At 35.9% G+C, this 144179-nt stretch overlaps 1 protein-coding gene across 1 annotated transcript; it reads right to left on the bottom strand.

Moving 5' to 3' along the window:
* Nucleotides 1-30861: 30861 nt before the first annotated feature.
* Nucleotides 30862-97960, bottom strand: CDH9 (cadherin 9). The gene is made up of 11 exons (XM_055800866.1): nt 97652-97960; nt 73892-74186; nt 52469-52588; nt 49993-50160; nt 48048-48235; nt 46476-46729; nt 45006-45142; nt 43661-43782; nt 34331-34448; nt 33982-34233; nt 30862-32088 (listed from the first exon to the last, which is right to left on the bottom strand). The coding sequence occupies exons 1-11, from the start codon at nt 97880-97882 to the stop codon at nt 31601-31603; spliced, it is 2373 nt and encodes a 790-aa protein (XP_055656841.1). The 5' UTR covers nt 97883-97960; the 3' UTR covers nt 30862-31600.
* Between the last annotated feature and the right edge of the window lie 46219 nt (nt 97961-144179).

Genomic DNA, 144179 nt, shown 5'->3' with positions numbered 1-144179 from the left:
ATTAATAACAGGGAAAATACTAGGTAAAATATGGAGCACTAGTATCAAGGAAGAAATGACCTGTTATGTTACTGATTCCATTTCATTTCCCATGCTGCGTAGGTCCTTGTGGTATGTTGTCCAGTCTCATTTAACTTTGTGAGGGTTCTTTGAGGAAGAATGTTCCTAATATAAATGGGGTAAGGTAAGTCTTCCAAGGTGCAAAAAGGTTCAAACTTTTTTTTTTTTTTTTCCCCTGCATATCATGGTTTTGGATTTTTTTTTTACTTTTAAAACCAAAAATTATTATTTGTTTGGGTTTTTGTTTTTGTTTGTTGTTTTTTTTTTTTTTTAAATACATGCTAGTCATCCTAGGACTATTTAGTAGAGGCAGCACTGAAATGAAAAGCAGTAGGTAATGCTGTAAATAGCTACTATACTTTTTAGTATATTAGTCCACACAAATTAATAGGTAACTTCACCATTTTGTATCAAGGTCAACCCAAATGTTTTATTAAAAATTGTTGTAAGAAATCAACACAAAGGAAACCACTTCTGTGGGCCAGCTAAGAAATGGTACTGGTCTTAGAATGAAATCCTGGAGCTCTGCTTAAGCCTCACTGATTTTTAGAAAGAGTTGCTGGACCTATCAAAGGCAAAATAGATACCTTTGAATGTTCAACAACAAAGCAGCAGCTCCTATCTCTGTGTTACTCTAGTGAACAAATGCTGGCTGGCTTCTCAGCACAAAAGAAAAGAGCTCTTTTAATAGACAGTGCTCATACCTGCAATTCTGATGCTGCCAAGCTTGACAAGGAAAATCCTACCACCTTCACTTTCCTTATTGCTGGTGTCAGTTTGGCTTGTAGGTAATGAAGGAATGGATATATTGCTGTCTTTGTGTACAGAAGTGAAAAAATCAAGACTCAGCTTACAAAGGCAGACAACAATTCATAAGAGCAAAGTAAAAAGAGTCATTATGGTATAAAACATTTCAGATAAATCCCATGGAAATAAGAAATGGTTACCTAGCATTTCCCCTATGGTAACAGCATCAAGACTCCTCAAAATTTTCTAGTTCAGCATGGAGAAGTTTCTCAAACAAATGAGTAATATGGGGATTTCTTGTAAGTAGTAGAAAGTGAAACAAGTTATCATAGGAGATGTTGGATTGAGGCATAGTGGTGATTTACTTGGTCTGTTACACATTAAATCAGCATGGGCAGTGTGCTAATAAACCACATTGCAGAATCAGGCAGCAGGACAAAGCACAGATGTCTACCCTGGTTGCTATTGGGACTGTAATCTTGCAGCACGGTATTTGCATGTAGCCTCTCAAAAGCCACTGGTAGGCTAAGTAGGAAGAAGCTGCTGGTAAAGGGCCACTTGGTATCCTCTGTTGCACACAGAGAGGAGATGGAATAAAGTCATAAGCAGTATCAGAGCAGATGATTAGGAGAACAAGTGGGCACTCCTGACTTTGATAGAAAATGTGCTGAGAGTTAAAAAATTAATACTAGCACAGTCTTGCAAACCTTTCATGGCTTTTGTTTGGGGTGGGGCTATTTATTCTTTTTAATAGCTAAAATAGGCTGGTGTGTAGCTCTAGTGTCACATGTTGTATAATGGAAAAAAAGTGTTGGCCTATACTTAATCTGGCTTTATTCTTAACGTGTAATGCAATGCTATTGAACCCAATAATCTGTAGGTGACCTAAAGTGCAGTTTGGAGGAGGGAGCATTCCCTGATAATGGTGACTTCAAATGATGGAGTGCTATCTCACCTCATGTTCACCCGTGAAAGCTTATGTTCCATTTACAACTAGAAAGGAATATCCAAGCACTTTGTCCTGTGCTGCTTTTGAATATTGATTTACATTTATATCAGGAAATCTTTTTTTTTTTTTTTAAATGCATTATTTTCTGAGTGCAAGTACATAAGACTGTTCAAATCCCTTTACACCTATGACACTTCAGTTTATGCACAGAAGAGATGCTGTTCAAGAACAAATTTCCTTCATGTTGAATCTTTGTATGCGTTTTATGTGCTTCTACTAAATAACTAAATGATCCTAATAGGATATTTTTAAGAGAAACAGGAAATCAACATGCTGTAGTGTTGTAATACCTTTTAATTTCTTCATTACATGCTGGATTTTTCTAACTTTTAAATTCATTTTATGTTAAGTATCATAGTCAAATCACCTTATTGATCAATGAAATTGAAAAACATAAATGATTCATGAAAGCCCCCACTGGTTCAGTCATATACAGCTATACAAGTCCACTGTATTGCATTCCGTTGTATCTATGTGACTAGTAATATCTAAATCAATCTACTGGAAGGAAGTTGCAGAAGATATTGCTGAAAAAAAAAAAAAAAAAGAAAAAGAAATTGCCTCCATTCTGATCATTGCAACTTTCATTTACATCTGTCCACTTAGCCACAGAGTGGAGGAGTAACATTGTTATCCTCTTGTGCTGGCTGTGGACGTCAGGCTGCGAACAATTGCTCTCATCAGATGTCTGTCTGATATCTGATGTATGTTTTTTAAGTATTATGACAAGATTTTAGTTGGTGAAACTACATGAATTCTGAAAGATATAATTTCAATTCACTAGTTCCCTAACTCCAGTTCCTCTGCCTTGCATATTACATCAAAAAGCCAGCACAGATATTTTAAAAAAAAAAAAAAAATCTTCTTTTTAGTAGCATATCAGTTGGACTTGATGATCTTAAAGGTCTTTTCCACCATAAATGATTCTATGAATCTCTGTGAATATATTATTTTGTGTAACTAAAAGCACTTACATATAATTCAAACTCAAATGGATAGCTAAACTAAGAGCAGGACTAGCGTAATTACTCTTTGCAACATTTTCTTTAAGCTTTTAGTACTTCCAGGAAAATCTTCTCAATTCCAGTTACTCATTAACATCTTCATAAAAGTGATACTGGTTTTTTTTTTAAGGAAGAGGAAAAAATATTCTTGTAAAGCTATGTAATTGCTATCATAAAAATAGACACAACACACCCATTTCTTGATGCTTCCTAAAATCAGGATGACAGTCCATTACAGAGGCATAGTTCCTAGCAGGAAATATTCAAGGTGTTCCTTACTAACTAAATTTGTATGACTGTTCATGCAGGGAGCAATGAAATTCCAGGAGGGTAACACAAAGAACAAGGGCACTCAGCATGATTTTCACAGCATTCTCGAAGATAGACATGAGAGGATGGGCTGTGAGAATATTAAATTTTAAAAGCCTCTTATACTTCAGGAAGCCTTTAAAACTATAAAAAATTTAAAAGGGTTTATAAAAACTACATATACACAATCTTCAAAAGAGCTTGAAATATGTTTCGAAAGATCAAAGAGGAATATCTTACATTATCGTATGATCGGAGAAGAAGAAGGGAGGGAGGAGAGAGAACAAGTGTCTGGAGTTTGGTGTTGCAGGTGAGAAATAGAACTGGGGACAAAGGTCTGCTTTTCGGTTTTATATGGCACACAGTTTGCCAACTTCACTTTTTATATCTATCTTAGTGCTACTTAGAAAATTGCAGAAGGAGGTGGTGTGTGAAATGTCTGAATACCCTGTGATGTTCCATGCAAAAGAAATGTGCCAGTTTTAGTGCCTGAATGGCTGTAATTATCATATAGTGGGCGAGAGTGCTGAAAGCTTAACATTTCAGTGAAGTATGGTGGGATTATACAATGCAAGATGTTGATATGTACCTATAACTTTCGCATGATATAGTGTAAAACTGAAAGCAACAACAGAACACCCGTTGCCTTTAGGCTAAAACGATATGTGAAATGTAGGTCTTTTCTAAAGGCCGTTTTATAAATTTTGCATGCAGTATGCTGGAAGAGGCTTACACAGTGGCACTTGATAGTTCAAAGAGTTCCTTTGGTTTTAATATGGTGAGAGTACTTCCAAACCTGAGATCCCAGTACCCTTCCTCCTAAGCAATTACAATGTTTTTCGGGATATTCAAGGAGCTATTAATTAAGATTACCCTTTTTCTCATTTCTGTTTTTGGTTGTTTGTTTTTTTCCCCTCCCTTCTTTAAAAAGTAATGCCAGGTTAAATTTAGTTCAAGTTTTAAGTTTGTGAAGCTTTACTTTAAAAAACAACCAAACAAAAAACAACACCAAACCCCCACAAAAAAAAAAAAAAACCCAAACAAAAAAAAACCCAACCAAAAAACCCCCACACAACCCCCACCCCAATTCATGTGAAACAAAAAAATAACCTTACAATTATAGTTGAAGTTCTTGTGTGTTTGCAGTTGAGATAGTATGCCATTGGTGTTGGAAAGAAATTTAAACTAACAGTAATTAAAAAGAAGAAATAAGCAATCCACATTTACTCTCCAAGCGGGTAATTTAAGTAATCCTCCCCAAAAATCACAATCAATTTCTCACTGTAACTCACTTGTGCTGTTCCATTTTGTTGCTCTTCATGGATTTTTCCATATCCATTGATGGTTTGTGCTCAGATAGGTCACAATTACTTTGTCTCCAGATTATCTTCTCCAGAGAGAGAATGAATTTTGTTCATTCAGAATTGAGTTTATCTCAAACACTCACAATGTGCCAACTGCTGTTACTCTATTCTACTAAAATAATTGTCCCCTCAAACTATTACAATTCCTGCTTCTTGGTGTTTTCTGCATTGCCACTCTAAACTCTTCTGTTCCTGCTTACTGATTTTTGTCTTGTCAGGTCTGGAGTCTTCCTACAAAACATACAGGGGCCATCAGTGGGTTCCTGTTCTCCCACTGCCTTTTGCACCTGAAGTCACATAATAGCTGTTACCATGTACTGCACTATGAGGATGACAGATTTTCTAATTTGGCTGTGGTAGCTGCTTTTGAGCCAAGCTCCTTTGGCGGCTGCAATGAGGAGCAAGAAACAGTCTAAAAAAGCTTTTAGAGTTTTTTTTAGAGACAATAACTGCCTGAACTAAAGCCCTGCTCGACTAATTTTTTATATTTATATGAAACTGTAAGTAAACACATAAGGAACAGAATCCAGTTGCTTCCAGTCTGTTTGAAACTCCTATGTATCAAAATTAGTTTACCTTTAAGAGTCGTATTTTGAGATATTAACATTATCAGAGCATAGAAATGAGTAACTGTGCTTCCTAAAAGTGTTTATTTGCCTTTATATTTTTAACATGTCTGAGGTTTTCCATGATCTACTGAACTTTTCCAGGAGAGGTTCATTGCCTTATGATAATAAGCCATTTATTTCCTCTCTTTTATATTTCCTCTCTCTTTGTTTAATGTTATCTTATATAAAACTACAGTATTTTCCCCTAAGAATGATCCCAACGTATTTTACAAATTGAATACTTTAAATTTATTTAAACTCAGTATAAACCTATTAGGTAGCCTCTGAAAATAGGTATGTGCATATAGATTTCTGTATTTGTGTCTGCCCTGTGAAGCACACAGAACTGCTGCACATCATATTTATAAGCTCTAACTTGAATTCTTTCTGCAACTGACTCCCACTGGAGCCATCAAGCAAGTTACTTTTACAAGGAATCCAGACTCCTACATGGAGTGAGTATCTCTTGTTACAGACCAAGCCAGGGGATGCTGAGGGAATACTTAGTGTTGCCTTTAATAGTTACAGTAAAGGCTTGAGTCTCTAAGCAATAGTGTTAACAGAAGAGTAAGGGTGTGCAATAAGCAAAAAAGTTGCATTTCTCTACATAAGCAAGCTAATTAACTTCTCATAAAAATCCTCAAAAAACAGTATGAGAGGATGATTTCTGGCACAAAAAAGACATGCTTTCTGTAAACAAATAGGCAGAACAATGGAAGCTAAACAGCGTACTCCCTCTGTCAAGGTGTGCCTTCAGCTCTTTAGTTTGACCACTCTTACTTATGAAGCTGACGCGCTAAATGTGCTCATTCATGTTTGGTTTACACAAATGGTTTTCCTTGCTGAATGCCCTAATTACCAACAAAGACTCCTATCACAGTTTCTCAAGATCTTTCTGTCCCATGTTACCATTTGCCTGTTTACTGTGTCCGCATAGTGTTCTGACCTAAACATTCATGAATTTTGAAACTTGTGAAGTCAAAGTGCATTACTGAAACAAAAACTATTGAAATATTTTGAAATTTGAAAACAATTTTGGCTTCACCAGATCAGAAAGGTTAGTTGCCATAGTAACAACATCATGCAGGTGAGAATGAAACATTACAATGATTCGTAAATATTGAATTGCTGCTCAAAGCTTTTCTTCTTGGCATATGGCAAATCAAAATGTTCATAACTTCACTGTAGTAAGAAGATAACTCGAATAGCTTTTTTGTTGTTTGTTTGTTTGGGGATTTTTTGTCTCCCAGCTCACTCTGAGGGACAGCAGATTAGCAGCCTTCACACCAGTATCAGCCAGAATAACAAACTGTTATACACAAAGTTCAGTGAAAGGTAGTTTGCTGGTTAGGAAAGGTAAGGAGACCTTGGCTTTTTGCTCATGAAACATTTATCAAGCCAAATTCCTGTAACAGCTTTTAACTGCTTATGCAGAGTGAAAGATAATGGACAGTGTCTCAACTCTATTAGCACAATAAATTGCATTAATTTTGCAGAGTTATGCAATGCTGGCTAGTGTTAATATGTCATCAACTGATGCTAATCAGTTTTTTTTAAAGAGCTTCTTTATGTCTCTGTTCTCCCTCACACACACACCCCCCCAAAAAAACCAAAAACAAAAAAAAAAACCAACCCAAAAACAAAAAACACAAAACAAAATACAAAACCAAAACAAAAAAAAACCCCAGTACATAATCTCAGAAAACTTGTAAGGGAATGTTTTGCTATCACATAGCTTTCTTTCTGTTTTTAAAGAAAAGGTAACAAAACCTTAAATGTTCACTATGTTAAACATGTTGAATGCTGTTGACAAAACCCATCACTGAAGTATCATGGAGGATGTAGCTTGGCAGTCTTACTAAATGAGTTAGGAAATAGGGAAAATCTGTTTTCTATTCTAATTTTCTATTCCTATAAGCTTTTCAGTTGTGTCCTAAACTTTTCCTGCCCAACAAGCATGTAAGAAGGCTTAAATACTTCTTTAATGTGGTGTCAACCCATACAAATGCAAGAAACCCACTGTAGTTTCACAGATAAAATCCTGTGTTGATGATTTTGATCGTTCCAAATTAAAATTCTATTTTAATTATACAGTTTGGCTGTAGCCTCCACTTATGTTTACACATTTTACGCTTTTGTCCTTCTGACTTCATACCAACTGACCAGAATGTAAGGAACTTCTTAATAACTGGGACTGCTGCCCTAAGCCTGTGGTGTTTGAAACCTTTTTATTGGATTTTAACAGTAAGTACCCTGGAACAACATCTGGGAAAAAATTTGGACACCTTCCAGTTAAATGTTGTAAATTTTAGGGGTCTGACATTCATTTTATTATCCCAGACCTCAACAGAGACACTGTCACCTTCTTTATTTTGTTTTGGGTATGTCCCATTTTCTGTTCGGAAGGTTTTTCTAGAGGTAAAAGGGAGAAGAAAAATGAGTAGTTCTTGCTAAATAATATTGCATTGTAGCAGCCATGTTGAGCATTCTGAAAGATAACTGTGAAGCCCACGTTGCTTATTATTTACATGCCTCTGATTGCACAGACAAAGAGAATTTGGTGTGGATTGGAAGTATGGGGCTCGGTGTGCATTTATTAGCTGTGCAGTGCATATGTAGAAACTTTCACTCATTCTTGTCCTGGTTTTGGCTTGGATAGAGTTAATTTTCTTAGTAGATGGTACAATTCTGTGTTTTGTATTTAGTATGAGAATAATATTGATAACACACTGATGCTTTTAGTTGTTACTAAGTAATGTTATATACTAAGTCAGGAACTTTTCAGCTTCTCAGGCCCTGCCAGGAAGAAGGCTGGAAGGGCACAAAAAGTTGGGAGGGGACACAGCCAGGACAGCTGACCCAGACTGGCCAAAGGGATATTCCATACTCTATGACATTATGCTCAGTCTATATATATACTGGGGGAAGAAGAAGGAAGGGGGACACACGTTTGGAGTGATGCCATTCGTCTTCCCAAGCAGCTATTATGTGTGATGGACCCTGCCTTCCTGGAGATGGCTGAACATCTGCCTGACGATGCAAAGTAGTGCTTTACTTGTTTGCTTTGTGCATGGCTTTTGCCCTATCTATTAAACTGCCTTTATCTCAGCCCATGACTTTTCTCGCTTTTACTTTTCTGATCCTCTCCCCCATCCCTGGGAGAGACGTGAATGAGTGGCTGTGTGGTGCTTAGTTGCTGGCTGGGGTTAAGCCATGACAACCCTGAACCTGGTTCACGTCACTGTCACATCACTGAAATGCACAGCTCAAGGAAATACGTATTCACGAGGTCCCAGCTTCCTCCACCTCTGCTGGGCAGTTAGGCACCTGTTAAATGTTATTTTACAGAAACTGATCAGAGATCCTATTTCTCTCTTAAAAGATAGCTAATGGTGCACTTTGTATGCGTGTGTGTGTATGTGTGTGTGTATAAAAATAAAGAATTTTCCAGGCTTCGGCCTCAAGTCATGTCTCCACTTCCGAGAATTGCCTGTAGTGAACCATATTTGTATCTTTTACCTCCTGCTCTAGCTATTGCAGGGGTGGGAAAGGGAAATGTGAGGAGGTGCAGACAGTAATGTTTAATAGGAACATTTCATTCTTATCTTTGAAACTGTATCAGTACCAGTCAAAAAAACTGAAACAAAACTGTTTCATGTGATGGAGAGAGAACTTTGAAGTGATTGTAGTTGAACAACCTGTTTTTTTGGTGCACTTATTTGAAAAAAGGCAAGCACAGATTCCTATCCCTGGTCTCAGAACCATTTCTTTCTCTCTATATATATATATTATATTTTTTTTTTCAAATACTGTTTCAAATAAGTCACAAATAATTCCTTGGATTTCGAAACACACTTTATGATCATAGGTTTTAATACTTTCATAGTCAGGATGCCTCACAAATTAGATGGCAATGCCTAATATCTGCTTATCTTCTTTTTTTTTTTTCTTTTGCAAGATTATTGATTTTATACCACTAAATGAAATGGCTAAAAGAATATCTAGTAACTACCTGACACATCACACCAATTCACAGCAACATCCGACAGTAATGCGTCATGTTTCCTGTGTTTTCCAATGCTTATGCAAAGCTTCTTGAGAAGATTTCTATGCCTGAGATAGACTGCAATTAGTATGCTATAGATGAAGAAGTATGTAATATGCACAATATATCATTGTCTGCTGCAACCTAAAGAATTGTTTCCTACTCTGGAATACTCTGGAAGAATTCTTGAATAAAGGTATCTGATGGATATGCCAGATCTATCTCATACAGTGAATAGACCTATAGGGAGAACATGGATAACTGTTCAGTGCTTTATCTGCAGTGTGCGCAGTAAATAATTTATGTGACAAACATTAAACAATGACAGTATAGGAGATGTGAGGTGACTCCTCCTTTACAAAGCCAGCTATGTTGTATATGAAATGGGAGGGTAGAGAGGGTCCTCTGGGGAGACAGTATGTAAATAGCAATTAAATGCTGCATTGTAATACCTATACACTAGGGGACAAAAAATAGGTTCTGCTGGCATAGTTCTTTGTAGCATCTCCTAGCTCTCCATGAGCCTGACTTCCTTTCAGACTAGTTAGCAATTTCTGTAATCTTCCAATGTAATTTTTATTTCAGTTGCATATAAAGAAAGGGTTCTTATGCATATCTCTGTTAATATTAAACTTTAACTGTTTTTAAACAAGATGAAATAAATACAAGTATGTGTGGTTTTGTGCTTTCCATGATCCCATTATAATCTGTTAACTAGAGCTAACCAAATGCTGCAATAATTAGCTGAATTTTGGGTGGTTCCCAGTTCAGGCACGTTCATGGACCTTTCTTCCTGTTTTTACCTGCACAAGCAGGTTTTTTATCTAAATGTTATTGAGAATACCCATTTGATCACCTGTACTTCAATAAGTCTTACATAATGCTTAAAACATAATTTGCAGTTGTTTATTATTTTTCTGTTTCAGAAAGCTGTATTCAAAGACCAAAACCAGTACAAAATCACTTAATTTTGTTGTTATTGCATTAACACAAGACTTTGACTGTGCCCTTGATGTCTTGTCTCTTCTTACAGCACGCTGTAGTAGTGATGATTACTATCCTGACTTTGATTTGTCACAAAGATCTGGAAATCAGCTTTTCCTGATTTTTATGGGCCCTTTGAGTCAGACGTAAATTGGTTGTGATTGCAGGTTGGGCATAGTTAATAGCTCCCACACTCTCTTCCAGTGCTCTCTTCTCTTTTATTCATCAAAAGAGGGAAAATGAAATGTAAATTTGGAAACAAAACACATAATATAACTGATGAAAAACCAAAGTAAGTGTATAATGATGACCTGCAGGAAGAAGGTGTTTATTTAAGCTGCTGGTTATGAGATCCACTAATTCAGAGTCTTTGTGCTGCAAAGGGATAAACCTCACCCTTCCTGAAAGCTTACAAATACTGTAAATACTTTCAGAAATCAGGATTTGTTCAGAGTGTTCACTAGAGTTAAATGTTGCAAAGCATTTGGTTAGCTATGCAATTGTAGAAGGATTGGTGAGCAACTTTTAAAACTTACATTTGCATTGAATAATTAATGGAAGTAAGACATTGAAAATCCCATATAACTAATACTCAATCTAGCTTAAGATAGCTTAATATTGAAATTGTGATAAAACTGAGGTTGGAAGAAAGTCCTGAAGTACAGCATGTTAAACCTCTTCACAATTGCAACAAATTACTTAGGTACTCATTTTGCTTTTCTGTTCCACAGTTTGCTATCTAGGAAACAAGGAAAATGTTTTTGTTCCATACCTAAAGAGTCAGAGGCAATAAAATAATGCAGAAATTCCTTAAGAAACTGAGGCCCACAAAGCTAAAAACATCTAAACTTTAAGACATGTGGAATGAATTACAGAATGAATAAACTGTAGGTGATGATACCAAAAACAAAATCTACGTAAATACGTAGGTTGTTGACTATTGCTGTTATTATTTATTTACTAAGATTACAGGTATTACTGCCTACATGGTATTTATGAGCTTGCAAAGCTGTCTGTCACTGTATGAGTATGGAATATTATATATGTTATAGAGCAATCTCAAATAGTTTTCACATTAATAAGTTTACCTACATTTTATTAAAGAAGGTAGAATAAACTCTTTCCTATTAAACAATAGTGATCTGTGATGTCTTTATATTAGCAGCAGTTGCCTCTGAAGTGAAGAGAGTTGGTTTCTGGTTGTTTGGGGTTTTTTTCACTTTTAGCATGCAATGTATAAGGCTAGTACAGATATTTGTATATTCATATTCTTTTTAAATAGCTTGAAAATCACCTTAAAATGCCTTTTGCTAAAAGTAAAAAAAAAAAAAAATCTCATCTGCTAGTTTTAGAATATGTATGTAATGGAAAAGAAGGCATGACTTTCTCAGAAACATGTTACTGATGACTGCTGTTTAGCAAAATCATTAATTTGGTTAAACTGCAGTAACAAATTTCTGCCATATTAAAAACCTGGGAGAGCTTAATATTCCCAGAGACAATCAGAACCGTATATTGATTATGACAAAATTGTTCCCAGATATTATAGGTTTCTAAAACTCGTTAGATTTAAAATTGTATGAAATCTGAATCTACTGACTCTGTTCAGTATGACAGAGTACATCTTAACACAAATATGAAAATTAAACAGAGCTGTGCTGCTCTTGATTTTTCCCCTTTATTGTAAAAGCAGAACCACTTAATTCATTAAAAAGCACCTAAAAATAAATTTTAACATTAATGTCTTTATCTAGTTATACAGTAGTCAGCGATACTGGTGATAGTTTAATCAAAATATCAGTAAAGTTGCTGCCACTTAACTAAGCAGCCTAGAAAATTACATCCTGTTTTGCAGCGTACATTTATGTTAGTCCTTTTTAATGTGTTACTTAACAGAGAAAGCAACAACATAGTAAGACTTTCATCCATGGTTTCAGAAGTATAGCAGATTTTCTTTCATCTTTTTACTGGTTTTTTTTTTTTTCCTTCTAGCCAGCAATAATATTAATGATAATGAAACAAAACTTTGCATTGTGATTGATCTCAGTAAATGCAGATTGTGCCCTTCAACTGTAAAAAGTAATTTAAGTTTTCACAATATCTGAGAATACTCCCATGATGCTTTACCAATAAACCAACATTTTCTATATGCTACTCTCTTGCTTAGTGCACAAAAGAACATGCTTAAGCATGAACCCAGACATTTTTTGACATATTATAAACTTTCCCATCCCTTTAAGAAGTAATTATTAAACTGTATATAAAGATTGTGTAACCTCACTGTAATTATGCACTGAGGTAGCAATTATTTTCCTTATGTTCAATACTGTGCTCCACAAATGGGTAATAAACATTTAATGTATTAAATGTTTATGGCTTTTGTGACCTTTAGTTTTTGATACTGCCATGAAATGACTGGCTTTAGAGAGTAGTGTTGGAATTTTTTTATTAGAATCTCCCACAGGTAAATCCTATGAACTACAAAATCTAGTTTGCACATCTTTGGGAAAGACAAAGAAATGCAATAGCCTGTCTTCCTGTGACAGATTTCTTCCCCACCTTTCCTCCATAGCTACATCTTCCAGCAAGATACAAAAAGCCTGCGCCTTTTTACTCCCTACTGCTTATCCTTACCTCTTTTTGTCTTGCTTTCTTTTTTTCTTAATTTATTTTTTAACTTAACAATATCTTGCATATACTTCTGAATCTGGACAAGACAAGAAATGTCAAAAAGAAAACAATATAACACAGAAGTAAGCTCCCTGTTATCCTCTTTCAATCTTGCATCATGGTGCTCTGGGTGATTTGTGTGTTATAGTATCATCAATTTCTCTAATGTTGAACTCTTGATTTTCATTTTTTTTTTTTTTTTTTGCAGGGATGTGAAATCTATTGTTGCTTATCACATCTCTTACACGTGTTTTCTTACCCTGAAGCAACTTATTTGTCCAAATACAGCAAGGGTTCTGCTGCAGCTTCCATAGAAACTGCTCTCACTAAAGTAGTTAGTGTCCTCTTATTCTCTGTTAACGAAGAGTCCTCATTTCAATACTTGACATTGTTGATAATCCCATCTTCCTGAAATATCTCCATAGCAATCCTAGTTACCCTACCAATCTAATCCATTTCTGTCTTTCAAATTTGGGCTACGTCTTGCTAAAGTTGCTGCTTATAACGTAACAAGCTGAGACTCACGATCCCATTTTCTGTGTTCACCTGTACAGTCTTCCTCTGTTCCCTTGTCTACATTTAGTAGATTCCCAATATTGTTTTACAGTAATAAATTCTAAGTGGTTTGTTACATGTTTTAAGGAGAGGAATACCAGGTTGCAAATTTAATTGCTGGCATGAAAATTATTACTAAGACATGACTTCACAAGAAGTTAGACATCTTTGGAAAGTATATGCAGATGACAAAATAACTATGTCAGCGGTTTTCCCTGTGGGTGATATGTTTGGTAGCCTTCTGGGTGGCAAAGGAAGTGGGACAGAAACAGCAGAGCCCAGTCAGAGAACCCTACCCTAATGAAGTTCTCTCTCTCTCTCTCTTTTTTTTTTTAAGAACATTTTTTATTCTCTCTTTATCCCAGTATGATGATGGCAGTATATCAAATATACTTCAGCACTGTATTATATAAAAATATTGTAAAGAATGAAGAAAAAGTCCGCATGGGAATGATAATATTTATATATGAATGTAGCGTACAAAATGTGTATATGCTACTGAGATTTAAATTTCCATAACTGACATATTGGTGACTTGTTTTTCTTTGATTACATCCCGAGAAGCAGCACAAGAAATTTATGCTATTAACAACTGATACATTGAATGTCATGTTTAATATTTTTCACGTGTAATCAAGCTATTTAATATTTTCTAGGGGCTTCTTCTGTATAATGCTGAAATTAAGGTCAATGAAACACCATATTTTTTTAAAGTTCCTTATGAATGCAACAAAACATAAATGACACATACTGGGCTGATTCAAGCATTTTGCTGTATTAGCATAAACATTTCTTTTTGAAAACAACACATAAAAAAGGACAGCAGGATTGTAAATTTGGTATTACCATGCCCCAGAGAGTTTATGCGTATGTAGCAGGGCTACAAAATGAGACCTTTCTTCCAAAAACCACAATTTTGCCCTATAAAGGCAATTTGATAGGGTTGTTTTACAGGTATACAAAGGTTTGCCCGTGGAAAAGCTCTGCAGGACCAGGTTCTGCATCTCAACTGCGTAATAAAAAAAAGGAATCTATGTACACTTATTTAATATTGCAGATGCTACTGCTGTAAAAGTGTAATATTGTCTTTCCTTCATTCTGTTTGTATCCCTTATGTTTTAGTAGAATAGCTATCTACTGCATTATTGTTTGATCTTCTATTAGTTAAATTGTAACAAGTAAACGAACTTCTACATTTTTTCCTGGGGAGATAACTCTCCAGTTTAATAAATATTAGTGCTTTGATACTGAATTTTCTCGTGTTTATTTAACACATCCCTATTCCTAATTTTTAAATGGAATACCCTACGTTTTTTAAGATAAATGTCTTGTAGACCACACTTGGTATTTAGACTTTTTTACATTGGTCTTAAATTTGAATGGTGCTTTCCTACTGTGGAAAGCTGCTTGTTTTTAAAGGACACTTCTTGGTTTTATTTATTTTAATGTTTTTAGACATTCTGTAGTTCACAAAGAGGCCTGGATTGACTGGATTATTTCTTAACCTATATGATATCAGAAGAAGCTTTACCTTTTTGCTGTATTTTTATACTACAAAATCTTCTCTTTCATTCTGTTTCCCTTTTCACTCCATAAGTTCTAATTGCAGAACTGTGGGTGATGCATGGGCAGAAAAGGGACACAGCTTGACTTCCTGCTTCCATGCAGCGCTAGAGGCACAACTAAGAATGAAAACAATATTTCTACTAGAGGACTAAACAAATATGATCCTGAAGTCATTAGCACTTAATAAATTTGGAATCCCCATTTTTGTTGAGCTATTTGTTGGGGTAGGATTCTATTGTCTGTTAGCCATCACAACATGTATGTAATTTCACTTTTTAGGAGAAAACATACTTCAAATTCTTTTGAATTTGCTACACAGAGTTCTTAAGAACAAGCTAGTTTAAAAAACTAAAAGCCTGGTTTGGGAATTACTCACCTTTTTAATGCAAATAATAAAATACTTATAGGACGTGGCTGAAAAAGTTTTGAAAGCAATCACTATTGATCCGATGATCAACAAAACTAATTTACAAATTTAACGTGTTCTAGTTTTGTGATTCTTCCTACTACTGAAACCAATAGCATAATGCAGATGCATAACCAGACTTCTAGTTATCCAGTTTCTGTTCCTGTTCACTGGCCACATCTCTGACAGTCCACTGTCTGTGCCTTGATCAGTCCAGCTGCATTCTGTGACCCTTGTCATCTTTAAAAGGTGATCAAAATTATTTATTTTTATTTTTACTCACAAATTTCCATTGTCTTTCATCCTCTCACGCATCTATTCTTTTTCGTATTGTCATTCTGATATCTGTGTATCTTTATTTTATGATATATTTTGGTTTCCCAAACTGTAATCTGAGATCTGTGATCCGCAGTAATCAGTAAAGTACTTGTGTATGAGTATTCTCCTTTTGTCCTGCTCTTTCTCCAAATGTTGGTTTATTGTATGAGTGTAAAAAACCATAAATCTATTTTCTATTATTTTTCCATCCTGAAGCAATTAGGTGCTACAAGAATGCCTACAGCCTTTAATGACTGTCCTTGGTTTTTCAGGAAACTAGAACAACATTACATTAATCAGCTGTGAATGACATTATATCCTTCTAAACTTCAATAAGTTGTCAATGCCATTTAAGCTTCAGGTTGTTGGTTTTGGTGTCTTGTTTGTTTGGTTCCCCCCCCAGAAAAATTAACTATTTAAAATCTATTTATGCATGAAAAGTTATACTGATAACATTAAAAAATAAATTTTAAAAACTTTAAAACTTGATCTTATAGTTTTTTAAGAAAATTTGTTAGCAGGCTTAAAGCAAGTGCAAGCTCATATCATAATTAAATAGAAGCTATTCAAAACACAAATGGAAACAAAAGAGAATTTAAAAGCTTCATGGAAGATAGATCTATTAGTGGCTATTAAAATGATAGTCCAGAACAGAGCAGGATTAGTACTGAACTAAGCTCTCCTCTTCCATTTCTAGAGGCTGCTTGTAAGAAGCTTACTGGTATTACTGTTATATAAAGAAAAGAAAGCATGTTCTTTAGTTAAAACAAAACCAATAAAATAGGTCTTTTATATTCCTGAAATGAGAATGAATCAAAAGTTTTATACATGAATGTAGAGAAGTGGAAACATTTAAGATAATCCAATTATTGTCCTATAAAGCATCTCTTCGAAAAAATAATAGTATCCCAATATCTAAACCAACCTGAAAGAGCTGAACTGCTGCAGAAATCTCTTTGTGTGTCAGCAGGAAGAGGGAAAGAACATTAGTTTTCTCAGTCTGTTCTATTTACAGTCTGCAGGTTTGGCTGTTTGTGTGAAAAGATTAGTATCAAATCATCATCAGTAACAATATTCTGGAAAGCAGAACTACATCCAATGTTTCTTCTGCATTTTTACACAATGAGAAAATCAATACTACCGAATTAGCACTACACTCATGTATATGGGTGCACAAGGTATTATAGAACAGTAAACAATGTCCTATATATTCAGACTGACAGTGCAAGCCCTGGGGTTAATTGCAAAAGATGGCGAGAGGACAATGGAGAAAATGAAACTCAAGGAAAAATGGATTTGTTCTTGAACCTGGTAGAACACGACAGTTTTGTTCAGATCTGCTGATAGGCACTACATAGATTCAATGATTTATGTATTATGTAGATTTATGCTTCCTATATTTATATTTTTAAGCAGTGTATATTAAAGGAACTTTGTATAGGTTCATCATGACATCATTCACTTAGTCACACTCTTCAGGGAAGGATATGATGCTATGGGACAGATGACTATCCACATCCAAAATAATTTGTCTTGAGGGAACAGAAAATGAAATCTGGAGCTGCTCAGGATAATGCGATAACCCATTTATCATATTCTTCTCAAAGCTGGAAAACACTGAAGCTCTATCAATGAACGTCCATTTTCATAGATGAATTCTCCTATGTATGTAGTGTCCTGATTCACCAGGATATTTAGAACAATTCTGTCACTAAATGTAACTGCAGGCATCCACAAAATCATTCAGGCTTGATTTCATGACGATGTTTCAACTTGAGAGAGTTGCCTGTAACAGTACTCCACATCCGAGCATTACTGGGAAGCAAAACCTGGATTTAGGTGAGACTTTTATTGAATCAGCAGTGTAACTGACTTTGGAACAATGAAGGCTGGGAGTCAAATGTTATGCCTTTGCTCTTGATTTTAGCCATCCAGGGCTGCAATGTGGCAGTTCACAGCTCCCATCTTTGGCAGGACAACCATGGCATGGCAGGAATTTTCTTAAAATCCAAAACCTGGTTGCTGTGACCCACTGGCTTCACAGAAGTTCTGTGCAATACTTTAAAGAACTCCATATATTGCAAGAGCCACAGAATAATTTTTTATTTAGTTACATAGCAGAATTTATTCAGCTTATGTATGTGTTATGCATATGAATTATGAACTACTTTGTTGCAAACTGGTTTATTTTGAACTAGCTGCTTTGAAATTCTGCTCTTCTGCCTCTCTGGGTATGCTAACAGTCCTAAACTACGAAGTTCAGGCAGTGTGTTGCCCTACTGGCTGAAAAGCAAGATTAGAAGAATGTTTTCTTATTGACTGATTTGCCATGTTTATGCATATATGACAAAAGTGAATTAAGAAAAGCATTAATTGGCAAATGTCCCTAAATTTAGCTATAGTTTATATCAGCACATCTACCTTGCAAATGTTACCTTACCAAAATACCCCAGATCTGTAATTTATAAACGAAAACTACTGTTAATAAACAATTTAAAAATTAATTTGGCATTTGGACTTTAAAAGCTTACACTGCAGAGTGGCATTAGAGATTTTTCTAGTCTTTGACAGTCCTGATGAGTAGGGATTCATAAGCCTAAAAAATGCCTGGTTTTATTAAAGCAGCTAATATAGTTGGATAATAGATGCTACTTCTCTCCTCAGGCTTTCCTTCTATTACAAGTGTATAAATCTTCTTTATGGAAAAGTCTCTATTTGCTAAGTAGAAATGTATCACTTTTTTCCCCCCTCTACTTTATGTAAGACAGTATAAAGTCATAGTTTTTGTAAGATAATTTTAAAATGTGTACAAAGAATCTTTCTGCAAATTATATTCACAGTATACAATACTATCTAACCCTTTGACATTTATTTAAACCTGCTTTATAGGATTGTTAGGATCAAGATTTTAATTTACATGCAACTATCTGGTATAAAACATCGAAAGAGATTTCCTTTATATCACTCAAATACAGGTAAAAATTATGTCAGATTACATCACTTGTACAGGCATATGTTTGGATTAATGATGTAATGCAAAACCAATTTTCATTTAATTTTTAAGGGCTTTTCATAAAATCAAGAGAAAGACTATTAACATGAGGTTTGTGTTTCCTCTAAAAAATTACAGTGTGTGATTTCTCATAGTATTTTGCAGTGAGTTTGGTGATGTGAAGTACAGCAGCATGTCACTGACTTTGGAAGAAAAGTGCCCTGGGTGTAATCTGGCCCTTACTGGTAGTGCTGTGCAAATGCTGGCTGTAAAACAGTACAGGGCTGGCTGAACATCAGTGACAACAAATATTCTGGCACTGTTGCACAGGACCTCTGAAGGCACACGGCTATGGCACAGAGGAAAGCACACTGCCATTGCTTTGGGAAAGTTCAAACTTTTCCCTTGATCAACAAATTGCAGATGGCAGCATATGTGTTAGCAGGTGGAGAAGCTGTTTACACCCTTTGGTCTCACTCTAGATCCCATTGGATGATGCCATGCTACCTGCTGTCCATTCTATATCCTAATTTGAGCTTTAGTTGGAACAAAGCCCTTCATTTACATAGAGGATGGGTCTCTTCGTATCTTGTTTTCTCTCCGCATCTCTGCTGAGTGCTGGTCAGGCTTGTTTCTAAAGATTTGTCATTAAGTTGCCAATCTGGAACTACTAAGGGAAAAGCAATTTTTTTATCAATCAAAAAATAATTTCTTATCAAGACATCAAATGGAAAGGCAAGGAGCAGAGTTCTTAGAAATTTAAAAAAAAAAAAAAAATTCTGAAGGAGTGGAGACCAGCTGGTGTTCGGTACCACAATTTCCTATTCTTCCACTGTTTGCCCGTTCTGTACCACTGTCTTCTGCTTTAAATGAAAGATTAACTTCTAGGTTAAAGCTAATTTGCCAAATCGGGGCATATTCCTGCAGGTTTTAGGGCTTACTCCACATTTCTTTGTCTTTTTCACTTTGTAGCTGGAATTAAAAGCTTCTTTCTTTTGCTTTCCAGAAGGAAGCAAGCCTGAGAAAGCACCTTAACTTCTCCTCGCAACTACCTTGAACCTGTCTCGGAAACACATACTTGTCCAAAGCACAACCTTAATTTGGAAAGGGTCTTTTACTCATGGTGTCCCATGGAAGGGCATCTTCCTTTAATATGTCTGAAAAGTGTGGGGCAGTAAAAGCTAATTAAAAGGAAAATTTCTGATCAATTTAAACAGTGAAGGTATAGAAATTAATGGCTCCTAAATGGTTAGCTGTCCTTAAGGAAGTGCAGCCTGTGAAGAGAACAAGTTTCTGCTCCTGTCTTCACTACTGTCCTGCTGGGCATCCTTGGGGAAACTGATGCTCAAATAAGTGCTTTTCCTACTGGTAAAATGGTGATAATGACACTGACCCTCTTTGTAAAAAGCTTTAAAAACTAGGGATGAAAAGCATTATATAAGAAGTAAGTATTATTATCGTTGCCCCTAGCAACTAGCAGCCTGCTTCCTGACAGCTGCAGGAGCAATTCTCAAGTGACAAAAATCCCAGCCCTAATTTCCTTCTCTCCATTTTTACTCATGAAACTAGCTTTCACCTCTCCAGTAGCAAGTGCCAGATATGTACTTATGTGATGCAGTGTCTGGGAGGGTCATCCTGCCTCCTGTTGCTGGAAGGAAAGGAAGGCTGTCAGGATCCTGGACTGGTTTTGGAACACTGTGCTGCTCCAGAGATATTCTTGAACTACTCTAAAAGATCATAAACTGTTTCTAATGTGGTCAAAATGTCTACCAGTAACTCAAAAGGTAAACTGAAGGACAGAACTATAAGCAGTGAACAATGTTATAATCATTTTACTCCCACAAATATCAAAATCTGTGTTTGTGCAGGCTTACTTTGTACAGCCTGTCATTCCCCTGTGAGAAGTGATGGGAGAAATGCTCAGCACACTGACTCTAAAAGCAAATGCTTTTAAAATGATGGAGTTCATTCCAAGCTTGATGAAGGTATATTAGTATGTGTTATGACAGGAGCTGTGTCAAATTCCATGGTAAAATGAACAATATCAGGAATAAGCTCATACTTTAAGTCACAGGACTGCTATGAAAATGTACTGCCTGCTAAAACAGTGCACACTAGCAAGAAGAAAAAGATAATGAATTTGTGACAAGACACTGTCACTTCTTCAGCTCTTACTGGTGATCTAAAATTTGCTAAAAAGTATTCTAATGATTTTTGCTAGAGTGGGCAAAGGGTGTTGTAGAGTGCTTTGGTCTGAATGGGGATGGTGGGGGGCAGGGAGTGAAAGGAAAGCAGTTAATGTTCCTGGATTTCCTCTGCTGCATGGTGCCCTGTGACAGGCAGTGGGCTGACTCCAGGCAGAGGCACTCGCTTCCCCTGCAGAAATATTGTCAACATGATTTCTTTGGAACACAAGAACAGTATATTCACAACACTCTTTTCTGCATTTCCATTCCTGTGGAATTTTAACAAAGATGTAAAATCCCAAATTTGGAAGTGATTTTTACACAAAGTTCAGGCCGGATCCCTCTTAGTTTGAATTATGATTCATGAACTGAAACTGAACCAAAATGCAAATATATCCTTTAACAGCAGGATGCTAGAGTAACATAAAACAATTTGCAAGATCATACTGAATATGTTTGCATATAGCTGAATGTGTCTTGTAGTCTGACTTGATTTTTTTTCTCTTAGATGGGCATATCTATTTGAATAGATACTGGTACCTAAGGGTTTCTGTTGGTAAACCTTATAGATAATAAAGTGGTGGGTTTTTTTTTTATATATGTGTATATATAAGCTCACTCATACATATAGACAGACAATCATATTCATACAAAGTAATATCCACATTATGTTACTGAAAAGTTCTTCTAGAATTCATCTCTCCCCCATTCATCTTTCCATAGCAGAGGTAAAAATGTTTTCCCCATTCTGCTTTTTTTTCTTGTTAGTTTTTTTTTCCTTTTCCAGAACTGCTCAAGTTCATCTACAAGTTCAATTGTAAAACATAAAATATAATAATACTCCAATATGCAATGACCCAAAGACTTATGTGTTCTATCTGTCTGCTTAGTACAAGTGAGGAGTGAAGTGTAAATGTGACTTTAAAATACAACTTTCAGTGTAAATTAGACCATTACTAGTTGAAATGCCTTCCCTAGAGCAGAAGGTGTTAATGCCTGTTGTCATCAATGCATAAGAAAAGTACTAAGGGAAAGTTTTATATATATTTTGTGTGTGTGTGTGTGTGACTATTCTTCTCTGAAAACAGTCATTTCATGAAGTGACTAAAAATTTTAGAAGTGTTGTAGCTCATGACGTGTCCAAATCTGAGCGCAGCACCTGAGGGACCGTCAGCACTCAGACTCTCGTGGAGAGGAAGGCAAAACGGCAGTTTATTGAAAGACACAGGTAGTATACTAGTAGCAGAGCCAGCCCCTTCATGGGCAGTTTTCTACTTAGTTCCTACGATTCCACCACAACACGTGGAATGGTGATATTCCACATTGCCACATCCCTATGCTACTACAATTCCCCCCTTCCATGCTAACAAAGATACAACATTAAGTACATTGGTGATGATGGTCAGCCATGTGAGCCGACAAAACATACTGTGCCTCTACTGTCTAAGTGAGACTTAATAAATGCTACTAGTCTATTAAAAATGCAAGGTCCAAAAGTTAAAAGCAACATCAGAATAAGAAGAGGACCAGCAAGACTAGATAATAAAGTGGTTAGCTAGGGTGATTGGTTAAACCAGGATTCATACCATGCTTGCTGTGCCTCACGTTCTTGCTTATGCTGTAACAAACCCTCACACAATTTTGCTAGTGAATCTATAACCATGCCTGTGTGGTCCGCATAAAAACAGCACTCTTCCTGCAGGGCTGCACAGAGGCCTCCTTTTTGTAAGAAAAGAAGGTCTAGGCCCTGCCTATTCTGTAGGACCACCCCCGATAACAAGGACAGGGATTTCTCTAGGTCTGAGATAGATCGCTTAAGTCTTTCTAAATCCACATCAACTGCTGCGCGCAAGGAGGTCCAGCCATTGTTGAACTAGGGAAGTGACGCCAGTCACCGTTCCGGTGATTCCAAGTGCCGTGAAGGTTGCGACCGTTATGGCCGTTATTGGCTCCCTCTTGACCCAGACAGGTGATGGTTGTTTTTCCCAGTGTGCATATGTGTCCTCCGAGGGATGATATAGAAACCTTGGCATAACTAAAACTTGGATACAAAAATCAGTGATGTTATTAAAAGGTTCAAGTGATACACACGGTACGAGGCCCTTCCTGGAACAAATCCACCACCCTCCTTCTCCAGGAATAACCCATTTGACGTTTCCACTAAAGGACTGTTGAGAGATGTTATAAGCACACAACGAGACCCAGCTCCTTTTCACCCGGCCCAGACAGGTTCCCTCCCCCTGATCGCAGTCATCGTGAGGCCGATATTAGACTTCTCCCACTTACATGAACACCCGGGGTTATCCGCTGTAGAGAAATTATAGGTGCCATTCCAAGCAATACCTTCATAAAACGGGGGTTTGCTGTCATAGCAGAGCCAACAGGGGTTAGTGAGGTTTGGATTAGATTCATTCAAGGTGAAATACATCATCTGCATCATGGACCAAAGGGGATAAGGGTCAGGGCTTTCGGTATGAGTCCTCTGAGGGACAGGAATTGTACCTTTAGTCACTTCAGGAGTTGTGTCAGGGGCACGGGTCTGTGGGGGTAGAAGCCCTGAGATTACTATGTTGGGGCCTAGGGGTTGAGGTTGAGGGGTGTACCGTGGGGGTTCTTTTATGATTTTAATAAGGGTGCCCCTATCAGTGTCTGATGTCCAAAGCATTACTCCCCAAGTTTTGCCAGTAAACCAAGCTGGATTGGACGAGTTAGTGACATTTATCCAGAGGTACTTCCACGGTGCCATACCGTCCCACCATCAGTTTTAGAAGGGGTATTACAGCCAAAGGGACCCCACGTTACCATAAGAAATCTATCAGGTTGACTTGGGGTCCATGCTGTGGCAATAGTTTCGCAGCCCCAGTAGGTACAATAAAAATAACCAGGGGAATTACAATAACTTCTACCGGGATTTGAACTTGGGCACCACTATGTATTCCTACCCGGTGTCCCACCTGCTACTGTTACTAGCACAATTCGGGGCTCGCCAACCATCCAGTAGATCTGGGCTCATCAGCTGACGGACCATGACATTGAAGGAGGGAGCACCCGGAGTCACTATAGATTGTGGTATTCGCGATTCTTGAAGTTGTATCAGTGTCCAGTTGTACGGGCGATCACCGTTGACCAAGGACACCAAAACCAGTAGCAGTGCTAAAAACTTCGGATCCCTCCTTTTCCCTGTAAAGAATCTAAAGTCATGCATTATTATCACAGTTAAGGTCAGGTTTGATACATTTCGGAGGGACCCACCTAACTTCTGGTTCATCAGGATGAGATACAGCTGCGTATCCCCGACCAAAAACTACAACTGACCACCCAGGCAACCATGTATCTGTTCCCGGAAAACATACTAAAAACTTTTGCTTTTACATCAGTCATGGGAAGTTTATAGTGTTTTCTCATGGGTGTACAGTCTGTGCCATGCCTATCAAATTGATTCCAGAGATACAGCGCTTTCATTAAGACAGTATCTTGTTGATCTAAAGGGACATGTGTTTTCTTTTCTATGATGCGATTTAAAGATTCTTTCAATGTACGGTGAGCATGCTCTACAATCGCCTGACCTGTTGTGTTATAGGGGATACCATGTGTGATAGTGATATTCCAACGATTTGCCCATTCTTTTACAGATTGGGCCACAAAATTCGGTCCATTGTCCGTTTTGATGTTATCTGCTTTTCCTAGCCACATCATAGCTGTCTGCCAATGTGTTATTGTTTCTTTCACACAGGCTCTCCTTTTAGCTGTAACAACTAAGACACCGCTATAGGTATCAATAGGTACAAACAGATTAGAATTAGGTTTAAAAGGTTCATAGACTGTAACATCTATTTGCCAAACCACTGATGGAGCCAATCCCCGTGGGTTGACTCCCATTTACCAGAGCGGTGATGTTTGACAGTGTAGACACATTGCCACAATTTCTCGAGCTTTTGAAAATGATATCCCTGTAGTTTTTGCTAAGCTCTTTGAAGTCAGCTAACTTGTCTGCAGACTCGCTGCAGACCCCAACAATTCCCCCTTGTTTTTTTAACTGCTAGTACCAGGTTTGTCATGTTCTGCAGGGCCCTTGCAAACATGATGTCAACCAAGGCAATAGCAAACTAACAATACTGCCAATTGAGTGAATTGATGCCAAAAAGGCTGACATTTTCTCAGATTTTGGTAACATGTTGCTGCAATGGGGCGCCTAAAATCCGTGCAGCACATACCATCAAAATCCTCACAGCCATGTTCTTGAGCCAACAGCAAAAAACAATAGTTGCTCTGTTTTGTATATAATGGTGGCAAATTTGACTCACATTCTTAACTGCCTAACAAACAAGGTATCGACGTTCAAAGTGCAAACAATATTGACTTCTTTTGGGTTAACATTATACAGAGGTAATCAGTTATCGAAAATATCAAGACTTTCAGTAAGATTCTTCATTCTTCATTCCCCGCATACATTCACTTTTTTTGCAACAATGTTTGCAAGTCAGTTTCAAGGAAGGGCACACCAAACAAGGACTGGTTCAAAAAGAGGCCACACATTAACTGTTGGGTTGACTGGTGGCACGATCCAGCACCCTAAGGTCAGGCCGCACACAGCGAGCAGGTATCCATAGCAGACCTTCATCTGTAGAAACACAAGCATAACCTCTCCCCCAAGTTAACAATTCATGGGGTCCTGACCAATGCCCGGTACGAGGGTCTTTCAGACGTACTAAGATGCCTTCGTGCTTTTGCTGCTTGTCACCAATTGACACAAAATGTCACACAATGGGAGGCACCGCATGGTCAGCAGAGTTTTTCAGAAAGTTCAAAACAGAACATGCTTTCTTTAATTGTGCCTCTGGGGTCATTCCCTTCATTCCATTTTTATTATTCCCCCCCCCCCCCCCCCCCAGTCAATATTTATCGATTTTAAAAAAAGCCACGAATTGATTGAAATTACAAAAGGGAGGAGGGGCGACATGGGGGGGACACACACCCCGACCTTGACCTTGGGGGGTGGGGGTGGGGGGGGAGGGGTGGGGGTGGTCACCCATTGGCACCCATGGGGTCGGGGTCACCACTTGTTGTAGCTCATGACGTGTCCAAACCTGAGCGCAGCACCTGAGGGACCGTCAGCACTCAGACTCTCGTGGAGAGGAAGGCAAAACGGCAGTTTATTGAAAGACACAGGTACTTATATACTAGTAGCAGAGCCAGCCCCTTCATGGGCAGTTTTCTACTTAGTTCCTACGTTTCCGTCACAACACGTGATATTCCGCATCGCCACATCCCTATGCTACTACATAGAAGTTTATGTACAGTGCTGGTTGCAGTTAAATTGCTTAACCTGGCATAATAAGTCTGTTTTGGCATTTTGCTGAAAGATGCAACCTTCTGTGGGAGATTGTCTCCAGCATTATTTTTTACTGATAAAGCTGTTCATCAGGATAAGCTTGAGGATGTTAAAAAAATCAGTTGAAGTGAAAATAAATAGAAAAAATATAAACATGACAACACAAGACCTTCATAAAATGTTCCTCTCTGCACCACCACCCCCTCCCCCCCCCCCCCCCCCAGTTTTCATGATAAAATGGATATACTTTTCTGGATTTTTCTTGAAACATTTGAATGGAATTTTTCTATAATCATATTTATTCCTTTTCACTTCTTTTTCTCATTTTACTTGCTCTTAAACCTGCCCCCCCCCCCCCCATTCAAAATGGATTTAAGACTGTTGGGGATGATAACTAAATCCTATGGTATTTCCTTAGGAGTTACTAAATTTATCTTGGCCCTTAGCAGTCACAAGTAGTTTTACTGCAAGACATCAGAAATTAGTCTTGTACATCCTAAGTGTTTCCAGCTACTTCTTCTCCTCTGGAGCGAACCACAACAGATCTGAGTGGCAGAGAAGCAGATCTTTGGTGAGATTAACATCATAAAAAATTATGATTAACATCATAAAAAAATATATTTCTCCTTTGTATTGACCATCTCCTAAGGTCCCAAGTCCTTGAACTTTCCAGCAAGATATGTCTAAGGTTTGAGACAATCCCACAGATCTGGAATTTTGCTAATCACAGCTGATTTCACAGAGGATGAAGAGTGCAAAAACATGAAATATCCAGCAATTCTGTGCCTCAGTTCTCTCACAGAGAAAGAAACATCTCTAGAAACATCACTGAAAGAAGTTCCTACCTCTCATCCCTCTCTTTGTTTCTTGCTGCTTAACCAGTATTGCATATCCCACTGCATCAACCAGCACTTCTTCCCAGTATTGGACCAATATTGTTGCCTATCCAGCTGAAGCCTGGTCTTTCCTTTGGACCTTTTGTCAGTTATACTCATCAACATCACTGATCTTATAATGCCAAAGTAAGCTAATAACTTAATCAGTACCAATTGGTATTGGACATCTCAAAGACATTTTTTATGTGGATAAAAAGGACCAGCATATAAAAATATGGTCCTTCAACTAGTTTTATGCTAGGATAGTGGTATCCATGCTTGACCTCACCCAGTTCCTCTAAATGTGGACCCATGAAACTGACAACAGGCATCAAACTCTAACAGGCCTCTCAGGACCTTCTTTTCCTTCTGTGTATCTTTAGGAATCCGGATACAATGTAATAGTGGGATCTAGGTGTGATGCTTCTTTTAGGACTTAGAGAAAACATACAGCCATTGTTTCACCGATGTTTAAAAGGAGACGACTTACCAGTAACAACTTCAATGTGGTTGTTCATATATATGCTTATTATCCAATATTCTTTCCTTCTTCCTCAGAATACCTATTTATTCATTGAATGATGAATTTTGTTAATATTTATTTCACAAAAATATTGTTTAAATGATTAAAAAATTGCTGTACATAACACCATCAGTTGGAACCTATTACTGGAAAATAGAAGTTAATCAAAGGGTGAGCTGAAGTTTTTCTGCCACCTTTGTAACCCAACAAGGTAGCTTTCTATATCTGCCACTGCTATGCAAGTTCCTATTGACTATATCTATCCCTCTGCCTGTTCAGAGGCATAGAAAACCTGAGGTTTAATTAGTCACAATATTCACTGAGGCATCCAGAGCAGCTGGCCGTGTAGCAGCCTCAGTAAGGCACGGGCCAGAAGCTGCCCCTGTTCATCTCAGAATGTCCCCAGCACCATAAGGTGATACACCGTGAGTTTTGCAGGCACACCCTCTAGCATTATGGATGGGCAAACTCAGAGGCAGCACAGCTGCTCTGCTGAGTACCCATAGCAGCAAAGGTGCATGCCTCTGTCACGGGCAAGGGTGGCTGTGGTACTCCTGACGGATAAAACTATGGCTGTGCAAGAAGACTCCTCCATGGGAAATACCCTGGGAATCAGTCTGGCTTATGACACCAGAAGCAGCAGTTCATCCTGTCGCACATGGTTGTCATTCATTGGTTCTATGATATGTAAATACCCCACCACCCACCACCCACCCACCACTCCCTCACAGTCTCAGTGGATGTAAACAGAAGAAAATGGTACAGTGCAAGACGGACATATCACAGTACTTTCCACCATGAATACAAATTCTTCATCTGTGATGTGCTATTTACTGTGTTGTTTCAGATGTAAGAGGAATAGAAGACACATTTTTAAAAACACATTTTGAATAGAAGAACTAGTTTCTGCAGCCCATTTGAATGAACAAGCCCACACATCTTACAGTTAGGCATGTCGGGTGGTAACTTGCCAGCTAGTTTTAGCCATTTTAAGAACTCTTAAAATTTTTAGCAATTTTGAGAAATTACTTCTTTTGCTATATCAACTATGTGAATTTCTTTGAGCTGTAAATCCATGTTAGTCCTCTATTAAACATACAGCACTGTAAGTGATACAGGGCTCTTGGGCTCACTACTATAACAGGAAAGCATGGGAAAGTCTCATTCTCTGCTGAAAACAAAGGCTAAAGTTCCCTTTGTTTTCATGTCAATGACTCATGTGATGAGAAAACCTAGACTGAGAGGAGAAGGGTGCCTTTTTTTTATGCTCTTCCCAGTACCACTGTAGTACTATGACATCATGATTCTGAGGACATGTCTTTACCAGAGCATTCTGTGAGGTGACTTCTACATTACTTCTTATTTTCTGTCACTCCTTTCTGAGGAGAGAGAAAAAAAAAAGGGGGTTGGAGGGGGGGGGGAGTGGGGTAGGGGTGTAGATAAATAACAATACACAAATAAGATTATTTCTGTGTGGAAAATTTAATTTATAAATTAAATTTATATGTCTTCAAGAAAGATTTCCTCACACCCTGTTTCCTTCATCCTGCCTTCCACCAGGAGCCTCTCTAAATCAAACTGATGCCCTTTGATGTGTCCTGCACCAACTCTTCACATCTTAACAAGTTATTCAGCTCCACTGGCACATACCTTGTCTGTATCTGTCTGTGCTTGAGGTCAGATGTATTTTCTTTTTCCTCTCTCCTGCCATTCTACATCACTGTGTGATATGCAGATTTCTAATGACAACTTACAGCTCCTCTTAGTCCAATCTACTGTGTTTGTCACTGAAGATGAAGTTTAGGTGTACAGTTTCTATAAGTCAAGGAAGTTCTTCCTATATTCTTGTTTTGTTTTGGTTTGGTTTGTTTTTTCTTTTAACTTTTTTCCACACTCATATCTCTTCAGGGACATAGCTGTTTTATTGTCCATTTTTTTCCTTCTATCACATCTTAAGGAAGTGCCTTAAAACTATGAAGATTGCATTGAAAGACCAAGGCATTCCGGTGTACTTTCACTTTGCCTGCAACACTGTTGAGAACATACATTGCATAAGTCTTTTGTTTTCACCTCAAAAAAACCCCAAAATAAGAAATATGCATTCTTATGCTATACGCTGATGTCTTGTAACTACATCACATCCATGTACATGGCTCCCACATGGATGCAGGTTATTTTGACTTGTGCCACTCAAGTTTTTTGCTTGCAACATAGTGTTGTGGACCTGACACGCAGCTCAGTGAGCTGTTCAGGCACTTGTCTGGAAGGAACAACAATCCCCAGACACACACCACCACCACCCCAAAAAAAGAGAAGTACAGTATCAGAAAACGAGAAGCATCCTTGGGGCTGTCAGAAGAATATGATAGAAGGATAAAATAAATAATAGTAAAGTGATATTTTTGAGAAAACATCTGAAAGTCAACATAGTAGAGAAGAAAATGTTAAGCAGGAGTGTGTTCCTATATCTAGGTGAAGTGACCTTGTGTGTAGCGTCTTTTGTATCTTTGTGGTAAGAGGTGAGTGCCTCAGTAGTCCACATAACATTGCAAATGTGTATCTTAAGCTTCCTTCTGAAAAATAATTAAGTAAACTAGATAAAACCTTAAAATATTATTATTTTGGACATCAATATGCACTTGGTTTTCCCTAAAATCAATATTAAAAATGGAAACATTATGGATAGTGTACATCCTATACTGTTGATGACATTGATTTTTCGTTTGAAAAAATTGACTTTTAAAAATTTTTCTATTCTTTAAACAAATGTGGGTGAACCTTGCAAGTCTCAATTATGTCACATGTGATCCAGGTAAATTCCTCCTGTCCTGTGTTCTGAAAGAAAATGTGCATTGCATAAACGCTGATCCAGCAAACAGATTTTAAACACAAATATATACTTGAAGTTTTTCATTAATGTTTTAGAAAATATGCAAGTGTATGCACTTCTTTGAAGCAAGAAAACAGTAGCATCTTTAATGAACTAGTAGTTTGACTTTGTTTTTATTGCTTGGCTCACTTTGATTTTAAAAGAAGCTATTAGTAACATGTCTGATTTGCCTCAAAACCTAAAAATAAGATTAGAATACAAAAACCTTCCTTTCATTATTGATATTTTCTTAATTATTCAATTTTTTAAAAGGCATATTATAAAATCATTTTCATATCTAGCAGGATAAACCTTCATGGTTCCTTAAATGCCCAGGCTTATATCTGTTAAATCTTATCACTGGTCACCTATATAAGAAGGTATGTGGGGGCAAGTTTCACAATGAAACTATACTATTATGCCATATAGTAATACACATTGCAAGTCAGACTGCATTTATTTATAATCACTTTTTCAAAATAATTTTTCTTTTTTCTACACTGCATTCCCATCACAGAGAACTCTCTCTGTATTGTTCTTGCACAGTACATTTCAAGCACTAATCCAATATAAGAAGATGCATTCAAAATTGAAGTATTGCACAATACGCAGTTTCCTTTGTTCAGAAAGATTGGACAGTTCCTTATGATTAACAAAGTGCGTGAATAAGTAGTGTTTTTATAAATACTAATTTATTTAATAAAAATACAAAAATATAAATATACATATATAAAAATATCATGATGAATCAACACACAGACATTCTTTAACTCAATAAATATGGCAGTAATATTAAACTTTTTTAAAGTATATTTTTGAGAATATGTTACAATGCAGGTGCACACTGTCCCAGCTAGTAGGAAAGGTAATGCAAAGCAATTAAAAAAAATTAAGGTTCCATCTCATTATTAAAGGCACAAAAAGCCTTTTATTGTCTTTTCGTTGTTAATAAAAACCTTTCATCAGAGGTTTCTAGGCAGAGAGGGTGATCAATAGATTTTTTTAAAATCTAAATCATTTATATTCATTCACGTTGACTTATTGATTAAGCAAACCCTTACTAAGACAACACCTATTTTTTGTAAGTTTTTTATTCCCAAGTAAGAGAGGGTAGGCCACTGTATCTAGTAACATAGACATGAATTCCACTAATACTGACCAGGTCACAGATTACTTGCTTAGTCTCGATCACTGTCTTCTCCACCATACATATCTGCTAATTTTTTAAACCGAGGTCCCCAGTCACTGAGGTAATCGTAGTCTTGGTTGCCCTCTGTGGTAATTGATTCCAGGGAGCTCAGGGAATTTGCTATGGAATCATTTCCTTCGTAGGCGTATGTTGCTAGTGAATCATAAGGAGGGGCAGCTGGGTCTAAATCATTTTCCTTTAACCTTCTATGAATAAAATCTTGGACATCAATATTTTCCCAAAGAGGTGCAGTCCGTCTTATCTGAAATATAGTTTCTGGGATAACATCTCTTCTCATCTTACTTTCCTCTCTCGCTTCTGGATTTCTCAGTGTGCCAATGTCAAAAGCCTGCGTGTCTTCTTCCCCACCTCCTTCATCGTTGTAGGTCACGATGTTGTCCCGAACATCATCCTTTGAGATGATCAAGGGTTCTTTCTTCCTCTGTCTCTTAAGAGCCGTAAACAAGACAACTAATACTGAAAAGAAACAAAACATGAATGAAGAAATGGGCAGTTAGAAATTAAATAAATGAACAAATAATTTACATTATCTGTTGAACTGGAAAAGTTTTAAGGCTGGGGTGGGATTTTAGCAGGAAAATAATGATATAAGCTATCTCCAAGTTGAAGTTAATAAGGAAAAATATTAATGATTTCATGGCAGTCAAAAAGTTAAGCTATTTTAAACCTACAGGAGCAATGATTAAGTGTTTCTTTTTAAAAACACGATCCCCCTAGTTTAAGAAATTTTAGTTGAATAACTCTTCCTTTTGGAGAGGTAAGGATTGACACAACAATTAACCTCTACAGAGGGAGATGAAAAACTGAGGAAAAATTTGTAAATACGTTCTAGTGTCTAAATGCTATTGGTTTCAGTAGGAATTCAAAGCTTTAATGCATTTAAAAATATGACCCTAGCTCCAGTAGCTGGAGTAAATTAGAGGGGCCAGGGAGATCATTTGTCAATGAAGCATCAGAGTGGTTGCCAAACCACACATTACAGCAATGCTGAGCAATTTTGTTGAGTCTTAGTAGCAAAGTTTTTACTCCAAACCACTTTAGTACTGGTGAGTAAGAGGGAAGATTGAATGTGCTGTGGGTAGGGAGAGGGGAACTAATATCTTTCACATATCATGGTACGATGCTGGGAACGTGCATGAAGGGTGGCTTTGAAGATGCAGAGCCTGTTGACATTGTGTTAAGAACTATGCAAGGTAGAGTGCTAGATGTGGCAGAGTTTGAACCGTAATTGCCTGCTGGAAGTGGTGCCCTGCAAGTTCTGCGGCTCAGACTATGCCTGGGCAACATGTTGGGGAATCCAAGCTGACTCACACTAAACCCAGGCCAGCAGTGATGCTTGAACCTAAGCAGTACGGCAAATCAGTTTGTCAGAGCTCAAATACCCTCACTTCCCTATGCCCAAAAGTACTGACACAGTTCCTACATATTGCCCCTTTCCTAACAACCTCTGTGGTCCACTGAATATTTACTGGAGGTAACTTGAATCCAACCTAAAAACTGAAAATAAAGTGATGTCCTTAGAATGATATAAAGTGACACTTGTAAACATGTCACTGCTCCCTTGGCAAGCTGTGTTTGCTAGGACAGGTGCAAAGGGAAAGAGGTTTTCCACAGAGTTTGACTGGAAAATAAAGATGATGATGACACTTTCAAGGAGTCACTTCTCTGGTAAGAAAAATATTGAAGACGCAATTTTTATGTTCTTAGCAGCAGGTTAGGATCTAACATTTATTCTAATTTCTTCATATATCACATAATCTTTCTAATGCTTTTGCTTTCCAATCATCCATTTAACTTCTGCATTCACATTTTATTTAACCAGCTGCTCTCGCTGCAACTTGCAAATAATTGAACATTTCTCTTCTATGTTTTTGAGCTAAATATTTCCCAAATATAAAAATTACAAATAATTCATTATTAAATAACCAGTATAATTGATAATTTTTTAATCCCTGAGAAACTTATTATGCAGCTTCAGGAATATGATTTTAAAGTCCTGGATATAAATTAAGATCTATTTATAAAATAAAACATTACTCAAATGAGCATGGTATCTAATCCTGACCCTAGATTTTCTAATTTATTTCATCTAAATAACACTGATTGTCTCATTCTTTTGTTCTGAAGAGTAATGATGACAAACAGCCCATAGTAGCTCCACCTCCTGCTCTCTCAGCTCCTTTTCCATCCTATAAAACAGTTAAAAAAACCCCAACAACCTAAACCAAAACATCAGAAATGAAATATTGTTCTGCAGGGTCATGAGAATAAGGGGTTAAAGAATATCAGGGGTGGACAAGTGACCAGACCTTTACCTAGTCAATTAAACAGCTCGTTACATGTACTTGCCTAACAGGATAATGATGCAGAGGAGAATGGCAACCAGTGCCCCCGTGCTGAGGCCAGCCGGGAGGAGCAAGGCCTCAGCGCTGCAGGACTGCATGTTCCCCCGGCTGTCGCAGGCGCACACCCGGATGGTCAGCGTGCCCGTGCTGCTCTGGATCGGGTAGTCGTTGTCAAATATTATGACTGGCAGGAGATAGGTACTCATCTTATTACGGCTGTATCCATTTCTTCTAGTCATAATTCCTGCTGTGTTATCTAGAACAAAAAAGGAGAATAAATAGATGTTGCTGGATGAAGTTTTAAGTGGTATTGGAGGGGGGGTGATGGGGTGGTGGTACTGGTCAGCAGTTACCTTTGTTGTCTACAATGGAGAAGTTTGGATGAACAGCAAATTCTGGCACCAACTCAAAGAAAAATTTGTGTCCTCGGGGAGGCTCATCTTTGTCAACTGCACTCACAGTCTGTATGAGCTATAAAGAAACAGTATATCATGATATTTTAGAAATCTTGTGTCTGAAATAAGGTCTCTGCTTTTCATGTGCAGTAAAAAAATCCAATGAATCTCTAAAGACACAAATTGATGTCCTAAGCCACACATAAACACAGGAGAGGTTACAGTAAGCAAATTGTTGTTTTATTGTTTAAATACATAACAAAGGATGAAAAAAGGGCCAGTCCTCACTGCAGGACAGCCATGTGCTTTGATTTGTACTCAGTATCTTGCAGTGATACAGAAACAGTTGACTGTCTGAATAAGCTATAAACCTCCTTTGGCCTCATGTAGCAATAAGAGAGTAGTGCGTAAACCAGTTGCTAAGTGGGTCTAATTCCCAGTCCATCTCATCTGCTTCTGGCGATAAATTTGGAGTACTGCACTGGCAGGATGCTCAGTTCTCCTGAGATAATAAAAAGAGATGCTTTACTCCCTCCTAAATTGAATCTTCTGGCTATGGAACTTTATAGCTGCTTTAACAAGGCCACTCAGGCCCAGCTGGGAAGAAGCCACGATAGTGCCAGCACAGGGTCAGAGCAGAGTGGACTAAAACAGAGAGGCCTCTGGATTGCACAGGCTGTCCTGTTGCATCAAAACATGCAGATGTGTATACTTACATATATAGAGACACATATATATGCTAGCATTTGACTCTTTTGCTATCTATCTGCTACTAGACTGACAGATAGAGGCTGAGGAAAACAACTGCAGAACTGAGGAAGGAAAAGATAGCTGGGAATAGCTGTGGTTTGTGAAATGACTTGCAACAGTTAACACCATGCCAGCTTGCATGAGTCACAGTAACTCCAGGAGCAGTTTGAGTGAACTGCTCTGTCTGTTGCACTTCCAAGCAGGTATTGCACCAAGAGACCCATACTCCACCTTGGCTTGCAAGGACATGTTTGAGTTCAATCACAAGATGACAAAACTTCGTGGCATGAGAATGGGAGTAAGATTCAACTAAGGATGCTGCAACTCAGTACAAGCAAGTTCCTATGGCCCCTAAACTTAAAAGGCAGAAAGAGCTCAGCAGTCAGACTTGTTTCTTTGAAAGTCATGAGGGAGCCAATGCCTGTCTTGAGGTTTTCAAGTGTTTCCAGTGTGGAGGGTTTCTTGAAATCCCACAGACATCAAAGCCCCTTGTTATCAAAGACTTACTTCACAGCTTGTTTTTCTGATATTTCCAGGGAAAGTACAGCATGACTTCTTCAAGAAATACAGTAATTGACAAGTAACAATGACATGATTTTTAAGTTTTGCAGCAAGCAAGTGAGGAATGCCTTTTCCTTATGTTCTTTCTTTGAACATCAGCTTGATGCTACTCGAGGCTACTGTTAAATTTTGGAGGGTATTTAGCATCTCTCAGGATGGAACACTGTATTAGATATATATAATTATAGGGCTACCAAAAATACTAAAGGGTTTTTCTTACTGTATCTTTCAGAAACCTGCTGCTGCAAGTGCTGTACTGCACAATGAGCATTTGGCCCATTTTTTTAGTTAATTTTGGGATACTTTTATTATAGCTAATAATATTGTTATAAATAACCCAGTAGAGACATCTGAGTTTGGCTCATTCACTTCCTAGCAGCTCCTTTGAAAACAACCAAAAGATTTGTTTTTATCATGTTCTTTTTATTTTTGAGTCATGTTGAGGAATTTGAAAGGTTATTTGTGAATATCAGCCTGTACATGAGGATGTGACTATAATGAAGGTAGGATTTCTAAGTGTGATTAGAATAATAACTTCATATTAAAGGTCTCCTCACTTTTAAAGTATTAGATTTTTTTTTTTTTTTTAAAGTTGTAGCTGTTTCCCAGGATTAGCCAAATCTCTGTTTATGGCAAAGCAACCTGTTCAGTATGTTGCTGAGTGTCTGATTATGTTGACATTTTTCCAGTGTTCCGTTGCTTTTCTCATGCTGTAATTTGCCTTGGAGAGTGGCAATACAGAAAGCAAGACCAGGATAGTGCTTGATTTTAGTTTTGTGCTGTTTAATGCAAAAATGTAATATTGCTACCAAAAAAATTTCCTTCTGATACGACTAAAATACCAAATTGAAATGAGAAAATTTTTGTCTTATATTTTCACAAGTTTGAAAAGACAGAAAAAGTGCAAAAGTACCAGAGAGAATAGAGAATTAGAATATGTGATAGTATTTATGCAATTACTTGCTGAAAAACTTCTGGAGAAAATACCCTGATAAATAGCTACCAGAAATTGTGGTTGAGTATTTTGGGGCTTTTTCAGGTGGTAATCAGTGGGATGTTTATAGGATATGGATTTGATTCCCTTCATGTGCAAGCCACATGGAGAAGGACAATTGTATCAGGCATAAGTGAACCTAATTACATTGAAAATTTATTGTTGATGGTAAGGCTGAAGAAGGAAAAAAAAAGACAACCAAAATGTATTACCTGCTCTAACTACTGGCTACAAAATTGAAAACTGACTGCTTTTCCACCAGGTAGATAGGGGAATAAAAGAACAATAAGAGAGAATGATTGCAGGTTAATTTTTCCAAATTATGAATAGGTAAAATGAAATTACAATTATCTAATTAATGTTTGGTTGTTTTTTTTTTTTCTGTTATACAGCTTTAAATAAAAGAGAATGATGTCAAAGATAATCACTGCAGAAATGAAAAAGATGTAGCCATTTTTAATGTAGGTATCAGAGTTACAGGAAAAAAATTGTTACTTTTCCCTGTACACATTGTAATTTCATGTTGGAAATGTGTTCTTCCAGTCTGAAGCAGTTATGTACATTGAGTTATGATCACTCCACCAGAAGTTCAGAGAAAGATCTCTAATAGCGTAAGATTTATGAGGCAAAAGTTATTTCAAGAAAATTATTCAAATATATTTCAAGCGTATTAGGCTTAGAGAAGCTAAAAAGCATTCAAATTCTTTTTCTTTCTTCCATAGTTTCCCATGAAAATGAGCACGATTTATAAAATACAGCATTATTGTAATTATTTTGAAGGTTGTGTGTGCACTGCACTTCTGTGTATTTAAAGAAACAGTCTCATACTCTTGAGTGGATCTTCTTGGATAAATTCAGTTTTTTAGAGGTCAACTTGTCTTTGAGGGTATGGAAAATTTGAACTTAGGCATTGACATAAAGTTTTCTCTTTTACACTCAGGACAAAGTGTTTGTAGCAGTTTGACAATGTAAGATGAGTGAGTTGTAAAGGAGGAATTATTCACACTGGAAAAAAATTATTGAAAATTCTATTTCATGATGAAGGCCAGAGATTCTTTTAAAGGGTTTAGACCTATTTCCCATTGGCATTATTTTTTCAAAAGTGAAAATGGTGTGATTATAATACTGTTTTGTGGTGGTTTTTTTCTCCTAGATACTGTGTTTTTAAGGCCATGACTTACACCACAGTCATAATTGTGACCATAGTTTATGTTCAAGCTATTTTATAGCTACTCATCTCTGAAAAAGTGATCGGGGATGAATAAACTGCCTAGTAACAGATCCCTTACATGTATCTGGCACATCCATAGACATAGCCCACTCTCTAGTTCTCTTTAAGCTTTTTAAAGACAGAAATTGAGTAAAAGCTGGGGGATGGACGGACGGACGGACGGACGGACGGACGGGGGACACGACACACATGGACACGGGGGAAAGATTCTGAGATATCAAGGGTCCCTGCGCACTTCAGAGCTTGCCCTTACTGTTCCCGAGGCTGCATTTGTGGACATGGAGAGCTGCACAAGGGGGGGACTTGGGTTTGGGCTCAGTCTTGGGACTGTCTCCAAAAGGAATATAGGAACCATTAAAGTAAAAGTTAAGCTAGCAGTGCATCTTGAACAGTATAGAGGTCAGCACCAGCTAGCCACTTTTTAGACTGGCTTTTCAGTCTGTGCTGGCTTGGCATGTCAGGAGAATAAACACCCATAGCACATTGGCTCCACAGAACACACTTTAAAAATGCAGCAACGTGCTTCAGACAGATTCTTGAAAGGCTCATTTTAAGAAAGCTGAACAAGATGAGGTCTATAAATGGACAGATGCAATATATTTTCAGGTTACAAATTTTTACTAATAAAACAGAATTTGAGACAAAGAGTGTAATGTAATCTGCTGCTTCTTCTTTCAAAACAGCAGCATATTGGTGATTGCTATTGTATTTTTAAACCTTTTTTTCAAAATTCCTTCTTTTAAAATTCACTTTAAATAAGACAGTGAAAAAAATGTCACTTTCAAAGGAATTTAAAAATGGTCTGCTGTTGTAGACGGTGCCATTCTGAAGTTTTAAAAGAATGTAAATATCATATAGCATGAAAATTGTACTTTCAGGCTCAGAGATGTAAGACCACTAGAGACAGACATTGTTAAGCTAGAGATACACTAACAGCTGCTGAATTTTGCTGTTTCTTGTATGTGATTATAGATATGCAGAAGAGTAGGCCTTCAATCCGCTTGAATCATTTGGGCTTTTGTTCTTTTTTACTATGCTCTTAGTTAAACCTGTACAACAGAGTAAACCTCTGCACAACAGAAAAATTTCTCAAATGTCCGCTTTATCTACTTCCAGCTGTTTCTGAGATAAAACTTAAAAAGTATCACTAGGCACTTGAGAAAGGAATGTTTGGGACATTTTGCTGTTTGATTTTGTCTGACACTTTTTTCGGAAGTGGTATAGGAGAGGTCAGAACAAATCCTGGATCTTGGAGCACTGACTTTGTAATTCTTGAAATTTATTACACTTGCTTTGTGCTGAATATATTTGTCAAGGAATCTGGAAAGATATCACCACTTTGCAATATACTATGAAAAACATGTAAGGGGGATGTTGCTTTTGACAATCATCAGAGTGTTGTAGTGTGCAAATGCTATGGGGGAATGGTGGAAGAGCAACTGTGTTTCTCCTGTCCTCTCTTGACCTTTTTCCTTGATACAGTTCTTGAATGTATTAATAACACAGCACAGTGGATTGAATAAAGATTTTGTAGATTTTGAAGTCACTGCATTTCTCTAGGAGTGAAATAATAATATAGTTCAAGTGTCCTCACATAGAAGTGTTTCAAAATCAATGCAGCTGTCAGTGGATGCTCTTCTTGTCATTTTGCAGCTTGAGTGATCAGACATGTACAGGCACAGTTTTAGTCTATACACCTGTATGGTGCTAGCTGCAGAAAGCTGCCTCCATCACATGTGTGCAAACTTGAATCGACTTTTGATGCTTCACGTCTTCAAAAATGTTCTAAAATGCCTGCCACTTAACAAAGCTTCATGTTTGGTAATGCGAAACAGTTTGGTTTTCAAGTCTTGGCTCTGTTCCACAAATCTGTTGGCAGTTTTAAAGCAGGACTGAATGCTTATCAGAAGTTGGAAAATTCTTTCTTGAACTCCAATTCTTACTTCAAAAGAGAGACAGACTGTCAGCATGGGTCTCTCGCTAAATCACACCAATAGCTGTCTAGCCAGAGAAAGCAGCTACAATATATAAACAACTCATGACTGATAATTAGCAATGGCCACATGAAAAATCTGATCTCTGCTCCATCTGAAAAAGGGAGATGGGGTGTGGAGACTAATGAAAAGAAAAATCTGCCAGCTTTCTGAAGGAGGAAACAAACTCTCTCTGTTCTGATGTCTGAGAGCCCCTGAATGGCAGGAAAGAATATAGCATCAGTGCAAAAGAAGCAACCCAGGCTATTTTATTAAATATTATTACTGATGTGTGCTGAAAGTAGCTAAATTGTTACTAGCAAATTGTTCAGTTAAATCAGACTCTTTTCAAGTAAATCTTCCTGGTTTCCATGGAGAGGACTCATCCTCTAATCCAGCTAAAAAGACCCAATTAATTCCTGTGACAAGGGCATGAGAGAACTTGTACCAGAGCCTTCCCCACAACAGTCCCTGGGGCTCTAACATGCCAGCAAAGGATTAGGGATTTGTAAATTGTGCAAGAGGAAGGCTGCCTCATATTTTTCTTTAGCCTGTGTATTAGTCAGTGGAACGGGACTCGCATGGTGACAAATCTATTCCAGCCTAATGAACATAGTTATTTATGTACCTCTAGTGATGCTTCTCCTCAGTCTTACCATTGTTGTTTGGAGACAAAAGAGTGGCAGGGGAGGAGGAGAGACTCTAGGATTTTCATTTTTCTGACCCTCCAAAGGCTATCTGAAAAACCCAATGAATGCAGCCTCTAAAATCTGCTGATGTGAGAATGAGTAATGTCACTTGGTGACAGAGAGCAATATTTGATCATTTCGACTGCTTACTGAGGCACCTGAGATTTAGAGAGCAGTGTGATTAATAGCTGGGCCCGATTAAAAAAAATATTAAAAATTAACTAAATGTATTTATCTTCTCAGTCTGGCTCTCCTGCTATGGGTACCAGATGTAGAAGCACTGCTGTGATGTGTAAAGAAGCAATAATGATTCTAATAAGACAATTACTTTAGGTGATCTCTAAAATAAGGTGGAGTAGTACCAAATGAACACAACATGATTCTATATCTTCATTGTATTGTGGGGGGACTGCTAAACACGAACCAAACAGGCTATATGGAACTTAGCAGCCTAGGCCAAAGTATTGAAGTTTATATCTCTATATTCATTGATATTTTTAGGCACCAAAATAGAAGTAATCTATCTCATGTACTGAAGGTAATATGTTTTCTGAAATGCTAAGTCAACTACACATAAATGTCCAGATACGAACTCATGCCTGTGTTGAGGAACCTAATTGTTAACAAACAGAACATGAACAAACAGTCTGGATTTCTCATTCTTCTGCAGCTACACATGATGCACACTATCTTTCCAATTAGGGAAAATAATTCCTGGAATTACATTGGTATGCTACATGTAAGGGAGATCTGAATAACAATATGCCTATCTAATAGACCTCTGTCATGTCTGCTAGAAAAGCACAGAATTTACCAGAAAGATAAATTAATTTTTATCCATTAATGGATATTTAATTAGGTATGCCAGACTAGATGGAAATAGGGCTAAGGAAAGTGACAAGCAGTATGCCTAGATTGAACTTGATTCAAATATATGACAAAACCTGTCTTGCTAGTTGATAAAATTACAAATGATTTATTTCAATGAAATCTTCCTTTGTAAACTTTGGAACTTTTCTTTGTGTTAAGCAATAAAAGTACATAACTCATTTTGCTATCAGTCATTATACTGAGATTTTAAGATTTATTTGTCTGTTTCATCTTGTGCAAAGAGAATTTTTTGCACAGACAGAATTTAGGTCATGTGCCAGCTGTTCGAAATGAATGGCTAGAATTATCTGCATGTATTCCACCTGGAAAAACAGCTTATAAATCACACACACACACACACAAAAAAATCAACAAACAACTATGAGGGTACAAGAACCAGAAGTTTAGGGATTTTTTTGCTCATTATGTAATGCTTGAACTGTATTCTCATGACAATTTATGTCTCTGGTTAAGGCACAATGTTCTGATCATAAACCCCAGTTGTGAAAGGTGCTCCTTGTTAATTTTTCTGATATTGTAATTTCTTCCACTGTTTTAATTTAATTCAGCACAGCCTTTGATATGCATATCCCTCTATTTATGTCTTTTACATCAAAATTACTTTCTTAAAAAAGACTTTCTTGCAAAAGAATTAAAATCATGGTCAAGTACCTCTTCAAAGCCAAGTGATTTCATTCAAAGTATCTTCTGTCTTTCTAACACACTTACGTAAATTCCAGTATTAGGTGCAATGAATAAAAAATAAGTAGAATAGTAGAATTGAAAGCAAGCTCCAGCAATCCACTGTATCCTCTTTTTCTCCCTTTTTGGTCTCTTTTTTTTTTTTTTTTCTTTTTTTTCTTTCCCCTCTCCCACATCTGTTAAACCACTCATAAAACACCATTTGAATTGCAACTGGTAAATTGCATGTACTGGCTCTGTCTAGAGTTTTGCAGGATCTGAAATTCTAGACTCATCTCAGGTACCATTTATGCTACTTTCAGTGCAGCCCTCGTGGCTGTGTTAAATACAGCACTGGACAGTGACCAAGGTAAAACATGAGCATGCTTCCTGACGTGTACCCATATTCCACAGCCCTGTAAAGCCTCTGACTGTTGTATTGTCACTGTGATCTAAGGACAAGCAAAATATCCTACATTCTGATCCTTCCAACATAATTTCTGTGAAGTCAGTCAGCTTTGGTTGGATGTGTCTGCATAAAACTAACGAGACACAAGGACAGACCTAAACTGAGTTTAGGACGCCATCCTGGTGTCTACGCTTGAGCAGGAGCCCAGCCAGATTTGTGCTGGTGAAAATATCTCAAGCTTTTTCTTCCACTCAAAAATGCATCAGTCTAGAGAATAGGCTTATGCATGGACTTAGGCCCATACTTGAAAGACCATCTTGAGATACCCAATCTGCTATTAAATCCAGTTCTTTGCTAAATACTGTCAGAATTAACATTCAGCAAAACATAGACCTTTCTTCACAGGATTTAAAACTGAAAGTCTGACTGGCATTATCATAAATAGATGTTGGTTCTAATGGCAGTAATACCAAAAGATTTCTGTAATATCTTGGCTCTGAATTCCGTTGGTCTGCCTTCTTTCCCAGTTCCCAGTTATTCACTTTATTTTCACTACAAACCTTGTTATTGTCTTTTTAATTTATTACAGAATTGCTGAAATAGTTTAGAATGAGATCTACATGAGCTTTGATCAAATTCTACTTAATTCCAAAATGAAGTTTAATTTAAAATGGAAACAGTTGCATTATCTGTTATTTTTGTAAAAGTCTATTTTTCACATCTCCTTTACTAAAGCATAATAGAAGATTTTCCTCCCTTTTGCACTTGAAGATGTGGCTACTTTAACTATAGCTTTGAAAAAAATCCAGAAAGAATTTGAATTATCAGACAGTATAAAGGGTTTTGTAGCATTATGATAAGTATTTCTGAAAAATACATTCTGATATTAGGAATGAAAAAACACATTAGAGTACAATTTTGTATTACACGTTATGTTATTATACTAGGGTACAATCCTGCATCTTTTATCTCCTCAGTTTTTGAATCAACTGGTAGATTCTGTAGAAGATAGGGAATAAAGAGGCTGGGTTGGTTTGCAGTTGTTCAAATTAAGATACCTTGAAGTCGTCATGAGGATATTCCAGGATAGTTTAATTACAAGTACTTCATTAAAATAAGTATTTGTTTACCTGTCCTGCTTTTGCATTTTCACAAACAAATGTTTCATAGTATTTGGCAAATTCTGGTGCATGATCATTTATGTCTAAAATCCGGATGAAGACAGGTATCTGGCTACTTTGTTTAGGGTTATCTGAAACAAGAAAATTATTTATATTACAATGCAAAGATTTACAGTCTATGTCTATGAAAAGACCTGAAATTATAAAATTTATTTTTTCAATAGACAATAGAAATGTTCATTTTTCTTGATTATACCAAAAAAATTGCATTTCATTTTTTACTGACATGCATCCCCTATGCATAAAGCATATATTTAAAACAATTTGTTCTATAATAGTATATATATCTTTAGAAATAATATAAAGTAATCTTAAATTGATTTGCATTAAAAGAGGTCACTGAGTTAGTATGGACTTGTATTCCATACATCAGTGCAGTAAATGATTCATTGAAGAAGCTGCTTCCTGAGGCTGAGCTGTCAAGAACATTGGTAAAGCAGTTAAACAGTGTCAGTCAACACAACCACCACAAAAAAAAAAAAAAAAAAAAAAAAAAATAGACCAAACACAACTCAAGGTCAAGGCCATATTTGACCAAACAATGAAAAAGCATCTATGAGGAAAATCTTTCTGAAAATGGGGATATAATTAATCTCTCCATATTACCCGACTCCCAGACTGTTAAGCACATAGACTCCTGGGGATTTTATAGGGAGAATGAAGGACGGGATAAAAGTTGTTCCTTAAAATCAGTATCTCTCTTTCCCTTCTATTAGCAGTTTGCTGGAAAAAAAGACAGGCAAAAGACATCCAGATCTAAAAGGATCCAACAGAATAGTAAAGAATCCAGGTGAAAGACTTAGGGCCAGGCTTTGCTTCAGACATGGAAGGCAAAGAATTTCCTCTAGTTTTGGCTTCAAATGAAGCTATTTCCTGATCTAAGTTAAAACGGTTCAAGTAAATCATATATACTTCCCCTGTTTACAATGGTCATTCTGACAGTGTATTATTTGTCATAGATATCTTTATTTTCCAAGGATTTTCCCAAAGACTTAGCTTAGGATAAAGCCAGTACATCACACCTGCACCAGATTATTTGCTGGGAATTCTCAGAGAACCAGTTAACTTGTATAAGATATACTGTATATAGTTTTGTTGAGATTTCAAAATTATCTTTTCATAAATGGGCAAAGACAATCCTAAAGTACCAAACTGAACTTTGAGATGTGCATTTAAAGACACTCTGCATCTTGTTAATAACTGAATAAGGGCAAAACTAATGAAACAAGATAAATCATAGAATTTCAATCTTTTCTTGGTTCTAATGTTCCGAGGTAGATGATTTCCAGCTTACTGATTTCAGTTGCTATGACAGTGATGTTGTGCCAGGGAGTTTCTTCCCGGTCAAGTGCCTTTGAGATGAATAAGGATCCATTTCCTGAATAGATGTTAAATATTCTGTCAAGGTCAGTGTGTCGATCCACAGAATATCTGTCAAGATACAGTACAACTGAGCATCACTATCTCCTGTGACAGTGTCTACAGCCACCTCTAAAACATTTCTAATTTTTACTGTGGTTAATCAAGAACATTTTCTTTACAATTAGCTTAAGCTTTCCTGTAGCTACCTGAGAAGTGCAACATGTTACAAATACTGAACAGATTTTTAAGACCAGTGGGTGGGATGAAAAGCAAACTATTTATGTGGGCAGTTTGTTAGACTGATATTTGAAATTACATTTTAGCTTATAAAGTGAATGCTGGGATAACAACTAAAAAATGAACATTCTCTAGATAATGTTTTTGCCAATTAATTGTTTCTTGAAGAACTCAGTTATTAAAGGACATGCATTTCAAATATAATTAACTATCAATTTATAGCAAGATATTTTTGAGATGTTAGAAGGACCATCAAAATCACCATAAAAATCTTTGCATTTGTTGTTGTTTAAGATGAAAATTCCTAAAATCACGTTTTATGACAGTTTTTTTTTTTTTGCTTCGTTATTTCTCAGCAAGGAAAAAATCATCTTACAGTTGTTGGGAATTTTTTTTAAGTTAGTCTAGTAGTTACCAGTTATAGCAGGTTGAGTCAAGATTTTATACACAGATTACTTTAAAATATTTTATTTTCTTCATTCCCTCATATCTCCTACCTCAAACTGTACTGATGCAGAACATAACAGGCTTGTTCAGAAATGCAGAAATCAAGTTTCATAATCAGTTGCATGGTAAATACACAAATGTCAGTGCTGTGTTTGTCACTGCAGATAATAGTAGCAGATGGCTGACAATTACAGCAATTTCACAGCACTGAACTCTTACCTCTAATAGTTATGACTTTATCACAATAATTTATTTTTTTTATTATAACGTGATCATTAAACAGTTAAGCTATAGAACATGGTGGACGATGTTATATCTAAGGGATTATGAAGGTACAGAAGGCCAACAGCTATCAACCAGCGATGAGTGTAGAAATACACCATTTTGAGTATTTTACATAAATTTGCTGCTGAAAACATGTTTCAAAAGGATAATCTTATGAACAGTTTGGTGAAAGTACTAGAACAAGATGTCATTAAATGCTGACCTCTCATTTCCTTTTACCTGGATCCTATTAGCTGTCCTTCAGGAGCATAGTCTGCTCTGTTAACTGTATTTGCCTTCACAAGCTCCCACTGATATTTATCTGCTTGACACTTTTCAGTAGCCCCTATGTGCTTAATTATGCAGGTGGCCCCCTATTACATTGCACTCTCACCACTCTTTTGCATAAGACTCAACCCACATCTAAAACATTTTATATTGTGTAATGGCTTACTTTATTGCATTCTTTGTTATATCTGGGTCTTGGGCTACAACCTGCCCAATAATGTTTCCTTCCTTGGCATCTTCATCTACTTCTATTAAATACCAGGGTCTGCTGAACACTGGAGGTTCATCTATGTCTTCCACAGAAATTTTGACCATAGCTGTGTCTTTGAATGGCCCCAGTTGGAGAAAACGAGGATCAGGATGAGTGTTGGTTGCTTCCACTCTTAAGTTATATAACTTCTTGTTTTCAAAATCCAGATGCTGGGGAGCAAATAACAATAATAATAGAGAAAATTGTGTCACTTTACAAGAAAAGTGAGTCAGTTTTTTAATGCTGAATTAGAAATACAGGCACTTTTACAGCAAAAACTTTAATATTTAATGCCTCTTGAAGAAGATGGAATATATTAGGGCTTGTTCTAAGTATAAGCAAAATAGTGAATATTATAGTCCAGCAAGGCAATTATAATCCCTTTGCCTACTACTCGTTCAGATTGCTGGAAAACCAGGAGGTTTCAATCTATAGAAGAAAGAAACAGGGAAATTGGACTCAATCCATCACTAGGAGTTGCTAAAGGTCTTATTTGTCTCATCTCATTGGTAGGAACAAGAACAACTATCCCAGCTCCTAAATGCTCTCTGTCCTATTTCCTTTTTCCTTACTCCTCCCCCAATACCATCTACCCTTTCAATTTCTGCATTAGGAGCAACCCAGGCCTGTCTCTGGCCTCCATGTTCCAAAGTGAAAAGAAAAACTATGGGGTCTGATTTCCAATGTACATGACATCTGTATTACATATATCCATACACACACATGTATACATACATTTATATGTGCAAACATATACATGCATGCACATACATAAACCTGCCTGTTTCCAAATATATGTGTATAGATCTATATTTTATATATATATGTATATCTCAATTAATTGTTACTGATGTGTTCAGTAACAATAGAACTGAAAGGAGCATTCAGAGTGCAACAGTCTGAACACTAAAAAGCTGCAAACAAATCTGTCAGAGATATAGTAATTTGAATTAAATTTCTGCCCATGTCTTTGCTCTTTGGACTTCCATTGACATAAAATATAACAACTTGAGTTTCACTAAGGTGGGACTTAAACCAAAACAGATTTTAGGTACTGGGAATACCTGACTGTTGGACAGATTAGAGAGGGACAATTTAGCCTGGGAGGTGTAAGTTCATCAGACTTCAGGTGAGCCTCCAACCCTTGTGAGCCTTACTGCAGTATTCAGCTGACAAATCCCCCTGTGAACTGAACCCATCCAGGTTTTCACAGCCCTAATCTGAAAGTACCGTGTGTGATAGTACGTATATATTGAACAGACAGCAGCCACTGAAATATTGCTTTATGTGAAGTGACATGCCAGTAAATTTCCCTTGAGACTTGAAAATAACAGATACCTGCTGAAGAAAGAGAAGAACAAAACTAATACAACAACTCCTTGGCAGCCTGACCCCTCATGAGATCTAGCCTCCCTTTCCCTGAAAAAAGAAAAATAACGATAACACCTGGAGAGCTAAGTACATATAAAAGAGGGAGAAAAAATAAACCTTTTTGACAGTTATAATCCCTTCCTGTGTGTCCTTGTCAGTGATGATATCAAACATGTCTGATCCATCCCCATTGGAGATGTTATACTCAATCTCTGCATTTTCACCCACATCAGGGTCATCGGCTTTAATTCTGCCAAGAGGAGTCCCAGGTGGCGCAGACTCAGGAGAGCTGAACTGGTAGGTGCCTGGAACAGCAAAATCAAGCATTTTTTGTTTTGAGAAGCTTTGTTCTTCTGAATAATAAACATCTTCAATTTCACCTGGATTTTTTAAGTAACCTGAAGTTTGAAACACTGTAAGAAAAATGCAGTTAGTCATCATACTAAACTTTAAAACAAGATTTGGAGTTGATTGACAAACTGTCACAAAAATTCCAAATGATTCTTCAAAGCCATTTAGTGCTGTGCTTTTAATGTGTGGTGGTTTTTTTTTTTTTTCTTCAGCTTTAAGGAACAGAGAGCCTCAACAATAAGAAACAGTTCTAACCTTGATTATTTAACAGTAGATATAGATATATTTTCTCAGTTTTCTAGAAATATTCCCAGATATATTTAGAAGTAGTAGGGGACTTTGTTTTGTTTTCTCAAGGCACAAGAGTTTTAGAAATCAGTGTGGATTTTGAAAAGAGTTTAAAATAAAATAGGCACTTTTAAAAAATTCTTTTGAAAAATACACTCAGGATTTGTAGGTGTTCTGTGTGAAAGTCATGCATTCATCTGTTATTGGTAATACATACTAAAGTGTCATGGTAAAGAACATTTGATACATGTTCATGTTAATTGCTAGTTAATTTAAATGCAGATACATTCAGATTTTCTTTAATTTACTGTGCATATACTTGTGCTCTTTCAATGGTTGGTTTCATTTAATGTTTTTATAATCAAGGTTTGCTAGAAAGAAATCTGATTATACATTTTATTCTTGCCCATGTGTTTGAAAAGTGAATGTATATATATTTTCTGACAACATTTGCCATAAAAGTCTAACTATAAAGATAAGCTGTTGCAGAAAAAGTATAAATCCAGTGTTTTTCTTCTGGTTATTCTGTCCAGTCAGAACTAGACAATGAAGATCTCTCATCACTAGGCAATACACAAATGTTTCTAAATCAATGTTTTCAGTTATTTATTACCAATAATATGAAAAAAAAATAATCTGATATAGTCAGCATTTGCATGTGACATTCCCGAATCTGATGTTATTTTTTTATCTGTTTTCTTATGTAAATTAATATTAATTTACTGAGTGAAGTTGTAGCACTGGAAAAATACCTTAAATATCTGACAGAATGCACACCTGCACCTGATAAAATGCACAATCCTTATTTGAAGGGTCCAATAAGGACCTGTATGTTAAATATTGACTTGTAACGAAGTACAGTCGAGTATCTTTCTTACAACTACCCTCTTTTCCCGTATGTACAAGCCCTTTGCTTTCTTCTAAGACACTTAAGGGGTCCTGAATGTTCCTTTTAAATACAACTAATATACCAAACATCCGAGTGCTGAATGGGTTTTCAACCCCAATTGTACAAACTACAAAAGTGTCACTGCAAATACCTTATATTTATATAAATTTATAACAAAAAGGAAGCTAAACATGTGGAACTATAAGTGCCTCCAAAAACTTCTGGATTTTGTAATTGAATTCCTCTAAAGGCTTTCAAGTCACTGCAGTTAGCCTAGGTTATTGTTACAGCTCACATTCCTGTAAGCACACTAAGAGTGGGAAGTAAGTTTATCATTCCAAGAAGTATTTTGCTCTTAAAGAAATGGAAGCAGTGATTCCCATTTGTCTTAATAATGCTGCAACATAGACGCAGCAGTGGGCTAGTATTTATACTAAATAAAAAGGGAGAAAAAAAATCCCAGATTGTGACAGTATAACAGCTGATTTTAGAGAAGTTTTTTGGAAAACAACAGAACTATGAGATGCTCCATACTCTGGGGGAAGCGAGGTGGATTGTCGTTGACATCCGTCAGAGTGATGTTCACAGTGGTGGTCCCTGATAGTCCTCCCATCTGGCCTCCCATGTCCTTTGCCTGGATGACCACTTGGTACTGTTCCCTGTTTTCTCTGCTCATGTCTGGTAAAGCAGTCTTGATTATGCCTTGGAAAAGAGAGGAAAAGAAGAAACAGAGAAGTGAAGTACCACCCACTTTAATCTCAGAGTTTTTACATGGATTCACATAAGGTAACTGTGCAGATGTTAATCCATAGTAATCAAAACAAGAAATACGGCAATAAGCCTTTCAATCTAAGGCTGATTTAATGTGATTTTAAGAAAAATAAAGGAGAAATAAATGTAACAGGGATATTATTCATTGTTTGTGATGTGCTAAATGAATCTAATCATTCTTTCAATGACAAAAATATAAATTTGTTGAATTAATGATACTTTTCAGCTACTGTCCCCAGCTATTATTTTAATGCATTTTTAACCTCCAAACCTGGTGAGGTTTTGATGTTATAGCACAAGACTGAACTCTAACATGCCTTGGATTCATTCTTTGGACTGTAATAGAGCATAGATTTTAATGTCCAGTGATGGCCGCTGTAAGATAGCTAGGGTTATAAGTAATAAAAAAAAAATTAGACAAGACTATAAAATCTTTTCTGGGTGTCCAGTCTCACTAATTTCATAAATGTAATTTAAATGTCTCAGAGTGTTCTGCAGACACAAAAGTAGGGAGCTCAGGAGACAAAACCAAAAATCCCATAGCCTGAACACAGAAGTCACCTCAATTCTCTTGGGGTCCAGAGCCCAAAAGACCATTTCATTGAAGTGGACACACACAAGTTTTCTTTCAGAAAATCAAGCAGAGCTTTTTTTATTTTTTATTTTTTATTTTTTATTTTTTTTTTTTTGTATTTTGAAGGTGGTGGCTTTGCAAGGCTGAAGTGATGAGGGTTTTCTCTTGTGAAGTGGGAGAATTTAAATACAGCATCCTTCTTGCCTGGGGTATTTACACCTTTGCCTTTCCTTTCTCAGAAGGTGGCTCTCATTACAAGCTTATCTTGATATGGAAACTGGTTTATTCTGCAAAAAGCAGCTACATTGGAAGACTCCTATTCATAGAAAGAGAGTGAAACAAAGGAAAAAAAGAAACACCTTTGTAGTCTAGTGGTTATGGCATTTATGTCTGATCCAGGATTACCAGGTTCTGATTACTTTACCTAGGCTTGTTAATATATGTAACATTAAAAAGCAAATTGGATAAAAATGAAAGATAATCCTAGAAACAAAGATGAGAGCCCAGGTCTCCCCAAAACCGTTTGCCTGCCTGATCTCCTGCTGCTATCAGTTAATGACCATGTGGTACTGAGCCTGTTTCCCTGCTTATGCCTAGTACATATGTTTTGAGTAGGAGACTGGAGAAAAGAGAAAAAGAAGAGAGACAGGGAAAAGGTGGAAAAAACCCAAACACTTTAATCCTAGGCAAAATTATTATGCTTCCCTTTAAAACTATAGCCATGTGACATACAATCTTTTTTATACAATGCCCTTGCTGTATTTAAAAAAGAATTTGTTTCAAAAGGAAATTAGGCATCATCTGATTGTGCTTAATGGATTATTAACTTCAGGGATTCTGGGCACAATTGCACTTAAACTCTGGATTCTCAAACTAGAAAAATGTAGATAATGTGCAGGAACAAGATAATGCAATTCCTGCTAAATCTTATGTGCATTAGGATTAAATATCTGGAGGAGAGGAGAGTGGTGTTCTTTGTTTCTTTTGTGAATCCTGATTTTGGATTATAGATATCCAAAGTTCAAACAAGTTTTTCTTCTTTGTGTCTGTCTCTTATGTAATTTCTGGTGTAACAGTGAAAAGGGTGTCCATTCATACTTTACAACTTAGAATCATTAATGCTTCTTGCTTCAATTCTAATAGCTGTTGGAATCAGAGTACAGTTGTTAAAAACTTCAACTTAAAGAGTTAAAAATTGTCAAAAATCAAGAATCAATCACAAACTTTTAGAAATATTTAATTTACCTTTGGGGATATTTTTTTTTTTTTAAACCTTATATTCTGACACTTTCCAGCTCCTTTTTTCTTTTCTTAAAGACAAACAGATGAAATTCCCAGAAACTGGTGTAAAATAAATTTTAATATTTTCATGATTCTTTGGACCCTTTACAGTAAGCTACATCCTTGCTGGACTGTTGACCTTTACAGTTAACACTCATCTTCTGGTACCAAGTAAAGAAGTTCTTCTGAAATAATTTTATTTTAACAGAAAAAGGCATACTTTCACTGTGATTCCAGTTGCCATTTAGAAAAAGTGTATCAGCTTCATGACAAGTCATATGATACCATAAGCTTGTTCCAATATTTAAATGCAAGTGAAAAACCTCTCGATCCCTGCATCCTGTCTCTGTATTTGCAAAAAGTAAGACTAAATGAATTACTAACCTGTTTCTGGATCCACTGAGAAATATGGCTGTCCCTGGAGGATGCTGTACACCACTTTGGCACTGTTTCCATAGTTGGCATCATCAGCGTCTGTGGCTGTCACTTGAATAACAGATGTACCTATATGGGTACCAAGCAAGGAATCAGCAGATTTTAAGACATCTACTTCTTGTAAACCACATAGAGTTGTTTCAGTATTAAATTCAGCAAAACATCAAACAGCACCCAGTGAACAAACCCAATGTTACCCTACCCAAGCAAACAGTAAAATAAAGTCTCATCTTCCTCATGACTAAAACTAAAATTTTTATTACTTAAGATTCACGCTTCAGTTAAACATGAGTAAATGCATAGGGATTGATGCGTCTTTGAAGCCCAACGCAACATTAGGTTTTGGGTGATCAGACTTGAAGATTTTTATTTTCTTATAACATGACCTCAGTTGAAACTGTTCACTTGAAAGGTAGGTAAAAAGTGTGAAAGTACCTTTATGATTCTTAAGATTGGATTACTCAGTAAATTAACCTAAAACAAATTTCCCCATATTAATTTTCTGCTTACATGACAACCTCCAAATATCTGAAGTCAGAAAGAATAAAAAATTTTGTCTCATTGTCCTGATTTCAAATGGATTGAATTAATGTTCTTCCTAGTAGCTGGTACGGTGCTGTGTCTTAGATATAATATGAGAATAATGTTAATTTACTGATGTTTTAGTTGTCGATAAGTAGAGCTTACCCTAATTCAAGGACTATTCAGTTTCTCATGCTCTACCAGTGAAGAGGTTCACAAGAAGCTGGAAGGAAGCACAGCCAACCTGAACAAGCCAAAGGAACATTCCATACCATAGAATGTCATGCTCAGTATATAAACAGGTGGGAGTTGGCTAGGAGGAGCCAATTGCTGCTCAGGGACTGGCTGGGCATCAGTCTGTGGGTGGTGAGCAATTGCATTGTGCATGACTTGCTTTTCTTCAGTTCTATTCCCCTCTCTTTCTCTTTGTGGTCTCCATTTTCATTACAATTATTATTACTTGTATTAGTAGCAGTATTATATTTACTTTATTTTAATTATTAAACTGTTCTTATCTCAACCCACAGGTTTTAATTTTTTCTGATTCTCCTCCCCATCCCACTGGGGGGAGGGGCAGAGGGAGTGAGCTGCTGTGTGGTAATTAGTTACCAGCTGGGATCAAACCATGACACTCATCCTAACTAATTTTTAAGATGCTTTTAAAAATATTAGCTTGGTTTTGCAATAAGAAATTCTGGGGTTTTTTTCTCCCTGGATCAAAGTTATCCACCTGTTTGGCAAATAATTGCTATTAAACAACAACTACATTTTTTCAGCATTCACTTGTTTTGCATGGAAGTGGCTTACCCGTGTCCTGTAATCACAATGAGGAGAATATAGGTTATATGGGATTAAGAGCACTGTGAACCTTTAAATTTGGTGTAGTTTATGGATTAGAAGCAAGTGAAAGCTTCCATAAAGCCTTTCTTATAAGATATATAAATGGAAAAAACAGTTATTCAGAAGTTTTTGTGTCTAAGCAGTTTTCAAGATGTCAGGATACATTTTGCTAACATGATCTAGATATGACAGATGTCTGGATAAATGCAGGCAGTCCAATAGCTAGAAGTGTAAAGGCCATTAAATCCTTGCCAAGGGCAGAAGGGTGACTGAGAAGTAGCTCTTCACCCTATTTGTGGCTGGGTATTTTTTAAGTATCTCACGTTCCTTATAAGAAAAAAAGTCTAGTGAACACTGTCCACTGAAGTGTTTCCTTTTTTTCTTCACCTGCACCCTCTCTAGATTGAAGTTCACCCAGATAACTTGAAGTATCTGTCTTGACTATAAATTTAGAAGATGCTTATTTACCTGTGACTAATGCAATTGAAATGAATCATCTCTACTGTCGCTCTTCACTGTATATGAGGGATCGGGGAAAGTAGAAATCCAGACTAATCAAAACAGATTTATGAAGGCACATATTGTTTGATCCTGTTAGCTGGATCTGTTTTCTTATAGTATGTAATACTTTTTTACACATAATAGTTTTTCCTACATAATAGTAACAATTCCAACTATTTCAGGTTATCTGAACAGCATGACAAGAGGGGAGGAATACTTCCTTCTGTGCAACAAACCAGCAGAATGAAGTTGTAAAAATGTTTTATCACAATTCATCGAACTCTGAAGAGGATTTTTACCATCTGCAAACTAGATTACTTTTGATTGGTTAAACAGTGCCAAGATGAGCTGTAAAGGTAATCCTGAAGAGGTGAATATTTAAGGACAATTTTATCACTAACAGCGTCCAGCAGAACTGCTCGTTTGGACAAAAAATAGATTTTTGAGAAGTGTAAAGTTCTATGACTCTTATCTGCTTTCAAAAAAGCAAATAAGTTAAATCCCATGCCTCCTCAAGACTAACAAGGAAAAGAGACTTAATATCACTTCCCAGCCTATTTAAAAAAAAAAAAAAAAGTAAAATTTGTCAGTAGAATCATATGCTTAATACTGTGTGCCACTGTAACATCTCGAAGTTAATGCTCAAGGGAGAGGTGTGTGTGCATCCCACACTTTCCCAAAAAAACCCCAAAATATCTTCATCAGGGAAACTTTTGCTGTGCCCTCCTGACCTAGGCACTCTTTTGGTACAGACACAGATGTTGGTTGTAACAACTGAATGCACATTAACTTTCTTTTCCTATTGTACTGTTATGGTGAAAAAAAGAATGCTGATGCCTGTTTTGAGAATGACTTTTTGTATATATATTTGTGGTTTTGTTTTTTTTTCTAAAAGTCATTACAGAGCTCAGGGCAGTCTTTGGGGAAATTTCTATCTTTGTCTCATTGGAATGTATATCTTTGTTTCCTGAGGCTCAAGTGCCGTATAATTATGGTTGCTGAGGACAGCACAGAAGCTGTAACCCTACAGAAACTTTGTGGGTCATCACCAGATATTCAACTGGATCTTAGATAGAATTAGATTTCACTATAGTTTGCAAAATATCAGGGTTTTTTTATTTTTAAATTTTTGTAAAGTGGTGAAAAAATAGGGTTATAACAGCTGTTTCTTCCTAGTAAACTAATAATACAATTGTGAGAAATGATTAAGAAAAGTATGTCCTCAGAAAATTTGTTGTCGGCATGCAGTTCACACTTTTCTCTGCCAACAGTCTGCTGTGTCATAAAGGAGAATCCTCACAGACAAAAGGAAATGCTTGTGCAGCTTTTTTTATGAGGAAAGAAACTTCTCAGGTTTTGGGATCCAAAATTAAACCAGTCTGGATCTTTCTAATTAAAGATAATTATGCCCTGTCCTCACCTCCAGCTGAATGGTACCCACAGAATGTGAATGTATTTATTAATTTGTTTATTTATATTCTCGATTAACTCACAAGCAGCCTTTCCCCCACATTTGTCAGTGAAGTCTGCATTATTTAAAATACGAATCAGGCTGCTAGATTAGAAATTAGAAGTTTTCTGAGATACTTAAACAGCTGCCAACAAGAGCAGTAATGAAGAAGTGAAGTAGAGCCTGGGAAGAACTGGGGGTATTTTAGGTTTTTTGTTTGTTTCTCGCCATCCGGCTCTATTTTTAATGGGCAATAAATCAAATTGATTTTCCCAAGTTGAGTCAGTTTTGCCCCTGATGGTAATGGGAAGTGATCTACCTGTCTTTATTGCAACCCATGAGCTTTTCCATATAATTTTCTTACCCTGTTCTATTGAGGAGGAGTGAGAGAGCAACTAGATGGCCCTCTTGCAGCCAACCAAGATCAAACTGGTGTGAAAGCTGACAGAAAAAATGTGAGAATAACTACAATAGCAGTCTGAGTGATAATATCACTTTTCTGCAAAACAAAGTGAACCCAAACCTACCCAGCAAGCCTATCCCATTTCAGGATGGGAACTAAATCTCGGAGTTAAGAGGAATGTCTTATTTTCTTTTCCTCTCTTTTTTTCTTTTTCTTTTCCTTCATGCAACTTGCAGATTGTTTTGTTGCGTTTAACTCTCAAAGATTCTCTCTATGTCTTCATACAATGAGTAAGGAATAGCAGTTTGCTGAATGTGTTGAATTTGCCAAGCATCAGCGTGTTTTGGGGTTTTTTTTCTTCATTTTTTTCTCTGCTTAGACGTACATTTGAGTCTGGAAGCTAAGGCACTTTGAAAACACAGCTGTGATGGATGGGGTGCTAATTTAAGGGTAGAAAAATGAAGAAGGATAATTGTGAAGATAACCTGAGAGAAAATAAATTTAGATTAAATTTGTTTAAGTAGCGTCTTCGTGTGCATGTGTTTGTGTGTGTGTATGTATGCAGGTATGTGCATGTAAGAATGTACAGTCCACAAAAGGAAAACTGAATTAGGGAGAGCATCACTCCACATCTAGGACAGTATAACTCAGTGTTAGGACTAAGTGCCACTAACACAGATATCCAGAACTCAGGAGGTTTAAGACAAAATTGAAAAAAACATTTGAAATGAGAATGTTTTTCTGAATTATGTTTAAAGTATTTTCAAATTTTTTGTGCTTTTCAGTCTTTGAAAGAGTCTTTCTGGTATAATTAAGTCTTCTAACACCATACCAGAGTGCATTGCAAAACTGCAATAAATAACCTGCAGAAGACTGCTATAGTGCAAAAAAGGTCTTCCACTGATGATATAGGCACATATTTTGCTATCTTTTCATGTAAAGTCATACTCTTCAGCATGTAACTCTTATTCCTACTTGGCTTCTTTGGTTGACATGAGTTAAAACAGCTGCCAGTCAGAAGAATATATCTGCATCTATTTGAAAATGCTATTTTTACTGATAACTTTTTCTGTAACCTTCATTTTGAACAGTAATCTCCAGCTTGAGTGAAAAAAATGAGCAGATTATTTTGTTAACGTAGTATGTTTCAAGATTCCGCCATGAACGTTGGATCAAAAAGTGTCAGATAGGGATTTAAATATCATTCAGAGCTATGACATTTATTTTCCAAAGGGAATTCTGTAACTTCAAAATGCATGTTGAGTTTGACTCCGACATTTTTTATAAAAGTAAGATTTTAGATCAATTCAAACTTTTGATTTTAAGAAAAAATAAGATGTTTGCTTTAGGCTTTAGCCTTCTAATGTAAAGTTTTCAAAAAGTAATTTGGGAATAAAAGAATCTGAAATTGCTAAACCAGGATGTTTATTACATTATCAGACAGCTTCCTTTCTATTTTTTCTCAACTTCTGTCAAAATTGGAAATTATTGAAAAGTTCTGACTTTTACAGACAATGTGTGTGTGTGTATGTGTACCTAGTCCTGTTTAAGAGAGCGCTCCACTCCAAGCAGAAAGGCTGTTTCATTTTCAGAAATAGAAGAGCAGCTGGGGCAAGCAGAGAGGCAGGAAGGACTTTATCTCCCTAAAGGAGAAGGTCTTGTGCTTGCTTCCTGTTTTCACACACAATGACAGCTTGCTGTTCATCAAATTTATTTATGGAGGAAAGATTTTAGAAGTGGATTACTTTCACAAGCTGAAAAGATTTGGGAGAGCTCTGGAAAACTGCTGGAGGCAAAATTAAGAATTTTGTTTGGCTAAAAGCCTAAGGAAGATAAGCGAACAGACAGTTTGCTCACACAGCATGGCTCCAAGTATTATTTTCATGTGGATATACTACGGAGATGCCCCAGCTGAAGACATGAGTGAAATTTTAGGTGATCTACAAAAGTATTGACAGATATTAAACCACTTTTGTTTTTGAGAGCACTTTGTTCTCTCTGGATATGAGTCTGTGCTTAGGCAATGAGCTGGAGAAATTATGAACTAGGAGCAGTCAGATGGCACTACCCAAGCCTAAAAAGTTTAGGAACACATAGAATTCACCATCAAATATCTCATTACCATATCAGTTGGACTACAACACTTCAGACTGCTTTCTATACAAAAGGCAGGACTAAATATGGTTGAGAGATAACTCTTACGTTTTGACTGGAAGACAATTCTATGTAGAAAGCTGAACAAATAGGGAACTGCAAAGTAAACTTTGCTCTTTTGTACATGACCACAATTTAATGGAGATTTTACTGAACTGTTTTTTTCTTTGATGTGGAAAAGGCCAGAAGGTTGGTAGTATGAAATATTTGTCAGAGCAAAGGAAAAGGAAGAGTCAAAGCAGAAAAGAGCAAGTATCAAGAGGTAAATAGATAAATGATCCAGGCTAGAAGAGGAATAAAAGGCCATGACTAAAAAAAAAAATAATAAATTAATAAATAAAGCCAACTTAGAACATATAAGGAACCTGAGGAAGCAGACTTAATGGAGCAATAACATGATATTGGAAAATTAAGAAGAAACTTAAAAGGTGATTCAGCTATGTATATTCAATAGAAATGTATAAAAAAGAAAAAGGAGGAAAAAGGTGGCATAAAACTGGAGATACAATCGTTTATAAATTACACTTTATCAAATCTATGATTTTTAATAATCTGCCTTATAGGCATGAGGTGAAAACTTAATTTCACTTGAAAACATGTCTGTTATTTTTGTGTATACAGTCTCACATGGCTGTTCGAGAAGTCAGCTGATATGCTACCTCCTGTAGGTGAGTACTGTGCTTTTGTTGTGGCTACCCACTGATCTTCCATCCAGGAGTCACAAGCTTTGCACTGCTGTGATATACATAAACAGTGACTGAAACCTCTGCCAAGGTGACTGAAACTAATTTATGAGAGATGCAAGAAAACGAAGTTATGCTGCATGGCACAGCCTTACTTCTGTCAGAGATACCTTTTCCTCTCCATTTCACTGCATACCAGTAAAAACAGATGGACCTTACCATCCATTCTGGAAACACAAGATGCTGTTTTTTATGCAGCTTTACTCTGGAAACAGTCCCTTGGATTTTAAAAATATAATGGGGAAATAATTTTTGTCACTTCTTGTCAGTGTTGCGTTTTGGTGTTTTGTTTAGTGCTTCCTATTCTATGATAAAATGAAGTAAAATTTTAGATTGTGTTACCAGAACTTGCATTAAAGAACTATGTGCTAATGATTGTCTCACCACATAAAAAAATGCAATGTGACTTAACTACTCTGTCTTTAATCTGCCTGAAATACTGCATGAGGTAGAGGCTTTTGCCAGTGAATACAATACAAACGCCATTCTAACTTAGTACCTTAAATTGGACTAGAAAAGAATGGCTAAAGCTGAACAAAGCCTCCAGCCCCAGCCCTCCCACTGTTCAATACCTTGATACAATAACTTTAGTTTTCCTTTGGCAGCAATTGTAACTGTGAACTGCATCAGATGCCCTGCATGAGAATTTGGAAAGTGTTATAGATGCAATAACAAGTGGGAAACAGTAAAAAGAACAAGAAGCGGTTTGATGTATCGGTGGGAGAACACTGTTTATTCTTTTGGAAAGCTTCATTTTCCCCTTCTTACCATAAAGAAAGTCACTGCTGAAATAACAATACTGGTACCATCAAATGGCAGTGATAAGACAGAGAAAAGAGTAGTCAGAGTTTTCAAGTGCTAATGTTGACTGGCTTTTACATTGCATTCCCTAGTGACTAAAGAGGTACAGTATAAAGTAATTATAATAAATTAAATGCAGCTTAGGAATCTTCATGTTGTTCAATACACTGTATGTACTTGCAATTAGAAATCACACTTAGGCAAAGCAAGTATCTGCAGTCTATGTTCAAAAAAAAATTGAAACCAAAAATGAAAATAATAAAACACAACATTATCTTCAAAATATCTATTCAAAATAGTGAAACTCCCCCGCAGCATGTTTCTGGGCCTGGAGCTGCTATGCATATTGAAAGGTTGTTCCAAGTAGATAGAACTAGTTGCTAATGAAACCAATATGTTGAAGGAGCAACAAGTAATACCATAATTTGGCAGTTAATTATGTTGGTTGCTCTTTCACTGACCACAATGCTTTAATGGAGTATATGGAAACAATCCAGCTTTATGGACTACCAGCTGCCATCTGTGGCAGATCAGCCACAGGAACTCCACCACTTCTTTCCTTGTTAAACATGAGAGCTGGAGACCTTGGCCCTTTTTCCCATCTTAATTTCTGGAAGACTTAAAAACAAAGAAACAAACAAACAAACAAACCCCCCCCCCCAGCTTTCAGCTGTTTTTATGATACACTTAGGAAGAACTTGTCCTCGTTGACCCTGCTAGGAGTAGTAGTTCATAAAGACTCAAACATAGTTATCTATTGGTTAAAAATCCTAATTCCTAGCCAACAGTTCCAACTAAGTTTTCAGTCCTATTATAATTTTTAATTTATAAAATAATGAAGAAATCATAGGGATGTTATTTCTCCACTACTTTGAGTGCCCTTTGTTCACGCAGTACAGTTTTAAGAAGCTATCTGCTTTGCCCTTTTCTCAGAAGGAGTTACCTGGGGTCCTCCATACAATCTCTACAGATTTCACTTATGAGCAAAAAAGCAAGCTTAAAAGAAAGTGTTTTCAATAATCGCCACCTTTTAGGACTAAACTTTGAGTTTCTGAGTTCTCTGTACAGCTCTGTATTTTAAAATGCAACACAGACCAGTTTATGGGGTTTTTGGAAGGAAAAGTTAGTTTTCTGTACCTATTTAAAATTTGCTCTCTTCTTTTGAGCTCTGCTTTTGTATCTCTCTATTAGATTTCGGAGAGATTCTGCTATGGATTTCTGTTTATGACTGGAAGCTAGAACCTCACTCTCTTTTGCATATTAAAAATTTGTCTGTAATACAAGTAAATAGAAATCTTTACAGAGTTTCTATCTTTTGCCAGCTCTGCAAACAGGTGCAATTTGAAACCATATGTGAATTTCTATTATGACCATGAAAATGTAGTACATGACTATTAAGACAACAGGCTGGTTTCATATTTATTTTATTTTGGGGCATTTTTATCATCTGTGGGAACTCCTGTTTGGGTGGTGATAAAGTCTGACTCTTTAAACATTAATACAGCTGTGGAAAATAATAATTTTCTATGAAAGTGCAGTAAAAGAAGTTAACGGTAAAAAATCTACATTAGTATCTGATATGTGATTCATGAAAGCCTCTGGCTTCTGTCACGTTAGATACTGTGGATATTGTCTGTGGAAATGACAATAAAGACCTGTAATTTGGAAGAGAAATGGAGTCTAAAGCAGAGAAAATGAAACAAATTCAGGGCTGTCTCAGTCATGGGCTTTTTTAAAATTACATTAGTTAGAATACTATTTTTAGACAAAAGCAAGACTTCTAGAGCTTGCATGGCTATATATATAAGTAAATATAGATGTAAGTATATACGTGTGTATGTATATACATGTAGATAAACCTCCTGAAATATTAAATAGGTTCACTAGGGACTTTTATGTTATTATTTCTAGACATTCCATTTATCTTCAAAAGTGTTCAAATATCTTGAGTATAATCTTCAAATGATACCCATGCAGAAGTGCTTTACTGAAGACTGAGTTTCCAATGTCTGCAAATTGATCACAAGTGCATTGGCTATTGATTGCAGGGTTATGGTCACAGTAAATGACGCACATAATAAGGGTTATCTTATATGGACAAATCTCATAGATTTTAAATCTTCTGGTTGAAAAAATTTAAGGTATTGATTCCAAATTTCTTGTCTGGGAAACGCCTGACCTAATTTCCAAAGGTTTAGACGCTGGAGTGTCTAGGTCTCAGTGAAAATTAGTTGGACATATGCTTTTAAATAGTTTGTTTCTCTTACTTAGGTAGACACGCTTTCCTGATAACTAAGGTATCTTTTAATATCTTGTTCATGAAAAGTCAGTATTAGTCTTCTAGACCATGAAATATAAGATACTTTTTTTTTTTTCTGTCCTCTCTTTTAACCACCTCAGTGCAATAAAGAGTTGGCTATTATTCAGGTGGGTTTTTTTACACAGCTGTCATATATTTTGAATTTATGATGAAATAAACCTTTTGATCTTTTGTTTACATCTCCAGTATACTGTGCACATCACCTTATTTATCACAGGCTATTAATCATTTGCCTTGGAGCAGAGAGGAGTAACTGTTATTGAGTTGGCTTTCTGACAGAAAGCTTTGATGAGAATTTGCTATTTATTCGCAGCAACTCTTAAAAGCAGGGTATTTAAACGAATATATATACTTTGGTGGACAGCAAATTAGGTTGTTTTGCTTTGTTTTTTAAATTATCAATTAGGTGTGAGAAATATGTATTTTAAATATGAAGATATGAACAACTTTCATAAGGAATAAAATTGATACTTGCACAGATCTTAATTATACCTGATCTTAATTTCACAATGTCACATATCTATGAGGTTGTAAGAAAAAGCTCTTCTGGAGAGTCTTTTGAGGCATCTGGTTACATAGTAAACAATAAAGTAACTGTGAGTTTCAGGATTTCCCTGTGAAAACTTGCAGATGGATATTTTTCTCGATATTAAGAAAAATACAGTGTTTGCCATGACAAGTGCTGTAGCCTATCTTGTTCCATGTACTTAGTAAAAGATGAGTATCAGTGGGAATATAATGCAGAGTAGCTTCCAAATAAGCAGGAGTTAGACAAGATAGTCCAAGATAAGACTTCTTACCTTCATTTTCTTGACTCTGTGAAGGCTGTGTATGACACAGAAAATTTCCAAAATGACTATATGATTGGCAAGAAAGAAAAATGATGACATGTAATAGAATTCAAGCTGAATTGTTAATTGAAGAAAACCACGCACACAGTAATTGCCATTTCAATTATTCATCTTGTATGCTGCTAGAAACTTGTTACCAATTCTTATACCTATTTTCATCATTTAACTGAAAGAAATGTCATTTACCATTTCTGTAATATATATAAACATATTTATCTATTATATATACATATATATATATATATGCATGGGCACATTTTCAGTGAGAAATTTACTTATTTAACAATCTTGTATCCATTATGGGCAGACTTTCATAGTCCTTCCATCTCAGTAGAGAGCCATTCAATGGTCTCTTTTAGGGAGAACTCTTTTGGAAGGGTAATGTTCCTCTCCTGACCTTCCTACTCTTAGGCTGGTGGTACACTGAAGATAGATCATTTGTAATAGAAGTAGTACTAATCATTCAGATTCATATGAGATAAAGTTTTCATTTCTCAGTAGCTCTACTAAAACTGAGAGTTAGGGGTGGAGTGGGATAGCTCATTAAATGAGATACACATAAATAAAGAAGTAGGAGCATGGACCTTTGTTTCATGACAGATTGGTCTGTTTGATGAGACTTAGTTCTTTGGGAGACTGAAAATTATGTAAACACATCTTTATGTACATTTTACTCTGTGTGACAGTTACTTTAAGTTATCATATATTAGAAAAATAAATTGTAAAAGATTGTGTTTTATCTTATGCACAAGTATGATCCATTGTATATTACTTACACATTTTGGAAACCCTTAGAAGTTACAGATAAATCTGGCAGGGAAAAAAAATCCAAACCACCCTGCCTTTGTGTTTGATTTTCAAAATAGATGCATGCATGCGTTAGCATGTTTTTAAAAAATAAACCTGACATTCTACACGCAGCTGCATAACATTAGCAACTAAAATGTATATTCAAGCATTCAGAAAGCTGCCTTTACTTTTATAAATTACTGAAAAGCTTCTGCATTCAGAAGATTAGGCTAAGTAAGCATCCCAGATGTGCTTTGATTTAACAGAATAAAAAAGAGAAATCATATTTCTCAATATGATTTGTAAATTTATTTTATGGCTACATATAACCAATTCTGAAACAGGTTTAACTTATACCTAGTTAATTACAATTCCTTACTTAGATCTGTGTGTCCAGTCTTCCCAGCCTACAACAGATCCAAAGTTTGAGAAATCCCATTTTCAAAACTCATTTAAATTAAGAAGAAAAAAAAAAAATTTAGACACCTAAACCTACACAAGTAACTTAACTACACAGTGTCGGAAAAAAATCCTGTACATTAGCATGATATAAACAGAGACATTAATGTTAGCACTTTAAGACCAAGATCTGACCTTAGACAACAGATTACCTTCTCCCCACTACTAACTTGCTTACTTTAATGTCATGTTATAATTGTAATAAAGGATATAAAATGGGCATGCCTCTATTTGACATCTTCCTTCTGATAAAGAAGTAATGTCAATTAGTCCCAGCTATTCCAGTCCTTGGTACTAGCAGTTCAATTGCCTCAGGCTCCAATATTGTCACATAAATGTGAGAAGGAGCTCACCGCACCTGTTATATTGTATGCTGTCTTAAAAGAAGCAAAATTATTTGGCAGCTGGTAGCTGCAAGAGCTCATAAGGGAATAAATTAGGTGCCTGTAAACTGGCATCATAGATAGAAACTCAGTATTTACTCTGGCTCTGAAAACAAGTTGCACATGGCTGTGAATTGTAACATGTTTATATCAAAGGATGTATAAAGGTTGCATGTTCATATCAGGAGGTATATATACTGGCTGAAGTAATGTGGCTGTTCCTTTATACTTTCAGAATGTCAATGAGATTTTTGTTTTTTAGATGTGAAGCCGTGAAAGATGAAAAGACCTTGGTTTAACATCCTATCAGAAAGACATCTCTAACAATGCAGAACTTATCCCATTGTACTGCACTGCAGTGTGAGCAAAAGTGCTGATGTAAAGAGTTTGGGCTCATTATGCTTTTGTTCAGAGATTATAGTGTTATAGCTGAAAATCTACTGAAATAAAAAGAAGGAAAATGGATAGATTAAAAAATGTTTAGTGGAAGTATGATACAGGAACTTTTAATGCTGATTTCAAGCTCTAATCTACAGAGGTCCAGACCTATGGTTTTTTTTGTTTTGTTTTCAATGTACACATATAATGGGAAATAATAAAATTGTTGCAATAAAGTAGCCAGGCAAACAGTATTTTACTGAGTCATTTCAGAGGAATATAATAGGGAGCCACGTTTAAAATAGCCCAGGCCTGAAAATTCCATTTGGCAAGAAGACTGCTACTCCACGGGTGCTGTAATGTCTGTTGCTGCAGTAGCTGAACACACTTCGACATATCTATGGAGCAGAGCTGTTCTAGTCTTCCACTAGTGGGTGGGGAATTGATACATAGAGAGATTAAATGAGCTTGTGTTCACCTACAAACTGCATCTCCAAAGTTTAGGCTAACCAGTTTACAAAGCCTATAGTAGCCTATAGTGCTTTAAAAGTCACCCATCCTGCTTACTAATCGCTGCATTTGAACTGCTGTCATCTTAGTTCTTCCTATGAGAAATAGTTTAGACCAGCATGCTGTGAAAGGTCAGCAGGTGGAGGTTTATGGGAGCTCAGAGGAGGTCAAAAACTTCTAAAAATGAATTGACAGCAGCTCAGTTCCTGTAGGACTGAAATATGGAAATTATTTATACCTTCCTGTGTTTACAGCAAGTGCTAACTTTATTTGTTGACAGCACTTCTGCAAAACCTTTATTTCTTCTACCACCAAGAGTGAGCAGTTACTCACAGGGGGTGAATAGATGATTCTGATTTTCCCGTTGTGCTGCCTCAGACTTGTGGTGTCTTAATAAGAAACAAAACCTGCCCCCTCCCCTCCCCCCCCCACCCCCCCGAAAAAAAAAAAAAAAAAAAAAAAGATGAGAAAGGAAGCGGGAGTCTTGTCTAGAAGATATGAGGATTTTGTAGCTGAAGAAAACTGAATGTCAAGTGATTTTTAGCTGAGGTTAGATACTGCTGGATGAAAGAGTCTCTCCTGCTTTTATCTGCTATGCTTTGCATGGTCCTGTCGCTTCCGTAGTACCAGCTCTGGCATCTGACTTCATGTGATCCCTCCAAGGGAAAAACAGTAGTGGAAAAAGAATATTGACCTTGAACAATCCATTTTTCTGATGAATTAGCTCCTTAAACTTTCTTCTTTTATGTTTAGAAGGAAACTGGGTAAGGCATAAGACAGCACAAATAGGAGCAGAGACACCAAAAGAAGAAAAAGAGCACCACTACTTTTGGCTGTAGCTTGAGATCTGCTTCTCTGTAGTGTTAAAATGTTCTATAAATCTTAAATTTGTGGATTATTTAAATTCTTCAGAAGTACTGCTTTGAATCTTGTTAAGGCTGATTTTTGTCCCTCATTTTTCTGAATGTGCAGTCCCTCGATTTTTTCAGGTGTGACATTAACACATTCTGCATAAACTTTAAAGGAACTATAGTATTTCTAATGACTTATGAGGAATTTCCCAAATTTTATAAACATGATTTATTTAAGTTTCCTCTTTACCTTCATATACATATATATATATACATAATATATACATATTAGGTTTTATGTGATTTCTTATATTAGTTTTTTAAGTGTTTATCTTTTTTTCAGTCAGTAACAGAATAATGCAGCATCAGTAATGGATAAAATGACTAAATATAAAATCAACAAAGCTCTGAAAGAGAAAAACAAATAGATGAATTCAATAGTTACTTTGCATTTCATATGTTGTATTTGGATGTTGAATAGAGCTGTACAACAATATTGTCCCAAAATGTTATTGTTAAAAAATAGTTAAATTGCTTTCTGGATTCTAAAAGGAAACTTGTATTTCTTTTGGATCAGCGAGTATGTTTATTTGTTTCTCGAGCTTAAATAATTAGTTGGGAGTGTTGTAAACTCATAGATCTTTCCTCTGAGAATGGTTTCCTTCTTTCTCTTGAAGAGCCAAAATGTCTACATTAACTATGATTTTGTTTATCTATCCTCAGGAAAAAAGCAGTAATTGTAAATTGTTATTTAAATTTTACAGTAATTGTGTACATTAATCATGAAATAAAGTTGGTGCAGTGAGATCCTAACACTTACATAACATCCAGCTTGAAATCACTGGACCTGCAGAAATTCAAAATAACCTGTTCATAGTATCAGAGCTGTAGTAAGTAAGTTCCTTGCACAATAGACCTCTTTTTTGCTAGGAAAATGCTGTCCATATTTTATATACATACTTATACAAATGATAAAATAATTTAAGGAAAAAAACCCTCATGATCAAAGTAAGATTCCTTTGGTGTTCTAATGTTTCTTTTCTTTTTTAACTGGAAATACAAATTTTTAAAACACCAACTCATACACTTCTGCAAAAGTTCTACCTCATGTCAAATACAAAATATTTGTAAAGAATTCTATATGCTATCCTAATAAAAATGTAATGCAAGCCTATTGAAATAAAAATGCTATGCATGTATCTAACAGAATGCATGTGCAGAACTGACAAAACCACAAAATACACCAATTTTACTGGAAAAGTAGATTTATATTTTTAACTATTCAACAAAATGAGGTTTTTCCCTTTTCACCTAGATGGTTTATTTTAAGAAAATATTATGAGGCATTGAACTCATATTTTATGTTTTCATCTGTATTTTATTGAAGGGTGGCTTTGTTTTCACTATAAAGACTTGCATAAAAATAATAAAGAAGGTAAATCTAAGAAGGATAAAAATACTGGATTTAAAGAAGAGAATCCTATGCAGGTTCTACAGAGGTTTTGAAATTCTTTAGTTCTACTGGCAAATGCAGACAGAAATATAGGAAGTATTCTATCTACAGGATTTCTGCCACTGTGCTTAGTTTGACTAAAAGGAATTCTAATGCTGTATTTTAAGTGCAGTAAAACATGAACTTGCAGGTGAAATATTTATTTGAAATATATCTTCCTCTATATATAAAGATAACTCAATTCATTTAAAAATAGAGTATAAGTTAATAATTATCATTCTGGAATTTTGCAAGTTAGCAAAGCAGTTTTCACAAGCTTGTGGCAAAGTCAAGACAGTCATTCACAGCTTTTTTTAATAAGCAGCTGAAATGAGGGAAAATATGCAGAGAGGAAAATATAATTATTTCCTGCTGAAATATGAAAGATGAGAGCTGCTTCCATTTAGTCGTTTACACACATCTGTACGTTAATGCTTACTGACATAAGCAAATTCAAAAATAGAAAATGTGATGGTTCCTGTATTTGGTTCAGGTTTTTTTGTTTTGTTTTGTTTTGTTTTTTTCTTTCTTTTTTTTAATTGTAAGGCCTACTTAGTCTTGTAAGAGCTTCCTATACAAGCTAACAAACTGTTCTTGAGAAATACATTTATGATTATGTGATGCTGAAAATGTGATGTAACTAAATATCACAAAGCACTCTTACTTTAAACCCAGTAGTAGTTGTGATTCTTACAGATTCCCAAGCAATACTGTAGCAAGAGTGAGCAACAATAATGGAACTTCCTTCACAATCATTATGTAATTGATGTTGCAGTATATACTACTGCACTCATAGACAATAGCATGGTAATAAAAATGGAAGTATTAGTGCATATTACCCTGTGTGTTTTACTGCAATTTCATCTCTTCTTCTCTCTTTTAATCTGTGCATATTTATTTTATATATATATATATCTTAGAGTATCTGTTAAATACTAGGCACGTTTAGGCACATTCTAATCCTGTATGCCTGAGTTGAAAATGGCTATATTTATATTTCATATATAATGTCCTATCAAGCTTCACTGTTCAGCCATAAGGAAAACTCTTTTATTCTGAGTGTATGTGCAATAAAAGTAATTTAATGGAAAAATTATAAATTTTAAATTTAGCCATTTAAAATATGGCACTCTATATCATACAAATCTTGTCATGCAGAAATTCTGAACTAGGGGATGCCTTTGGTTAGATCCATAAAATCTAGAAAGTAGCAGTTAAGTAGGAAGAAACGAGTGCTAAGTTAAATTAGGCATTATCCCTTCTCTTAATAGGATCAATTCAAAGATTAAAAAGAAGTTGTGAAATACTCATCAGCTGCACGCTTAAGATGTTTAATAAGAAAAGATGGTAAGCCTTACTCATTAAAATTAGCAAGGAAGGTACAGAAGGATGCAATATTGACCCAGGTGTCAAAAGGGATTGAACTCCACTGGAGATCTCATTGCTAACTTCCCTTTTTAAAGATTTCTTAATAAATTTATTTATATACTGACAAAAGTATTTTTCACAATGAGGTGTAGGGTTAGGTTTGATTTTGTTTTATTTTTGCTTTTTAGCAATCATTTTTCACTTGGAAAAATACTTCGATCATAGTTTTGACTCATTTAAGCCTTGAAGATGAAAGTAGATTTTAAGTATGATCAGGGCTGTACTTTCCCTTCTACATGAAGAGGAAATTAAAAGATTATGCTCAAGATGTATATTTAGCTTCTCTGAAGTTTCCTCTTAAAATATTTCTAAAATACAGCCAAATCAGAACAGGTCATGCTTCAAATCCATATGTTCTTCATTGTGACCAAGACTGTATCTTATAGCTTTGACATTCTGTTAAAGATGTTGAACATTTTTGTTCCTATATTTTCTGTATTATGCTTTGATTAACCTTTATGGTCTGTCTAGCATCTTTTTCACATTTTTTTGAATTATTTTTTATTGAATCTACTTACCTAGTCTGACATAAATCTCAGGATTCTTCCAGTTAATTTTAGCACTCTAAAAATATATCTACAGCAGTTATTATCCTCCAGTTCTTCAGTTGATTTTAATGAGAAATTCTGTTATTGAGTTTTGATATCTCTTAGACTAACTTTCTCCTTTTATTTTTGAAGTTAATATCGCTGTGAACATTTAGCATGATCATTTCCATAAAAGCTATCTGAAATGACACTGCAGTCAGCTCACTTCAGTGGTTTTGATTGCTTCCAGTACTAACTTTGCTACACAGCATTTTAGGTATACCCATAATGCTGTTAGATATGACTGGATCCCATTTAGGCATAGCAAGGCTAATTTATGTATAGCTGCATGACTACAATGTAGATATGACAACAGGATTACCACAAACTAGTGCACAAATAAGCATTTATATTTCCCTCTGGGCTTGGATAGGTTGTGCTGAAAATCCATGTTATACTTTCACTGTTTTAACTATCAAACTAGTTAAACATGAGTAAGTTTTGCTGATTGGTATTGAAAATCACACATTCTGTCAGAGGTGTTGACTTATCATCTTCCCTTGTGTGCTTTAGATCTAGTTCTTCCAATAGTAACATAGTGAGAAATATGTAGTATGACATGTCATTTGACTAACAGATACACACAGAGCTAGAAACATTGCTAGTGATTATTCCTCTTCAGTTTCTCAAACTTAGTGACATTTTCCTGAGCTTTCATAAATATCCATTGCCATATTTGTTGAACTTCGCAAACAATAAACATAACAGGTAAAAAAAAATATATTTTAAGACACAAAATTGGGAGGAAGAAAAGAATAGGATGAAAGAGATTTTCCCACAAATTTTTTACTTGCCTCTCATGAATATATTTCTTAAAATATGTATAATATAATTATGTAGTTGTTTGCAGTCAGAAAACTTACTTGGTTAGGTATGCAAGAATCTGTGTATATATAGTTGTAACAAATAACCTTCATCATCCTAAGTATTTATGCAGGTAATCAAGAGCTACACTGATCTTTTCATTTGATTTGGTCTTACCAAAGATGATCACTTTGTTCCAGAGATTCTTGGTTTTATTTTATTATTCTTATTTTCTTTCATTTGTTTTAGAGAAACATAGAATTAAGAGCCACTTGAGTTTTTATTCTGAAGTCTTCTGGTTTTCTGAAATGCACTTTTGTGATCTGTCTTTTTTCTTTCTTTTCATTTTCAGTATATTTTTTATACTATTCTTTTAGATTTACTTACTTTCACAGCAGCAATAATCCTAATATGCACTCAGTAACTTCTATTTCTTATTCTTTCATGACTTACTTTACACAAACCTCCGATTTCAAATTCCATCTTAAATTCTACAGTCTGGAAGCAACTAAAAGGTTTGGTCCTACTTCCTTACCAAGTTCAACTTTTAAACTTCTATTTGACACCTTTCTAATCTGTAAACAGCAATATATACTAAAACCACTGAAGACATTAAGTGTTGAGGTGTAATGAACCTACTTGCATAATTGACAATTCTGTAAATTTGTGATGTTCTGCAATAAACAGTATGTTCAGGAAAGAATTATTTGGACCGCATATCCAGACAAAAGAAAAGCTAATTGTTCATTAAATCTTACCTCTTGAATGAATAATAATTACAACTGCTTAAATGCCATTTTTATAATGCATTGGAGATTTTTTTTAATGGATATCCTAGCCACCGTAGAAAGTATGAACCGGGAGCTACTTCCACAGCCCATTGTTTGAGCTTAAGTTTTGTCAGTCTCTCTCTTTTCCTCTTTTCTCTGCATTTTTTTATACATGCTGCCTAGTGCATATTTGCTGCCTTATGCTTGTATAGCTTTCTTTTGTCTAGATATTTCTAGAACTATATTATCTTCATTTTTTGTTTTATGTGTTCTCTTGTGTGCTGTATGGGAATGTTTAAAAAAGTACCACTTGCTCACCTGTAAGTTGTATTCCACTTATGGCAAGTATCTCACCTTTTCACTCCTAAGTTACTTCCTCCAGTTATGGCATCTGCTTCCTTATCTGAGGAATGGGACAAAGGAACTCCAAGAAAAAATATATTTGTTTATCCCTTATTTGCCTATCTGTACATCCTGAGTGTTGAATTAACATTCTTATTACTCACTTCAGAAATACAGAATTTCTGCTTCTTGAATGGGCTGATTTGGATTTGGGTTCTTATGCTCTGCTACCTCAAGTAATTACGAAACTACTTTTACTCAAATTCAATGCTAAGAATTGCCATTCCAGCATAGTTTTTATATCCCCACATAGAAATGTCAACTAAACAGAGAAAAGAGTAATTCAGATCCCTTTTTTTTGTCTTCATATTGGTAGTTAAGGGGCTTTTTTTACTATTTAAATCCTTTTCCTCTAATTCTTTCTTCACAGTAAACCTCCCCTTTACTTGGGTCTTTTATTGACACTTTTTCAGCTTAAAGAGGTATTTACACTATCCTCATCAAATATAGACATTTCAGAGACTTAAAATTTCACAAGCAGTGCCAAACGACTGGATGTTATTCTGTTCTCTTCTGTTCATACTTCTCCATGGACTCTAATGAAGTTGGACTAAGTGATAAGGTTAAACAGGGACATCACACTTTTTATCCTATCTATTCCTACAGAGTTCCTTCCTTAAAATATGTATTTCAAATTAAATACGACATGTGCACTGCCAGCATTTCTCCTTCACAGATTATCAGCAAAGTAAATTTGGAATGGAAAGGATTTCTCTATTTTCCAGGTATCTTTAAAAGAACAATTCTTGAACTCTTTGCATTATACCTAGTCATGTAGGTATTCCCTTGTTGTGATTATAAAAGAGAGTTATAAAATAGTCTTCCTTTGCTGTATCTCTGCCAGTGCTCTCAGAGATAATTATTAGCTTCTGGAAATTATTTTGCAAAGATACAGATTAATCACAAATGTTGATTGGTGTCTTATTGTCTCTCCATCATCCAAAGCTGATTTTGCAAACCATTACAGTAATTCCTAATGTAAATAACTTCTGAGAATTTAGCTGTCAGTTGTTTCCCATAGCCTATGTATTGTATGCTTACTCATTAGAGAGACTGTCTCTGCTGTAAAAGAATGGAGCACTTAGGTAATCATGACAACTTCTGATGAATGTGTGCTGGTGAATATTGTCTATCTTTTTATATTATTTGAACAAAAGTCAGAGAATTAATTTCCTTTGATGCTATATTTCTCACCTGTCTTCTACTGTCATTTGACATTTTTACTTTTCAGTGCAGCACTTGTGACTAGCTGTAAGTTTTTGTCCATGAAGAAAAATATTTTTTAAACAGAAGGAGTTATTTCTTTGGAGAAGGAATTCACATGTTTGGTATCTTAAAAAAAAAAAACCCAAACAATCACACAAGTCCATATTTAAAAAAAAAAAAACCTCAACAGCAAAAACTACTAATATTGATACCAAAGAGAAAACATAATTAAAAAACCCAAAATAAATCAAAACAAACACCACATCAAGTAAATATTTAGGTATTTATAAGAACATATTTTGCATCATTTTGATACATTAATTGTTTTACATACTTATGTGCTTAAATTTGTTTCTAAAGGTACAGAAATGTTTGGTAAATTAGACTTTACACATACAAAGAGGATACATTTTATGCAAGTGATAATCTTAGCTGTGGCAAAACTATGTAGTAACTGGTAAGACAAGCATATATGCAACATTCCTTGATGGTTCCAGTGGGCTTAAAAGAGTAATGAGTAGCTTATAGTGTGGAAAAAGGATTAAAAAGTGGATGAAGATGAAAGAAATAAATAAAAGCAGAAACCAATCATTTATGATACATTACTTGCAAGAAAAATTGTTCCATGGATATTCACAGAAGCTAGTATTAAGTGCCTCTAGTAATAAAATATGTTCAAATCAACTCAAACCCTTTTATATTTTATGTAAGGATAAGTTTTTACCTACCAACTCCAGACATCTCCGGAATACTGGCGATGTACATGTCCTTGGTGAATTTTGGCTCATTGTCATTGATATCGTGGATTTTAATGATAAATTCAGACTCTGGCTCCACTTGTCTTCCTGTTTTTCTGTCTATAGCCTTGGCACGTAGCACATACAGGGACTTTTCTTCTCTGTCCAATTTCTTTGCAGCATGAATATCTCCTGTATTTTCATCTATAATGAACAGACTGCCAGCCCCATCTCCTGTTAATATGTATTTTAAATTTCCATCTCCTTTATCTTGGTCAGTGTGTAGCTTCAGGGAGGTAGAAAAGAAGAATTTTATAAATACATGCATTGTAATTACAGACCAAATCATTCAGCATATATGAGTAAGTCTGTACAATCTTGACTATCATTGAGGTCAGTTGTGGTTATCTTCTGTTTCACTGTTGGTAAAATAAATTGCAAGTTTGAGATTTAGTGATATACAAAAAATAGCTTTAATAAAACTCATAAGGACACAGGGCAAGGTAGAAAATATTGGAGTAGTGCTTAAAATGACTAACTTAAACCAAGAAAAGACATCTCTTTGAATAACCTGTCCAGAAATCACCAGAAGTCTCCTTTTTGAAGATGATGGGTCTAGAATCCCCAAGTTTCTATTTGCAAAAAAATACTTGTCTTCCCATTTATTGATTGATGGTAAGGTAACAAGTTACCTTGTAAAAATGTAGAAGAAATGGGTTTTAAGGATTATAGCTTCTGAACTTCCCAAACTCACCTACAAAGGTTCTGATTTAACCAATTTGTGTTTCTAGTTATATTCTTTTTTTCCCCTCTTTTTATTTTATTTCTTCAGGAACATCTTAAGTCAGTTAATTACTTACTTCCTTCTAGTCCTCTTTACACAGGAGAAATAATTTTCAAGAACACCAGGAGGTAAATTTTCAAAGCATTGCGTGGTGTTTAACAGTCCTTTTCCTACTACATCTCTTCATGAGTGTTCAAAACTCTGTCCCTGTGAACTTAGGCACTGATTAATTTGCCTTATAGCACCATTATGAAAAAGAACCTAATACCAAAGTCGAAGCAAGCCATTGAAGCTAACCCAGCCACTAGGAATTCTCACATAGCACTCTTTTTTAGAAGTTTATTCCTCTAATTTCATTTACAGGGACCCACAGTACCTTTTTTATGAGCATCTGTAGTATATATTCTTCAGATATATGCTTACAGTCACATCTGGCCACAGATCAGTGACCTGAGTGGTTTTTAAATGGGGACAGAAATAATCTTATCCCAGCATTTTTTTTTTTATTTCTCAGAGTAGAAAAATATAGTATGACATCCACCTGAGAAAATATTATTCAGTATCAGTAAAGGTATTACTCTAGATGGACACTATGGCCAGACAAGTTATTATATGCTGCCACTTTCCTTGTTTCCTTGTTTCTGTATTCCAGTATTTATGTCCATATTTCATAGCTGAGCCATTGCATCTTTTTATTACTCCATTTGTATGAAGCCGGGTTGGGGTGGATTTTCTTAAATTCCTTCACTTTGATTTTTTCTCTAGTTTAACACTGTAGCCTAACACTAGTCACCCAATGCAATCTGATTATTGTTACAGTCTTCTGACTCTAGAAGAGGATTAACTGGATTAGATAATTGTCCAAAGAGTTTTAGCACCTAATATATTCAGTGCATATCTGTAATATCTGTGAAAATTCTTAAGGATTCTATACAATGGTTTGAAAGAATTATATGCAACATGCACACAGCACCCAAAAAAAAATCCTTGTAACTTGCCAACTCTACAGGTAATACAGAGAAAATAAATTTAAATATTGTATGGGTATTTTGACACAGAATACGGAGAAATGTGTAATCAATATACAAAGTTCATTCAAAATATTTGAATCTTGTTTACATATTTGATTCTTCGTTTCAGGAAAAAAAAAAAACCAGACTTATTTTGTATGTTGAGTACAAAATACAGTGTATTTCTTTTAGTCAGATGATCCTGGCTTGTGCCACACAGGACAATTTCCTATCCCTACAAATCAGCACACGTTCATTCTTGTGGAGAATATTCCTCATCTTGTGAAATAAATATAGCTTTGTCCTTTTTATTTGAGGTAGTAGGTTTTTGAAATATGCTTAATAAGAATCAGATCTCAGGACTAATGACTAGCACCTGAGCCCAGTTTTCTCATGAAGACAGGCCAGCTTCTTTTTGAGTCTTTAAAATGTCAAATACCTGTTACAATGTCCTGTGTTGTTACTTGCCCCCTTAACATCCTCAGCCATCCAGCCGGGGGAGTAGCCAGGGCAAGAGCCATGTCTGGAAACTCAGTGAGGGATTAATCCCATGGGTCAGGAGAAGTGAAATCACTTAACATAAGGCATTAGGGAGGTTGGAGCCTCCGTGAAGCTAATATTCTCAACACAATACAAGGAAGTACTCGATTCTCACATAATAAGTTGTCACTGAATAATCAGTAATTTGTTAAACTGTTTATAGTACCAACATTAGTCATGTAACTGCTTACATTAGAAATGTAAATTCTCAGATGTTGAGTAGCTGCACATTCTGCCTGTATTTATGAAGTTCTTGTATTTTTGAAGTAATTTCCATCAGTTTCCCTAGGGCTTTTGTATTTTTCCTGCATGTGTATATACTCCAACACTTATTTAACTTACTTATTATTATATGAATTAAACTGGACTCTGGCCTAAAGGTATTATCTCCATCCACCTGCCTGGCAGACTGCAAAGGAAGAGACTTACAGGAGCCCTGGTTTTTAATCATCAGGACTGCTATGCATGGGAAGAATGGGACATGTCCAGAGACACTGGAAGTTTCCCACTTTAAAAAAAAGTAGACATTACTGAAACAAAATACTACACAGTTCTGAAATGGAAAATAATAAAAAGAAGGGGGTAGGGGTAGAATTAAATTTTTATATTGTTTGTCTTGATTTAGAACAGAAAAAAATATCTTAGTTTAAGTAGGAAAATATTGTATACATGAAATTTTATCGGAAATAATAAGTAGATAATTTGCATTTATTGGAAGTTATATCTGGAATGTTATTTTAATATAATTTTAGTTGAAAGTGTGGTGGTAATGTAATTCATATTTGAAGACCTGCTAAATTCTTTTCCCAGGCAGTTCTGCTACCTATAGAATCTGTCAGACACTAAACTGAATTAAAGTTTGCCCTTTACTTGCAAAGGTTGCAAATTTTGCTATTTGAAATTTTTTATTCCTGCAAACTCTTTCTAAGTTTGGAGAGCTGGTCATCTGCTGAAAAGAGGTCCTATATACCAAAAGAAGGCAGATGCAGAAGTGTAGCAGAGATCTGGGCTGTGAATGTAAATGTTAGCTTGCCAACCTTATTTTGATTGCTCATAAGAGCAGCTCTGCTGGTAATCCAGGGTTGATAATGGGGTCTTGAAATGGGGTGATGACGAACAAGTAGTAGGAGCAATGATCTTTTTTGTGCTAATGGGTGGTTCTGGAAAAAAAATCACATCTGTCTGTTGCCATTCCCTTACCCTGCTCCTCAACTATACATAGATCCTTGAACAACAGGTTAATTTATTCTATCTTTTTGGTCAAACCATCTCCAAAGATGTAAGGTAACTCAAACTGTTACAGGTATTTTAAGCTTCCTACTTATCTCATGTTTCTGTCAAATGATAAACAGAGTTTTAAAGCATGATAAATATGGGAATAGAATGTGATTTCCTAAATATGAAGAGTTTCACCTCCTATTGCCAACTTACTATAAGAAGATCACTTGAAGTACAGTTGCAAACTACCACTTATTTGAACTGTAACAATTTCTAATTCCTATGTATGTTTTGTTTTGCACTTTGTATTCAAGGAATCTTCATTAATCTGGGAAGTAATTTTGCAACAACAGTTTGTGAAAAAATGGGACCTTTTCGTATTCAAGAATAAATAAATAAAGTGAAACATTATCCAGCATCTTACAGAAACAGCATACTAGTTGTGTAAAAAAGAACAATCAAACCATTCTCTCACTATATTGGAGTTACATGATTAGGAAAAATGCTTTTAATTTATGAGACACAGTAACTCCCCATGAGATTGTAGATGTTTATGCAAAACAGATGAAGATAGGAACATACACATTTGTATAAAGAAACTGCAATTTAATTTTGATCAATCTGTATTGTGTTTCTCTATGACTGGTAATCTTCCATAAACTGCTTAGATATTTTGAATTTATAATGTAAACGATGATTTCATCTTTTGAAATTTTAATTGTTCTACAAAGAGCCTACAGAAAATTACCTAAAGAAAATCACGTCCAAACATGTGGTGTGTTATGAGTTTACAAAATATCATGGCCTTTATTCACAAACACCAAGGAACAGGAGTACAATTTTTTTCTACATCCTAGAAATTTTAATTAGTAAACTGTTTTGTTTTGGTTTAAATTAGGAAACTTCACGTGTGTGAAGGAGGCTCAGATATTCAAACTGGAAAAATAGTATTCATACATTTGATCCAAGGTAATCTTTGACTGCTGTGATTTCCCTCTACATTTTACAGATTCAACAGGTACAGGGAGGGCCACCATTTACTGTCAGCAGAAAGTCATTCCTATTGAAATATTTGGTTTGTTTTACTCTACGTGATCCTTTGTCTCTATTTGTGGTGGGGTAGGTTAGCAAGCAAAACCTCTATATGGGTGGAAAATGAACCTGTCAAATGTATCCTTTCTCATATCAAAAATTGTTCTGTAATTTCTGTGAAGAGCTGGCAGGTCAGAGGACAGTCATGAAATACTTTGATAAAAGTAAGCAAACAAACAAACCAACCTCCCTCCCATATCAGATAATAAGTTACTCAGTATATAGTGGCCACACTGATAACGAATGTCATCCTTATTCCATTCAATACCTAGTATCAATTCATCTGAAACATGTTGGAATGAAGACATAACTTAGAAGATGCACTGCTTGGTATCTTGATTTCTTAATATTCTTTTGAACACATTTCTTTTTCTATAGTCTTCTATACACATTCACAACGCAACTTTTCCTGAGGATCATCAGAGAAGACATTGGTAATGGTTATGAGAGTGATAATTAGCTATTTCTGTAACAATGTATGCCTTATAAATATGGACATACTTATAAAATGCTCTCTCAATCTTTTTTCTGTATTTACATAGGAAAAGTGTGCATCTCTAATCAGCCTTTATATCCAGTTCTGTGAAACTGAATTTTTATGTGATGTGATAATTGAGACCTTGATGTTCTGAAAAGAAATCTTGACATAAATTTACATGGGTCCCTGTTACTGCAATTTCCAATAAGTAAGTGAGTAGGCAAACAACAGATTATCTCAAAGTTCTCCAGCATAATTCTATTTCCTCTAAATTAAGTACCCTGCTCCTTTACCTTATGCTTCACCCTCATGTGGCACTCAATATATATCGTATTATTTGAATATGCATTCTTAGTATGTCCAAGTCTAATCCATAACTTCTCTCAAAAGTGCTATTATTATACACAGTGGAGACGGTATCAGCATTCTTTGGAGGGAAAATATATCTCATAAATTATCAAGTTCAGGGATTGGTATAGAATGCAAAATATGAAGAAAAATTGGAAAAAAATTACCTTAGAAAACAGTTCCTCTAAGGCCCATGTTTAAAAGTATTCGACTTTTTCTTCTGAGTTCAGCTTTAATTAACTAAATTTCCTGAAAACTGTGCAGGTGATCTGGTTCTCCACGCTTTGTAATTAAGAGTAACTCTTTTCAGGTTAAGCAGACATATAATCAATAGAAGCAGGGAAAATCAATGGACACAGTTAAAAAATTATATAGACATATGAATGAATTTTCTCCATTTAGAAGCAAGAAATTGCCAGATTTCATTTAGAGTTCCTTTTATTTGCAATTCCTTTCTATACAACTATTGTTGCAGAAGAAAGGGGGGAAAAAGAGCAAGATGAGCTACTTAAGACTAGCAAGATTGTTAGGAATAAATACAGTGAAAACATTTATTTAGTTACCTAAATCCAGAAAAGAGGTATGATGTCTCTTGTGGAGGGGGATAAGGGAGAAGGAAGGATGAAGACACGTCAAGGAGAAGGTAGATTGATGTTTACTTTGTAGTAGGTACTGTACTAATGCTTACAACTTGGTTTAAAATATGCCTCTGTATCACAGTATAGAAAAAGAGCTATTACAGATTTCTTACCTCCACTGCCTCCACCCACACAGTTGTTTCCAGGGAGGAATCCTGATATCCCATGGCCATCCTATCTCAGCCCCTATTTGTCTGTAAATACCCTGTATAAAGTGTGAACAATGCTCTTTCCTTCCTTTTTAAGTGAAGATATGTTGGGGTGGGGTCAAATTATCTCTTTTCAGTGTCACTAAATTGGTACATATGTTAGTGGGAGAGGAAGACGATGCTGATTTCCATATTGTTGTGGTGAAACTGCTGCCAGAACACAAGCAAGCCTCTTCAAGAGTATGTCCAGGGTGCTGGATTGTATGGAGCTGCAATCACCGTTAGAATGCAGATGCACATGGTGGGGACAAAGGCCACAAATACAGACTTCTATAGTCAGATATTTTATTTTTTTTTTTAAGTTGTGTCATAAACTTATCAGATAGGCATTATTAATATATGACCTGGAGAACAAGTGAATTCATGGGCATACCCAGGCCCAGGCTCAAACACCTGAAACTCTAAACTCACTAAAATCCTGGTCACACATTATAAAGAACAAAGGTTTTAATCTGTCTCAACTGTTTTTATTTGCTCTCCTCAAACCTTGACAGGGAAGAATGGGAGCAAGATGCAAAACTGAGTTTTTTCTTGGCATGGAGAAGTGGTTCTGGGTCCCACAGGTCAGGTATAGCTATGGTGTGATACCTTTCTTCCTGTGTTCACTGTCAAAAACATTGCCCTTTATATTGTGCAGTACTTGCACTTGGGTGTTCATCCTTACTTGCTAGTTACTGTTGTGTATAAGTAGAAGAAAGGAAGTTCTTTGAGCAAAAGTCCTACAAATTACATTAGAGAATTTTAATGTCCTTACAGTATTTTTTAAATTCATCCTGTAGTATTGTGAAGGTATTTTCATAGTGTCTGTAAATTCGCTATGCTAATCTTAATTCCTCTTTCATATTATAGTTGCATAAATCAATTTCTAAGGTGGCTACTGCAATCTTCTCTGTTATTCCTTTCCATCTTCACCACTAAAGTTAGATTGTGTTTATATTTACAGAAAACACTGAAAATGCTAATGGTAAATCTTACGTTTGTTGATGCCTGTATACGTATTTTAGATGTTTAGAGCAGTACCCTGTTACAAAATCTCTGCTAATTTTGGCTGGAATAGGGTTTTGTTTTAGTATGTGCAATTCAAAGGTCTTTCTTGAAGGAGGACATTAGGGTTTGCTTGCTGGGATTTTTTTCTGCCAGTTGCTGAGGGCATAACTTTAAAACATAAAGTGTAAATGGTGCTAGTTATTTTGGTTTGAGGCATTATAAGTCAGCAGGAGAAACTGGAAGCTACAAAAGACACAGATTATTTTTTATCCCCTGTGAAAATGAAAGCTGAACCAAGAGTTACATTGGGACTGTCTTTTTACACTAAATATATTTCTATTTAAGGTTTTGCTGAAGCATAATGCAGCTATTCGAACACATCTATGTTCTTTTTATGTTTCATGTGCAATTTATGCTTCAGATGGAAAACTTTGTCACCCACCCCCACCCCCCACCCCCCTCAAATGCTGTATGTTCAGCCTCTTAGGTCGTGGTACAGTTAAGGTGTTTTCCACAAGGCTAGTCACAACTTTGCCTTCACTACGAAGTCTTTTTCTTCCATAACATTGCTTTCTTTATTGCTTAAGGCAAAAGTCTCAAACCATGTATAACTTCAGATTGAAAAAACTTTTCATAAATTTAACATAATGAAGCATTATAATAGTAGTTTGACAGCTATAAAATGTTGGGGTTTACCTGTAATATATCCCAACCTACTGACTCTGGGAAATGTACAAGGAAACCGTGATAGACTGTACATGGCATAAACGATCATTGACAGTGTCATTAACTGTCAGATTTAGTATGATTCTTTCAAATGTGCTTATATCTTCCTAAATATAAAAGCAATAAGCATAAATAGTAAGGACTGGGAAGGAACAGGAAAGCATGAGCTATTCCCAAGTAAGAGGAGAGAACGTGATTTCTGTACTTTTAGGATTCCTCAAATTTCTTTTCATCACAGTTTCTAGCTAAAGCCTAGGAACTTTACATGCATAATACAGGAAAACACAAGTTCATGTGTATGTCACATTTACAAATCCATGTGCCTATTTACATCAAATTTCTTTTCATATATGGTGATTGTACTATGCTATTTATTCTGAAGCTGTGGCATAGAAAAGGATTGAGTTTTCCAAGTCTGCCCAATAGGTATTAAATCATAAATTGATTTGACCCCAGGAAACTTGACTGTAATTATCACTCTAAGCTTACTCCAAGTAAATAAGGTTATGCATATAGAGATGGGAAAGAAGATAGTATTTGCAAAGGAGGATGGATGAGTATTACCTAGAACAAAATTAATTAATATAAAAATTGAAAGAAATGAGCTTGAAATAAGAGCTTGTGGCATCCTAGCCATCCCTAAAATCTCACGGAAAACACATTGAGTGCTAGTGGCAGGTAAGATATCAACCGGTGTCCCCACTGTATGATTTCAGACCTTTGTGAGATTTACAGCAGCTAGGATAGAGCACCACCAGCAGCTCCGCCAGTATTCTCCTTGATTTGCATTTGAACTAATTAAAAACGCTAAAGATATCTTAATAACTGCAGTAGTTCTTCAATGTGGATTGCAGTAGCACTATCTGCATTGCTTTAATTTTCTATTTATGTGTGTTTAATCAAAAGTTTTATGTATGTGCTAAATGGCAATGTGTTTACCTGACTTGAATTTGTGACATCAGCACAAACTTAATTAAACAACCAAACTCAGTGTGTGATGGTAACCTAAGTGACTGTATATTAAACAAGGCAAATGACATTTACTTTTCTTATCTCCTGTTTTCCAGCATCTGGTTCTTGTGTTCAGCTGCCTATTGTTACAAATTCTCTAGAGAATGACATTGTGAAAAACACTGCTGACATCAGCTGCAGGTGCTGATTTTGACTTAGTAGGTAAGGGTAAATCTGGTTTTAATTCAGGCAAGGTTCAGCAAAATTCTTAGTCTTTTGGTTCTGTTGAGACAAACACAATACAGGGAAAATAATTCCCTCCACCTACATCTCCCCATACCTAGGAGGTTGTCCTGGAAACCAGAGCTGTTTGCTCAAGTGCCTCCTTCCTATGCATACTTTCTACATTTCCTGTGCCCTATATGCTAGGTTGTAGACAAATCTGGAGAACTGGTTGCAATCTTTCTTCTGCACAAAGAATTGGATTTCAGAGCACATAGAATTTCTTTGTTTGCTCTTCTCTCTCTGTTCTCCAGATCAACAGCTGAGTTGCAGGTTTTCAGCCCGATGAAAAGAAACAAACGCTTCTTTTATGGTTTGCCATACCCTGTCATTTGGCTGTTCCATAAAATGAGATAGAGGTTTACAGGAAGTTACTATAAGTCATCAGTTATATCCACAGGTCAGAAATTATCACATCATAACTTCAAGCACTGTCATTTTAATCAATCCCTGGAACAACTGGTAAATCCATCATTATTTTAAAGGCCTCACAATAAGAATTGGTTTTTCTCTCACCAGAAACTTCTGAGTGAAATCTGTCTCTGTGTGTGATATCTTTTGCTGTTTCAGAGGCACTCAAACTGTGCTGCAGTTCCAAAAGATCTGCACAGAGATAGGCAGGAATAAAAGCTCTGGCCCTGGAAACATGAGTTTGTCATATGGATGAATTGTCCCTTACCCTCCACAGAACTAATTGATCTGGGCTCAGCTCTAGGCTAGTAAGCATATAAGAAATATTCTAGCAGGGGAGACCAACAGTTTGTCTACCCAAGTACTTTATCTCAGAGGCAATAGGAGATGCTGTTTTGAGAGAGCGTGCAGGTCTGACCACTGTGATTTTTGCTTCTTTTACACTCACCTCCCCGCCAGCCCCAACATCTGCAACTGTCAGATTAGAATAGGGATGCTAGAGGGACCTACGGAGGGGGGTCTTTTTGTTTTTATTTGGTTCGGTTTATGAATCTGATGTCTGAACTTATTTAGTTACCCCTTGACCAACTGTAGATAAGTACTGCGTTGACTGAAGTTATACTGAACTGACCAATGTTATACTGTTTCCATTTCTGAGTCTCTCACAATGATCTGAAGAACACATCAATAATAGGAGAATTTACTACTTTTAATTACAATTTTTTGTCTCTATATACATATGTATATATGTATACATATATGTGTACTTGTAGACAGGTGTCTACAAATCAAGATAATATTTTTTCAGCAAGTCATACAGCACAATTCAAGAGTAATAGAATAAAACGTCAAGATGTGTGGCAATATGATCAAAGAGTCTTTTTTGGCCTAAGATATGTAAACAGGCTTCCAGGTTTGTAGCACCAAACAAACAAAAACAGACTGTATGCTTGCTGACTCGAAGCAGATCCCAAAATGTGCATTTTTCCTTTACCGTTCAACTATATGTTGTTTCTAGAAATATTAAAAATATTTTTATTATCCTAAATCATATTTACTTGTGCATGAATATATTTCAAACCCCAAAATGATGATTCTGAGTTACATACTTATTTGTCCACAATAATGCCTACCACAAAGCTTCAAATCACAATTTTAAAAGGCATATTTTTCGTAAGATCCTGGTTTGCAAAATGATAAGCTAAATATTTTGTGGACACTGTACACTCCTCACAAGAAATAATCTGTCCATTCCCCAATAGTCGTTTTGGTATATGGTTATTAAACGGTGACTTTTTAAATACCTTACCTGTTTATCTAAAACAAAACTTTCAAATGAACAGTAGGTAAGATCATTGCTTGACTTAAAGCATCACCAAGGTCTTTTGCTACTGCTTATTTATTGGCAAAGTTCCCCAAGCAAAAAGGAAAAACACAGTATTATTGCTGTTTCTCTACTTTGCAGACTGTATTGGAAATGTAAACTCCTAACAACTGAAGGGTGCTCAGTGGAAGTATACTGTAGCATTATCTATCTCATACTTTCTTCAGTCTGAATGAAATCCCCCTGTCCTGTGCCTGTTCCCAGACACATAGGTGCATGCCCAACACTTGATAAAATCTGAGAAGGAGATTCTCAAAGGTAGGTATATCAAAGCATAAGGTCTGAAATCAGATCGGGGTATAATAAGCACCAAGCCTTGAATCTTTCTTGCGATAATGTAGCTTCCTGAGTGAAGCTGTTGTTTCAAGAAGAGTATGCTGAAAACCAGCAGTTAGGAAAGAAGTATTTAGGGTCATTGTTTTGCTTCTTCTTAGTTGTCACTGATTTTATATTTATTGAAATTTGCATTACCTACTTGTATGTTTTTTCTAAATCTTGTTTCAAAATACCACCTGTGAAAGGCAATCACTGTAATGATAGCAAAGACAAGATGGTGGCTGGAAGAGTTATCAAAACAACTTCATTACTTTCCTGGCACAACAGAACTTGATAAGTGTAATGCCATTTGGAAGGGACCTGAGATGGGCTTCAGGTTCTGCATAAACCACAGGCCGATTGCACCTGTCTGATTAAGCACACTGTGGCTTGGAGGAGAGCCAGGATAAGGCTGCCTGAGGCTTCAAATGAAAACTCCATGAAAGAGAAGTAGTGCCTAGAGAAGCCACAGCATAAGGCCCAAAAGAAGCACAAAGCCCTGCAGACCAACAGTGTTGCTTCGTTGAGGTATGTTTAATTTAATAGCTGAATCTGCAAGCTGATCAGATGGAGTGAGATTAATCTGGAGATGTCAGACAATGCAGGAGTAATTTAACAGGGATTTTTTATTTATTTATTTATTCTCAGAGCAAATATTAACAAAAGGGAAGTACAGCAGGAGGTGCATAAAGGATGAGTTAAACTAATGTTAGTTTAACAGCATGGATAGTCAGAGCATTTGCGTCTGGTTAAAGCAGATAAAAATCTGAATGCAGCAATGTTAATTTTGTATTAATTTTATGAAAAAAATAAAAATTTGCTGAAATCCGTTTTTGCCTAAAGAATTACTCTGTACTTTGGAGAAGCACACAAAGTAAAATTTATTATCTTGCTAATTATCCTATAACTTCATCTGAAGTCAATGTTGAACACAGTCTTGTTGACCATTTGGAGATAAGTTTTATGACAGAACTTGAGATTTTGCTAATTTTAAAAATAAGGGATCAGGACCGCTCTTTTTCCAAATGGTTTTCACTCTTGATGTGTGCTGTCCTTTCTGCGCTGATCTTTTCAAATAGATAAGCTTTACCATTACGCTGAATTTGTCCCTGTGCAATAGCTATGCAGTGCTGCATCTAACTGTTGTCATTGACTGGCTCTGTGACCTCAAATCACTGTTTCAGCAACTTTGCTGCAGTTTTCTCCTCGGAAGAATACATATTATGACATTGCCTGCCTCACATTAGGTACTGTCAACTTTATATAAAATACTTTGATATATTTCATTGAATGGTACTTACATAAGTGGAGATTATTATTATTAATCATAGCATCATCATTATAAGGTTTATTTATCCTTTTCTCTTTTATCCTCATCAAAAAGATCAACTTAAATCTTTTCTTTATCCTGAAGAGAAAACAATGAGTTTTATACATATACATAAATACACACATACATATTCTCAGCTTTTTAGAAGCACAACATTATTTTAAACTGTGAGGGTTTTTTGTTGTTTCTTTTTCTCATACACACTTTGAAGTTAGACCAGATTTAGCCACCTGAAGTACAAAGGCAATTAATTGCAGTACCGCTAATAGAATGAAAACAGAATGGGTCATTCCTGTTTCCCTCCATTAGCAGTATTTTTGAAGGACTAAAGATTTTCTTCTGGGGTAGGTTCACATTTTGCACTTTGCTTCATGCCTTTCTGAATGTGATTCTAAATATTTCATATGGAATGGGTGAGAATCAGACTGTGATCTTTTCCACGTTGCAATTACTAGCCTGTACAAAGATTAATGTATTTCCATGTTTTGTGAAACTCAGAGGGACAGTTAAAAAAACTGTAATGATTTATTTTGATTTCTTGCAACAATGTCTCTTCTATTTACTTCAGCAACAATATATACAGAAATACCTGCTTCCATGCCAAACTGCTCTTTACATTAATTTTATTGTTCACACCTTTTGTTTATATCTAATTAATATAGTTTCAAAATTATCATTGTTATTTCTTTTAGTCACTTGTGTTACATAGAATGTTCAGTAACTTTGCCTTTTTTTTTTTTCAGATTATTGATCTAAAGGTTCTTTAGTCTCAACAATTGAATGTAGATGCTGCAGTGGTAGAGAGACAAGGTAAGCAAATACTTTCTGTATTTTATTTTTCAATTTTTAATTCAGTCCTATTAGTCAACTACCTGACCCAGTTATATTTGAAAAATTAATGCTCTGATACCTCATGGTATTTGACAGTATTTATTCATCACAAATGCTTATTAAAAAGAAAAATGTGCTTACTTCTACAATTCCTGTAAGACTGAACTATCAGAAATACACCATTTTTAAAGCTTGCATCAGTAGTTGCAGCAGTGTAATATAGTAGTGTTAAGTCCACATAAGCTGCATAGCAAGTTGCATAACACGTTGTAAAACAGAACTTTTTTGTAAAAGCCAAATTTGTTCTCAGTATTTAGAAACTAAATCTATTTCAGCTTTTAAGTAGAAATAAGTTAGCAGCAGCTAAAAGTTCCAGGGACAGAAATGGTTACAGGTGATAACTAGATTCACAAGTTTTAAATTACATGAATGTATTTTATGTGTGCTTGACTAGAAGTATAACATTATCCCGCTTATTACTTCTGTGTTTGTAATTTCTATGCCTTAGGAAAAGTCAAAGTAGTCATTGATATCACAAATTCAAGCACTGTTCACCAGGGAGGTAGCTATTAAATATTTAGGTTTTGGGGTTTTTTTCCTTCTTTTCATAGTGTGCCCTGGTAACTTACTAAACCAAATACTTCCAAACCATGCTTTCAGTCTAATGGCTGATTCATGGCTATGATTTCATGATATTCCAGAGCTTTTTTGTAATACGATGTGAGAACAACTGACACATAGACATTTTCTGAGGAAAAGCTTAATTAGTTAAGTGTTGGCAATTGCATTTTACAGATGGAAAAAATAAAGCAAAATTCACATAAAGCAAACATCCAATCAAATTTTATTAATAATTATGTCCAGCATCATCAATTTATGGCAGGGTTTGGGTCAAAATTTTGTTCTTGTAGACGAATCAACCATTCCAAAGACCTCTGATATTTTGTTAAGAGTTATAAACTTAAATACAGATAAATTGATGTCATTTATCCCTAGGTTCCCTCTATGGAAATGGAGAATACATAAAAGCAATTTATTTTCAATTAAGGCTAAACCAAATTTAATATCATCAGCCTGTTTGTAGTTTCCTCACATTCACAATTTGACAAAACTGGTATAATGGCTTCCATCTGAAATAGGCATACCTGTTCCTGAAATGTGATGCAAGATAGGGGGAATTTGTAACTTCTGAAATGTTCACGGAGGCTGGAATGCTACCTAACTTTTTTTATTACACACTTCTGTGTAAAAACAGAAAAGAAAGATTTCAGCAGAGTTTCTTGACCATAGATTGATATAAGAGAGAGCAGAAGTTAGCCAGTGTGATTGTGTTGCTACGGCAAGGATTTAACCATAATTATGTATTTCTATTACTGATGTGAGATCACAGATTACTCTTTTGATTGATACTCAGCATAGTGTTAAATTGACTGCATTGTCTAGACCAATATATTTCTCAGTTTCTTGAAGGCTGAAATGTGTGATGATTCCTGCAATGGACAGAATTTGATGTATCAGACACATACAGGAAGAAAAGACTTGCTGTTCTTGACAGTTGCTTGTTGACAGCTTCTCTCTTTGTCTTCAAGGTGAGTACTCATAAGCCTTTCTCCAACAGTCAAGATGTTGCACAATACCAGCCTCTGATGCAGTCAAATTGCCCTTTCTAAGCAGTCGCATATTGATTTGCTCTGATGGGGTTTGCACTCTTTTTATCACCAGGCTGGCAAGTACCAGTAAACCACAATAGACTCAAAACACTTCGCCTCTTCAGAATCACTCCCATAATGTAATCAATGCAGTAAATACACAACATCATGAAAAGTATCTTGTGAATCACATTTTCTTCACCTTCCCACCTTTTCATGCACAATAAATAATTGCCTGATAACAGATGAAGATAGGTCTGTAGATTGCCACTACTCTAATCTTCTCTTCTCACAGGCTTAAAGCTGCAAGGCAGACAAATACCACCTTATGAAGTTGTAATAAGAAGATTGGGCTATCCTATGAATAATAATTACCTATTGTGGCAGGTTCTTGAGCCAGCCAGGTCTTTGAGGTAGACCTACTTAGATGTTTTTGCATAAGAAACTTACTGAGACCAAGAGGCTTTTAAACTCAGAAAAGCCAGTTTTTATTAAAATGAAAATGGTATTTCAGATGGAGACTGAAAATTAAAACTGGTGACAGAAGAGAACTCCATTCTCCATGCCTACCATGTCTTTAAATTATGTGGTTTTACTTTGAGCCTTGGTTTTCATTAGTTTGTCAACACCCTCAATCCTAGCAGACTTCCCGTGGAGACCTCTCCCGTGCAGGCACAGGCACCCATTACTGTTGTCCTGGCCTGAGCACATTTGGGAGATGCCCGGAGAAGTGGACCTATTAGTAAGCAAAGAGCAAACATTGTAGTGAACAGTCAGCTAGACTCCACATAGTAGCCTTTGCTGCTATGTTGGGTATCGGGTGAACATATTTTTTCCACACCTGACAGGCGAAGCATGGAGGGAGAGAGGTGAAAGAATTGGGGAATTATTATTGTTTGGTATTATGATTGAATTGTCTTATGTTGGCTTTGGCATCAAAGGTAGCTAGTAATTTTTCAGATGCCTATATTCGTGCTATGGATGAAGTTTTTGCTTAGCTTTGCTAAATTCTCAAAAATTATCTTGCAAATTCTCCTTTTTACATTATGCTCAAAGGCTTTCTAAAGGCACATAGTTGGCAGCCTTTTGCTTTTTTCTTTTAACTTGAAAATCATTACATACTAGATGTTCTGTCCTGGGAGAGGACTGGATGAGAGGGGAAGGAAAAAGGGAAAGGAAAGAGTTTAGAATAAACAGTTAGGATTTCCTCGTTTCTTATGTCTTTGGGTTTATTCTTGGTTTAGTTTTGTTTTACACAAGCAATTTGGCTGATTTAGCACTTGAACTTGAAAAACACACACAGAATCCTTGAAAACAGAACAGAAAAAGACTAAAAGGGATAATCTTTGCCATCATCCTGGCTCCAGGTAGGATCAGTGTGGACTTTCTGGCATGTGATTTTTTAGTTTGTCATGAAAACCTCCAGTATTGAGATAATCCTGTCTCTCTGAGTGATCTTTACCTAGTACTTCAGTGTGTTGATTATATTTAAAATCAGGTTTTTTTTCTAATATTGAATGCAAATCAGCCTTATGACAGTATGAACCCAACTTCTTGCCCTGAACATAAGAACTTGAAAATATTTCTTTAGCAGTCTTTTTATGTAGTTGAAGAAACAGAAGCTGTCAGATCTCATGACAGCTGCTCTATCTGTACCAAACAATGCCAACTCACTCTTGTTATTCATGCATTTGAAGTCTCTGATCATTGCAGGTTTTTTTCAGAAATTATTCTTACTCTGTGAAATATGATATCCAAATTTGCTTGCAAAATTCTAACTCAGGCCTATCATTGCAATGTAACATTCAGGACAGTTTGTATTTAAACTGTTTATACTTGGGTTATGCATGATGTGATTAGATCTCTTCACTATTTTTGAAACTGCAATTAAAAATGTATTTAGGTTGTCAGAAATGAGCTTCTGTCCTTTCTTCAAAGGAAAACAGTCCCATTATTTTTGGAAGATGTAGGATTTTTCTTTCACTGTTTTCTTCCCTGGCTCTCCAGGTTTCTTTTAAAAGTAGCAATCAAATTTTATTGAAAACTTTGGGGGTTGCTATTTTTTGACAAAAATAAGGTGTACTTCCAACAATTTTTCAATATGTTTTATTTTTGAAACCTTCATAAAATGAATTATTTTTGAACAAGTAAGGCTATGGATCTTCATTAGTATTTGTAGTTGTTATGAATATAACTGGAGACAGGGCCTTGTAGCTTTTTTTTAACCTTTTATTTCTAGGTTTGCCTGTTTCCAGTTTAGTTTTATTTTGGGGGATTCATCTGCCTAGAGATATGGCTGCTTGAAATGTTTGTTGAAAAAAATGTGCTAGCTGACAAATGCAATGTAAATGGAGAGAATGTGTTAATTTATTAATTTTGGAATCAAATAGGTTTTCCATTTCTGATTTTTTTAAATATTAGTCAGACTCTTTTTTCTTATTTCTTTGATCTTTTCTGTCCTTACAGCTTTTTTCCCTTTTGTTTTGATACATCATTATTTCTGCAGTATTCATTCAAAGACAAGCAAAAACTTGGAGTCTGAGAAAGGAAAGACAAAAGGAGGAGACTCAGGAGACCCCACTGATTTTTCTTCTTTTATTTAATGTGAAATACTTATTTTACTTTAAGAGCACAGAGTCTAAAGAAAATATATTATTAAGTCTTCTTCAAAAGCTGTGTTTTAAAAGATAGCTTTGGGGTATAGTGCATGCTAGATGGAATATGTTAAGAATGTGATGACATCTTCCCCCAGCTGAATCACACTTTTAAATGATTGTATGTCAACAACGTATGATTGTTTATGATTTTGTTGTTTTTTTCAAAACGTATCATACTGCTAAGTCAAAAAATGTCATAGAAACATGCTGGTTTTAGCAGCATTTAGATGTTGTACTGAATGCAACAGTTTTTCCAATAAGACAAGTGGGATGCATCTGTAACAAAGTGGTTAGCATACTTGAAACACAAAAGAATAGTGCACCTGTATGTTCTCTCATTCTAAGAACAGGCAGCTCTTAAACTGACTCTTTGGAGGGAAAATAACAAATGCTGGAAAGGTATCCTTATGGATTAATTGCATAGCTTGATTAAGGCATGAGTGAAAAAGTAAGTTCTGTCACATACTTTAAAGGCAGGATTAAGATAAAATTCAGTACCTAAAGAAAAAAATACTAGGTAATTAATAAAAAAATATTTTGGCGGTGTGAAACATTATGCTTCAGGATGCAGAAACTCAGGTTACTACAGAGTGTGGCCCATCAGTGGGTCACCCATTTTGGCCTTAAATTTCTGCCTCCCAAACTGGTCAGAGTGGAGGCTGAGAATGGCCAAGGCCTTGGCAACATATTGAGAGGACATGGATGAACCGGAATAAGACTAAGTAAGTAAGAGTAAGGGCTTCACTGATCCCGTTTTCTGAGTTCCCTGCTGCTTTGCATATTGAAAGGAAGCCTACTCTGGGCTTCTGTGGTGTATCTAGGGCAGCAAATGAAGTAATGTGAAATAATATTTTCAGGCATTAATACATTTTCAGTCTCTATTTACAAGGAAATACTATCCAAGTCCATTAAGCAAGGAAAAACAAAAACAAACCAAAAACCACAGACAGTATAATGGGGCAGTTGAGTGAAGTTTTGTATTAAATGACAGCAAGTCTGGTGAGGCTGGCAGTTCAGTGAGACTTCTTGACTCGTTACATGAAGTTCTTTGGTCTTGAATCTCTCTTTTCTTTTAAGCCAGACTGCACTTATAAGGCAACCTCACTTGTAGATGTCTGAATATTTGTAAGTGAAAACTACAAGAAATAATGGTTACATTTAAATATATGTTGTATCCCACTCCCCTGAAAAAGAAAACAAAACGCACACATTCCCCCCCCCCCCAACCCCCAAACAAAACAACCCACCCTCTGAATATTTTTATTTTCACTTTATGTATCTTAATAAGGCACTGAGGCAGATGTCATGAATCAAACTCACTGCTTAACTGGAGGTAGAACCGAGATTTTTCTTCAGTTTGCATCCAATTTAAATGATACTTATGACATGCAAAGCCTAGTTCATTTATTTTTATGGAAGTTATTAAACAGAAAGTTATTCATGGAGCAGCTAATTCTAAGCAGTGCCAGTTCTTTTTAATTTGATTTTGTATTTCCCCCCTTAATATAAAAAAAGTTTGCAGGTAGCATACAAAATTGTTGTTGTTTGTTTATTGTTTTTGGATTCCGGGATATGACAGGTGTTTGATTGCACCGTTTAGCATTGGATCTAACATACATTGCATGGAACTTCACACATTATCTGCCATTCAAGATTAGCCTTTGGTTAGCGAAGTGCCTGTTTGATATAGGGAGAGACTAGCTTTTATGTAAAAAATCTAATTGGGTGACTTAAAGGAGGGAAAAACCTCTTTTTTTGTGTGTCCCCATTTCTAAATAACTTATCCAATACCCACTGAAGGGGCATCACTTGTGCAAAATGCCAAATATCCCACCCCTAACTCCAGTCCTTACAAAATATCCCTAGGAGGGATCAAAATCAGCAACCGTTTTGGAAAATGCAGTCTTTTACGACTTAAGTATATTGTTGCAAAGCATAAAAGACTGCATTTTCCAAAACGGTTGCTGATATTGATGTCTTTGGATTGCTGGTTTAGAACATGAGTAAATTTGTTAGAAATTTCTCATAGAAGATCAGTGGTTTAGATTTTATTTCTTAGGTTCTGCATGGGACTTACAGTTAGTCGCAGCTGAGAAGCTGGATCTATGGCCCCTCCCTAGCAAAAGAAAAGGAGATCCCAGAAACCAAGGAATGCCACAGTGACATATACAGTCAGGTATTACATGTATTTTCTCAAACACTTTATGTTCCACAAAAAATTGCCAGTTGTTTCTTTTCCTTTAAAAAGAATCTTCTCTCATACATTTGACTTGGGATGTTGTATTGTAATCTATTCCCTGCCCCTCCCTGTGAATTTTTAGTGGGCAGAATGAGTTTTACAGTTCCCCTCCCTACATCCTCTGAAAATTCCTCCAGTCTGAAAGTTCCTCACATCAACGATCTCACTGAGATACTCAACATTCATACAAAGCAACAAATATCTTGAAAGAATGCGGTCATTTGTTTTAGATATTTATTTTTTTTCTTGGCCAGATTTTCAAACAAGGCTCTGTGATACTGTTTTAATATAAATTCCTTTGTTCATCAAACAATACTGTCTATTTCTGCTAAGTGCATTAGATGCACTTACTGGTCTCCATTTTATGTCGCCTATCATCACTGCCACTATCTTTGTCTAAAAACTATCTACAATTAGGAACATAAGTTCTGTTCTAGCTGTTCAGAGTTGATTAACACCACGTTATCCCTGTAAGGAGTTTGGGAGCCATGCACCAGGTTTGTGTGGAGCTGGGTTTTTCATCTACCTTACCAGTACACAAATTTTCTTTTTCAGTTACTTCTTGTCGCAGGGTGAAGCCTACCCACAAGCACCTCACAGATAAATGAGACCGTGATTGCATCTGCCAGCTCTAACTGTTTAGATTAGTCTGGTATGTGCATGCAAGAAACAAAAAAAGCAGGAATGATGGAGCTGTTAACCACTTTCTTTGAAGACATTTGGGAAGGAGACCAGAGGGCAAGAGTAAGGCTGGTAGCAAGGGTAACAACTGCTACTTGGCTTTAGATATGGGGAAAGATATCATCAAGGAATTAGTAAGGCCATTGACTGCTGACAATCTGATTTTGAAAAGCACTACTTGAGATGAGAACACCTCAGATATGAGGAAGAAACTCCTCCCTCCAGGGACCTGTGACACAAGTGGTGCCTAAGCACAAGGCAGAAATGCCCTCTCAGGGGCCAGACTGCCGCCAGGACTTGGGCAGTCCAGCAGTCAAAGCAAGCGTCCGGTTCCCTCGGGTCCCTGCTGCTGGTCTGAACTGTGCTGGGGGACTGAGCGCTGGGAGTGAGAGCTGTGTGGATGTCACAGAATAGTTCTCCATCCCATGTGCCCATGCTTCTTAATAAATAAATTTTATCCCATTATGTCATACTGAGTCACCCTAGCCCACTGCCAGTAGCAGAATGCAATCATAACAAAATAAAGCATCAACAAAGTAGCATCACTAACAAAACATGAAGAATGACCTAACAGATTAAAGCTGTTTGCAAATTGAACTAGACTGGGAAATCTACTTTTTAGTATTATGGCTATGATCCTTCAGAAGCTGATTAACTGATAAAGTTTCTCATTTCGGTTCATTTAGTTTTTAGTATAACATTTATTATTCTACCCCAGTAATCCATCTGCCTGTGCATATCCATATTAAAAAGGGATTGGATAAGAATACTTGCTATGAACTAGTCCCCATGGGTTGGAATAAAAATGTTCTCTCCACACTACCAGTTTGCTAATTATCATCACTTTGAGCAGGAGAATACTAAACCTGAGATGCAAGCATTTCTCAGAATAATATTGTTCAAAAAAGTTGTGCATGGGGTTTTTTTTTATTATTATTAAAAAAAAAAAAAGAAAAAAAAATCCTTATAGCAGCTCCCTCTTGGTGTATCACATGTACCCAGGATAATTTGAACTAACTCAAATACATTTACTGTGTTTTTATACCACTGAGGAAAGAACTATGATCGTTTTGACATGTTATAAACTGTTCTAAAGTTAGTGCAACCACATGGAGTTTATCACCTCAATCCAACTCCATGTCTTTGGAACATGGGGTATATTTGGGGTGATTTCCATCTGTTTAGAGAATCAGTAGCAGCAACCTCTCCCTCAGGGCCGATGTATGATATTTTGCAGTCAAATGTGAAAAATCTCAACATGTTATCTGAGTTGTGAGAAATGAATCATCTCAAATCCAGCTGCTGTGCAGCAATTTGTTTTCCTTCCTGGACTTAGCTCTATGGTAGTAAGGTTCATTGGCTTCTGGTTAGTTTGGAGTAAGTACAGAGTAAGTTTGCATCTGTTGCAACGTACTGCATAGGCATTCCTTGTGTGAAACAGAGACGGTGATGACAGTTTTGATGTAAGCTTAATTTATTTGAGGTTGAGAATGACATAGGTAGGTTGGAGTCCATTCATCTCTAGCAGTGGATATATAGTGGAATTGAAACTGGAATCAACTCTTATGTTTGACACTTGCCTTTTATGACAGCTTTCTATTACTACAAAAAAAAAAAAAAAAGTCTGTGCATCTAGGTAGAACTTACCGCTATGGAGATAGATAGTATTGTGTACCTTATCAAATGTTTTCCTTGCAAGCTTGATCAATCCTAAAAGATACTTCTAACCAATTTTTTTTTAGAAATCTGTCTATGCAGTTTGTTCACTCTTTTCTAGAGATCCCTTTGCCTGAAACAAACCTTCCTAATTTACACACTGATAAACAGATCTAGCAATAGGATTGTTTCCTCTCATGTTATTTCCAGTACTGCAAGTCAGAATTAATTTCACTGAAAACAGAATTTTATGGGTGTAGTATTGGTATAAACAAGGTCAGAATAAATCAAGTTCATAGTTACCATGGTTGGCTTCTTTGACGTTTGTTTCTTAATAGACAAAGATGATTTCCATATTTGCTAGATGATTATGCCTCCAATGACCAGAGATATTACCAAATGTTGAAAACATTTTGAGGTCTTTGAATTTAAAATGTCTCAATCCATTTGGTGGTTAGGCGCCAGAAAGTGAGAGAACTATCTGTCAATCCAAGCTAGTGACAGCATTGTAGTGAGTGACAGAATATGGAATGGACATTTATTAACTTAAGATAGTAAGATAAAATTTTCCTTAGTTTGTAGGTCATTCTGGGTGGTTGCTGTGTGTACACTAGTTCTCTATCAAGATTGTTTATTTATACCAGAGCAGAAGGCAGAGCTATGGACGGTGAGACACCAAAAAGGGCTAAAAATCTGGAAATCTTTGAGTTGTGTCTTATCAGAAAAAAAATAGGACTGCAGACAGGTGGAATTCAGAGATGCTGTTGTCAGCAATAACTGATACAGATAGGTCTCAAAGAATGGAATCTTTCAAGCCATTAAGTAAAGATCTCAGCTTATTGCAGAAATTATGAAAACCAGGGTGTTTTTTTTCCTCTTCAAACACTATCTATACATGTATATTTTGCATAGAGAGCAATTTTCTTATTAATAAATAGAATTCTGTATTTCACTTGAGGAGGTACACATCCCAGTATACTGGTAAATGCCATGAGGTACATGAATGAAAGCATAACTTCTCTATTCCCTTATCTAATATTTGTGTTTAACAGTTGAAAATTGGAAATTATTTAGTGATAAAACTTGCAGGGGCATATGTAATAGGAAATTTGAACATTTTAGTCTAAACATTTTTCTATTTATTGTCACTAAAGTACTTCATTTCTCTCATAACTTTGGACAATCATGGAAGGAAGCCTCAGGTGGTCCCTGGTATTCTTTTTTTGACTTAAATGAGAAATTGGGACAATTGTTGTATGAAAGGCAAAACAACTATATAGAAGGAGGGAAAATACTGAGGGTGTCAGATACATCACCTCTAAACACAAGACTTACCTTACCCACATATTGAGTGTCTGGACCTGTGTACTCCTCCAGCAAGAAAAATTGATTCCACATCCAACCACGCTTGGTGCGGTGCAGTGTTTTTCCATCATTCTTTGACAATCCTGTTATCCTTTCATTGTATGAGTGCTTGTTAGTCCTTTTTGGGGGTGGCATCATATGAATCACATGAAACATACAGCTCCAAAGCAAAACTGTCAAGAAGGAGTAAGTCCTCATCATTTACAGAAAAGCTGTTAGTCTCCACTCCTCTAAAATTCACCAGAACAATTTTGTCAAATGTTATATTCCTCTTGTAAGTAGGACCTAGGGGATAGAGAAAAGTATTTGAGTTAAGTTGCAATAATTTTGTTTCCCTAAGGCCTCGGTCTGAGGGAAACAGGAATACCAATAGCCTAGTGATCATGACAATGACCCACGGAAATTACACATAACTATAAGAATATTTCAGAGAGTTTTAAGTCAAGTTCTTTATTGTCTTGCTTATCTTCTTCTATTTTACTCTCTTACACTCTATATAGACATTAATTTAAAACACAATCTAAGTAAAACACTTTTTCATCTGAAAACTTTAGCTACCAGCAGCATCCTGACACAATGAAGCAGCCCAAATAGTAAAAAACCTTCAGCCTAATCACTCCTAGCTCAGCCTCTCTTGCTATCTGTTTGGAATTGCCTGCAAACCTGAATTTTCTGTTCCTTCATAATTAATGGAACCTCTTTTTCCCCTTTGCTAGCCCCTAATTATCCAGAGGATCTGCTTCTGTTTCTGCACAAAGGAAATCATAATATAAGATGAAATTTAAAGATGCTTTCAACAGATTCCTTAAGAAAGAGAAAGTACTTATCTAATAAGCTTTGGTTCATAGGAATCCTGTTAGGGTTAACAAAATCCTGCATTTATGACAGACTTGTGCCTTTGGAATGTCTTTTATTTTTTCCCCTCCTGAATGAATGGAAATTTTCATGATATGGATTCTTATTCTTACTATTATTTTTCTTATATTGGTACTGATGTTTTGTGTAGAAGTTTGTAAAGAGTATTTAATCATATTTTTTTAAAAAAAAAACACCTCATACTCTATTTAGCAGTACAGCTGAGGTGCCTTATGTCCCAGTCTTTGCCATGACCTGGATTTCTTGTCAAGCCTGTTTTTACTTTAGGTTATCTTTAGCTGAGCTGTCCTTGTATATTACAGAAAGTATAGGAAAATAATTCATCATCAAAAGTATTATTTATTTTAGGAATCCTAGCCTATGAGCAGTGACAGTAGCATGAAGTCACAACACCCAGACATTTTAGAGTACTGAAATATTGAAATTTAAAAAAAAACATACATACCTATCCTCATTTCTGCCACAACCCATCATTACTAGCAGTTACTTGCACTTTGGGTTTTTTTAGGGGAAGGGAAAGGAGTCTTTTTTCTGTATGGAAAGATATATTTTTTTTAAATAAGATGTTTTTTGTGAAAATTATTAGTCACTTGAGAAACAAAACTGTTTAACGGAAAACATTGTGTGAATTCTACTCTAAAAGCTTTAATGATTAAACTAATAGAATATTGCTCTTGTGTGAAGTTTTCCTTAAAATTACGATATTCTGTATGGTCTCAGGATATTAGCTAGCAATCCTGAAGGAGGATCAAAGTCTTAGTATCTTAGCAACTTCAAACAGAGTTTTAGCTGAGCAAGACGTGAAGGCTTGGAATATTTATCACTTTCTAACATCATGTTCAAAACCAAAAAGAAAACAATTTCATAGGTGTCAAATTTATGCAGAAGATCATGTATATAATGCTGGAAAACTCTTGTTTTCTTATAGTTTATTTTAATTGAAGAATCAAAGCACAAAGTAAATTAATTCTATTTGCATCAAATAATAAATGTACATAGATCCTGACATAAATTAATGGATATATTTACTTTGAATTCTTGCTTTCTCCCTTGTAATGCTCAGTATGTTCCAGCTAAGTGCAGAGGGGCAAAGGGGAGCTCTCCTGTGTCTAATTTAATATCAGTAAATTTTGATGTCGACTGGAAAATACATCACATACATGATGATTTTGCCTTGTGATTGAAATTTACTGGATATAGATCAAACGAAAAAAAAAAAAATCTCAGCTAACCTTTTATCCATCTTTAAATTTAATGACTCTAGTTCCCTGTACAATATAGATGGAAGTAGTTTTTACCACTAAATAAAACTATTTATCAATGTAGTGTATAAGACATGATCATTCCAGATCCTCAAATCCAGCCTACTGTACCCTCTGAGGCAGATTGCAGGACCTTTTCAGACATTTATAATTAGAACCTGGTTAAGATATTGTAAAATGAAAGTAAACAGCAACAGGAAGTACTTTTTAAAATACTCTACTCAAAAGGCAGATTATCAAGTTTGTTCGGTAGCTCTGAAGTCTCTTTTCTTGAGATACTCTTACTTGATGTGTCTTCAAACAGTCCTCTTTCATAGCTGCATTACAGCACTTTTTGTTGGACTGTATTCAAGAATTCATCTTATATACATTCTGAATAATAACATATTCAGATATTCATATTGATCAAATTTTGGATTTGATTGCTTTTGCTTTGTATATGAGTGATGTTTTGCTACTCAACTATTCTGATAAATGTTATGGTTTCATATATTTAAGGTTATGACTTATTTATCTAATTTCTTGGAACACATCAGCTCTTCTACATTAAAATAAAACAAACCACAAATCCCTGAAAACTACACATGTATTTGGAAAAAAAATAACAAATAATGGATTTATGAAACTTGAAAATCCTAAAAATATATTGTACAAATTCTCTAAGACTTGGAAGACTGCTGTGAAAAGTAAGTTATCCAAAAATGTCAAAGAGTTTAAATTTTCTCTTAAAATGACATTATTTTAAAACTTAGACAAATCTAACGGTTGATTTATTCTGGTTCAGTTTTACCTTGTTTTGAAACAAGGGGACAGATAGGGGACATCAATATATTTTCATTTCGCCATTTGAAAATGTGTGATTACATGTTCAGTTTTGCGATAATTTCAAATGGAAATAAATTTTCAAATTTTAAATGTTTCCCTTCTGCTTTTTCAAAACTACACAATTTAAATTTTCTGACATTGCCTTCATTCCTTTCTGTCTTAACACTATTTGCTACACTAATTCAAATGGGTAAGTTGTTTATACTACTCTTTTCTTGGTACTCAAAGATATACTTCAAGGTAGTCATTGGCTTATGCATTTTGTCTGATAGTCAGCTGTTTGAATGGGTCAGGAGTTTAACCTACTCATAATCAGAGAAGGACAATGGTGACCAAAGTAGCTTTGTGGCAGACATTAGACTGAGATAAATCCACAGCTGAATCTGCTCCTGGCAGTATAACAAAGAGCATAACCATGCCAGTCCAAGAGATATGCCACTGGCTCACAAACAGTGAGAAAGACTCTCTAGGACCATCTTACTTTGCAGTCTGCAAATAAAAGTCATGTTCAGTAGACAGAAGGTGTACTTTAATACTGAAACAAACGGTTCTGGTGTAGTCTTGAAAAGCAAGAAGAGCCAGCTGTTCAAAGGACCACAATACACTATGCACAGATGCTCTGAGTCTGCTATAAGAAGTTATTTCTGGACAAACACCATTTTTTCATGAGTGGTTTGGTTTTTTTGGTTTTGTTTTTGTTGTTTTGGTTTTTTTTATTTTTCTAGGAGGAATCTAGGTTCCCGTATTTTGTCCAGCCAGGGCAGAACTTCTGAGATTGCTTAAAATGTGTGGTTTTCTGTGTAGTGCTGCCCTCTACTGATTTTGTTACTAATTAACAGAAAGGCTTTACTACTGCTGAGCAGAAAAGTAATATCCTTCATGTCAAGAGTAAAACTCAGTTTTTGGACACAGACACACCCCCCCCCAAAAAAAAAAAAAAAGTGAGGGAGGGGGAAGATATAACCCATTATCTTTACAATAGTGGCATCTATTAGGTATAAAGAGATATTTCTTCTAAGAGGAGCAAAGATCTTAGGTATGAAAACAGAGAGAATAATTTTAATTTTTTTTTTTCTAAGTAACTGATCAACAGTATATATGAAATCATCTTGCTTCACTTCTGCTTCCACCATTTAATAAGTACAATGGCCATCTTATTGTTTTTGTCAAACAATGGAAATGGTTTTCTTCCTAGTTGCATTGATGTGGTATTCATGTGTGCTTGGTCTGGATGGGATGGACTTAATTTTAATATTAATATTTTAATATTAAACACTTTAATGTCCCAAACTGTGGAGAACCTACATTCTTTCCCTACTTTGCAGATCAGAGGATCTGATTTGAAGCAATACATGTTTTTAATTTTTTACAGTTTGAGGGATATGCAATAGTAGCCTAGGACCATTAACATCTCTCATCGCAGTAAGGACTATGATATCAGAATCCTACACAGTTCCAGGTAAATGAATTATCTCTGTTTGAAAGACATTATTCTCCTGAGGACATTATCAAGTGGAAAAAATATTATCTTTTAAAATCCTTTTGAATTTTAAATATTCTATTTAGATTGTTCATGTGTAGTGTGAAATAAGCCCTGCTGGGATCAATAGTAGGGATTTGTTAGCAATAATGCCAATTTAAATGTTTCTATAGCAATTGCCTTGGTAATGTTTTTAATTAGTGCAGCACAGTCACTCACAGGTGTGACATGAAGAAAAGCTAACCTTTGGCAACTCGATAATGTATTCCATATTAGTTTATTTCATTTTTTAATAGTGAGGTAAAATTGTGTTCTAAAAGAAAAAGGCTGTAGTGCTCTTGTATAGCTAAATATAGCAGAGTTAACTGCAGCAGCAGTGCTTCATATTGCGCTCACCGATCTTTAAATAGGAAAGACGCAACTGATGTTCAGGATGACCCAAACAAACTGTAAAACTAAAATATGTATTTTAACAGGATATAGCAAGTATAGATCTTGTGTAGCCTGTATGCATGGAAGTGGTCTCATTTGGCTGTGTTTCTTTTGACAAAATAATATCTGAATGTAGCTTTAATCTACCTAGCCTGAATACTAAGAACAGTAAAGCTGTAACAACTAGACACCGGTGCTGTAAACAGCACACTTCTACCAATAATATCAAGACTTAGGTAGAGGCTAAATCTGTGCCACCATAGGTTCACTTTTATTACTGCCCTAACTACTTAAAGATAGCCCAAGTATGCATACACGTGCTTCCCTCTGACTACAGCACCCAAATATTCTCTGAGAGCAGATATCCTACAAACATGAATATAGACTGTGGATGTATCAGTAATGGCTGACTTTCAAAAAGCAAGCTCCTTTTGTTTTCATCTTCCTAAAGTTTTTTTTCCTTCCCTTCCTACCCTTCATAGGCAAAGATGGGTTTGGTGGTAATATTGAAAGGGTGAAAACAAAGCAGTCGATGTGCATCTTCATTGACCTCCCATACTGAACCTGAGAGAATCGAGAAAAGTGCTTTCATTTATTTCTATGAGAGCTGAAGTAGTTTTTGAGGCATCCTCAAAACTTAAGGGACAGGTTTTTGACTGATGAACACGCGTTCTTTTAGTACAAGTACTCAGATCCCATTCAGGCACAGAAATACGGGCCATACTGAAAAAGAAACATTTCCCTACTCAGCAGTTCCAGCTGCAAACCTTCCAGAACAGATTTTCAGAACTGCTTTTGCCCCTTCGGTTACTGATCTGTTCAGCAATATATACAGTGGAGATAAGCTGAGTTGAACATTTTGTCAGGAAGCAGCTGAATGCAGTTCTTTATGTCTGGAACACCAGTGCAGGTTCCCTTAGCTGCATAAGTCAAGAAGTGACACTAATATAAACAAAGTTTTAAGGAATGTGAACTAATAGCAATTTGTATTAAAAAATCTGTTGAATTAATACCTTTAGGCAAACAAATCTATGGTTTGCAGGCACATTATAAGAAATTTTTATCTTGCCGTGACAAGAGAGTATCTTGGGCACATACATTGGAGATGCTAGTCCAAATTCAACTCAACATGGCTTGATTCATCTTCTTTACAGCACTCACAGTGACTAATGCCAGTTCCCTAAGTGGGTGGATCTGGCAAAAGCATGTGTTGATTCATATTTGGACAATCCTTGCTGGCAAAGACTTGCCACAGACACAGCTGTGATTTAAAGCAACTGTCCCTGGGCAGTGAAAATATCATCTGCCCTCCTCTGGAGCAAGTCTCTTCTGAGGTGCAGATGAAACTATTTCTCAACTCTTTCTCCCCTAACCATCCTTCTGCCAACTAGTGAAGAAGCCTGCAGTGCTTCCAACCCATTCCCTATAAGGGTCTCTCACTTGTTAGCAATGATATGGCAGCAGGTCACTAGAATAGAAAAATGAAAAGTCTATTTTCACATTTTTTTTGAAAAAGAAAGAACACCCTTTTTCCCCAATAATGAACTTTTTTACAGGATCTGCTTTTCATCAGCACAAGGAGAGCTAGGAAATACAGCACTTGTAAACCCTTAAAACAAGGCCTTTTGAAGATACTCCTTTGATCTTTAGTATCATATTTCTCCACAGGGAATACATTTCACTCTTATCATATAATGAAGCTGCATTATAATTTTTTATACCACACCTTATTTACAAATGCAACACACTCATCACATTTGTGTTTTTTTAAAAATAGCCTTCGGAAACAGGAGAAAGAATAAATGTTGCCATCAAGCAGAATTCTTGTCTTTGCTTCCCCTTTAAGATTGTCTCAAGTTCAACTCATAAATTGGTTGGCTGTACTTTGATATTGATACCCTGCAATACTTTAAACATTTTTTGTTTGGGTTTTCTTGTGAGGTTTGGGTTTTGGTTTTGTTTTGTGGTGGGGTATTTTGGTGGGTTTATTTTTGTTTGGGGTTTTTTTGTTTGGTTTTTTTTTTGTTTGCTTTCTTTAATAAACAGCATAACCCTCTATCTGCATGGTACAAAACCAATGAGTATCTGGAGGTGTATGATTTTATTTTCCAGATGCACTGATTCTCACCAGGTTTTCTGCATGAAGCAGACAAGATTCACGTGTGACAGAGGACATACTTGTAAGTTCTCCGTATAAATGGAACTATGTGCTTTCACCAAATGCCTCTTTCTTACCACTTCATTATGCAGCAGTCTGCTCTGGTCACACAACTAGATCCTAATAAAGCAGTTTGAAACTCTATATCAAGTGCCTCCTACATCTCCATATCTCCTGGGCATAGTAGTATGTACCATGATGACAGCTTACTAAACTTTCTGAGCCTACAGCTGGTATAATGGCCTAAGAGGTTGTTACAAGCCAGAATTTCTCAGAATAAAGACATCTTCAATCTAGTATTTTCCAGATTTTTAAAAGCCATTAATCTCTCCCATACTCCTTTATTTGTTCATATAAATCTGAGTCATTAGAAATCTTGTTCCTGTAGAGAAGGATTGTGAAAATCAGACTTAATTACTACTTGCAAAGGAATATACATCCACTTATCTGGACTAGAAAAACTGTTGCTGACCAATTAAAGGCATCTACCAGCAGATTTGGACTGGTAAGTGCAGACCATTGTTGCAGCTTCCTTCCTGAAGGAGCTGAGCAGCTGCTGCATGTTGTCATTTATCATGGCTCAACACCCTTTAGGCCCTTCTGCTGTCTCCAATGGGGTCCAAAATCAATAAAAGCCTCATCCTCATAGCTGAGGAGGCCCCTTGCAAACATAGCAATTTGTGCACAGAAATAGTGCCTAGGTTTAACATAATTTTTGGCTATTTATTATCTCAGTTAATCTCAAAGAAGTCTGGTACAGCTGAGGCTTTAGCCTTTTTTTCCATAATAAGCACCCTGACATACCTATAAGTGGTAAACCTACCACTTACAGGAATAATATAGAACTCAGAAATATAAAGTACAATGACTTTCCTTTTTGTTATTTCTAGGTCTGAATCTCCTCCTTAAAAACAAAAAAACACCACCACCATCATCCCCCCCCCCCCCAAAAGCATTTCACTAGCATCTCGTTTGTTTTTGTTAGTGAAAGACAAGTGCAAAACATGAACAAATTCAAAAGAAGTGTAACAAAGTATTGTTTATTCTCTTAGTAACCTGATAGACCAAGACGAGGATGTCTTCAACAAGCAGATATCCATTATAGTGTATAAGCATGGAGAAGCATATATTGATTTTTCTCCTGCACGTTTTATCAGTCTCCAAATATTAGTTATTTAGTAATCCCCAATAGATTCTCTTTGTCATGACTTTTCCCACTTTTACTTTGAAAAGTGTAAGTTTCTAGAAGCTGTAACAGTCTGCAAGGACACTCACAGTTTAACAGTCCTGTAAAAAGAACCAACTCTTTTCATTCGTTTTTGAACATTATAACTGACAGCTTCATTAGACAACTAGTACTGTCATTAGAAGCCATAGTAAATAGTCATTCTGTCTTCCTTTTCTTTACCACTCCTGAATGTATAGACTTAAATAAACTTCTTCAGTTGTCTCTTTTCCAAGATGAAAAGCTCTGGGACAGTCTGCTTAATCATTCCTTGTCTGGAAGCTGTGCCATACTTTTGGTCAGACCTGTAGCCCTCTTCTGAATCTCTTCTGGTGTATTTTGAGATTGGCAATCATAATTTGTTGCAGTATTCAAGCTTCAGGAGCTTCATGCATGTATAAACAGCAGCTTAATGATATTCTTTACTTAATTTTCTTGTGATACAAGGCATTGTTTGCTTTTTTTGACCACTGAAGACCCCTGGGCTAATGTTTTCCTGTTATTATGAATCATTACATAATGGTGTTATTCCCCAATGGCAATAGGCAGACTTTATTCTTTTAAACATAAAATATGGGGTTTACTGTGTGTGGCTTTGCATAATTTCATAACAATTTCACCATCCATCACTTTTATGTCCAATCACTGTATTGCATAGGCTACAAAAGTATATATAGCAAACTGCTATAGTTATTAAACCTTTGTAAGGTAGACAGTGGTTGGCATGGCAAGGCTCAAATCCATATGGCTAAACTCTCCTCTTCTCTCCCCTGCCTCACTCCAAAGCAGGGTTACCATGTCCAGATCATTTATATCAAATCACCCTGGGCTTGGTCCCCAAACACTGACAGGAATTTTCAGGGACAGTGCTGGTTGGTACAGGTTAAACTAATGTTAGGGACTGAATTAACAGCAAAATAGTATGGTCAGCAACATAGCAAAATCTATTTCCCTTGCCAGGTGAAGTATATTGGTATAATCATAGCCATAAGATCCTTTTGCAAGCTTTTGCAAAGGCCTCTTGGCTTTATTATGCTGTGTTGTGGTTTAATCTCAGCTGGAAACAAAGCACCACGCAGCCACTCACTCACTCCCTCCTGGTGGGATGAGAGAGAGAATCGTAAGAGTAATAGTGAGTAAAATTGTGGGTTGAGATAAAGACAGTTTAACAGGTAAAGCAAAAGCTGCGCATGCAAACAAAGCAAAACAAGGAATTCATTCACCACTTCCCATGGGCCAGGCAGGTGTTCAGCCATCTCCAGGACAGCAGGGCTCCGTCACACATTCATGGTTACTTGAGAAGACAAATGCCATCACCACAAATTATCCCCCTTTCCTTCTTCTTCCCCCAGCTTTATATGCAAAGTATGATGTTCTGTGGTATAGACTATCTCTTTGGTCAGTTGGGGTCAGCTGTCCCAGCTGTGCCCCCTTCCATATTCATGTGCACCCCCAGTCTACTGGCTGGTTGGGTGGGATGAGAAGCACAAAAGGCCTTAACTCTGTGTAAGCACTGCTCAGCAATAACTAAAACACCCCTGTGTTAGCAACACTGTTTCCGGCAGAAATCCAAAACGTAGCCCCATACGAGTTCCTATGAAGAAAATGAACTCTGTCCCAGCCAAAATCAGTACACCATATTCTCCGAATACCATATGCATGAAAGCACAGAGTAATTTCTCATTAAAATCAAAAACACTTTTCAGAACAAATCCAAATCGTAGCCCCATAGTAGCTACTGTGAAGAAAATTAACTCTACCCCAGCCAAAACCAGTACATGCTGAATGTCACTTGCGAAGATTTTCACCTTGATGATCAAACCTGTTTTCAGTTTATTTATGAGCATGTTGAACAGTGCTGGCCCTAGTACAGATCCCTGTGGAACACTACAACAGACCTTATTTCAAAGTGAAAACTTGTTATTTACTTCTTCCTGCTGGATCCTGTCATTTAATCAATTACTGATATATGCAGGGACCTTCACTTCTAGCTCATAGCTGCTTAAAAGTCTTTGATGAGTGACCCTGTCAAAAGCCTTCTAGAAGCACAACTAGATCACATCAAAGAGGTCAAAGCTATCCATATGACTGAGAACTCTTTCAGAGGACTCGGATAGGTGTATGAGGCAGGACTTCTCTTTCCAAAAACTATGCTGACTTTTTCCCAGTATGTCATGTGTCCAGCAATTGTATTCTTTACAAGAGTTGCTAACAGTTTCACTGGTTTCGGCCTCAGACTTTGTTACTGCAACTTGTCCATGGTAGAACTGGTGGGGGCATCACATGTGATACCTTGAAAAAAGTTGGCATCACATTTGATACCTTGAAACCTTCAAGTACCAAGGAAGTTGAAGGGAAGAGTTAAAGAAAATGATTATTTCAGCAGTTTCATCACTGAGATTTTTAAGATTCCTGAAGTCACTGACATTTACTGTAACTTGAAATCCCACTGTACTGAAATTAAATCTGAGGAGTCCTTGGTTAAATAAATTGAGAAAAACAAACAAACACACAACCAACCAACCAACCAAAAATAAAACTAAACAATCCAGCATTTTATCCTTAAGGGTTTATAATTCCTTTTTTCTCCTGAAAACTGTGACATGAACCACAGAACACTGGGTAAGCCTAAGCATAGTACTGATGGTAAAGTTTTTCATGGAACTTCCCAAACAAGTTTTTGGGGTTTAATTATAACAATATGTTAAAACCAAAATGTTACCCCAGCATTTGATGAAATGATGAAATTGATGAAAGAGTATCGCACAGATACATGGCACTGGATGTTGGCTGTATGGGCTGTTCTAGTGGACCCCATTTCTGCTATTTGTTTTCTAAGGGTTTATGCTCTCTCCCAAGAGCTAGTAGCCTACATGTGGTCAAACTCCAGCTGGTGCTTGGGAGCCCTGCAGAGAAGCCCACCAAGAACTCTGATCAATAGCTCAGAGTATGGCTTCCATGCTCAAATTCATATTGAAATGTTGATTACTTCGAGTTTTAAAGCCCTATGGGGAAAGAAAACCTCTAAAAAATATTCCCTTCACCCTCACTGAGGTTTTGAGATTTCCTATAGTATTTCCTGAATTTGGCATTAGTGCAGACTTTATATGTGGTTTATTATTGCTACCATGATACACAACTTCAGAAGACTTCAGACCCATATGAAACTGAGTCTAAAGATGAGGAAATATATCACCTGCATATGCTTTTAACCATTTAATTGTGCTCTGGTGAGACTGTAGTTGTTATTGCTGATACCAACTGTTTTACTATTTGGTTCCTTTGTTTCTAGCAACCAGAGGTAAAAATAACTATTTCTCTTAGCTTTCAAATGACGTGATAATGTTTCTTTTAGTAAAATCGGAAACAGACTTGAGAGTTTAATAATCTGTATCTCCTGAATTCCTAGAGCATGCAGATTTTCCTGTGATTTATTTGGATTAATTCAAAACACACATAGTACCTGTCAGATAGCATTCCAGAACTACTGCTTATATTTTCTTGCCCTTTCCATTACAACTCAGTAAGAAGCAAAAGATACAACTGCATGAAACCATGTATATGGTTCCAGTTTCAGATTGAAAAAAGAGTAGAAACATACCTGAAAACAAGTTGATGTAACAAAGATTTGCTTTGTGTTGTCTGCTGCAGTATTTTTCAATCTAGCTTTGCCTGGGGCAAGGCAGGGAATACTTAAGTTTTAAAACTTTTTTGCATAAACTCAAGTGCCTGTGACTGTCTACCTTCCTTCTAGCATTCCTAAAGGACGAGGGAAAAGAGTATATGAGGGACCATAGCTATTTTTGGGCGAGATACTGCTAAAACAAGGCATAGAACATCCAGTTTCACAGAAAACAAGTTAACTCGATCATATAGGAGGAAAAAAGACAGTGCATACTTAATCCGTACATAGGGGTGTGTATGTCAGTCACTATTTTTTGATTTTCCATTGGTTTATATGTAAGAATAGGAATTTTACATGAAACATACACTTCATACATGTGAATTTCCTCCCTCTTTTTATCTTTATGAGTCTGCAATCATTATTACAGAAATTTTTATGTCACTTTTTGTAGTATAGCTGGGTGTACACAGTATCAGTTAGTGAAACAGTTTCATTACTACTGTCAATAAAGCATGCTAAATTGCCTTTTTTTCTCTGACTGAAGAACTGTCATAAGGTACACTATCTACAGGCAGATCTTAATGGAAAAGAATGTACCTTCATCTAAATGTCATTACTACAGCTATGGTTTTAAAATAAACGTTTTATATTAACAGCTACTCATAAATAAAGTGAATAATATTGGCCCAGCATAGTCAAGTACAATTGTCCTATTGGAATTCAGATGCTGTGAAAGGAAAACATGCTGCAATGGTATAATTAGGAAAGGCATCATGATACAAAAATTTTAAGCTAGTTGATATAAATCCAATTAATCTTTTCATTGTATAATCCAGTATCTTCATGAATGTTGAGGAGTGGCTATTTCTAGTCCTAGGAAGTACAAAACAAAGCCCATAGAACAATTGATTTATATATACCTGCCTAACATATTTCATATAATGGTAATAAGAAAACAATGAGAAGGATTTTTTTGAGTGAAATGAAGTCTGTCTCCTAGCTGACACATCTGAAGTTATCGAATAGTGGTATTAAATTTTACATGAACATTTTTTGCCAAAAAGTTTATTTCTAGTTGTCTCACAATAGCATACATGGAGACATGGAGAAAATTGAGCCTTTTTTGTCAAGTGAAATTGTGTCTAGATATTTATGTAGAAGGATGGTGGTATGCATCCAATACTTGGGAAAGCAAAAATCCAAACTCAGAAGTATATAACTATATCTATAAAGCCAACATCGTTTGATTACTACTCTTACATGAGGAAAAAATCCTAAACAGCAAGGGTTTAGGGAGATCTGTCAAGATTCACTTCTTTGTGTTGATTGATATCTTTTAACAGTTTTACTTTTTCCTCACCTTTCCCATCTAATAAAACAGCTTTTATTTTACAGGATTTTTTTTTCTGAAAATGTTATGGTTTTTTAATTATTCAAGGGTATTTTCAAAATTTTCCTGAAGCCAATAAGTCTGTGGGCTTTCAATTATGTCACAGCTATGCTGAAGATTTTAAAACTGAAACCCAAATGACTGTTTCTTTTACTTTTCATTCACAGTCCCTAATGAAGTAATAATAGTGTAGGAAGAAAATTTCTTCCTTTCTGATCACTTGTCCAGACAGTAAGTTAGATTAAGTGCTTTCCATCAATCTTCTGTTTATTGTTCTTCTTCATTATATATTCACAGCACTGCTAAGATAAAGAGCAATCCATGAGATAATTTTATGTTCCAGTTTTTATAGGTACTTGATAGACTAATATTTAACATATTTCAAAAATATCTTAGCTACAGTCCTAGCTGGGAAATGCCTGTCTATTTTTATAGAATGTAGAGATCTGCAATATGTATATTTTACAAGAAACTTATAAAAAGCTTGGCTTATCAGCTGTAATTATCACTGTTAAGCAGGATCTGGGGCAGTAACAGAGGCTTGTGTTATGTTTTTGGTGTTAAGGACATGATGTTTTCTTATTATTATTGAATACTAGATATGATCTATCCAAAAGAGGGAGCCATAACATTATACTATATCTTTTCACTTTTGAGACAATGAAACTGTATATATTCTTTTGTTCCTTTTTCTTAATTGTACTTAAAGATGATGTTTGCTTTGAGCTTTTTTGGTTTTGTATGAATAAGCAATAGTTCAGAACTAGGTAATGCATGCTGATAATCTTATTGGAGCTGAGTGAAATGGTTGTAGTAAAGTGAAATATGTTTAAACAAGGGAAAAACATCCTGTAATAAAAAAGAGTTGGATTAATTTCTCTTGCTTTTGATTCCACTACCTGCTTTTTTACGGATTTTGAGAAATGGGTACTCATTTCCCACCTTATGAAATGGAAAAAAAAATATAACTACCAAAGAAGAATATTTGAGATATTTGCTAAACATACTTTGATTATTTGTCTCTGTAAAAAGTGAGACTGACGTAAAATATTGCTCTTAGTAACTGATGAGACATCCAGTTCTATGGAACCCTTGCTTGGAGGACCACAGTATTCACCAAGGCATTACCCATATTTTGGAAAGCATAGACTGGATTGCCTTCATATCAGAAAGGTCAGTGATCTGAGATGTGTCTGAAAGAGTAGAATAGAAAAGTGCAGAGTGATCAATAACACCTGCTTTACTTTTGTAATTTCTTGAGAGCATTCTCTTTGTGTCTTCCTGATAGGTCTGTGTCCCACATGGGGAGTTCAGCACACCCCAGTAAGCCTGTGTGAGGAGGGACTTTTGGCATTTTTGGCATCAGAGAAGCATTGATAGTTGTTTAATCTCTTTCTAATATTTTTAAACTAAAACATAGGTTTGATTTGCCTGTTGCTTTATCAAAAATCTTGCTGGTTTGTCTATGACCATATCTCATTTGATAGCAATGTAATTGGCAGAAACTAATGTTAATGTTGATATTATAGACCTATTTGGTAAGCAAGAAAGGACATGCCAAGTTAAACCCTAGTGATGCAAGTCCATATATAAATTCTGTGGTTGAAAGCAAATATGCTCAAATATACATCAAATTATGTATGAAACGTGAAAATACATGTAACTCCTTGCATGGAATGTGATATTTTAAAATTCTTTGTAGCATTTTTCTTTCTTATTCCTAAGTAAAATTAAACATCCTAGCCTGCATGTACCGTATAATCCATTAAGTCTCTTCCCCTCTCCACCCCACCCTCACCCCACCCCCTCCTCTCTGAAATGAATGCTGAGTAAATAAAAGAGGAAGGAGAGCACAGGGAAGGTAAAAAGCAAGTGTACCAAGGGTGGGAGTAAAGAGGATTGAGGATAGAAATCTTGGAATAAAAACTTAGATAGAAAACTTGGGAACAAAAAAGCTGCAGGAAAGGAAGGTAAGCGTGCTTCAGAGAATTGTATGAAGTTAAATGTGAGCATTCCATTCATAACATATATTTGTTAGATAAAGTTTGGCTGTCTGTTAGAATCACTGTTTTCAGTTCTTTAGTTCAAGAAACATGGATCTGACTTTTTCAGAGCTGCTGAGTATCAGCATGTCCAGGAATTAAACCAGCTTTATAAACGCTCAGCAACTCTGAAAATAGTCTATGTTACACTGGATCTGTTGTGTCATTTATTTTGAGATCCTTTAAACTTTTCTGTCCAAAGCTTTTCCTTATTGGAAATATGTGTAATAATAGTATTTTACTTATGTGTTTTAGGAGCCTCTACTACTTTTTGTGGAACTTCAAAGATACAAATTTGGGAATAAACATCTTTCACAGAAATCAGTATTAACCACGGTGGTATCTGAAGTCACCTAACAGTTTCTACTGCAATATAATGTATTGATTGATAAGTTTTAAGAAAAGCTCTGTGTTACTTGGGTTGTGATAAATTTTAAGAGTAATTCCACTTCAAAGTAGACAGGTAAGGACTGAAATTTTTTAGAGAAAAGCAGTCAACTGAATAAAGCATGACAGGATAAAAATTCCACCTTAAAATAGTTTAGCTGAACAAAGCATCTGGGCAGTTTCCTCTTCACTCTGAAATTCTTTAGATAGTTTTTGCTTATCACATATCTCTATCACATGAGGTCATTCCAGCCTATGATGCACCTTGGTGAACACCTTGTGACTTGCTCTCCCAATAGTTTGTTCCAACAATACATTTGAACAGAAATGATGAAAAAGATCATTTACAGCTATTTATGTTCAACAAGCTATTATTAAGAGTTGATCACCTTTCATAATTTACTCTCATTACTAGTATTTTTCTAAATTTCCTGTGAAAAATAACTTTCTTAGTTGGTATGTTTTAGAATTTATGCTCTTCAGATTTAGTTTCATGAACTTATATTGCCTCACAATATATGAACAGCTTTCCACTTCACCACTTCTGTTGTGACATGGTATGCTTTCGGAGTTAATATGAAAGAATAAATCCACTTTAATTATTGAAGGCCTTGTTATCTAATACAAAATGAAATGCTTTATCTTAATTTCCAGATTGATCCCCCTTTCCCACTTGTGTTATAATGAGAGTAATTTTGCACATAAGTTAATTTCATAAAATTAAAAAAAAAATTGTTATCAGCTGCTATTAAGTCATCATTAAAGAAATTATGAGCTTGAGGTTAAACCTATTTTTTTATATCGAGTTTTCCCTTTTGGTCTTGATGAATACATATGAAAATATATTTGTTAACACCAGCTTGTGAGGGTTGAATTTATAACAGACAATGCATTGAAAAATGTACTACAGTGAAACTTTCCTCATTTGGATGTGAGGCTTGTGAATGTAATTAAAAATAAAAGTGCTTATGCCAGCCATACTTTTACTTTCTGTTTTCTCTGTTGGCATTTGAAAATATGTTCACGTTTTCTTCAGTTACGTTAACTGAGGTTCTTTTATGTGCCATCAAGTTAACTTTGAGTACTCCATTACCAAGTCAAAACCATGAATACTTTCAATCTATTGTTTCATTTTAATGATGCAAGTCCTCTGCAACACAGTGAGTTATGATTCAATACTTTATTGTTTGTTTCTAATGTAGGCTGTATCTGCACTTATGCTAGAAAAGGTTGTCTTAATAAGAATTTAGGTGGTTACTTCATAGTTGAAATGTCCAGTTTCTGGTGTTTTCTCTACAAAACATACAATTGTAGTTTTGCTTTTTCTTTCTGAAAGCAAAAGTATTCTGGATTTTTCTGATGTGTTTGTTTCAGTATCATACTTATTTTGGCATGCATTCAAAGCTAAAGTGTGGTAAGGTACTTTTTATTTCCATTCTTTTTTCCTCCATCACCTACACAGAAAATTATTTTGATAAGCAATTAATCTTTGTAAGGGTGGTTTTTCTATTTTATTTTTCTCTTTCCTGCAGGCACTGTATTTGCTCTGCTCAGATGCGTATAATATTTTTCATATTTTTTGCTGTTCTAGTCTTTGCAGGAAATTTTAAAATTTTCTTCCAAGTTGTGTAAGTCAGTAAAAAGATTCTGCTCACTCCAGTGGCTTACAGTTAGGTTTTTCTTGCATTTCTCCAGTTTTTCTGCTTTTTGTCTTGCATTAATCATTTAATGTGTCTGTCTTTTAGTGAAATTTTCTTCAATGATATATACATTTTAATGCCTTCTAAAGTAATGGCTACTTCAACACGCTACTAATACATACATTTGATTTGGATTTTTTAAACCAAAGATTTCTTAGCCCTGTGTATACATTTGAAATCTGTACTGTGTGTTCATCTATTGTTTTAATTATGCAGTACTAAAGTGTAACCATTTATTTTGTCTAACAAGATAATTTATTACTTTTATAAGCAGTATGTCACAGTATTCTATTTATCCCATTTAAAGCTATACTGAAATTATATTTCAATCTCATTTTAATAGCTGAACAAGTTATAATTTCCTTTTCTTTCCTAGTCTGCACAGAAAGAAGTCTCTTTACACCATCTGAATTTTCCTCTAACTTCATCCTCTGATGTACCAGAAATCGGTATTTGTTGGCATTTTACAATACTGTTTCCTCTGACATTTACCTTGCAAGGAACATGTAGTTATACTACTTATTTTTGAATACTGATGACTTATGAGCAGAAGATAACATATTTTTTTAAAAAAATAAGTATCCAAATATTTTTTTCATATATTTTATGTAAATTGGCTTTTAGATAGATATTATCTATCTACTTACATTTTATTCACATGCACTTTATACAAATGAATGCAGATTTTGTACACACACCAACCCCTGTGCAGGAGGAAAGGTATAAAGAACCTGGAAAGAAAAAAATCTTATGATTTAACATTAGTCCTGGTTACAAAATAGTTGACCATTTCCCCCCTAGTTTCGTTACTCTGGTACAGGTTGGGCACTTCAGGCATTCCTGAGCAAGCTAGTGCTCAACTGTGCAGCAAATTTTGCCCTTTCTGTCCCTTTGCAGCTCTCAGGTTGTCTGCTCTGCTTATTAATGACCATGACGATATTTCCTCCTTTTCTAAAGATTGAATCTAAATGTTACTGATGTCCATGGGAATTTTCAGCTAGACCATGCTGAGTTTTCCATCTGGACCATATGCATTTCTGTTGTTTACCTGGAGCTTATACTTCACTGCTTTCACAGAATGTGTTGAAATACTTTGTTGTAATTCCTGACTGGTAACTGGTAATTTCTGAGGGGCACCACCTGAATACCAGTTTACTTGGTCTCTAATACAACACTGATCTTCTTTCAGTTCAGTGGTAATTGGATAGAACCATATCATTATAAAGGCATTACATTTTATGCCCTAATATTATTTGTATAATTTTCTCAGGTTCTTCTTCAGATTTCTTCTTCAAGATTTAATTTCAGTGTTGTGTTCTGTGCTCAATGAGAAAAGCTGTTATTCAAGTTGGTGTACTTTTTTTACTGAACAGTAAGCTATGACTGCTTATACTCTCCTGTTGTACCAGTAGTTTTACAGGACTTGAAATTCAGTAGTAAAATTATTTGGTTATTCTTAGCTGAAGGTAATGACAAAACTTGAACTTAAGAAATGCAGACCTATATCCATGCAAGTTTCTGAACTCAGTAGCTTCATGTTAAAACTGGAATGATTGAAACTTCTCATTTTCAAAACTGCACTGTCTGTGCCTTCCTGTCTATTCTCCTGCCCATCAGATTTATTAGCAATATCAAAATCACAACAAAGTCTGAATAAAAAATTCCCTATTCTCAAGTCCTTTCACAACCTCTCCCTTTGTGCGTCCAGTATTTTCAGTATATGAACACAAGGCTACTTAGGCCACATATCTTTTTTAATAAACTTCAAATCTGTCAAAAATGTAGGCAAATATTGTTCTAAGTTATTTCCTTTTTGATTGCTATGGTTTACAGACACTATAAATATTTTCCGTCAGGAAAGTGGGATTCCATATGACAATTTAAACCTGCTTGTAACTAGCATATGTATTTTTGTGTGGATCTCTTATGAGTAGGCTCTTTAAAAGTTTGTAGACTCACAGGATTAAAACAATTCACTTAAAAAAGTATATCCCTAATGAGCTAGGTAGTGTTGTGTTGTTCTATGAGAAGTGGGTACATTGTCTTTAATTTATACATAATAGATTGACTTTCACTTCAGAAATAGTCAATATTTTCCTGGGTGGACGGATGGACAGACAGACAGTGACTGTCATTAGACATAAATATGATAGAAGACTATATAATTTGCAGGTGGCCTGACCAATGACTGTCCTAATAGGGTGACAAGCTATAGATGTCCAGTGATGTGGGTGCATGTACTTAGGTCAGGTTGGATCCTATGCTTTAGCCCAGTCCCTGACCTTTCCTGGAGATCTCGTTAAAGATGGACTACACACATTAGTGATTGTTCAGACCTTCTGAAACTTTCATTGTTTGAATTTCAATAAAGTGTTAAAACTAACATGATGGTGACATTGATTCTTTTGGACAAGAGGTCAGAGAGACCTGGAGTGAGAGGGAGGATCTTTTCTTCCACTTGCTAAACCAGTTTGGTCTCCAGAGCAAAGGGAAAGGATCACCCTATAGTATAAGGTGCCACCCTCATTTTCCTGGCTTCCCTCAGACTGAAGACTAGTCAGAAACCTCTGTCCCCTTCACTGTCCTCTCTTCAAACTGTCAAATCTCTCTGATCCCATAAAACTCGATAGTCCTCCGGCTCAAACCACAGCCAGGGCACAGGAAAGCCACTTGCTCCAGAAGGCAGAGGTCAGGCCACAGGGAAGGGTGCAGAGTATGAGAAGAGAGAAATGTTGGAAATATTATGATAAAGCTGCCATTCTGGCAGATAATAATGTTGGTAATTGACATCACATAAATTAAGATTCTACTGGGATCCTGAGGTATACCTGCACACTAGCAGATGCACTCTATGAAATTGTAATGCACCTGACTTTCTACTAGTAAGTCAATTCCAACTTTTTAAATGTATGCTTTAAATACACATATATGCATATGTAAAGCATATGTATGTTCTTGCATTTAAATATTGCGGGGTTTCACACTGATTTAGTTTAAATTTCTTTCACACAAAATGTCATAGAATATTGGACAATAAAGCAAACTGACAAATACTGACACAATAAAGCAAACTGACAAAAACATTGACAAATACTTATTAAATTTTCAGTGAGATAAACTGCAAGTGTAAACATCTACTCCTAGCATTAATGAATATGGCTGGCAAAGTATTAGGATATCTCAATTCTCAGACACAACAGTTTAACATAACATATGGTTAACTTTTTGCTTCCTGAGGGAAAAAAGAAATTACAATACATGCTCTCTCCAAAGATGAACACCATTTTATTTCAGGCCAAATAACAGTTCTTCATCTTTTGAATGGGATACATGCTGTTGTTTGTTACTCACACCTCACAAGAAAATTGTTCATAAATGGAGGTGGTAGCTTTGTCCTATGACTACCTTTTTATTTAAATCTTAATATCTACAATTCTATTTTTTATAAATAGGATAAGAAATTTTGGATGCTGTTTGGCAATCTGAAAACCTCATGTTTCATTTAATGTGCCTCAGAATTAACTACTACAGACTATCTGGAAAGGAAAGAGAACATATTTATATCTTCCTTGTCCTTCTTGTCCTTGAGATACCTGACAGTGGCCACTGGGATGGAAATTTCTCTTTAAAAGGAGCATACTCACATCACTTGACCTGTCAATTATCAGGATAAAGATAAACTTCAGGGACAATTAAGTAAAGTAGGAATAAAAAGTCGAACTTCGTATTTGCACTGTAAATGAACATTTAAGTGAAAGTTATCAGAGATATTGCTATGTCTGCCTTGAGGTAGAACATTTAGATGACCATACAGTAAAGCTGAAGATATTCCAAAACCTACATTGTAATAACAAGATTACAGGTTTCCTGAATCTTTGCCCCTTCAGGTAAGAAACAGTCAGACAAGATGAAAACCCCATTTTGAAATAGTTGCTTAAATTTTCTGAAGATAAGAATTTTGTTAATAAATGTAATCAGGTAGAAAGTGTATGGGTATTAAAGTACAGGTGCTTCACAGAAAGTGATCAGTCATGCCATATAATTGTATTAAGATGATGTAGTCATCAGTTCCTCTTTCATGGAATTCTTGCCTCAATACAAAGTTGTTGAATGAAGTGGAAATTGTCTCCTGAAAATCTTGAAAGAATAAACTGAGGCTGACAGTTGAGGCTTCAAAGGCAGGTTGGATGGGGCTTTGAGCAACCTGTTCTAGTGAAAGATGTCCCTTCCCATGGCAGAGGAGTTGAACTAGATGATCTTTAAAGCTCCATTCTGACCCAATCTATTCTATGATACTGGCTTGATGGTGTAGTCAGAGCAGCTGTTTTTCTGTGACTTCCTCTGGTATTTGCCAGTCTGGATCTGCTGTTAATAAATAGAAACTTGAAATGGTCTGCAGAGTTCTCAGTTCAGTGCACGTAAGCATCTTACCTTACCTGATATTGACTAGAACATATACCACTGGCAACCTTACAATGAGAGTATCTATATTGATATTATATAGAAATAGAGGCATATTACATAGATACCTGAAAATCTTTAGAAATCTTTAGCTAACTCTATTTCATCTTTATCTCTAAAATGATATCGATATCAATACAGGTACAAATATAGATGTAGATACATGTATGCACATATATATGTGTGTATGTTTTCACCACAAGAAATGAAATGTTAGGACTTTTTTTATTGCTTACTAAACTCACAGACTGACTAGCATGAAATTTAATCAGTGCCAATCAGCTTGAGGTGAAGGAAGCAGAAAAGTAATGCCACTCATTTATTTTCCATTCTACAGCAATGTCCCAGTATTTATGTTCTTTAAAAGCATTTTTTTTTCAGATTTCAGCTTTCAGTTTGTATAAATTAATGATTCTGATGCTATTTGCATAGAAAGGGTATAGATAAACTGCAACATTCATTTTGGTCCCATTTGTATTGTAGCTGCGCACAGTACTGCATTTAAAAAGAGCTCAAATCAACTAACTGGGAATCTCACACTGGTTTACACAAATGCTTGTGCTGCTTCAGCTTCGTGAATCTGCCCTTGAAGCTCTGGAGAGGAAGGCTGCCTGCCTCCCTTCCTCTCATCTCCAGAGAACTAGTGATTCTTTCTATAGGCTGACAGCGCTTCTTCTGTTGGCTCTAGGCATGTCCTTTAACAATTACCTTGGGTTACTCAGTTGTTTGTATATTTCTGCCCTGGCTTTGTATTGTTTGGTCTTTGGAAAGTTCCCAGTGACATGCATAGTGTATAGCTACTGTGTCAAACTAGCTGCACTTTCAGAAAAATATCACTTCGGTATTTACCCTCAGTTTATACAGTTCTCTGCCAGGTAAAAAATAGTAAAATTCTTTTTTGACTAGAAGTTGAGAACCTTTTTATGTCATGAGACCAGAAACTTAATGCTGCACTAGTTAATCCTTAACACACATTTTAGTTCTGTTTAACACTCAAGCTGTGAATATATGCTACTCCTAGTGTGATACACACACAGATCTGTACACAAACTACACAAACCCTACCTATTTTCATACGCATTTTTTAGCAAATATTCAAATGTATGTTTTCTTTGAAATCTTCATTTATATATATTACTTGCTATTACTGAGTATATCTCTTGAGTAATCAAAGGTAACTATAGTTCTGTGTCTGTGTATAGCAGTGCAGTTCACTGTTAAATCAAACAAATGCTTAGTAAAATTAATCCTTAAAGTAGTTTAAAAATATATATATATCTATTCTACCTGTAAGCTTTTAGTTTTGGGAAGTAGTATGAGCTAGAATCCGAACATGTTGAGGACAGAAAAGAACACTGAAGACCATGGTATATTTGAGAAGTTTATTCTCTGTAGGGGGCTATTAGACAAATTTGCTTTAAAATGTAAATGTAAATGGAATGAGTGTAAATTAAAATGGCAAATAAATAATTAGAGTGAGTAAAACTGACAGGAGTGCTGACTTTCTTTCTAGCAGTGCTAACAGTTGTGTTTCTGAATGTGCAACACTAGGTACATCCCTAAGCTATTATCTATTAGATTAAACCTTTCCAGATATATCTGAGACACTATGAATGGGCATCTTTAATTTTACTTTTTGTTTCTTTTGTTTTGCCAAAACCTTCAATCTATGGTACAGTCTAGCCACTTCATAATTTACTCCCCTTTTTGAATTCCCTAGTGCTATTTTCCCCTTTCCTGAATGAAAGCTTCAGGAAAGGGTTCTCAAACAGTAGGGTTTTTTTGGCTATTTGTAGCTGAGAGCAGCTGTACAAAATTTTTGGAGAGTTTCGTCGCTTTAACTGCCTTAAAAAGTAGTTAGAATTACATAAAAAATATGACACACTTTCGTGCTTTGAAAGTCCTTTTGCTTTGCTGCAGGGATGATGTGCTATCATGAGTAGTGAAAACCTTTCAGTGGGACTATGACTGGGGAAGCAGGCAGCACCAGAAGCTTGGGTTTTATTAAAATGTGACCAATGCTATTAAAAGTTTGCAAAACTGTTACTTGAAGTGATATGTGATTTCTCAGCTTTGATACTACTACTACTACTACTACTACTAAGCAAAGAACAGTATCTTCAGTATTATAGATAAAGACATTTTATCTCCATGAAGAGAAATTAAGAGACTAATTAATTTTCCTTAGAACACAAAGGGGTTTACTTAGTATCTTAGCCCTAGAGAAGATATTAATACAATCCAGAAATGTGTCTTGGTTAGGAAAGAAGGCATGTATCACACAAATATAAAACCATTAGGACCAAGATCTGGCTCAATTGCTGGTAATCCATGGGATTCAGATAACAGCAAGGAATGAAGATTCTACATTAATTTTTAAATAAATTTCCATTTTGCAACATGTTTGAATTCTCATTAGAGGTGAAATTTCCTTTTACATTTGGGAAGCAAATGTAAGGATTATTGCAAATCTTGCAGGAAACAGGAAAATATTTTCTGTAACATAATATTTTTATTTTTACTCTGAGGAAGAATATATTTTTATCAGATAGAATCATAAAAACACAGATTCAGCACTCATTTTTATTCTGGGTAAGGGAAATGCACAAAAGCAATTTCCGGCTTCAGTGGGACTAGTCATATTGCAAAATGTTAGTCATTCTGAATAGGGGTTCTGAAATGCGGCACAAACACAAACAGCTTTCCTGACAAATAATTTAAAAAAACTGCAAGAATTTCCTTTTGAAGTAACTGGTTTCCTGATATTTTTTTTTCTGTTACTACACAGGTGGAATAATTTCCAAGAGATTTTCCACAACCAGCACTTATGCCTTAAAAATACGAAGAAAGAACTTGATTACAGTAGTTTCCCACTACAAAACTCGACATTTGAATCCATTAGTATAAAGTATTGTTATAAAGAATAATGCAAATCATGTAAAAATATTGTGATAAACAACAAAATAAGCAGGTAAACAAATTCAGCCAGTAAGTAGCACTGCAGACTTAAATAAACTCATTTTAATGTATTCCTTTTGAAAATATTTTATCATTCTTCTTATAATTTACATTAATTATGCTTGGGTTTATGTCTGTATATGTGTATACATTTGTATGAATGTGTGTATATATGAAGAATTCTATTAATGAACTGGGGCTGTTTTGATTTGTTAAATTCAGGTATGAGTAGTTTACAGATACCTTCTACTTATATACAACCTATAACTGCTGGATTTAAAAATGTTAATTTTCATTTGTACTATGCCTACTTTTTCTTTCAAAATAGAAGTAATGGGATTAATATCACCCTTATCCCAAACTCGCACCTTTTCACTTTACCTCTTTGTCATCTCCACAGGAGCAAATATTGAATGATGGAATATAGAGGAAATAAAGAACCAATATTTTGGTAAGATCCTGAAATGAGGATGCTAAATCATTATACATTTTAAATTTTCTTTATTGAACACTCTTATGCTACCTGATGTTTTATTGAATTCTTTTTTTTAGAGATGCCAGAATACAAATGTCAAATTCTGCACCAGTACTTATCAATGTAATTGATCATCATTTTCTGAAATTAATGGCTATATCTAATAATGTCTGTACATATTGCTAGATTGGCTTGTTTACATTATTAATTGCCTTCAACTGAACTATTAAAAATATGTAAATTGAGATAATCTCCTTATGAAAGTTGCTGTGTAGTTTGTCTAAAATGATGGAAAGGCCTGCTGTTTGCATCCCCAAACATAAAAGCATCACCCACAATTTTCCCTATTTCACGGAATCTTTTCCTTGGGTATAATTTACAAAGAGCGTGTGTTGAATTGGGACGGGTAATTTAGGAGCTCTTTCTCAACAAACTTACATGTAATGGGAAAATGCTGTCAGTATTTTTTGGAAATTGGAGTCTCTAAGCAATGATATGCACGTCCAACACTGTAGTACTCTTCCAGGCAGAAAGTCCATGAAGCTGGTGTTATTTCCCTTGAATAGGGTTTGTGAGAGTGAAGCAACCTGAACATCATTTAGAGCCTAGAAAATTCGTACTTACATAAACCTCTCTGACACTTGCATTTTCATATTAGGAGATTCTAATACGAAAGCTATGTTTGTGTGAGACAAGGAAAACTGTATTTAGTGGGATGTTGTCTTGGTGTTGCAATTACTTACTACTAAAAAGTGTGAAATTTAAATAGAGAAATTTGCATTTAACCGGCAAAGAAATACACTGACCATCACTTGAGGCATTCCATTTTGCAGGAATATATTTTCAGAGAAACATTTGTGGCTGGTTATGGTGTTTAAGTATTTAGAGCACAATTATTCCTATGAACATCGGTGCATTCATACAGAGAAACTGGAGGTCTGGGAAAGAGGAGGCCCCATTCTATCCTTTGGTCTGACACTAAGCTACTCTGTAAGTGAGGCCAAGTCAGTTCAACCTTCTGTGCAATAATCTCTGTCTGGGTTGAAGACAATGCCACCCATCTCCTTTTGTAATCTTTCTGAGATTGCAGAATGAAGTTTATAAATAACATACTTCACTTCCTATCTTTTCTATAATTACATTACATACTATGCATTAAAAAAATGACTTTTTTCTAAAACATAATAATTTTAGGGCTTTCTTGTAAGCTGCAAAAATACATCCAGTATTTTCCCTTTTCCCCTGAAGTTAGTTACACTTTCCTTGAAGTAGACAAAGCCCAGTGTCCCTACGATTTTTCACTGCAAACACATAGTGTGACCTGATCAAGATGTGTCTCTCTGTTCAGTCATGCTCAGCAAGTAGGCCTCAATGCCACTGGATTTTTTTTTATCACGATCAGTCACTGAAAGTCAGGACGGTAACTTGCCTTTTGCCATTCAGCAATTTCCTATTTGTTTAAAAGGCAAAAGGAGAAAGTTATTAAAATGACACTTGACTGCTTTTACAAAGATTCTTTATGTTCATTTCCCTTTGCTTTATTTTCCTTCTCCTCCCACTCCCTTTTAGCAAAATTTTGGATTTATTCCTACAAATGACTTTTCATAAACTCTCTCACTCACATGTTGAATGCAGTCAGCTTTCACTCAGACATCCCTATTCATTTTCAAATATTAGTGCTTCTGCAGATAGCATTTGCATGTAGCACCTGCTGCAAGCCTTAGAAATTCAGAAGGCATTCTGATATGAGTGGGAGATGCATTTTTGTCTAGGCTTTTGCTACAGTTGCCTTCTGCAGTTAAATAGCACTGACTGCACAAAAGAAACATATACAATTATCTATCTATATTGTCTTATACACAGTTCTATATAGCCCAGTTTTATTACAAGCACAAATTCATGCAGGAAGAGGGAAAAATTTTAAACAGTGGTCACTAGTGAGTTTTGATTTTCAGTAAGGTCTTCCTGTATCTCCAGGGCAGTTTGCAAAACTGGGAAAAGAAGAGGGAGGAGGAAGATAAAGAGAACAATTATGGTTTTCTGTTTATCTGAAAATAGATGCAAGATTCTCTCTGTGTGTGTGTGCTACCCTACAATACATGAAAAACCTGAAGTAATAATTGTTCCTTCATGTGTCCTGTTACCATCAGGTTTTGGACAGCCAAAAGGTGACATCAGTCTACTTTGTTTTATCTCCTGAACAAACTCATCCTCAGAGGAAACTGTCAGTCCTGTTACTTTCTAGCTCTACCTCTCAATGCTTCTGCCAGTAGATTCCCTGCAACCCATGTAGTGCAGCTTCAGAAACCTGGTCCTGTTGCCAGGGAATAAGTGAATGTCAGAATTAAGTCATATAGTACTTGCTGCAGCATTGTGAGTGATAACATTTAAACTAGTGGATTTAGGTTATTGCACTTTTTTTGGCAGATAAATTGGGGAATGCAATCATCCTCATTGGCTGATCCAGTGATGACAGGGTGTTGCTGCCAACACTATGCAACTGTGGCTAAGATCAGCATCCTTGTGGAGCAGCAGCCAGGTGAGGGGAGAGCACAGATCCTTCCAAATGGGCTTCTGTATGGAGGAGAGGACAGCCTTTATGGAATGGTCACTTCTGCAGCGAAGTGTGAAAATGCAGAAAGCCTGAAGCACTTTTACCATGGAGCTGTACAAAACATATGACAAAGCTGTTTTGTTCCACATTTTCTTTCCAAACTGCATCTCCAATCTGCTTTTTGTGTTTAGGTGAAATGAAGTGGTTACTTATGCAACATACTTTTTCACAATAGCTGCTGCAAGACAGCCTCTGGAATGAGACATTTTACTTTGTTCACAGAAATATACATATGAAAAACTTTGATTATTGAAATTGCCCCAACAGGTTTAAAAAGACTTGACCACTGTTTGAGGTATGAGTTTAGTATGCAGTACTGATACAGTTACATTTTCCCATTTAAAACTGATCTTTTTTATCTAACTTAAAATAAAACAAGAATTATTCTTTTCATATGTATTTGATTTTATAATGTGACCTTGTAAAAGTTCTTTGCTAATAGAAAATCACGTTAGCTGTAAACATATTTGATTCTATCTTGAATTTATATTTCTACATAGTGAAGGACAGATGACAGATAATGTATTTTACCTGTCAAATTGAAATATAGATAACAGTACACCTTTTTAAAAACTAACAGTTCTTCTATAGAGTTCTTAATAATAGTAGAAAAAATATAACACAAGACTTCTAAATATTTAATGAGTCCATTCTCACTTTTCAGAATAGAAATATATGTGGATAATGACTTGGAAACAATGATTTTTAAAGATTTCTCATTAGCAAGTCCTATCATTACCACCAATATTATGTATTAAACGAAGCTTTTGATCACATTAGCCAAACTATTGCAAGTATTACACTTGCCTTTTTATCCATATTTGTCCTTACCATGAGAAACTAATGTAGTACTTAGCAATGAACATAATCCTGCAGTGATTAAAGTAAAATAAGAGTTTTGTTGCTGACTTTAATCAGAGCAAGACTGGTACATTGGTTGTAAATTTGTCTACTGAAAATGGAAATTATCGTAAAAAAATACCATTCTATTTTCTGACCCATGACTTAAATTTTTGAGAAGGCAAGTAGTTACTGCATGCACATTGCCATACAACTGCAAAGGATACCGATGTCTTTTTAGTTCATATGCATCATTCTTTGAAGCTCATACAGTGAAACTCAATGGATTTGAATGCACATTTCTTGCACGTGAAAAGAAAAGTAAAAAGTCATTCATTGTGCAATTGTTTTCTGCTGGTTGCTTCAAAATCAAGTGGTCATTTTGACCTTTTATGCTTTCTGCCTTGTTTCTGTGCTTATCACAGTCTCTGATTATACATATTAGGCTGATAAGGTGGTTTGGTTGCACTTCTAGAAAACAGCCTTATACTTTAAGCCTGTTGACTTTGACTTACTGCTATGAATATCCAAAAGGACATCTCCCTCAACTATCAGTCTTTCTGAACCCTGAGCTGCCTCTTCCCTCTAATACATACTAAAAAAATACTAGTTTTGCTACTTCTACTAAAGAAAAACAAAACAAAGCATTGCTACTTCTTTCTTATCAGTAGTAAAGACCTCCTTTTAAATCCTTCTTAACTGTGTGGGTTTTTTTATTAGATATTTTCAATAAAAACAAATGCAAAGAATAGGAAGATAGCTTCTTTCGGGACAGCATCCTGCTGTCTAACAAAAGTTAGGCTATGTTGTTACTGCTATATTGCAGAAAAACTGAATTATGTCAGTATTGCCAAGTAGCACACACATTGCTAGCTTTCTATATACGTACAAGCAGTTGTCATATATACAGCAATAGACGTTCAGATTTCAGCAATTCAGTACAATTATTTTATTTCTGAACTGTATAAAAGAAATCTCCCTAAAGTGCTCTGCTGACACTTCCTGCCACCACCACCACCCACCCCCCCCCAAAAAAAAAAAAAAAAAAAAAGTATCTGTAAGGTATCTTTAATGTTTTAGACACTTTTAAAAAGAAAACATCTGCTCTTTTGCTGTCAGCAATTTTAATGCTAAAGAAAGTTAATCTACTCACCGTGTCTGTCAGTGTGAACCTAGCTCTGTCAGTCCAGTGCTCCTTCTCTACCTGCTTCCTCCTTTCTGCCTGTTACTGTACCTCCAGCCCTGTATACACTTGCATCTAACTAGGGCTATCTTTCTCCCAGCATCACTTTTAAATCAGGCAGGCAGGGAGCTGAAACCAAAGGAACTCTCTATCTGATTGGTTTCCGTTCAGTGCCCCTGATTAATAAGAAACGTCCCTCACAGTGAGAGATGTTGCTGCTGATAGAGCCGCAGTGCTCAACGTGAGAAGGTTTGGGGCTTGGGGCGGGTGGAGGCGGGGGGGTGGGTGGGGGTGGGGGGGCAGGACGACGCTTTGCCAGCCATGCAGTGATTTGCAAGTGAATGCGGTGGGAGGATTCAGAGAGGAGGGGTTTGTTAAGGACCCTCTTATTAACTGAGGCTTAAATACGGAGTCTCATGCTACCAGCTCAGTTTGATCTGTTTTCAGTTTTAATAATAAGGGTAAAAGCATGCCCATAACCTGTGAATTATGTGGAGGAAAAAATTTATTCTCATTATCTACACTAGCAATATAGTGCCATTTGTATTCACATATTCGGTGAAGAATGCAAAATTACCCTCTAACGCTACGGTGACAAATGATTTTAAGTTGAAAGAAGGCAAGGTATGGGAGATTTCCCTCCGTACTCAATAGGTTTAAAGCAGTAGTGTCACTTAGAACCATTGATAATGATGGGCTTGTCACTGTACCTGGAAGTAGACAGAATACAAGGTTGCAAAGGATGTGTTGGGAATTGTGGCTAATAATGTCCAGGTCATTCACAGAAATATACAGTTTTACCAGCAACTGTAATGGATTTCCTGTTTCCTGGTGCAGCCTGTTTGGGTACAAGTAATCACTGCTCCCTACTATGTCACCAGATATTCATTATTACAGATTATTATGGTTTGCTTGAACTAGAATCTTCAAATGAAGCATGAGATGTTACCTGTTAAAATGGGAGAACTGGAGTATCATAAGTTCTGAGTTTGGATCTGCTATTTGAGCATTTTTGTGGGTTTCTCTTACTGATGACTATTTCAGCCACTGACATAAGGTAAAGATTTGTAATGGAACTTCTAGGAACTTGTATGCCGCAATAACAAACCCTGAAGATGGCTTTCACCCGATGTCTGTTGTGGGCACCAGAAGAATAACGTGAAATGGTGCAAAGTGTAGTTCTCTGGGCTTCTATCATGATTAATTTAGTACCAAAATCCAAAATTTTACTGAGAAAGATGGATCATGAGGCTAGTTTCTACTAATGAAATAGCATTAGGGCTGTGGGTTCAGTAATTGGGGTGAAAGGAGGAATCTGTTTATTCTGGCAGAGTAACTTTACTATAACAAAAGGAATGTATACATCAAATAGCCAAGTGAGAAACCTAAGTTAATTATTCCTTTTTCTTTATGCTTCTATAATTACCTTAATACTACCATTGATGAGCTCAGCAGGCTCATATTCACAGTACATTGTTTCTAATGAGAACCATTTCACCATTAGATTCCATTTGAAATGATTAAGGGATTGATGCAATTTGTATAGACATCAGTCAGAGCCTTTCCATTGATTTCAGTGGTGGTTAAATTGCGCCGTGAATGAACTAAGTCTTTGAGATTACTACACATCCATTAAAACAAGATTTGTGTATGTGTAACGAAGTGTAGAATTTAGTCTATATTTTGAAAATGAAAAAGTAAAATCCAGACCTAGAACAAAATCAATTACTGTACCTCAGCTAAAATGTATAAAGCAAAGTTTTAATCAGTATTTTCATCCCAGTCTGTCCACTGCAGCAGTGGAACAACTGAAAAAAAAAATGTTTAGTATAATTTTTGTCTCAGTAATTACATGGGAGAGTAAAAAGAAAAACTACAGGCAAGTGTATGTCTCTGGTGCCCTATGGTCCCAGCCAGTGCAACCTTAAATCTTGAGGATCCTGAAAGATATTTTCTTAATAGGAAGATGTCTGGATGATAAAAAAGGCATGAGTAATGTCTCTACTTTTTTCACTGTGTGGGCTTTTTTCCACTATTTTGGCTGCTTTTCAGGAACATTGTGGCTACTCTAATCAATATTAGGAGATCATCCAGGTACAGAGGAATCCCTGAAACTGGGGAGATGTACAAAGCGTCTTTGCACAATACTTCCACAAGCTTTAGAAAGCATAATTCAGTGGCGGATGGGGGACTGGCCTCTGCTTTAATGACAGGCATAGATCTGTTCAATACCAGGCAAAGGACAGTCAGATAAATGGAAATGGCTCCATTTCTGTTGATGCCATCTATGAGTTTGAGGTAAAATAAGCAACATTATTTATATTAGACAGCATAATGCCTGCTGTCTCATGCACATTTTTCATGGTGTTGTAAATATGGCACAGTAACTACTACAGGGGGGAAAAGATTGAAATTATATGCTATACATTCACAAACAAGAAGCACTTCTATTGCAGTGTTGCATGATGGGGATAAAAAGTTTTGTAATATTCACTGCAAATAGAATATACATCAATAGCAGGCCAAAAAGGAAAAAGAGTAGGTGTGACAGCAAGTAGGGAAAGATGGGTGACAATCTGAGGCTGTGCTCTAACACACAGAAGGCTACTCCATATAAAGGGGGAAAACAAAATACTCCTCCTGAAAAAGAGTGGGCAGTGGAAAAAGATATGGAAAAGCAGAAAGTGCACCAAAAGTGTAAGGTGGAATTGCTTTTACTGCAAGACACACTGTACTTCAGTTTTAAGTTTTATGAAGTATCTTTTGGAATCGGGTCTCTTCTCTTTTGACCCTATTCATCATCCTTTCTCTACCTTCCTAAAGATGTGTCTGATAGAATCCATGGGAAGCAGTCATTACATACCAAATCTTAGTTGAAATTCTGGACATTTCCTTATTTCACAGAGGCTAAGATCACACAGCAGTGCACAGAGTTGGGCTGGTTGCCATGTTAAATCATAGTCCAGTCACTGTTTCCCATCATTTTTTCTTTTTCTGACATGTTTACACTTGCGTAGTCAAAACAAAAAGTAAATAAAACTTCAGAAGAGGAAAGGAATAATCTATTTTTATCCCTAGGTTTTTCCACCTATATCCAGTCAGCAGATGATGTCCAGGGATTTGCTTGTGGAACTTTGATACTCATGCAACCTCTTCCCATGCTTCTGATAAGCCAAGGCAGGCCTGAATTTTCACAAATCTGTATTCCCACAGATGTCTAGGGTCTGTAAGGAAAAACTGGTCTGGGGTTTAGTAGTAACAACTTCACTTCAGTGTGCCACTTCTGAGTTTTTCCATTGTCAGAAATGTTAAATATGTATTTAATCTTTCTCAAATAAGACGCTCTATGTGATGCCATAAAAGAATAGAGCTCAACAGAATGGAACAATCAAGAAGCACATAAATAAGAAAAGCTCCCTGAGATGCACAAGAACAAAGCTAGCCATTGTGCAACTTCAGCTCTGTTCATTTTCACCAGAGCCTTTAAGATTCTGAAACATAAAGAAACCAGATCAAATAATTACCATCAGTTGAAAAACTAGTTCTAAACACACCTGTATTTTCACTTAGTCAATCATTTCAAAAGAATGCTATTAGTTTCTTTTCTAGTTTTCTCCAAGCTTTTTTCTCTCTTTCTTTGAGAAATGTTAAATGATTCATTTGTTAAAGAACATGATGAAGTATATGACTTTGAAAGATTGTCAGAACATTACTAAATCAGACCAGACAAGCACTAGATTTTGGCTGCCCCCCCTTTGATATACATAGGATAGGACATAAAAGAAAGAATAAGATATCTTCTCTTTTCCCGCTTTTGAATCTCTTCCTTTGGTATAATTATGCAAGGAACAGCCACTCTGTCTTGTCTGAAGGAGAACTGGATTTTTGTATATGGCTCCAAGTTCCCAAAAGAGACAGGAGAAAAGGGAAGATGTGTAAATGGGAGGGGGGGGAGAACATGAAACAAGACCAAAACATGCTAAAAACAATTAGACATTGCTGAACTTTGAGCTGTTCAAAACAAAGCAAAGTTAAAACGTGTAAGGCAGCCCTGTGCCACACAGACCATTGGATTAGGCTAACATGTCTCCAGATTTACTTACATTTGTTTTGAGAAATACAGTAGTAAAAGCTTTAGTTAAGAATATATGTAATGGTTTCATAGCTTAATCTGTGTACTCTGTTTACAGCATTTTAAAGTAAATTAAATCCCTAAATTTGAATTTTTCCTGCTTAGTAAAAACCTAGTGATTTTTTTAGCTAGTTGGCACAAAATGATTGCAGTTATTTGCATACACACATATGCATATGCATATTTACATACACACACACCTTCTCAATTTATTTCTGAGAAAGTTTGTTTACCTCAATAAATCAAGATTCCAAAATAATATTAAATTAACTTGATTTCATGGGTTAAATACACAGGAAAACATTTTTAGAAATCTCTAGCAGTTTCAAATTTATTAATTTGTTTTGATTTTTTTTTTTTTAATCTGTAAATCAGTGGTATTAATCATTTATATCTTGCTTTCTTTCCTCGGTCTGAAGATACACTTTTAAAAAATATTAAGATAAATCTCAGTTAGGTTTTGCTGAACTGAAGTTTTAAAACATCAGGCCAGATTGTACAGCAACAAGGCTTTAATGTGTTCTTAGCATTTAATCAGTTCAATGCTGGTGAAGTTTTTGAAAGTACATAGTAACCAAAGTAACTATGTATAAAATTTAAAATATCCTAATTTTCAATCAATTTACCAAGCTTAGCAAGCATAGAAGAATGACTTAATGCATACACAAAATATAAAGTGCAGTATATTTAAATAGAAACAACAAATATTGGTTGGAAGGTACTAAAATATGTAGAGAAAGTGAAGATAAAGTCATGTACATGAAAGCATGAGTGACAGGCTGTTTCAAGTCATAACTCTCTTATAATCTTACTTATATAGTACTTCATTTTTCAACATTATATAAACAATTTTTACATAAATAATTAGACCTGGTCACAATCTTTAACATAGACATTTTTCTTTGAAAGATTGGTTTACTGTAACTATTGACAAATATCAGTTGTTTCTTGTTTATTTTCTTTATCAGTTCATTGGGGAGAAAAGTATGAGCATATGATTCCTGCCTGAAATGAAACTTTTCAAAAATTCTTTAAATGTATTTTTTTTATTTACCTAATCCAAATACATTTTCTGGAGGTTTGGTGGGGTTTTGTGCATCTCAGTCTGCAAAATATTTTGAAACCATTTTACTTGGGGATAGACTTCTTACTTCTCAGAAATTTGAAAAAACACATTGAATGGAAAATCTCTTGAACTCTCTACAGTAATTATCCAATTAATTGTGATAGCAATACACTTTTATAAGATGCACTTGCAAAATAATTAGCTTCAGCAGCAGGGGTGAAATAATCAAGTTAAAGATTCTTTTGGTACAGGGAATAAAGTTAAGGCAATAATTTGATTTGACCATCCTGAATCCACTTTCTACTCAAAACAGCATCATTCTTAGCACCAACCATTAAGAAAATACAGCTTCTTAAATATTAATAAAAATATGCAATGTCCCTGACTAGCCCAACAGAGCATACATTCCAGCACAGGGAGGACCTCTCCATATGTACTACTTACAGAAGATCAGACCAGATCTACAGCGGTATTTAAGTACCTTCTAGAGAAAACAAGTATATGAGCAAAGCCTGTAATTCCTTTCTGAATTTCAGAAATTCAAAAATTTCCTTTCAGAAATTGTGCCATTTCCATGGGCAGACAACGCAGCCTCACACAGACTAACTAGCTAACCACCTGTTTCAGAGCATCAGTTGCAGTCCTCGTGGCTCAGAAGAGACACAAACAAAGCGCTCTGCAATGTGAATGTCGCTTGCTACAGAAACAATGTACCCTAGGCAGAGCAGGCACGTCTCTATGGTGTTCGAACTCAGTACTTATTTGTAAAGGTATATCTTAAATTATTAAAATTAATTTGTAAATATAACCTATACAATTATAATGCTGAAAAAAATAAATTTGAGTGGAATTTTAGATTATCAGTAAAAAGTATTTTTTAAATAATCACTTTTTTTCCTGAAAATAAAAATAAATACTAATTATGACTTGCTAAGGAACAGCTAGAAAGTACTTTAGCTTCAGATGAAATTTCCATCTTTAATCCCATAGCTACAGTCCATATGAACTCTGCATGTGCATTCAAAACTTTATCAAGATGAACTGCTAATCCTTCAGCTGTCATTGATTCAATAAGCTTGATGCCTAAATTCTTTGCTTACAATGTGTGACATGACAGTTGGGAGGAGAGTTTTCCTCTAACACTGAAGAACTGATTTAGAATAAAGAAAATAGCAGAAGAAGCAGCTTTTTTGAAAAAGAAACAAAGATCTGTCAGATGATGTTTTGCCCCCTGATATGACAAAGGTAAAGAACAATGCCAAAATTGAATAAATTAACTTTCATTCTTTTTACATTGGGGTAAATATATGCATAAATAAGCCTATTAACAGGGATCTTTGACTGTGTAGAATATTCCCAGACCTCTCCCATGTTGCTCTCTGTTTATGGATGTAGAACAATGCATAAATGTATAATCTTCACAACAAATGCCATTGCTGTCCTCCATCAGTTTGGCAAATCTGTATTCTGTTTACATCAGGGTATTTAGATTAACTTCTTCACCTTCTGTGTGGTAATACTCAAGTTCCCTTCCACTACAGTCCTTGGAGCACAACCAAAATCTGTAATTGTCCTGTAATTGGATCTTAAGATGGAGTTAATTTCATCTGTTTTAGTGGTCCAGAAGTTAGGCAGCCACTATAATCACTGGAAGGGGAAAGAGGTCTCCAGAGGAAGATTCATCCCATTTGAAGATAGCTGTCTAAGGTATTTGAAGAGAATTGGAGTTGCTAAGCAACATCAACTGGATTTTGTCTTCTTTCTCGCAGCTGACTATGGAGGGAACCTTGCTGGGAAGCTCAAGTGTTTGCCTAAATTTCAGCTGCTGATGGTAGATGACATGAATCCTGTCTCAAGTTCCAGCTCCTGAAGTTCTGAAATGTCTCTGATTCACAATGTCAATTATTCGAGTCATATTTTCCCCTAACTTGTTGTTACCGTATGTTTCTAGTTCTCAGGACTGGGAAGAATTAATGAAAGTGCAACTGAAAAGGAGGGCAGGAAAGAAGATTTTAGCATGTTATTATTTGTTAAAAAATATCATGGCTTCTCACTGGTTTCTCAGAACTTGGAGAATAAGCAGTGCTATTGACCAGTTTTACCTGACCAAACCAATTAGATTTAATGGATGCACAGATAGATGCTACTAGTCATGCACACATAGAGAGTACACAGATGATTAAGATTTTTATAATTAAAATTATTTTAGAGTAGAAAAACAAGGAAACCACAACAAAACCAGTTTGGCAATACTAGTAGATTTCAAGGAAACATTTTGAATTGTTCAAGATTTCACAAAGCACAATCTGGGAGTTAATGAAACCTGGTTTGGCCTTTGGGTAGTTTTTAGGGCAATCAGATTGTTCCTGGGCTTTGGTAGTTAATTCAGACTTGAGGACTGAATGATAGGGTTGGAGGAAACAAGGCATGAACCCCAGGCTGGAGTTGTGGTGCAGAGGGAAGCCAGTGCCCATGCCTTGAGCTGGGATATGCGGCGTGACTGACAGGTAGTGTCCTCTGCAGGGAGCCCTTCCTGGTGCCTTGTGTAGGTTTCCCAATAGGAAGTTTAAAGTACATGGGGAAACCAATTGGCTCATGACTTTTGAAAATATTAGGCCATTTTGATACTCTGAAGAGTCTGGGCCTTTAAAAAAAAATATTTCATCCTCTTAGCTTTTTAATTATCAGAATTCCTGCCTGTAATTTTGATCTGTAAAAAAAACCAACCACCCCAAACCACTTAACAAATTCTGTTTCGGTCAACTCTAATAGCATTGCTGTCTCTAACAGGAGGAGAGGAAGAAAGAGAACTAATATTGGGCTTTCGTGTTTATATGCCTCTTCTTTAAAAATGTGAAACCCTATGCTCTATTTTATGGGACTATGATCTGCACAGTGCTTAGTTTCCTGGTCTTTGCTTTCATAAAGCTTGATTGATTGATTGAATGTGAATTTATCTGAACTAGAATAATTATGTGGCTTCAAGTCCCATGTAATCTGTTTTGTCTAAACAACATGCATTTTTGGTAAATATTACTCTAACCACAGCAGAATAATTTAAAAGTAGAGCCCATTGTGAGGGGCTCTGAACAAGATCAACCATTCTTTATAAATATCAGAAGCAGTACTGTCTAGATTACATTGAATTCCTGGATATTACCAGGAGGTTAATGGAAAACCCATAAGCATATTCTGTATGTGCACGCACAGCGACACTTGAACTTATAGAGTTTAGCATAAAAATGTTATACTTTTTATTTACTTATTGTTTTTACATGACCTGAAATCAGGGACTGTTTTATGCTGTTTCATAAGCACCTTAAGTTAGGTAGGGAGATGGGGAAAAAACAGCAGCAGGGAGCATAACTCACAATAAGGATAAAAAGAAAGGAGACAAATGAGAGGAAAATACATTAGATAAATGCATCCAAATGTGAGGCCTGATCATCTGGTTATTTTCTTGTCTAGTACAGTATCCAAAATGTATTCAGAATAAGAATTTATTCAAAATCCAAAAGATATTTGCATGTTAGTGAAAAACAACATACAGTGCTCCAAAAACACAATATCCTAAGAGGTACAGAACAACTCAAGCTTCAAAATATTATCCTGGAATTAATAGGTGCCCTCTTAGGATGAAAAGCGGATGAAGTGGTGGAGTACTTTGTTACTGAGTCCCCTCAAATAGCAAAATAGTCAGATTACTTCAGCAGACAGACAACAGTGGTTTAGATGTAGCCAGCTTTATACACTTGTTTTGAATGAGTCTCCAATACTATGTTGTGATAGTTGGTCTTTGTTATTATTACCTATTTCTATTTTTGTGGTGAATAGGGGGCTTTTGTAGAACTTGGGAACAAAGCTAGGTGCTTTGAAAGCATGTTGTAAGACTGTGGGCTTACACTACGGAATGTAGGTTTAGATGGGATATTAGAGAAAAAAATATTCACCTAAAGGGTTGTCAAGCACTGGAAAGGGTTGCCCATGGAAGTGGTTGAGTCACCATCCCTGAAGATACTCAAAAAACCATGTAGATGTGGTGCTTAGGAACATGGTTTAGTAATGGACTTGGCAGTCCTGGGTTCATAATGGTTATGCTCGATGATCTTAAAGGTTTTTTCCAACCTAAATGATTCTGTGATTATATGATTCTAATACACAGTTGAAACAGCCAAAGATCTCAATGTGAGTTGAAGGGATGTGAAGGAACTATGCTGAAAAGACTCATCTCAATATATAGCAGCTTAGGGAAAGGATGGGAGGACTCAGCTCTCAACATTCCCCCTTAAGTGCTATGTCTCCTCTAGTCCATAATTCTGCTTTCAAACCACTTTACAGGAACTTGTTCAAACCTTAATTGTCACCACATTGCCCTGGTTAGTGGGAATGGGATATGGACCTTCTGTTCTCTGACGCATCAGTCAGCACTTCAGCAGCGCACTGCCTTCCTGTAGAGCAGCAGCAGTTTATGTCATGGATAGCTGTTGGATCTTTCTGTGGTTTGGTTTTTTTTTTTTTGGTTGGTTTTGTTTTTTTTTTTTTTTGTCACTGTTGTTGTTTGTAGGAAGTTTTTTGTGTGTGGTCTTTTCCCAGTACAATCCAATGAACCACCTGTGCCTAGATGAGAGGTTTTTCCTCAAATAGTCATAGACTGTCAGAATCCCATCTGCAAAAATTTAGTGTGCTTTTGATAACGTTGAGCTATCTTCCTTCTTGTTGGGAGACTTTCAGTATTTCTCCTCTCTAACCACTGCATTCAGTGGCCAAATGACTGTGGCACACGTTGTCCAGGAAGCTAAAATAGTGATAACGCAGCACCATCTGCTTGCACATTTTGGCCAGCTGCAAATCACTGCACCCACACAAATACATTCAAATTCTACCAGCTTCCGATTTCTTTCCCTTTGCATCCCTTCTATCTTAGAGACAATTAATTATTTATCATTGGGTTGAAAGAGTGCTCACAAGCGGTCCCACCTCCAAAGACCAAAACTCATGAGGCTAGATACTGGAATTAAAACAAAACATGTCCAAAGAAATTCCTCTGAAAAGATGAGCCAGACAAACTGACTGGTAGTATTTCTGAGTTTAGCTGTTGTACACATCACTTTTAGAACTATGCTTTGGAATAAAAACTTGGAAGAAAACTTGGAATTATAGCTACATCAGCTGTAGCAGTAGGGGACATTAAAGTACCAAACCAAATCAAATCACCTTTCCTGACAGCCTAGGTTAAAAGATGGGAATAAGCAATACAAACCCAAAACAGTGTGTTGCAATAATTAAGGTGCCAGTAACATTTTTCTCCTCATTTTTTCCACTATTTGTTAGTAAATGATTTATCTATCCTATAAGTAAGAGGACACAATTTTCCAATAGCCTTAGTTATTTCTGAGTACTGAGTCTGTCATTTTGATTATAAGAAATACATTGTGGTCAATTCAAATATTAAGACTTTTGAGACTTCTGAGTAAGAATTATTATTGCTTAAGTTTCAATAAGGATTTTGATTATAAATGACAGTGTTTCCAGTTGCTACCAAGAAACTATCTCCTTTATAAGCATAAAAAATACTGTATTGACTTGAGGATAAGTTTAAATACTTAGTGTATGTGTTGTTAATACAGTAAGTTCTATTCTCTGAAGCCAGGTCAGAGGTGTGAGGCCACTGTAGTAAGGCAATTGGCAAGTTAGAGGGGTTTACAGCTGATCAAACAGACAAAAAAGAGTTTTCTATAAGACAATAAAGTATTTTCTATAGTGCTGTCATTTTACTGTTTCACATATGGTTTGCTGACTTTTCTATCGCAAATGTAATTTTGCAAGCTTATCCAGTTTAGAGAAATTACTCTGGTTAACACTTAGTTTGAGTGTAAGAACTCAGCAGAATAGAAGAAATACTTACGTTTTAATCTCAGTGCATTCAGCTTCAGTCACAGTGTACCGTTAATAATTCCTTTGGTATAAAATCTGCAGATTCAGTCACTGACCTGATCTTGCCATATTGCTAGTCACAGTTCCTCTCTTCAGGCACTGATACAGGCCCTGCTGGGAAGACTAAAAAGGAGCAGCTAGCCTTTTGTTGGCCCCTTCAAACCAGAACCCTGCTGTGACCCTGCTTCAACACCTGTTTTCCTGTTACAGCTCTGCTCTTTTCCTCCTTCATCTGAGAAGCAACTGCAGGACTTTCATGCTCTTCCCATGTCTGAGCTCTAAGCACCACTTTGCTGCCCTTTAGCTTGAGACTGGATGTTTTATAGCACACAAAAACAAACAGTTGGAGGGCTGTTAAAAAGGGGGCTCTGAGTAAAAAGAATTTCCTCTGCAGTATGACTCTGAAGAGCTTGTATTGTAAAATTAATTTTCTCCTGCTAAGCTACAAAACTAGTGCAGCCAAAGGGTCCTTCATGTCAGGGAAGATGCAATGATCTTTTATCCCTCAGACCTGTGGTCAGAATCAATGCAGAGGTTAGTTTACCAGCAGCTGCTGGATTTCCTTGAGAGCAGATTGCATTCTTTTAAAACTACCCTTTGGGATTTTATTCAAGACTCCCTTCTCTTTTGTAAGTTCTAAATGATTTGTCTTATTGTCTTTCAGTTTATATACCTGCTGCTAAGCTTCTTAAAAGATTAAACTGAATTTGCTCCCCTTTCAAGTTAGGGGTGTAGTGAGTGAGAAAAAAATTTGATGATATTCTACATGTCGCTGATCAGCTTAAAATTATGTATTATCACTGTTTTTAACCACAATGCCATTCATAATCCTAATGAAAAAAGGGGGAAAATCCTATCCATTTATGTGCAACTTTCCCCAAGGCCAAACACTGCTGTTTGCATTAAGAGGAATGTAAATCCTAGAGAAGTTAGACCGCCACTGAAACTCAGTCTGTCAAGCTGCCTAAAACTGTTTCTGGTACTGTAGACCGAAGCAAGGTCTCCTGGGAAGTCGCTCGATGTGTCAGAGGAAGCATGCAGTCTATGTGCACTGCTGTTCCAGAGAATTTAAGGACCTCCATGATAGATTAATTCAGCCCAGACACTGTTCCAACAGTGCTGTGATAATTCTGACGCATATCCCTTTACCCCAAAGGAGAGCCACACTCATTTACTCAAATGTAATTTCTCCTCTGACTGACAGCTGTTGCATTTAGAGATTAAAAATATCCCAAACCTACAACACTTCAGTTGTTGACATCTTAGCACAAGCAGCAGGCAATCATAAAGCCTCAGATTAATAGGGCTTCGGGGCAAATTTGCTTTTTTCCAACAGTTTCTGTTTCATTCTTTTGTGTCCCTCTGTTACCATAAGGTCTGTTTTGATAAATTAATTTTTAATAAAGAATAAGATTTTTACTGTACAAAAGTTAAATAATAAACACGGGGTAAACATGCAAATAACTATCAACAGATGTCCACATTTAAAAAAAAAAACACAACAAACAAACCAACAAACAAAAAACCAACAAACAAATGTGGTTTTGTTTTCCTAAAACACATTTAAGAAACTGTTTGTTTAGGATTTGTTACTATATGATTAGTGTTTGCTAGTAATGTATTGAATACATAGTATCACTTCTCCCATCTTACTCAGAATGAATGTATTTTATAGAACTACAAACCCCAGGATATATATATGAGTTGGGTTTCAGAAGAGTGTAGATTCAAAGTTGATTTTTAATAATCAGAAAAGAATTTACTGATCTGATTTTCTTTTCTTCTCAGTTTTCTGGGGAAACCTCCTATCTTCAGTTTGTGTGTGATATTTTTAAGTTTAGAAATTGCCTTTAAGCACACTCACAGATGCAGGTTTCTCATCTTACTGAGGAGAAATCAGTTTTCCATGGCTGTTCTCTGCGTAGAGTTGGGGATATAGTAAATAAAGTTGACTCTAATATTTATAACTATTTTTTTAAAAAATAAAAAATATCTTACTTAGAAGTCAATGAAAAATTTAAAAGAAAATTACTAAAGTAAAGCAATGTATTCTAAAGCAACCAGTGGCTTTTTGTCGTTGTTCTTGCCTACACAAAACACAACATGTGAAACTAAACTGGGTATGGACTGAAGGATTAATCAGATCTTACTATTTTATTTTAGGGATTTTGACTTTTCTGGTCTCATTTTAGATGGAAAAAATTTGACATGTCAAAAATTCTCAAATGACAGAAAATTTGTTTCCTGACAGCTATACTGATATGATCACATTTGTATAGCTTCAGGCTATAAATTAAGATATTCTTCCAGCTTTTTGGAACTGATGTATGGCAGAATATTACAGAATATTTTTCAAAGTAGCACAGAAAAAGAGTTCTTATTATTCATACTAAATGAAAATGGTATTTTAAGTAAAGTATATGTTTAAAATTGGACATAAACTTTGTGTCATGATAGTGACATTCAAACCTACGGGATAAGACAATACAATAAATTTTTCTTTGCCACTGAAAGATTAGCTCATTCTTCTTTCTATATATGCTATTGTTGTCAATGTGTCACTATTGGTTTTCATTTAATTACTTGTTCAAGATAATGATAAAACTGTGTTCTCACATACAAATATATTATGAATTACTGGCTTTTTACACATACAAGCAGCCTTTTAACATAGCACAGGCTTCAAAAGATAGATTGAGCCACGTTCTCTGTAGTGAGCAAACACATATTTTCAGATCTCTCGGTGAGAACATTCAGACCTTTTAGAATGTGTATGGGGGGGTTGCTTGTTTGTTTTTCTCTTTAGCAAATCAGGTGGGATGTTTCAAACAGGATCTGGGGAGGTGTTTGAAGACATCATGTTGTGATGTATGCTACATGATTCAGCTTTCAGGATGCTCATGGTGAGAACAACCCTCAAGGATGGAAAACCTGTATTTAAAAAAAGAAAAAAAAAAAAAAAAGAGCAAATACCTTAGCAAGATCACAATGCAAATACAGCAAACAGAACAGGCAGAGAGATGCCAGAAGAGACCATCTTTCATACAGTGCAAAGAAAGCAGTCCATGCACTTCAAGAACCATGTAGTTATTTATGAATTAGTGAAAAATTGATACACACTAACTAAACACTGAAGAGGCAACTGGACACCCAGTTCTTTCTTGAATACTCACTGCTTAATGCTTTATTGCCTAAGCCCATTAGCACTTTGTAGCATTGCCCTGGATTATAGGGTGATACGAAGTGCATTCCCCAATAGAAAAGTTGGAAACTTTCTCAAAACAGTTTGACGTGTACTGTGAATGAAATGTGCAGAGCAGTGCCAGATTTTTTGAAATACCAGTGTTGCAGCCTGCTCCTTTCCATCTGTAATCACATTCCTGTACTGAATCCTTGTTCAAACCACCCTTTCTTTTTTCCAAACACGGGAGCACCTCATCTATAATATTCCTAATGTTAGGAATGTAAAGCCTGATAAACCAATTATATCAGTTTAAATGTCAATGACTGGTCTAGAGTGCATGATATTTGAGATAATGGGAAATTTTGTGCATCTTTGTGAGAGAGTGCCAGGTTTCTATGTTTCTTTTATGTAACCTAGCTTCTTCCTTGCTTTTGCTTTCTGAAATAAACTATGCATATAACAACCTTAACTTGCTTCAAGAGCAGAATATATATATTTGATCCATTGTAATTGATTTTCTTTCATATCTTACAACTACTTTTCTGAATAAACCCATGCATGTTTACTCTTATCTTACGGATATATCAGGACAATTGTGTGCAGGACAATAGTGTGACAAGGTTTGTCTGTGTTATAGGCTATTAAAAACATGCACAATTTGAAAGGTTCAGTCACTTCTCCATGGTTTCTTGATGTCCTGAAGCCAGTTGAGGTAGGCATGCCTGCTATAGCCTGGTTGAATGCTTCAGTCTTATTCTTCACAAGCAGATTAACAGTACAGTATATACGTACATACTGGTTCCAGGGCTTTCCAGATCTGAAACTGTTGATGTATGGTGAATTGCCTGTCTGAATATGCACAGTATGTATCATGTGCATCAGTTATGCCATGTGCACAAAAGCTGGGTGTACAACACAAGTGTTAGACAGCAGCATTTCCTAATCATGAACAAAAATACGTGAGTCTCATTCAGTTTGGGAGGAGAACTTACATTACTCCTTTCTACCAAAAAGCTACCTCAATGTCTTTTTTGAAAATTACTTAGATTTTGATGAAAGATTTAAGTGACAAGCCAAACAAGAACTTTTCCCCTTTAATTTAAAAATTGAAAACAATTTAAGAAAGCAATCTTGATACTTTTCTGAAGATTCTTTTTGTTTCCTAGGGTTTTAATATCTTTAAATTAAAACTAAAATAAGAATCCAGAAGGCATAAACCCTCCATGGAAACTACTTTTGACTCAAAGCAAATTTTGTATGTCAGGTAAAACTGATAGAAAATTTTCAGTTGTCCATAGCAAGAAGACATCCCAGAGACTAAACTAACATAGTATGTGTTTTCAAGATCATGATTATACAAACCATTTGTGTTCACAATGTTTGAAAGTTATGGTTGGATGGGTTAAACAATGCAATAGTTAACCTCTTCACAAATATATAAATATCTTGATTACAGAGATGTCATTTTCCCTAACATCCTATCAAATGTCATAATGTCTTCGCACTGGTGCCACCATTCCCTCTGGTGGGACATTACCATGCCCACTGTTCACCAGTTTTTTTGACAAATGCAGCAAGAGACGGATATGGGGCTCTGCTGGCAAAGGAGCTCTCATCCTATTATCTGTGATACAAGAGGTACGTATGTATGTTCCCATCTCACTAGCAAATAATTTTTTTCTTTTCTGGTCCTCTCACATCTGTGACACTGCCTTCAGCAACCATTTTGTTAGTCCAGCTACCCTATAATCAATCTGAAAATAAGCTGATGCTCTAACTATGGAAAACTCCATCTACTTCACAATACAGTTGCTCATAACTGGGATGACATTGCTGAACTCACAGAACTGAGTGCCTCTGTAGAGAACATCTTTGTCTAACTTACATGTAATAGCCCAGATTTCAGAGAGAGGGAGGTGTTCTCTGCTACCTGTGCTTACAATGTAAATCACCTTATAAAAGCTATATAGTGCAATCTCTATTGAAGTTTGAAGAAATATACCTTTGTGAGCTTTTCTGGTGCATTATATTAGATTTTTCAGCCTTGAACTGCCAGATACACTTGGCAACCTAAATTGGCTGTAAATGCATTTTAATTTGGTCAGCATGCTTTCATTGTTTTCCATTATTCTGAGTTAAACAAAAGATCCGGATAATACAGGTAAGCCAAAAAGCAGCAATATCTTTTTTGATGTTCAGTTTAGCTTAAAGTTTTATAATACAAATCCTTAAATTGTCATAAACATTTT

Source organism: Falco peregrinus, chromosome 3, assembly GCF_023634155.1.
Source record: "Falco peregrinus isolate bFalPer1 chromosome 3, bFalPer1.pri, whole genome shotgun sequence".
In the NCBI taxonomy this organism is placed as follows: Eukaryota; Metazoa; Chordata; class Aves; order Falconiformes; family Falconidae; genus Falco; species Falco peregrinus.
This window is presented reverse-complemented; position numbering and strand designations above follow the sequence as displayed.

Bases quoted from the DNA above. Each gene is read 5' to 3' on its own strand.
- CDH9 (XM_055800866.1), bottom strand. From the start codon at position 97,882: ATGATGAGGACTTACTCCTTCTTGACAGTTTTGCTTTGGAGCTGTATG. The intron at 45,143-46,475 runs GTAAGCCATTAC...GTATCTTGACAG, and splicing joins ATAACAAAGAATGCAATAAA to ATATTCTGTGGATCGACACA. The intron at 34,449-43,660 runs GTAAACAAATAC...GTTTCTTTATAG, and splicing joins AAAATGCAAAAGCAGGACAG to CTCATACAGACTGTGAGTGC.